At 46.4% G+C, this 143,627-nt stretch overlaps 2 protein-coding genes and 1 pseudogene across 3 annotated transcripts in view; all 3 read right to left on the bottom strand.

Annotated features, from left to right (window-relative positions):
* The window catches only part of Grhl1 (grainyhead like transcription factor 1), a 55,878-nt gene extending 12,173 nt beyond the window's left edge, over positions 1-43,705 (bottom strand). The window contains exons 1-9 of one of the 2 annotated variants that reach the window (XM_042680759.1): positions 43,529-43,705; positions 39,592-39,778; positions 35,440-35,510; positions 32,585-32,975; positions 30,896-30,972; positions 28,577-28,733; positions 28,328-28,439; positions 26,553-26,647; positions 6,899-7,057 (exon numbers count right to left, since the gene is read on the bottom strand). In XM_042680759.1, coding sequence (XP_042536693.1) covers positions 6,899-7,057; positions 26,553-26,647; positions 28,328-28,439; positions 28,577-28,733; positions 30,896-30,972; positions 32,585-32,975; positions 35,440-35,510; positions 39,592-39,778; positions 43,529-43,548 — 1,269 coding nt within the window. In that variant the 5' untranslated portion in view covers positions 43,549-43,705. The remainder of the gene's footprint in view (positions 1-6,898; positions 7,058-26,552; positions 26,648-28,327; positions 28,440-28,576; positions 28,734-30,895; positions 30,973-32,584; positions 32,976-35,439; positions 35,511-39,591; positions 39,779-43,528) is intronic. The other variant, XM_042680758.1, reaches the window with a different exon arrangement.
* A 19,772-nt stretch (positions 43,706-63,477) lies between these two features.
* Taf1b (TATA-box binding protein associated factor, RNA polymerase I subunit B) lies at positions 63,478-125,411 on the bottom strand. Its single transcript, XM_042680757.1, has 15 exons — positions 125,328-125,411; positions 123,580-123,678; positions 118,826-118,913; positions 116,408-116,505; positions 115,879-115,974; positions 109,417-109,564; positions 102,397-102,553; positions 94,720-94,819; positions 83,647-83,794; positions 78,004-78,181; positions 77,297-77,343; positions 74,509-74,599; positions 68,877-68,947; positions 66,944-67,157; positions 63,478-64,022 (listed from the first exon to the last, which is right to left on the bottom strand). Exons 1-15 carry the CDS (start codon positions 125,343-125,345, stop codon positions 63,821-63,823), a joined length of 1,755 nt encoding a protein of 584 aa, XP_042536691.1. The 5' UTR covers positions 125,346-125,411; the 3' UTR covers positions 63,478-63,820.
* Positions 111,378-111,914, bottom strand: LOC122108777 (annotated as a pseudogene).
* Positions 125,412-143,627: the final 18,216 nt, after the last annotated feature.

The following is a 143,627-nucleotide window of genomic DNA, read 5'->3' as shown; positions in this document are numbered from 1 at the left end:
TGACAAACTGTACCCCTCAAGTAGGCAGTGTGACAAAATAAGACATTCCTTCCTTATTGAAAAAGCATGCCTGCAGTCCAAGTTACTCAGGACCGAGATCTGAGGATTGTGGTTCAAAGCCAGCCCAGACAGGAAAGTCTGAGAGACTCTCATGTCCACTAAATTACCAAAAAAGCTGAAAGTTAGAGCTGTGGCTTAAGTGGAAGAAGCCTTGGGCAAAGGAAGCTCAGGAACAGAGACTGGGCCCTGAGTTTAAGCCCCAGGACCAGCAAACACAGACACAGACAGACAGACAGACAGACAGACACACACACACACACACACATACACACACACACAAAATAAAAGGAACTTGTTTCTACTCAAGATGGAGCTTTTGACTGTATCCTGAAAACAACCCAAACTGGAAAAAATGCTTAAATGAAGTACTTTTTTTTTTTTTTTTTGGTCAGTCGCGGGGCTTGAACTCTGGGCCTGGGCGCTGTCCCTCAGCTCTTCAGCTCAAGGCAAGCACTCGACTACTTGAGCCACAGCGCCATTTCCAGTTTTGTGGTGGTTTATTGGAGATAAGAGTTTCATGGACTTTCCTGCCAGGGCTGGCTTTGAACCACGATCCTCAGATCTCAGCCTTCTGAGTAGCTAGGATTACAGGCGTGAGCCACCAGCGCCTGGCTTTAAATATGGTATTCTGAAGGACTGAAGGGCCCAGCTCTGGGTGAGCTGGTTCGGCTGCGCTGCCCACTGCTCCCAGAGCCGTCCAGGCTGTGGTTGGGAGGGGAGCAGGTGCTCACTGCAGCGAGGAGGGAAAGCAGATCCGCCACGGGGCCCGTCTCTAGACATCTTCAAAGGATTCTCGACTGCTCCCCAAGTGGACAATTCACGGGAAATTACCCATGGCTGGGGAAAAACCATTTGCAACGATGAGAGACCCAGCGGCTGAGTCTCAGATGGGGAGAACATGGTGTGGTCACACGGGAAGCTCCCAGGGCTCACCGAGGACAGACGTGAGCACCCAGGAAAGCCTCGCTCACAATGCTCGCATGCTCGCAAGTCATGAAACCAGGTGCCCAAGGACGCTGCTTGTCCCCAGGCGCTTACTTTGGTCTCAGGACAAGGCTGAAGACAAGAAACATCCAGTCCCAAAGAGGTAAACTGACAAGGCCACATGTCCAGTGGGATGACCAGGTAGGCTAAAGGCAGGACAACCCGCCTGAGGGAGAGGGGACAATCAAGCCACTGCTGCCGACCCAGAACTGACACAGAGATGTCAGGCAAGGACATTAAGCCGGTCAGTGGGGCTGTACCACACATGTTCAAAAACCGCCGGAAACCCCCACCAGCCTGGGCTGCGAGGGTGGCTCAGTGGTAGAGAGATGGTCTAGTGTGTACCAGGCCCCGAGTTCACTCCCCTGCACTACAAAAAAGTAAACAGAGACACAGACAATATAAAACAGACCCTGCTTGAACTTCCACAGATGAAAACTACAATGTCTGAGATTAAAAGTTACACTGCACAGGAATAGCAGTTTAGATCGGGCAAAGGATCAGTGAAGTATCTAAATGTTGGTGGCTCATGCCTGTAATCCTAACTATACAGGAGGCTCAGATCTGAGAATCACAGTACAAAGCTAGCCCTGGTAGACAAACTCCATAGACTCTTTTATTTTGGTTGGTCGTGGGGCTTGAACTCTGGGCTTGGGCACTGTCCCTGTGCTCTTCAGTTCAAGGCTAGCACTCTACTGCTTGAGCCACAGCACCACTTCCGGTTTTCCAGCGGTTTATTGGAGATAAGTCTCACAGACTTTCCTGTCCGGGCTGGCTTTGAAGTGATCCTCAGATCTCAGCCTCCTGAGTAGCTAGGATTACAGGCGTGAGCCACCAGCGCCCAGCTTCCATAGACTCTTATATCCCATTAACCACTAAAAAGCTGAAAGAGGAGCTGTGGTAGAGTGCTAGCCTTGGGCAAAAAAGCCAAGTAAGAACATTAGGCACTGAGTTCAAGACCTACTACTTTTCTCTCTTACATACACACACTCACACTCACTCAATGAACTCTAGGATATAGCAGTAGAAACTACCCCTAATTAAAGTAACATTAAAAAAAGAGAGAGAGAGAAAAAAAAAAACCAGTGGGCTCTGGATAACTTCAAGTACCTTAGAGATGTATAACTGGAAAACCAAAAGAAGAAGAAGAAAAGATACTGGAAATAATGAGTGGGTAAAAACATTTCCAAGTACAGCAAAACCCAAAAACCCATAGATTCTCAAGCAACTCAACAAGCTCAGCAAACCCCAGGAACAAGAAAAACGAGTAGACGTATCAAAGTGCTCAAAACCAGTGTGAAGAGAAAATCTTAAACACAGTTATGGAAAAGAGGAACTAACCATGTACAGAATAGAGCCACACGACTTTGTTAGGTAATCACACTCTCAGCAGAAGCGGGGCTCTGAAGTTTGCTGCCAACTATTGTAAAATAATCCCCGTGGAATTTTATACCCAGCAGTAGGATCTTTTAAAACAGAAAGTGAAATAAGCACCCTTCAGACACACACAAAAGTGGAACAAATTCAGTCCCAGTAGGCACAAGAATTGTTAAAGGAGCCGGGCACCGGTGGCTCATGCCTGTAATCCTAGCTACTCAGGAGGCTGAGATCTGAGGATCATGGTTCAAAGCCAGCCTGGGCAAGAATGTCCATGAGATTCTTATCTCCAATAAACCACCAGAAAACCAGAAGTGGCACTGTGGCTCAAGTGGTAGAGCGCTAGCCTTGAGCTGAAGAGCTGAAGGACAGCGCCCAGGCCCAGAGTTCAAGCCCCATGACAAAAAAAAAATTGTTAAAGGAAGTCCCAAGACATTACAAAGAACCATTTAGCAGTTTGGCCTCTTGAGTCACCAACTAACAGGACTGACCTTGGGCCCTGCAGCAGGTGTTGAACTCAAGAGTTAAGACTGCTAGAGACATGATCACTTGTTACTCTGTGTCTGTACCAACACTTGAACTCAGAGTCTGAGTGCTTGCTCAAGGCTGGTGCTCTACTTCTTGAGCCACACCTCTATCACTGTGATGAGGAACAAAAGGACTGCTGCAGGAAGCAAATGTCAGCGTAATTTTCCTCTATTCAACGGGCTGGGGATACATATGAACTTGGAGAAAGAGTTGTTGCTAGGTGGGCGCTGGTGGCTCATCCTGTATTTCTAGCTACTCAGGAGGCCCCTCAACGACAAAAAAATAAAAAGAGTTCCTGTCTCTTGGATAGACCGACTTTTCCTGAAAAGTGTAATAGCACTACTGCTTCGGAAATTAGGAAGGAAAAATAATGCCAAATAATGTCTGAAGTGATGTCAAAAAGATGTCTTGCTTCTTGTTTCTTCTTCAGCTGTGGGGCAGACTCATAAAAGGAGAATTTTAAGAGCTGGCAGCTGACATGAATTGACAGGTGCCAAATAAGAAGAGGTCAGACATCAGAAAAGACAGGCCCAGGCAGAGCTGTCCAGAGCTGAGGCAGCCGGGCAATCCAGAAACCTCCATCACCAGCATAGTGGGGGCAGAGAGCTTCCAGCCACACCACCGGGTCACGTGGGGCTTCACGTGGCGGGATGTTCACCTTTGAAAACCAGCACATACATGATGTTTTCTGCTCATGTGGAATGTGTTGGTCCAGAGCAGCTGAGATCAAAAACGGGAGAAAAGCACAGGGCATAAGTTCACTGTCTAGAAGTATGTCAACGGCAGCCCACCAGAAGCTCCTGTGCCCCAGGATGCACACACCTGATCCTGGGGGGTTGAGGGCAGGGCAGGTCATATGGCAAAAGGGTGGTGAGCAGAAGACGATGCTAGGTCTTTTGAGGAAGCCCAAGCTAGCCGCAGGGTCCACAAACAAGCAGAAGGTAGAAGAGTGAAAGGCAGTATGTGGATGGACAGGGGCATGAACTAAGAAGCATCAACTGCAACTAGCCACTGCAGAGGGAAGGGCCCATGAGCCAAGGCATACGGGCAGCCTCCAGCAGGTGGAGAAGGCACAGAACCAGCGTCTCTCGTAGACACTTCAAAAGCGATAAGCCCTGCCCACACCTGCATCTCAGCCGCGAAATCGGCGTCAGATGTCAGAGCTATTGACTAGGATAAACACATTTTTATGAAGTTACTAAGTTTGTGTTTATTTTCGTGTGTGCAGGCCCTGAAATTAAGCTCAGGGCCTGGGCATGCTCCCTGAGCTTTTTTACTTAAGGCTACCACTTGAGCCACAGTTCCATTTCTGCTTTTTTTAGGGTATGTGTGGTTATTTGGAAATAAAGAATCTCACAGACTTTCCTGTCCAGGCTGGCTTTGAACCACAATCCTCAGACCTCAGCCTCCCGAGTAGCTAAGATTACAGGTGTGAACCACTAGTGCCTGGCCGTTGTAGTTATTCTTTTAACAACAATAAAAACAAAGAACAGTAGGGAGGCTGAGATCTGAAGAGTGTGGTTTGAAGCCAGTCTGGGCAGGAAAATATGTGAGATGTTTATCTTGAGTAAATGACTCAGAAAAAGCTGGAAGTGGTGCTGTGGCTCAAGTGGTAGAGCATTAGCCTTAAGGATAAAGTGGTGCAGAGACTATACCCAGGACTGGCAAAAAAAAAAAAAAAAAAGCAAGAAGCAAAGAGCACATCCTGGCACATTAGCAGGTGCATACATAGGACCTTGATTGAGGCAGGATCTGTGAGACAGAGGAAGTGCTCTGAATGTGAAGGTTCCAGGCGCCCTCCTGTGGCCAGAGGCTGTGTTTTCTGCAGCCAGTCAAACATCAGCTAGTGTAATTCCAGTGAACTAGCATCACCTAAAGTTCTAAATACGGGGAGTGGCAGAGAGAGTGAGATGGATTGGATATACTGCAAACGTGGAAATGTAACAATGAAATCACCTTCTGTATCACTAATGTGACCAATAAAATATTAATACAAGAAAAGGTTAACAGGATGAATAAAAGAGGAAATAGAATAAAGCAAAATTCCTATATGTGTGTGTGTGTGTGTGTGTGTGTGGTGTGTGTGTGTATATATATATATATATATATATATATATAGTCGGTCATGGGGCTTGGCTTGAACTCTGGGTCTGGGCGCTGTCCCTCAGCTCTTCAGCTCAAGGCTAGCGCTCTACCACTTGAGCCACAGCACCACTTCCAGTTTTCTGGTGACTTATTGGAGATGAGTCTCACGGGCTTTCCTGCCTGGGCTGGCTTTGAACCGTGATCCTGTCAAATCTCAGCCTCCTGAGTAGCTAGGATGACAGGTGTGAGCCACTGGCGCCCAGCTTTCACATCTTAATTTTTTTTTTTTTTGGGTCCGGTCGTAGGGCCTGAACTCTGGGCCTGGGAGCTGTCCCTCAGCTCTTCAGCTCAAGGCTAGCACTCTACCACTTGAGCCACAGTGCCACTTCTGGCTTTTATTCTTTTTATGTGGTGCTGAGGAATCGAACCCAGGGCCTCATGCATGCAAGGCAAGTGCTCTACGACTGAGCCACCTTCCCAGCCCCACATATCTTAATATTTTTAAGCAGGAAAAGTCAAAGCCTTGCTCCATCTGAGTTCAAGGGACCATTGTACATTCCTCCGCCTCCTCCTGCACTGCTATCCCCTCCACACTGGCCTGGCCAGTCTGACTTGGAGCAGCTCAGGGCTGAGCTCTGGCCAGAGAGGCCGGAACAAGGACAAGTGGATGGTTCTGTTTTTCAGGAAAAAGCAGCTGCTCTGGAGAGATGAGAGGGCACTGCACTCTCTTTGGGCCCCGTCCTTTCTCCCACTCTGCCCCATCGCCCCCTGCCACTGTCATAGTGGCTGACGTGTCAAAGGGTCTGGAGGGTGGAGAGCCAGGTCAAGGGCGGCTCATCTGTAGTCACCTGGCTGAGCTGTCACCACCCGAGCTAAGCATGCACACCAAAGTCCGCGGTGGATTTTCCTAAATGTGTGGTTCAAATGAGATCTTTTCCCTTCTCTCTCCCCCCCCCCCCCCCCCCCGGTCAGTTGTGGGGCCTGAACTCTGGGCCTGGGCGCTGTCCCTCAGCTCCTCAGCTCAAGGCTAGCACTCTACCACTTGAGCCACAGCACCACTTCTGGCTTTTTCTGCTTATGTGGTGCTGAGGAATTGAACCCAGGGCCTCATGCATGCAAGGCAAGCACTCTACCACTGAGTCACCTTCCCAGCCCTTTTCCTTTCTCTTTTTAAAGTTTATTTGAATGCAAGGCCAAAACAATAAATACCCATTTAAGACAATCTGTGTGTATGTGTGTGCACGTGTGTGCAATGCATGTCGGTGTGCGTATGCATGTGTGCACATGCATGTGCGCGCGCACCTGTGCGCACGTGTGTATGTATGCACACGTGTGTATACATGCACATGTGTGTACGTGCACATGCGCATGTGCACATGTATGTGTGCGTGTGCTCCAATACTGGGATTTGACCTCAGGACCTTCAGTTCTTGCTTAGCTTTTGCACTCAAGGCTGGTGTTCTACCACTTGAGCTACACCACTTCTGGCTTTTTTGCTGGTTAAGTGGAGATAAGCATCTGTGATTTGTCGGGCTGGCTTTGAATTGAGATCCTTAGATCTCAGCCTCCTGAGGAGCTGGCAGGTGTGAACCACCTAGATCAGCTATGATAAGCTCTTCTCTATGAGCATCGGACTCACCATGCGGTTGAGTATAAAAATCCCCTGGATTCCTCAGTACCACATAAACAGAAGAAGCCTGAACTGAAGCGGCGCGAGGGCTCTAGTGGTACTGCTAGACTTGAGCAGAAAAAAAAAAAAAAAAAGGAAGCTCAGGGACAGTCCCAGGCCCTGAGTTCAAGCCCCAGTTCTGGGGTGGGGGGAAGGAGAGCATCTCAGCTGCCCGCCCCGAGCCCCGGCTCTTACCTTGTCACAGAAGACTTTGATCTGGCAGTACGCCCGGTGCACTGGCTTATTGCTGCGGTTGTTGTAACTGTAAGTGTCAATCTGGATGTTGAGAGGCAAGCCCTTCACACCCTTCTGAGAGGAGAAATCTGTGCTCAAGCAGTTCACAGAGATGAACACCTGCAAAGGGAGAAGAAGGCTTCAGAAGCAGCGGTTGCGCAGTGAGCTGAGCACGCACCATCTGAAAATACCCGCAGTGAATGACAGCGCAGCTGCTCCCGCGCCCTTCGGGGAGGCAGTTGCCCGCTTTTTTTTGGTTTTGTTTTTGGTGCTGATACTGCACCTTGAACTCAGGGCCTGGGCACTCTACCACTTGAGCCACAGTGCCATTTCCAGTTTTTTTCTCCCTTTTTTTAGGGGTTGGGTAGGCTAGTTAATTGGAGATAAGAGTTTCATGACCATTCCTGCCCACGCTGGCTTCCAATAGTGATCCTCAGATCTCAGCTTCCTGACTGACTGGGATTATAGGTGTGAGCCACAGATGCCTGGCTATAATTTGGATTCTTATCTTTACACATCCAAGGGGAAAGTAGCAAAGTTTATTCACAGGCTGAGGATGGAAAGATCACATCTTAATGATCATGAAACACTAAACAAAGAATTCCTTTGAGGAGGCTGCACAGAGGTGTGGTGGAGGCTGTGTGAAGAATCACCTAGGAAGGCGTCCCACTGTGGGGCTGTATTTGGGAGACAGGAAAGACTCAATTATCCAAGCAATGGAGATGGCTCCTGAGTCACGCTTTCTCTGGAGAAACTGCAAAGGGCCTGCGATGATGGCAGATGGTGGTGATAACCCAAGTCCCCAAGTCCAGACTCTCCCACCAGTCCCCGCCACCACAGACCCATGTTTCTAAAGACTGCGAGTCCAAGTTCAATGGCTTCACAGAGCGGCTGGCCTGCTCCTAGCCTGAACTACTAACTAGGGAGAACTCTCCGGCAGACTTTTTTCAAGACTGAAGTTAGAGAGTGGGCAGGAAAGTTCATGAAACTCTAATCTCCAATTAACTAGCTTACCTCTCCCCCCACAAAAAATAAAAACAAAAAACACCAGAAATGGCACTGTGGCTCAATCGAGACACATTATTGTGGTTCAGCTGCTACTCGCTGAAGCCTGGTAGCGTTCTGCAGAACTGGTGAAATCCTCAACTTTCCCATTTTGTGGTTCCTCCCTCCCTCCCTTCCTCCCTTCCTTCCTTCCTTCCTTCCTTCCGCCAGTCTTGGGGCCTGAACTCAGGGCCTGGACACTGTCTCTGAGCTTTTTTTGCTCAAGACTACTGCTCTACCACTTGAGCCTCAGTACCACTTCTGGCTTTTGCCGTTTAGGTAGTGCTGAGGAATCAAACCCAGGGCTTCATGCATGCTAGGCAAGCACTCTACCATTGAGCCACCTTCCCAGCCCTGTGGTTCTGCTTTTAACTGTCATCGGGTTGCAATGCTTTTGAGGGCCCACCTGGCTTTAGAACTTATTTCTGACACAAGAGCACCACATAGTGGATAGTATTGGAATCACAGTTTTCGGTACAGACTTCATTTCAAAGATGCAAGACATTAAGCAGGACAATTAGGATAGAGGGTGCCACAGCTGAACTAAGACAGACAGGGATGCGTTTAAGCCGTGGGAGGGGAGAAGCTATAAGACTAGGAAGTGAAAGAGAAAGGAAACAGAACAATGGGGACAAAGCCCACTTGCTAGACAGTATGTGAAGTAAGAAAGGAGGAGTTTTTACCCTTACTCTATTTACTGCTTCTAAGGAAAAGTCTGAAACATCCTAAAAAGGTCGAGAACATGTCAGAGTCAGCAGGTCAGCGACCGTCCATCACGCCCACCTTCCCCAGACCATTCTCCCTGCGGGCGCCAGGCTTCTGACCTTGACAGCTTTCCCACTGGTGTGCTGGGGGCCAGGTGCCTGGTACCAGCAGGAGGAGGAGGGGGAGGAGGAGGAGGGGGAGGAGGGCGGCTGTCTCAGCATGGGCAGAGCACGCCCTCATCCTTTGACAGATGCAGTCCAGGGAGACGTTAAGGCCGCCTCAAATGGAGAGTAAAGGAACTGGGGTACATTTTGTGGATACCCCGACCCACATGCCCTGCTACCTCTCTCTAATTGACCTTTCCCCCAGCCAATCCCTGGCTTTGGTTAGAGATCAGGGATGGAAGGCAAACTGCTCTGACATACGCGGTTCACTTCCCGGCTCATCTTAAATGCTAGCAAGCAGATCCACAGCCCGGGTGCCATCTCCTCCTCGTATTGAGCAGGTGCGGGCCAGCTCTGCGGTGCCTTGCCTGCTACAGTTCCCCCATTTACTGCCAGGAAAGATGAAAAACTGCTCAGTTTTTTAAAAGACTAGGTCTAGCCAGATGCTAGTGGGTGTGATCCTAGCTACTTAGGAGGCTGATCGCTAAGGATTGTGGTTCAAAGCCAGGAAAGACTTTCGTGCCTAGGCTGGCTTTGAACCGAGATTCTCAGCTTCCTGAGTAGCTAGGATTACAGGCCGTGAGCCACTGGTGCCCAGCGCATGAAACACTTATCTTCGATAAACTACTCAGAAAAAGCCGAAAGTGGCACCGTGGCTCAAATGGTAGAACACAAGCCTGGAGTACAAAGAAGCTCAGGGACAGGGCCTCAGACCCTGAGTTCAAGCCCCAGGGCCAGAAAAAAAAAAAAGATTAGGTCTAGATATATAGCAAAAGAGAGCACAAGGATTACATGACAGAAGACACATGTGCCTTGACTTGTATGTTCTCACATATTTAAAAAAATGCCTCATATACAATCCATGAGCTCAGAAGTCAGAGGTGGAGACAATCTATAGAATATACTAGTTGAAAGGAGAGAGGGAGGAAGAGATGGAGGGAAAAAGATGGAGGACAGACAGAAAGAAAGGAATCTATTGCCTGGGTATATGAAGTAACCAAATGACCGTCGACTTCACTTTGCAGTCCATCGATGAGTCTGGACTTCTCTGTGGAGGTCAGGGCGGACCTGACTCGGAGCCAGCTGCCTGTGAGTGACACTCAGCCCACAATTCCAGAAAGCCTCGGCCTCACGTGCCATTCCTTGACAAGAGGATTGCATGGGAATCCAACCCAGACCAGCCCTCCCCTTGCTGCCCAGTTTCAGGTTGCAAATCCCAGACCCAGGACAAGCACCAGGGCCTTCAAGAAGGCTTTTCCCTCGTGGGTAGCCATGGATACTTCTAGTCTTATTCAAATACAGTCTATTTATTAAAAACAAAACAACTTTCTAAACCAACAGATCTCTAAATGTCTCCTAACTCAGCACAGGAAGGAAGGAAGGAAGGAAGGAAGGAAGGAAGGAAGGAAGGAAGGAAGGAAGGAAGGAAGGAAGGAAGGAAGGAAGGAAGGAAGGAAGGAAGTTGCCATGTGTACGTAAATATACAAACACACCAGAACAGCCGTCATGCTGGGCAAAAGGGACATGCGTGCCATGCTTAGGCCTCAGTCAAAGGCTAGCAAAGAAGCAAGAAGCCACTATGTTTTTTTTTTTTGTTGTTGTTGTTTTTCAGTGTCTGTTCTAGGGCTTGAACTCGGGTCCTGGGCACTGTCTCTGAGCTTCTTTTGCTCATCGTTAGCGCTCTACCACCTGAGCCTACAGCTGTACTGCTGCACTTGTGGCATTTTTAGTGGTTAATTGGAAATAAGAATCTCATGCACTTTCCTGCTTTGAACCAAGACACCAGAGCTTGGCCATTATGGTGGTGTTTTTGCTTGTTTTTTGGGGGGGAGAATTTACTCAAGAGAAACAACTTAGGTCCGAAAATCAAAGCAACCAGGTTTGGCCTTAGTCCGTAGCTAGGTGCTGCTGCACTGACCAGAGTCCTTTCCTGTCAAGTGTCCACCCTGTCTGATGAGGACAGATTCAGACCCCAACTTAGTATCTACAGGAGACGAAGCTGCGGGTAATACACTTAGCAATAACTTTCTATAAACCCTATGCACAGTAAAGCCAGTGACACTGCCAGTGACTCACGCCTGCAGTCATCACTACTCAGGAGGCTGAGAGCTAGGATCACAGTTCAAAGCCAGCTGGGAAAGGAAAGTCTGGAGACTCTTATATCTAATTTGGTAGCAAAAAGCTGAAAGTGGAGTTGTGGCTCAAGTGGTAGAGCACCAACCTTGAGCAGACAGTGGTACCCAGGCCTTGAAGCCCCAATATGGGCACACATACACAAAGTAATCACAATAAATGCATGAAAGAATCCCATACAACACAGACTTGAAACTTGTCAGAAGTGTTCATTTTCTGCCCACCCAGACTCCATGAACCAGAGCCCTTTGGGAAAAGGGCTCTCAACAGCTGCAGCAGACCCAGGGGGGATCCGGGGCTCATGAAAAGCCCAGCAGCTCATCCCTCAAAACTGTGGTTCAGAGGGAAAAACTGGGAGAAAGTGAGGGAAGGGAAGACACCGTCCAGAAAGAAACCTGCTCTTTACCTGACTTACGTAACCGTAACCCATCTGTACCTCACCTCTATAAGAACAGTAAAACAACAACAACAAAACTGGTTCACATTCTGGATGGTGCTGGTCCCTGGTGTCACTGAGATGGAGCATCACAGGTAAGGCGGGTTCTCCCGTGAGAACCGGAGCGAGACCACCGGCCACGGACCCACGTCTGCATAACACAAATGTTTCCACCATACTTACCACACACACGAATAACTCTTATTGATATGATCACAGGAAAACAACAACAAAAACATGCTGCAATAGCCAAAGAGAACGGGAAAGGGCAAAAAGACTGGGCCCAAACAGCACCCAGCTCCTCCCTTTACCAAACACACGTGAGCACGCATGTGTGCAAATGAACACACATGCACATCTGCCTCTGAAGTCCGAGAATAGGCTGAATAATTCACAATGTTCTTTCGGTAAAATGCTAGGAAGATCTCTAAAATGGAACTTTCAAAGTGCCCTTTCTCTGTTACACACTTCCTTCCCTGCTATTCATTTTGATGTTAGTCACATAACATTCATCTCAAAAGATGGACAAGTGACGTTCCCACCCCAAGTCAAATTATGAGAAGAGAAAATAAAAACTAGCCACAAAAAACAAACAAGTGAACAGGCCAAAGATGCTCTGCGAGATTCTTTTTAAGCACCCAGCCCACTTTCTAAGGAAAGTTCCTCATTCTTGGTCAAGAATTCATGTTCTCAGAATATTTCAGAAGCCAGGCACCAGTGGCTCATGCCTGTAATCCTACTCAGAAGGCTGAGGTTTGAGGATTGCGGTTCAAAACCAGCCTGGGCAGGAAAGTCCATGAGACTCTGATCTTCAATTAACCACCAGAAAACTGGAAGTGGCGCTGTGGCTCAAGTGGTAGAGCACTCACCTTGAGCTGAAGAGCTGAGGGACAGTGCCCAGGCTGAGTTTAAGCCCCATGACTGACCAAAACAAAACAGAAGTATTTCAGTAGATTTGACTTTTCGTAAATCTGTTTGAAAATGAGAGGAAAGCAAGAGAACACAGGGATGAACACTATCAAAGTCCTGACTTACACAACCTTTTTTTTTTTTTTTTTTATTCCCAAGCTCAGAAATCAGATCCTGTACTAACAGCTTATGATTTTTGCCCACATGCCTCATCTAGGCTGCTTCTCCTATATGAGTATTTAAGGAAAAATGGAGGAGGAGGAGGAGGAACGAGGGAACAATGTGTTCAAGTGAGAGACCACTGAAGGTGAACAGAGCAATGGAGAATCACGTTTACAGACCTACAACTCTCCTAGTCTTGGGGCTATATTATCACTGCAAACCAAAGCCCAGTGCTAGGGAAACTTGCTGACTGTCTGAAGAGAGCAGTCGGACACATTACCACGTGAATTTCATCTATGGTGGTGAGGTACTGTAGAAATGTAATTTTTACCCATATAATTGGAAGAAAAGAAAGCATTAGCCGGGCTGGGAAGGTGGCTCAGTGGTAGAGCACTTGCCTTGCATGCATGAGGCCCTGGGTTCGATTCCTCAGCACCACATAAGCAAAAAGAAAAAAAAGCCGGAAGTGGCGCTGTGGCTCAAGTGGTAGAGCGCTAGCCTTGAGCTGAAGAGCTGAGGGACAGCGCCCAGGCCCAGAGTTCAGGCCCTACGACCGGACCCCCCCCCCCCCAAAAAAAAAAAAGAAAGAAAGAAAGCATTAGCAAAACACCTGGACATCTCCAGGTGTTACAAAAATGTGTAAGTAGCTGAGGTAGGAGCTCAATGAGGACCTGAAAATTCAGTCTCAGGATAGTTGCCGTGAATTAGTAAAAAGGCTGATCTTTAAAAAAAAAAGTACCACAATGGCAGTAATACTCATTCTATATTATTATTCATGTACAAGAAAGAACTTGACACCCAAATAATACAGCCCCTCTTCTGGTCCAGGGGCTTGAACTGTGGGCCCAGGTGCTACCTCTGAGCTTCTTTACCACTTGAGTACTTTACCACTTGTGCTGCAGCGCCGCTTCCTGCCTTTTTGAATGTCTTATTGGTAATAAGTCTCATGGACTTTCCTGCTAGGCTGGCTTTGAACTGCGATCCTCAGACCTCAGCCTCTTGAGTAGCTAGGCTGACAGGTGTGGCTGCGACTTTATTTTTAACAGAGAGATTCCAGGAAAATATTGCAAGCCTCTGTAAATTACTGCTGTGATGGGAATTTCCATACGGCTTTTCTTCTTTTTGCTAGTCCTGGAGTCTATTTCTCCTCCCCTGTGAATTGCAGTGTCTGGGCCCTGGGACATGAAGTCCTCCCTCAGAACAGCTCATTTCCATGGCCTTTTTTTTTTTTCCCCTTTTGGTCAGTCATGGGGCTCGAACTCTGAGCCTGGGTGCTGTCCCTCAGCTCTTCAGTTCCAGGCTAGAGTTCTACCACTTGAGCCACAGCGCCACTTCTGGCTTTTCTGCTTATGTAGTGCTCAGGAATCGAACCCAGGGCCTCATGCATGCGAGGCAGCACTCTACCGCCGAGCCACCTTCCCAGCCCTTCCATGGCTTCTTCCCCAGCTGAATTTCCAACAGCCAAGTTGGAAGAGGTCCAGGCAAACACCCTCTGCAACAGTGTTCAGTCCCAACGTAGCCATCTTGGACTCCTTCAGTGAAAGCACTTCCTCCTTGGAAATGCTCCCAGTGTTTTTAGCCTCACTGATGAAGAGGAGCATATCCCGCTGGCGGAGCGCTTGAACCTGAGGGCAGGTTTCACACCAGCCCCTCTTCCTCCTTCCCAGGCTTGCACAGAGGATGGACCCGCATGCATAGTTAGGGAGGGTGGCTCTCAGCGACAGCCCCAGCCAGTTATTTCCCGCTGAGTATCTGCACACAGTTATGTGGAAAGGGGCTGAGCACAGAGCCCCATGGTACAGCACCAGCCTCGCATGTTTGGGGCCCTGGGCTAAATCCTCAGCACTTAAAAAAAAAAATAGTTCCTTGGAAGGATGTTAGATATGAGTCCATCTAGCCAGTGAAACTTTAAGGGAAGGTGGTATTGTGTTCTTGCATTTCAGACTGAATACAGTCTCAGAGCCGAGAGCATGCCTACTGACCTGCCTTGATACCATTTGTGTGTTGTGATGTACACTTACAAAGTTCAACAGAGCTCTGTCTGGTTAAAAATAATAAACTATGGTGGAGAGAGAGAAAAAGGAAAAAGCAAAGTAGGTTGGCTTAGCTTTGGAAAGTACAAAGAAAAAGAGCTTGACATTTGGAAAATGTACAAATCCTGTGCCTCCGCCCTTTCCTGAGTGGCACAGCCGTGCCTGGCCCTCGCCAGCTGAAGGGAGGCTCAGACCCCCAACAGAGATGGAAAAAGACACGCAGTGAACAGTTAGCCAACCCCAACCATGATGACTTTCTGGGAAACTGCACAGGCAGGTGGAAAGCAGAGAGCTGGCGAAGCATCTATGGAAAAAATGTTTCTCAAAGAAGGAAAACTAGAGGGAAAGTGACCCCAGATGTCTGCGTAGCAGGTCGCTTTGATCACGAGGTTTCTGTCTTTCAAACCAAATGGCCAGTCCATGCCAAACTTCCTACTTAGTTTGAAGTCATACAACTTAGCTCATTATCGCGAGGCTCTGGGAGACACAGCTGCAGCCATCTTGGAACCTATCCCACTGGCCTCTGAGAGTCTTTATCATTTTAACTCATTCTTGTATTAAAATACAGATAGACCATTCATAAGGTCTTTCTAGAATGTAATCCATCCACTAAGTCCAAAGGAAGAAACCCTAGAATGTTTTCATTTAGTTCTCCAAATCAGTCAAAAAGATTTCTACAACAGTTCTAAATAGCCGTTACCTAAAATCTGACAATTCAATTGTGAGGTTGATGAGTAGCTTAAAAAAAAATTCACCCCCAAGTGTCCCAGCGCCAGTTTAAACAGAATAAAATCACCACTTTTCCCAGTAGATGTATATGCAGTTAAGAATGTGAGCTGAAACTCGGGGAGTGGGAAACAGTTTGAATTTAAAAAATCAAGATCTGATTCTTGACTAAAGTCTAATTAACCAAGAGCATTTCTGGGCATCAGCCAGTGGACACCTAATCATAATTCACAGCCCTCCTCCCACCGCCCAGCCAAAACAAATAAACAAACCCCAGCTCAGCTCCAAGCAGCCTGCCCACCCCACGAGCGCCTGCTTAATTAATGCCTGGAGCCCAGGCAGGCCTCCGAGAGACTGAGTCACGCACTGCTCCCGATTGGTCAGATAATCCTCCCACGTCACCCTGCCTCTCGCTGCCCTGATACCAGGAGGTGGCCAAGAGATCCTGCTACTGACTGCGATCACCAGAAGGCTTTGAGTGTGCAAGCTAGCATTTCTGTGATTTCTCAGCGGATCAAATGACCTGACCGTAAGGAACCGACAGGAAGGGGTGGGGACGACAGGGACGTGGGAGGGGAAACGCACTCTTCCCACGGCCCAGTTCGGCTTGGTGGGGCGTCTCCCCAGAAGGAAAAAAAAACAAGCAGTCAGCAAGCAGCCTGGCTGTGGCCCCAGCGCCGCTTCCCACACCGCCCACACGGCGTCTCGGTTTCTGCAGAGCACAGAGCCAGGGAAAAAGTCACCAAGATAAAGACAGTCTTGGGGAAGACAACCTTCAGAGGAAACTGCGTGTTCCTCTGCCCGCCTCATCTGCTACACACCAGCCCACTGAACTTAAGGACACTTGGCAGGTGCAGTGATTTGGCACCTGTTGTCCCGAATAAATAGAATGTGTGCTCTGAAATATGCAGCCCTGGATGCAGGTGTGACACCAGGCAAACACAGACCACATTCCAGCATCGCTGGGTACATAACAGGACAGAGAAGTAAGTGGGTCACCAAGGAGCAGCACTGGGCGGGCAAGCTGCCAATCAAAAGCTGTAGTTACGACTCAGGGTTTCTCCACTAAAATCTAAAGCCGGCATCTGTGAATACATGCGCAGAGCTCACTGCACGCAGGGCATGCTGGGAAGTCCTGCATGGGGGGAGAGCTACCTGTGCTCCAAGGCTCCACACTGCCTTGATATTTCTAATCTGGGTAGCTTCGGTCACCACAGTAATGTCAGGCCAGGTGGCTTCTGCTCATTTATACCTCCACTTCTGGCTTTTTTTTTTTTTTTGCTGGTTTACTGAAAATAAGTCTGTTGGACTTTTCTGCTGGGCTGGCTTCAAATGGTGATCCTCAGATCTCAGCCTCTGGAGTAGTTAGGGAGTTACAGGAGTAAACCCACAGCACCTGACTAGCTTCTAAGTAGTTAAACTGATTGGAAATGGCAGTTAGCAAGTCACTACAGATGGAATTTCCAGGAAGGACCTAGGAGAAAGAGGGTTAAGATGACAAGCTGTCACACAAGAACATTTCACAGAGCAGCTCATTGTTTCTTGAGGATGGCAGAGTGGAGGAAGGGAGTAAAAAACCATCCCTACCCCCTAAAAAGAATGCAAACATAATTGAAGTGTCAGGATAAATGGCAGCTAAGCAGACACAAGTGCTGGAAACCTGTTTCACATGGTGCAAGTTTCACTACCAAACCAAGGCTCTCTTGAGCTGCCAAGAATCCTCCCTACCAAATCAGAAGCACCTTCTGCCAGGCCCGTGGGCTCTGCTATAATAAATGCATGCTACAGGTACCGGTGGATTCTCAAGCTCTGTGTGAGTCAATGTGCTTTATTTTACCTCTGAACGGACCTACTGCCCACTCTCCACAGGCGCACACTGTGAAATGCTATTTAGAAAAGACATTTCACAGAGAAATTATCCCCATGATTGTATCCACCACAGCAGCTGCAAAACAACATTTCCAACCACCAGCTATTGATTTTCTATCAGCTAATTAAAGGTATTACCCACAAATTTCCAACCAAGACAGTTTTCTTGTTATTTCCAATACTGATCACGATACAACTTCTCAAAGCCTCCTCATTCTCTATAAAGGAATATAATTAGTTATCTCTTTGGAATATGTATGTTGTGTGTGTGTGTATATATATGTAACTTTAATAACCATAATTTTTCATCAAACTGCATAGAAGAACACCCCTGAAGTTGAATGACTCACAGGCAGATGTGCAGTTGTCTTGAGTTTTGCTATGGGATCTAAGGTTAGGAATATCTAGTTCACTCTGGCCAGCCTGGGATCTGCCAGGCCTGAGTCTCTTACCCTGATTTAAGGTAAGAGTGCTTCCTGACTTCATTCTCTATTTAGGCCAGGCAGTATTGCCTTGGGCTTTAATCTCCAGCGTTCATTTCATTGCAATTCCAAGCACCTGGGTACCACATTTTAACTCTCTTCTCTCCTGCCTCCACCCTTCCATTCACACTGGAAACCTGATAGTTGTGAAACAAACCAAACCTGTCTCTGCTTAATGCAACCGGCCGACCCAACGTGGCAACACCTTATTTTAATGGCACCCTGGGCCGATGCTTCACGAGAATGGAATTCCTATAAATGCAAGCGATATGTTCAGCCCAAACAAATTAAAAAATTACTCTCCCAATGAATTCCAAATATTATGCTTAGACAAAACAACAAACTGTTATTAAACTCATAAACCTGCATCCCACAAGCACACACAAGATGTCTCAGGTTCAAGTTACCAGCGTGGTTACACCCCTCTTTCAGCAAGCATCAGTAATCCCTGAGAACCAAATTCACATACTCTTTTCTACTGAGACAAGACAGAGGGAAAGATGGGGTGTTTCATGTCTTCGCAAACCTTGTACACACTCAAGCAGGGTTCCAAACTCTGCATTGACCCTCTTTCCTGTGTAACACGAACACTTTCCAGACATAAAACCTTTGGCTCTCAGGACAACCGTTCAGAATGCCTCAGAGTGCCTTCACAGGGCAGAAGATTCTAGCTAACAGTGTATGCTTCAAGAGTATTTGATGGGGAACAGAATGCCATGATGTCTGTCCTGCCTCTGACTAACCCTTTCCTGGCCAAAGCCCCGCAGGGAGAGGTGAGCGACGGGAAGGGATGGGCCAGGAAGATCTCAGTGTACTGCAGCTGCTTCTCTCACACCTGAGACAGCATCATGCCACCAAAGACGCAGTTCCATTGCACCTAACAATCTGACCCATGCTGAGATCCAGAGCCGCCTTCTGAAGCTCTGCCGGAGACTCACGCCCAGGTCCATGACCACACTGTGGGAGAAAGGCCCAGATCTTGGAGTGTCACGAGCGAGGCTATGTACAATGCAGCAGAACAAAACCCAGCACTCAGCTAATCCTTCTCTGACATCCTTATTCCAGGAGCCCAGCACACATCTGACTGTAACTGTTGGTACTATGGGTACTGTGTGGTACGTGTGTGCATGCAGTACTGGGACTTGAACCCAGGGCCTAGGTGCTGTCCTTTGGCTCTTTTGTTCAAGGCTGGTACTGTACCACTTGATCCACAGCTCCACTTCTGGCTTCTTGCTGGTTAATAGGAGATAAGAGTCTCACAGACTTTTCTGCCAGGGCTGGTTTCAAACCACAATCCTTAGATCTCAGTCTCCTTGAGTAGTTAGGATTATAAGTGCAGGCCATTGTGAACTGGCTACTGTTGGTACTTTTCAAATGAAACCTGTAAATGGTAGCCACAATATAATCTTCCTTCTAAGGTAAAGACTTCGATGTCTCTACTAGAAAAAAAATACATTGGTTAGGTATTTTGTATCCCTGGGGTTCGTAATATTCTTTAAAAGGTGGTTGAATATTCATGACGATCATATCTATGCAGAGACAACGAAGAAATCGTGAGCTGTGCTTTGAACCACTTCTATCTTGCTCTGCCACAGCACCTCTCTGCCTGTGACCAGATCTGCTCCCGCCGGAGGCCGGCACTGGCACTGCCCAGCACCACAGACGGAGCTGGCTGGATATGGTGCCCAGGTGCAGTGGGCTCCAATGAGGCTGCGTTTTATTTTGTAGCTCCTGCTCCTCTGTAGCTAGCATCGCTCATCCAGTGCAAACTGATTTCCCGGCAGCCAGAGCACTCTTCTGCTGTGGGGGATTCTCCTAGCAAGTCCACAAAGATTCTCTGTTCGTCAGAACTCCTATGCTTTCATCAAGAACAGTTTCTCTCCATATCCTAGAGTCTGGCCTCCTCAAAGGCCTCGTCTCACCAGCAAGCTGCAAATGTGTCATCATGAGAGGGCCAGGTGCTGTTGTACAGGCTCTGAGCAGATTGAGAACCCAGGCGAGGCACCGAGTCCAGCCCAGCCTCTGGGAACTCGGCTCTGTCCCGTACTGCTCTTTCTATTTACTTTAGATCTTCAGGCTCCAAGACTTCCTACCACCAACAAATCTCATGCTGTTGTAAACTCAAGGTTTACAAAACCCAAGCAAGAAACCAGCTTCTAGGCCAAGCCCTGCAGCCCATCGACAATGACTCTCTGGGGCTAGGAAATACTGAAGCAACTGCACAGCAGAGCCCTGACCTATCAATTATTTATGTCTCCAAAGTTCATCTGTAAAGTGGTATACACATTTTTTTGTGGGGGGGGGGGGCTTAGGAATGTTCCACTTAGGTAGGGTCTCAGGTTACCCCACAAAAGCCTACATAACCCACAGTCTACCCGATCAACTACAACAGCAGTGTTAGTGAGAACCACAGGACTGGGGTGAGGAGTCTGCCACTAGCACAGGCTGCTCCCTGCTGTAGTAACAGCAGCAGCAAGCCTGGCTGGCTGCGGGCCTGCTTCCTACAGTGAGGAAGGCAGCCATTGGCTCCTTCCTTACCTCCTGTCCTCTCCTCAAGTCTTGCCCTACAAGCTCTATGCCCAGCACCATGCCAGAGCTCCATTCCCCTCCTCCCCCCCCACCCCCCCGCCACGGGTACTGGGGCTTTAACTCGGGGCTGGGCACTGTCCCTTAACTTTTCCACTGAAGACGGGCACTCTAGCACTTGAACCACAGTTTCACTTCTGGCTTTTTTGCTGGTTAGTTGGAGATATGAGTCTCTCAAGACTTTCCTGCCAGGCTAGCTTCTAACCACGATCCTTGGATCTCAGCCTCCTGCATAGCTAAGACTATAACTTGAGCCACCAGCACCCAGCCAGAGCTCCATCTTTTACTGTTTCCAAGACAGCGGCGGCCTTCGCCCTGTGCCTCTTACCTTCAGCAGCCGATCTCAGCTGAGCATCAGGAGGAAAGAAACCTGAGTTATTTCCCAGAGATATGGCAATGTCTGAACCGTAACCTGTCCAGGACTTGCTAGTCTTTAGAAGGTGATGAGGAGAGAGGATAATTAAAATGAAGACAGGGCTGAGAAGGTGGCTCAGCGGTAGAGCGCTCGCCTTGCATGCAGGAGGCCCTGGGTTCAATTCCTCAGCACCACATAAGCAAAAAGAAAAAAGCCAGACGTGGCGCTGTGGCTCAAGTGGTAGAGCGCTAGCCTTGAGCTGAAGAACTGAGGGACAGTGCCCAGGCCCAGAGTTCAGGCCCCAGGACCGGACCCAAAAAATAAATAAATAAAAAATAAAATGAAGACAATCAGATCAAAATGCCCGCCCTCCCCCACAACTGTTCTAAGACATGCTGCTTTTCAAGGCAGCTCTTCCCTCCCCCACTACTTTGACAGCGAGTCCGTCTGTGTTTCCATGGCGGCGGCAGGCACATGCTTGCACAGATGAGCGGAGCGTGCACAGGCACGGTATGAGGTGAGCCCTGGCTGGGACAGTGGTTCCCCAAGTGAACACGAGCCAAACACTCATGATTCACCCTCATTCATCCTCCAAGCACAGCACCTCAAAGACAGAGGCAGAAACCATAAGTAAGACTCAGAGGTTGACCCTGGGTCAGAATTCTGGTTTTACTCATTCTGGCAGGGTTAATAGTGTATATGAGATATCATTAAAAAAGGGGAGGAAGCTGGGTGCTGGCGGCCCATGCCTGACATCCTAGCTACGAAGGAGGCTGTGGCTGGGAGGATCCTCTGTTGAAGGACAGCCTGTGCAGAAGAGTCTTCAGGATTCCAGCTCAACAGGAGAAGTCAGGCATAATGCTGCGCACCTGCTATCCCCGCCATGGCAGAGTTAAAAAAATAGGAGGCCTGCAGTCCAGGTGGGACCTTATTTCAAGATAACCAGTATTAAAAAAAAAAGCTGGAGGCTAGTTTCATGATAAAGTATATGCCTAGTAAGACCTTGAGTTCAAAATACCAATACTTTTTCAAAAAATGGGGATGGGAGAAAGGGATATCACATAACTTCCCCAAAACCTTATGTCTGTGGAAAGAGCTGAATCAAGAATCAATACTCCCTGGCTAGAGTATAACTTAGAGGTAGAGCACCTGCCTAGCATGGAGACCTGTTTGCTTGTTTTACCCAGAACCACCCCTCCACACACACCCAACCACAAATCCTAAATGAGAACAAGAGCGAGTATCTCATGCCCAGCATCCCGGCAACTCAGAAGCTGAGACCCAGAGGATCAGGTTCAAAGCCAGTCTGGCAGAAAAGTCCCTAAGACTGGGCTAACAGTAGACCAGTAGGTCCAAAAATGTGGTACATATACACAATGGAATTTTGCTCATCCATTAGAAAGAATAAGATCATGTCAATTACAGGGAACTGGATGGACCTAGAACAAATCATGTTAGGTGAGGTAAGCCAAGCTCAGAGACACACGACACATGTATTCTCTTATATGCAGAAGCTAGATCTAAAATATAATTGGACAGGAGGCCTCTAGGCATTTACACACAAAAAGACCAAAGGAACATTCCAGCAGCGGAGGAGCCCAAAGCCGTAACTCTCCTGAACGTGTAAAATATTATTTATTGAAACAAATTCCAGGAAATGGAAACATGGGTTATTTATGTTGTTGGTGGTAATGGTGTTTTTTCTTTTTCTGCTTTTTTTGGGGGGTTGGAGGGGAAGGGAGTGAAGAAAGGGAGGAGGATAAACAAATCCGGGCGTGGTCCTCAGTAGACACTATGAGGAAAATGAACTATGCAACTTGTGGGCAGGAATGGGAGGGGAAACAGAGAAAATGCAGGAAGGGTGACACTTCCCAAGAAGAAAGGCACTCAGGGCTGGGAATGCGGCTTAGCGATGGAGTGCTTGCCCAGCATGAATGAGGCCTGGGTTCGAGTTCCTTGATATCACAGAAACTAAATATTTTTTTTAAAAAAAGATATACACTCATTATTTGAATTGCGAAATGGTAACCCCTTTGTATGACACCTTAATTATAACAATAATTCATTTTTTTTTGGTTGGTCGTGGGGCTGGAACTCTGGGCCTGGGTGCTGTCCCTCAGCTCTTCAGCTCAAGGTGAGCGCTCTACCGCTTGACCCACAGCGCCACTTCCGGTTTTCTAGTGGATTTATTGGAGATAAGAGTCTCACAGACTTTCCTGCCTAGGCTGGCTTTGAACCTCAATCCTCAGATCTCAGCCCCCTGAGTAGCTAGGATTACAGGCATGAGCCACCGGCGCCCAGCTTAACAATAAAATCATATTTAAAAAAACTGGGCTAGAGGCATGGCCCAAGTAGTAGAGCATTAGATGAGCCAACAAATGAAACCCAGGTACCAGCAAAAAAAAAAAAAAAGAAAGAAAAGAAAAGAAAAAGAACAAGAACAAGATGGGCATTTAATGACGCAGACATTCATTCCCTTTTCAGGAAAAAGTCGTTCCCCCAACTATATAAAGATTCTGCACACACATCCACTTATCATGGCTACACCTTGAGGCATTAATTAAGTATAAAAAGAAAAACATCAACTAAGCCAGGGAAAGCAAAAATGGTAGATAGTAAACTCCAATACTCAGTGACGCTGATGCCTGATTATCAGCTTCAAAAGGGAGCTCCCTCATCAAGGACCAGCACACCACCCTTCCGAGCGGACGAGAGCTAAAAACTGGCAAGAGTGAAGGGACTGGAGCAAAGGAGCCCACGCTCCCATTGGTTAGCAGGACTCACAGGCCGGGAGACCCGCCTCCTGGGGCGGCACTTCTTGGTAGGAGTAAGCCGAGTAAACAAGCCACTGTCCCTACCTGTCACCTCAGCTTTCATTCCTCCCACCCCACAGAGTGACACATCAAGCAAACAAAGCACCCTGCCCGGTGACAGCCCTCCCCGGTGACAGCCCTCCCAGCACGGAGCTCCAGCGCGCTCACAAGTGCTTATTAATCCTGGCCACACCCAACAGAGAAAAGCTGGCCGCCTCAGCCTGTTCATTTTCTTTCTTTCTTTCTCCTTCCTTCCTTCGTTCCTTCCTTCCTTCCTTCCTTTTTTTTGTGCTGGCCCTGGGGCTTGAACTCAGGACCTGGCTGCTATCCCTGAGCTTTACTACTCAAGGCTAGCAGCACTCTACCACTTTGAGCCACAGCTCCACTTGTGGCTTTTCGGTGGTTTAAGAGGGTAAAGAATTTCACGGACTTACCTGCCCTAGCTGGCTTCAAACCTCCATCCTCAGATCTCAGCCTTGTGAATAGACAGGATTACAGGCATGAGCTACCAATGTCCGGCAGCCTTTTGATTTTCTAGGGCTGCAAGGGGTCAAAAACGGAGCCAGGGAATCAAGGGGCTGACCCAAGTCACAAATAGGGACAGAAAAGTGAACTCAGAACCTAATACGTTCTTCCAGCTACACAATTTCCTATGAGTCGTCGGTGGTTAATAAGTACCCAGAGTGCGCAGCCCCTCTTCATAGCATGCTCTGAGTCTTGTCACAACATAATTTCAAAATAACTGACAGCAACTTTAAGAATTGGCAAGCTGCCGGGCACCGGTGGCTCACACCTGTAATCCTAGCTACTCAGGAGGCTGAGATCTGAGGATCATGGTTCAAAGCCAGCCGGGGCAGGAAAGTCCATGAGACTCTTATCCCCAATAAACCACTTGAAAACTGGAAGTGGCGCTGTAGCTCAAGTGATAGAGTGCTTGCCATGAGCTGAAGAGCTGAGGGACAGCGCCGGGGCCCAGAGTTCAAGGCCCATGACTGACAAAAAAAAAAGGGGGGGGGGGGAGAAATGGCAAGCTTACTTGTCTCCCTCATAGCCCCGCCTGCAGTGAACTGAGTATTGAATCAAGCTCAATCTCTGGGAGCAGCAGCAGTCTGCCAGTTGTTCACAAGTGGGTGAGTAGGAAAAACTCCATGTATTGAATGCCCTAAGCTCCTTGCAACTAGTTTCTCCTACAGCTAGACACCCTCTTCCTCAGAGACAACTACCACAGCAAGACAGGAAAGCAATTAGGATACAAAATTAATTAATATGTCTCTCAAGACCCCTGGCTTTTGACATTTAAAAGCAATCTTGGGGCAGAGGCACTGGTGGCTCAAGTCTCTAATCCTAGCTTCAGGAGGCTGAGAACTGAGGATCTAGGTTTGAAGCCAGCCTGGGCCAGAAAGTCTATGAGACTCTTACCTCCAATTACCCACCAAAAAGTCAGAAATGGACCTGTGGCTCAAGTGAATAGCACAGCAGTCTTGAACACAAAAGCTCAGGGACAGCACCCAAGCCCTGAGTTAAAGCCCCAGGACTGGCACACAAAGAGCAATCTTAGGCCAACATACATTAAAACCTTTATGGAACAGCATATCCCATAAATTACTGAAATTCTTGAATAAATAAATAGAAGAAAGAATTGAAAGGCTGAAAAAGAGCAGAAAGATGATCAGAATTTCTAGCAGGTCCTTGAGAGAAAGGTATTTAACCAAAACCAGGGATTAATCTTATTTTAACAAGTGTCTAAAAATAACATGTTTAGGCTAGGTGCAGTTACCCAGGAGGCAGAGATAAGAGGATTGCAGTTTGAGGCTAGCCTGGGCAGAAAGATAGCAAGATCTCATCTTAACAAACAAGTCAGACATGGTAGTGCAAACCTGTGTTCCCAGTTATACAGGAGATGAAGATAAGAGTGCTGCAGTCTGAGACTGGTCCTAGAAAAAAGCTTAAAGACACTATCTGAAAAATAGCTGAAGCAAAACAGGCCAGGGGGGAAGGGCATAGCTCAAGTGGTAAAACACCTGTATAGCAAATACAAGGCCATGAGTTCAAACTCCAGTACCATCAAATAAACTAACATGCTTCTACCGTATTTCTTGAGCTCCCAATTTTAAAGCAATGTACACAGAGAAATACTAGAACTCTAATAATTTAGCAGAGGATTGTTCTAAAAGAGGAAGAACGCAGTGGAAAGGGTAGAAATTACTTAAGAAGTCCTCATTTCTCTTCAAGGATACCAAAAATTCCCATTAGGGTGACCCAAACAAGGGCTGGAAACATGGAGGAAAGCATCTGTCTAGCAAGCATGAAAACCTGAGTTCAAATCCCAGCCCAGTACTCTAAAAGGAAAAGAATTATCTTAATAAGCTATACCTATAATCCCAGCACATATGTTAACCCTAGCAACTGGGAGGCTGAGGCGAGAGGATTGTGAGCTCAAGGCCAGCCCAGGCAAGCCCTTTTCTCACAAGCGGGGCAGCAGTGGCTCACATCTGTAATCCTTAAAAGAATCATACCCATCCTTTCAGGAAGCTGGGATCTGAGAATGGAAGTCTGAAGCCAGCTCAGGAAGACAAACCCAAGAGACTCTAAACCAGCAAAAAGATAAGGGAGAGGTATGACTCAAGTGATAGTGCATTACTGGCTGTGAGCAAAACAAACAAAAATGACAAACAAAAAATAAATAAGAACTTAAAACCCAGAGGTCAAGCCCCAGTACCAGCACAACAACCAAAAAGGAAGGTAAGAGGAAGGAAGGAATGGATTATCCCACTGATATGTGAATCAGAGGCAATTTTCAATTATAAAAGCTCAAGACAGAAGAATCTTAACAGTGGGTCATATTTACATGGCGATCCTATGAGAGAGAATTGTATCACGCATCGCTTGTATTTCCAAGCCTTTCTCCATGGAACTCTGTCAGCTTGAGGAGCACTGGCCCTCATGTCCCCCAGAGCAGGGTCCGGGCACAGGAAGTGAGGGAACAGAGTGAGGGCTGGACTTGGGCCAGAAAAGAGCAGCGGCTGCACATGTGCAGACTGCTTGGAGGAGGTCAAATAAACGCCTTTTTTTTTTTTTGAGGAAAGATCAAAAGGAAGATCGTTTCATAATCTCTACGAATAAAGCTGCAACAGATCAGCTGAAAGACCACTGAACCCCCCTCATTTCTCAAACGAACCCCCAGACCTTATGACATACCTTTGCTTCATCGTTAATGTCCCAGGTGAAGGAAATGGCATTGTAAGCAATCTCCTCGATATTACTGATGGTATTGAAGCTTTCTTTATAGTCAGCTGTGTGAAGTAATGAGCAAGAGAAACAGTCATCATTCTTCAACATGAGATCACAGCAGCTCCAGCATCAAGCTTTCTACATTATCCCCTCTAGATAATCTAAATTAGTATTTCATGGGGTTGAGAGAGGAAAAAAACGAAGAGCGTTGGGTGTGACGGAGCATGTCTGGAAGGCTAAGGCTGGAGAACAGCGAGCTGGAGGCCAGTCTGTAGGCCACCTTGGGCTACAGAGTGAGCCCTTGTCAAAAAGAAAAGAAAAAAGATGAACGAAAGACCCAGAGACAATAGAGACAATCTTAGATATATGCGATCCAGTTTTATTATGTAAAAATTAGGAAATGTAGATCTATAACGTTTGAGTAATGATCTCAAGGTCACAAAATTAGGCAAGGATTAGAATCCAGTTCTTCAAGTCTTCTGAAAAGACATGAAGGAAAAGGGAAAGCAATGCTAGGATCAGTGGCCACTAGTGATGGAGGCAACGGCTTTGTGTGGACACGGTACCCATGCAAGACCAGCTTTAGGAAGCGTGGATGTGCTTTGTGCTGCTGCCCACTGGTTATTTACACGAGATGAGCAGGCAGCACGGCTGGACGTGGAATGAGGAAAGACAGGCACTGCAGGGCAGTAGAATTTCCTTTTACTTATTTGGGCTTTTCTCCTCCTTATCACTATCTCCAAATGATGATCAGCCATCTCCTAATGAAGACATTGCCCCCCAAAAATGCACACGCCAGGCTGAGAGTAGAGCTCAGAGGCAGAGTGTTCGCCTGCAGGTGCGAAGTGCTGGGTTCCACCATGAACACCCCAAAGAGGGAAAAACAAAACAAGCAAAAAACAAATGCACAGAAACGGAGGGACAAGGGTGAGCACATGCAGCAGCGGCACTCACTAGACAGTATGTGGAAAATGAACTAGACAACTCGTGGGGAGACGGGAGGGAAAAACTGGGAGAGAGTGAGGGAAGGGAAAACATTGTCCAAAAAGAAATGTACTCTTTACCTGATTTATAAACTGTAACCCCTGTGTATATCACCTTAATGATAACAATGATTTAAAAAAAAAAAAAAACCAAAACAATGCAGATTGAAAGCAGGTGCTTCTTTGCTGAGTTCTGGGGGACTCACGCCTGTAATCCTGGCTTCCCAGGAGGCTGAAATCTGAGGATCTCAGTTCAAAGCCAGCCTGGGCAGGAAAGTTAGTGAGACTCTTTACCTCAAGTAACCACTAAAAGGCCGAAGTGGCTCAAAAGGTAGAGCACCAACCCTGAGCAAAAAACAGTGCCCAGGCCCTGATTTCAAGCCATCACGCAGGGGCGCACACACACACACACACCAAAAAACCAACCAAACGAGGTGCTCCTATGCTGGCTGGCTAAGGCTCGCACGCACACACACACCAAAAAACCAACCAAACGAGGTGCTCCTATGCTGGCTGGCTGAGGCTCCAGCCCTGGTGCCACATGGAAAGCTAGTGCTGGGGCAAGGCCTCGGGGAGGAAGCAAGGGCACAGCACGGATTCCAGGAGGCCCAGGGCAGTTTCTGGAAGAGATCAGTGGCTGGCATAAAAATTCAACTGCTTTCGGCAGGAAGCTGACCGCTGCCAAAAATAACTGGACTGCAAAGGCTGGGGCGCGGGCTCCTCTGAGAACGAGAGTGGGTGCGGGCATGGGCACCTTACCTATGTCAATGCACCTTTGTTTAGCAGTGTGCTGGCGAGAGTGCCAGTACTTCCAGTGCCGTAGCTGATCCTCTCTGCTCTTGTCTTCTGCAAAAACCACCATGATCACGCTCTGCGAACGAGAAGCACCACTGCGTTCAGATCTTACACTTGGAGGTTTTCAATTGGAGCTGCTTCAGGCCTGGAGAGATTAGGACCTGGAGACAGCAGAAGCGGGACCTGGAGAACAGGAGATGGGGCAGAACTTACTCGAACTTTGCTGATGGGGTGGTGGATCCCTTCGTTGCTGCTCACCTCCTTCAAGGTGACGGGGTAGAACTGGCCTTTGTTGAGGTACGTCATCGTGCTGTCTCCCGGCTTCTGCCGCAGCGACTTGGATGCTTCTAAGGTATACTCAAAATTGTTCCTGCAGGACAAAATGCCACACAGCTCTAATCCAGTCTTTTGGAAGCTTCTGGTATTTTAGTACAGTGGTGAAATGCTTCAGTGTGGGATGTACTGAGAAAACAGACCAGCAGCAAGCACAGAACTGACTATACCATAGAATGAGAACCCGCTACCTTCTTACAGGTTAAATAGAATCTTAGAACACCAGCACCAGCAATTCTCCAATCCCTCAGACAGGGTATAATGGAACGCTGACAAGAAATCTTAGGATGTGACGTTACAATGAGATGTTGGGAGACTCGGGCTGTCTGGAAATGAAGAGGGCAGGATCTCCTAAGACACACTGCCAACCTGCTCCTTATTGACAAAGGTTGCAGGAGGAGGCAGGAAGCCACGCACTAAATCCAATTTGGCATGCCCATTACTCTTTTGCCCTTTCTGCTTGAGATTTCAACACCTCTGACGCTCCCATTACCTGACATCCTCACTCATACATGTCCCTGAAGAACCTCCCAGGCAAGAAGTCAGCAAATGACACTGATCTTTTTTTTTTTTTTTCCTCCAGTCCTGAGGCTTAAATTCAGGGCTCGGGCACTGTCCCTGGGCTTCTTCTACCACTTGAGCCATAGGGCCACTTCCAGACTTTTCTGTTTATATGGTACTGAGGAATCAAACCCTAGGCTTCATGCATGCTAGGCAAGCACTCTACCACTAAGTTACATTCCAAACCCAACATTGATCTTTATAAATAAAGTTTTATTAGAATACAGCCACACCATCTACTTATGCATTACTCGTGGCTTCTACTACATTATGACGGCAGAGACGGGTAATCACAGAGTTGATAAAAGGCCATAAAGACCACAAAACCTAAACTGTGTACTAGAGAACCTGTCATGTGAAAAGGTTGCCAACCCCACCCCAGACTCTACAAGTATCTGAGGTTGTGACCTATGCAGCCTGGGGCAGATATGTAGAGGAAATCCTAAACCTCACAATCCTTTATTTTTGGTTGGTTTTGGAGTTTGAACTCTGAGCTTGGGCACTGTCCCTCAGCTCTCTAGCTCAAGGTGAGCACTCTACCACTTGAGCCACAGCACCTCTTCCAGTCTTCAGTGGTTAACTGGAGATAAGAGTCTCACAGTCTCTCCTGCCTGGGCTGGCTTTGAACCTTGATCCTCAGATCTCAGCCTCTTGAGTAGCTAGGATTACAGGTGCAAGGCTCACAACACTTTTAAAAATTATGATATAGAACATGTTTAAAAAAACACATCTAAAATGAGATTCTCGATTAAAAACAGACATACAAAAAAAAAAAAAACTCCGAAGGTCTTTGTAAGTATTCCTAAAGAATTTGGAAAATACACTCCCTCCCAGAATGGGCTACAGTTTTATGAAGCTAATGAGCTGTCAGGGCTATTTATTTTAACACTAACAGGGCCAATTTTTAAAAGCCACTTAAGGCCGGCTCTAGTGACTCACGCCTGTAATCTTAGTTGCTCAGGAGTCTGAGATCTGAGGATCATAGTCAAAGCCAGCCCAGGCAGACAAAGCTGAGACTCACATCTCCACATAACCAGCAGAAAACTAGAAGTGAAGATGAGTTCAAGTAGTAGAGATGTCAGCTGTGAGTAACAAAACTGAATGAGCATATAAGGCCCCGAGTTCAAGCCAAAGTTCAGCACCAAATATAAAAATGCCACTTTCACCCTAGCAGTGAGCCACTGTCGGGACTGGCAGTGTATTCTTTCCCTAATGAACCTTCCCGCTGCTCTCACTACATCTGGATCTCGCTTCAGCTCTTCTTCTGCAGGACCCAAGTGGGCAGGGTTGGCTCACTTGATGTTTCTCCTGCATTCTCACCTAATGCTATGCTTTGAAGCAGAGGGGGCCCCTTTGATCTAGTGGAGTCTGCAGCTCTCCTTACGTGTTCCGTCCCACTGTATCCCAGAAAGAAGCCAAGGAAGGGAAAGCACCAACACCAGGAGCTGAGGAAGCTGGGAACCATCAGGGTCCAAAATCAAGTGCGCTGCAGCAAGTGTCCTCTCCCCAAGACCAGGCCAAAGTCAGAGAGAGAGGAAGGAGAAGCCCGCCAAAGCCACCTCGGATTCGATAGTGTCGGGTGCAAAAGGGAAGAGCTCATAAGTGCTGAAAACTGAAAAGTCAAAAGACAACGATTACCCAGAAACACTGTCAAACACATAGTCCTCTGAGTTCATGCCCGGCATCCGCAGACTGAGGTCCGAGGGGAAGAAAACCTGAAATATTAATGTAATAAGCCACAACCATTTAACCATCATCAGTTACCAGCAGCTGAGGTCCTCAAAGCACATGATATGTGGCTTCCGGCACACGTTATCATTCTGATGTTTGTTTCAAAATAAAAATTCTAATGGAGCCGGGCACCGGTGGCTCACGCCTGAAATCCTAGCTTCAGGAGGCTGAGATCTTAGGATCACCATTCAAAGCCAGCCCGGGCAGGAAAATCTGTGAGACTCTTATCTCCAATAAACCACTAGAAAACCAGAAGTGGCGCTGTGGCTCAAGGGGTAGAGCGCTCACCTTGAGCTGAAGAGCTGAGGGACAGCACCCAAGCCCAGAGTTAAGCCCCACGACCGACCAAAAAAAAAAAAAAAAAAAACTTCTAATGGCTGGGCACTGGTGGCTCACAGCAGTAATCCTAGCTATGTAGGAGACAGATCTGAGGATCATGGTTCAAAGTTAGCCCAGGCAGGAAAGTCCAACTCTTTTCGCCCATTAACCACCAGAAAACCGGAAATGGAGCTGTGGCTCAAAGTGGTAGTGCTAGCTTTGAACAAAAAAGCTCAGAGACAGCGCCCAGGTCTAGAGTTCAAGCCCCATGATCAACCAAAAAAAATTTTTTTAATTAAAAAATGAAAATTCTAAATCAGAAGTTTACATTTTAAAAATTATCAAAAAGGAAAATATCCACTTCTATATATCACTTTGGTAAATTAAACTCTCCCTGTAGCCAGGCATGGTGGCACATGCCTGAATCCCCAGCTCTCAGGAGACTGAAGCAGGAATAGATCAAGTTTAAGGCCAGCCTGGGCTATATAGATAGATTCTGTTTCTAAACAAACAAACAAGATGATCCATGTATCCACCCACAAAATGCCTGTGATCCACTGTCTCCTTTCCTACTCCCACACAGCCCAAGTGTTCAGACTCTAGAATCCACAACCCCAACAGCATGAGGTCTGGTAGCTGAGTTCGCGCCCAGTCTCAATGGGTCTGCCACAGGAGTAGCTGCTCCACCTCAGAGGCCATTTCGCCCACCAGGGCTCTAAGATTGGTTCCAATGCCCTAAATCCCGAACGTTCCCTGAGTGTGCTGTGCCTACTCATGAGCCCTCAGAACTCCTTGGAACTAATTTGTAAATTTCACGCCATGCGCTATGAAGTACGTCCCTCCCTCCCCAACTGCTCCACCAAGCAAGAAGCACCCAGCCAACACATGAGCCATGCTTCGTGTGAACACGAGCTGCCGGGAGCTTGCCTGGGTCCTAGAATACCAGCTGCAAGCAGACTGTGCGAATCTGTCTGTGGTCAATGCAAGATGAGGCCTGGGGTTCCCTCTGGCTCTCTCGCCAGCAAATCACTTCAATGAAATCATAATTGTTAACTCAGCTGCCGGGAAGATTAGCCCTGTGGCCTGGATGATAATTTCTGGATTTATAGGTTTAGCTTACAAATTATACCCATGGGCCTTTTCTCTTCAAAACAAATCTTCTATTCCTAATCCACTTGCTGCAGGCTGAGTTTCAAGCTTACATAACAAGGAAAAGGTGGAACCCAATACTTAGACAAACACAGCACAGTCTTAGGAAGATTTTTTTGTTTCCTGTACCTCCTGAACGCCCTCCTTGAAGGTCTCAGAGAAGGTGGAGTCTGGAGTCCGCCGCTGAGCATTGGGAGGCTGAGCGCCCGAGCTGAACTGGTCTGCGGTCAGATTCCGGTCAAACACCACCACGCGCTCCGTGGGCTCGGGGTGATACCCTGCGGGGGGGATTCCCACAGCAAAGCCATGTGGCTGGATTTCCGTCTTGATGGAGTGTGTAGGCATGGTTGCTATGGAGACCGTGACTGTAGTATCCGGCGCAGTCAGATGGCCCCTCTTCTCGACGCCCAGCTGGTTGCCGTGGGGAAGGACGATGTTAAAGGGCACGTTTTTCAAGACCTGCACTCTGTTTTCTCCGGCAGCAATGAGGGGCTGTTCAGTCACATTTGGGATGCTGTTTCTTTAAGAAAGAAAGAAAGAAAAAGAAGGAAACTGCCTTTTCAAATCCCATGCTGATGACAGTTTTCTGAGATATCTTTTGGGGGTGCTGGGGATCAGACCCAGGGCTCCGGAATGCCACAGAAGCTTCCACCAGAGCCACCCCTTCCCTGCCCCTGACAATTTGAGTTCCTTACTGAAGCAATGCAGTTGGAGGAGATCAACTTAACAGTCAAAAGCCCAAAAGCACGAAGTGACATCTCCTTGAAATACTGAGGACTCAAACCACACCTTTCCTTTCCATAAACCTAATACAAATGCCCATAATTTACTGTAAGCCTGAAGGCACACACATAAACTGCTGAGTTGGGGCTACAGTACCGTCTGGAGTCAGATTGCCTGGGTTCAGGTTCTGTGTCAGCCTGAAGCTGCTCCGTCTCTCGGGGCTCACCCTCACCTGTGAAATGGGGTAACTTGTCTGTCTTCTCAGGGAGCTGAGGGAGGAAGGCAGGGCCCATGCTAGGCGCAGGGAGCGACGCCAGCACACAGTGGCTCAACGAGAGGCTGACTTTACCCTTTTCTTTTCCTACCACTCATGCTCTTTGGTTTTCTACAGAAAGCCTAGTATTGCTGGGCGCTAGTGGCTCACGCCTGTAGTCCTAGCTACTCAGGAGGCTGAGATCTGAGGATCAAGGTTCAAAGCCAGCCTGGGCAGGAGAGTCTGAGACTTATCTCCAATTAACCACCAGAACACTGGAAGTGGTGCTGTGGCTTAAGCAGTAGAGCGCTTGCCTTGAGCTGAAGAGCTGAGGGATAGCCCTTAAGCCCAGAATTCAAGCCCCACAACAGACAAAAGAAAGAAAAAGCAAGCAAGCAAGCAAGCAAGCCAGCAAGCCAGCCTACTATCACCAGGTGCTGGTGGTTCCAGCCACTCAGGAGGCTGCTATCTGAGAGTTGAGGTTCAAAGCCAGCCTGGGCAGAAAAACCTCTGGAGACTCTTATCTCTAATTAACCAGCAAAAAGGCTGGAAGTGGAGCTATGGTTCAGGAGGTAAAGCACCAGCCTTGAGTGAAAAAGCAAAGGGACAGCATCCAGGCCCTGAGTTTAAGTCCCAGGACTGGCACCAAAAAAAAAAAAAAAAAAAAGGCTAATTATCATCTTGTACCAGTATAATTTTCCATGAAATTTTAGCTTAACCGTTGTGCAATATTCTATGACTTCTAATGGGTAATATTAATGTGTTTTTAAAGCCCCCTAAATCTTACAGGCTGAAAAAGCAAGGAAAGAAGCAGCTGTGAAGTTTGTATATTTCAAGAACAATAACCTGTTCATAACATATGGTATAACCTGACAAGTGTCTTCAAAGAAGCTTTCTGCCAGGTGTGGGGGCACACACCTGTAATCCCAGCACTCAGGAGGCTGAGGTAGGAGGCACACATCTATAATCCCAGCATTCGGGAGGCTGAAATAGGAAGGCCAGACTAGGGTACATTGTGAGACTGTCTCAAAAACATTTTTTAAAAGTTTTCATGAGGCTGGGAATGTGGCGTAGTGGTAGAGTGCTTGCCTAGCATGCATGAAGCCGTGGGTTCGATTCCTTAGTACCACATCAACAGAAAAAGCCGGAAGTGGTGCTGTGGCTCAAGTGGTAGAGTGCTAGCCTTGAGCAAAAGCAGCTCAGGGTCAGTGCTCATGTACTGAGTACAAGCCCCCAGGACTGGCAAAAACAGAACAAAACAAAACAAAAAAAAAAAAAGTTTTCATGACTTGTAGCCATAAAGTTAAGACAATATCCTGAAAGTTGTTGGGTTTTTTTTTTTTTCGGTTCCAAAACTGGAATTCAGACTGGATACACTTTCACTCACTGGCTAGCGCCTGACCAAGTGAACACTGCCTCCAAACCCTATTTCCTGACCTATTTTAAAAGTACCTTCGAGAGGAGTTTGAACAGCATTTAATTTATCTGCTGAGTTTTACTCAGGCAGCTATTCAAGCATCATGGCGTTTACCGTGTGTGCACTTTCCTCGGGCTTTGCCCATGCTCGGCAAGCAGGGCAGCAGCCCCTGATCTTTCTGAGCCAGAATGACCATGGAACCCAGGCTGACCGCAACCTCCACTGTCTCCTGCTTCTACTTCCTGAGCGCAGGGATGTTAGGCATGTGATGCCATACCTTTTTATTTTTTCTGTCTGCCACATCCTCCTTATTAAGTGGGTCTTGAAGCAAACAGGTTATCACTAGAATCATCCTTTGGAGGAGCAGAAATTTAATTCGATCACTTTCTAGAAAAGGCAACTCTGCTTAACAAACTGAGCTCTACTCAGAACCAGAGACCAATCAGAAGTGAAACCTGAACTTCCGACATTAGGAGTCCATTTACCCATCTCTCCCACTAGTGTTTGTTCACTTAGACAAAGTTCCCGCTTTATTTCCAGAAAGGCCGCGTTCTTCAGAGGCGCTGTTTCCAGCGGTGTGGTCCACATTACCTTTTGCTGTGCTCTGGCTCTGGGTGTTCAACCTCTGGCTTTGCCGTGGATGACCGTCTCTCCCTCGGGACCTAGAACATTGACACATGATAAGAACTCAGCTCTTAGCCGGGCGCTGGTGGCTCACGCCTGTAATCCTAGCTACTCAGGAGGCTGAGATCTGAGGATCGCGGTTCAAAGCCAGCCGGGGCAGGAAAGTCCGTGAAACTCTTATCTCCAATAAACCACCAGAAAACTGGAAGTGGTGCTGTAGCTCAAGTGGTAGAGCGCTCGCCTTGAGCTGAAGAGCTGAGGGACAGCGCCCAGGCCCAGAGTTCAAATCCCACGACTGACAAAAAAAAGAAAAAAAAAGAATTCAGCTCTTCCCAGGTGAAGAGAATTCACCCAAAGATTCCTGTGTCTCTCAGAGAATTTAACTGTTCAATTACCAGGCTCTGGTGATGCTCACTGAGGCACCGACTGCTCGCAAGGAGCTCGCGGACTGTCACAGTGGTTGGTAAAAAGCAGCTGTTATTTAGTTGCCACATCAACTTAAGACATCACAAATTAACTTTATCTTTGGAGAATAGGTTTCTTCTTTTTGGGGGGGTGCCAATACTGGAGTTTGAACTCAGGGCCTGGATAAAAAAGTGAGCCGCAGCAGCTCACTTTGGGCTTTTTGGTAGCTAATTGGAAGTAAACATCTCACAGACTCCTGCCAGGAGCTGGTTCTGAACCACATCCTCACTCAGCCTCCTGAGAAGCTAGGATTTCAGGTGTGAGCACCTTGGATCTCATCTGTTAAAAGAAAACTCTCGGGAGAGAAGCAGCTATGAAGCCACACCAAGCAATCCAACTTCCTTTCTGCCCCTCCCCTCAGACCTATGCGAAATGACAAGGAAGAGGCACAGGGCACCCCCTCCTCCCCGAAACTCCCCAGACACTTGGCGTGAGAAGAGTCCTTACATGCTTTGCAGTCATATGTCCATTACCCACAGGGCAAATCTACAACCTGATGACTCCCCACCCCTTGTCAGGGAGGTAAAGAACAGGCAGATGTTAGTGGGTTCACTGTGACCCCAATCCAGCCAGATCCAGACAAAACGCATCAGACAGTCCTGAGATGTGTGACAGTGGTCACCATTACAGACAAAACAAACTTCTGTCTTGTGTACTAACAAGGTGCTTTTAAAGCTTTATTGGTTATCAAGTAGTAGTAACTGATTCTGACAACTAAAGAATGAAAGCAAGTAATTCATCCAAAAAGAACACTTTATCACAAGAATCCTGGCAAGTCCCACTACAAAACTCTTACTGTTAATGGACAGACATGAGGAGAAGCTCTATCTCCTGAGATATAAAGTACTTTCATACTTTCAAGACACTTCATTTAGAACACACACATACATGCACATGCATACACACACACACACCTACACACACACACACACACACACACACACACACACACACACACACACACACACACACGAGTAGCTAATGTTTCTGGCAACAAACTTGTTGATCTTCTCTCATTCTCAAAAGTGTCTGTCAAAATCTGTCATAGGGGCTGGGAAGGTGGCTCAGTGGTGGTAGAGCGCTTGCCTTGCATGCATGAGGCCTTCGGTTCGATTCCTCAGCACCACATAAGCAGAAAAAGCCGGAAGTGGGGTTGAGTCTCAAGTGGTAGAGCGCTAGTCTACAACTGAAGAGCTGAGGGACAGTGCCCAGGCTCAGAGTTCAGGCCCCACAACCGACAAAAAAAAAAATCTATCACCTCTTAATCCTGAGTTTTTACACTGATTTGAGATCAATGAAACAAGCCAGAAGAACAGATAGACAATCATTTCCATTTCAAAGGAACTCTTCATGGCTACACTTTCCAGGCAAGGGTTTTCTAGCCCATCATTAGGTTTACATAAATTTTCTGTTCATATTAGAAGAAAAAAAAGGCTACTGAAACCCCTCAAACACCACAAAGTGGACACATGGCCTCATGCCAGGAAATAGCTCAAATTGAATTTTGTTCAGGGTTGTTTTTGTTTTTTGTTTTTTTGTTTTGCCCATTTAGTTATTTTTTCTTCCTCCTCTCTCATTTCCTTTTTTTTTTTTTTTTTTTTAATGTGGTCAAGGGGCTTGAACTCAGGACCTGGGACTTATCCCTGAGTTCTTTTTTGCTCAAGATTAGCACTTTACTACTTTGAGCCATAGGATCAATTCTGGCTTTCTGGTGGTTATTGGAGATAGGAATCTCATAGACTTTCCTTCCTGGGCTGGCTGTGAACCATGATCCTCAAATCTCAGCCTCCTGAGTAGCTAGGATTATAGGTGTGAGCCACCAGCACCTGGCCATTTTCCTTTCTTTCTTCTTTCTTCTCTCTTTCTTTCTCCCCCTCCTTCCTTCTTTCTCCCCCTACCTCTCTTCTACCTTCCCTTTCTCCCTTCCTCCCCTCCTTTCCTTCCTTCTTTCAAGACTGGGTCTCACTATATGGCCTAGACTGGTCTCAAACACTCACTATCTTCTTGACTTTGGCTTCCCCTAGCGCTGAGATTATAAGCATGTGGCACCAGGCTCAGTTTCTATTTTTCAGATATTCAGGAAATACAGGGTCAGAATGTAATAAAAGGCAAACAACTGGCAAATGTAGGTAAAAATAGTCATTATTCATTCCATTTTTAAAATTTTCTGTAATGGTAATACATGTACATAAACGGTAATAAATGTACACACACACACACAAACTGTCATTAAGAAGTTCCCGTCTCTCTGAAGGCAGAGGTGATGGCATGGTGATCAGATCTACGTCACGGGCAGCAACAGTGAGACAAAGGCCATGTGGCCCAGCTGGGCTTCTCTTCCACTCTGTTCAATTGTGTTCTAAACTGAATAGCCTTCCCCAAATATCTGCTGTTGGTCAGAAGAAAGGACAGGGAGGGAAAGCAGAAGCAGGCACGCCCCAGAGCAGAGAGCAGGATGGAGAAAGAGGCCAGCCTCCAGAGCTGGGTGTGGGTGGTTCACGCCTGAAATCCTAATTACTCATGAGGCTGAGATCTAAAGGTACAGGTTAGAAGCCAGCCTAGGCAAGAGAATCTGAGACTCTAATCTCCCATTAACACCCCCCCCCCCCCCCCCCGCCAAAAAAAGGCAAAGCAGGGCTGTGGCTCAAGTGGTTGAGCAGTGGCCTTGAGCATAACAACTCAGGGACAAGCCCAGGCCTACCAGCATGAGCCAGGCCAGAGCTGAACCCTGAGAGGTACTTTTGCAAGACCTGAGCGTCCAGCGTAGCACAGGTCATGAAGAGAAGATGACTGTGTTCTCAGGACTGCAAAGAGGATGCTGACCAAGACCAGTGCCCCTCCAGAGAATGAAAGCCACGCACAGATCCATGCAGATTATAGATTATATTTAATTAAGCCTAGTTTAAGTGCCTAGATCTTATACCAGAAAGCCCTAGACAAAAATGTGCTATTTTGGATATTTTCCCCCATGATTCCTACAATCAAATAAAATCTAAGACTCTGCAATAACATTCACAGAAAATGTAATCAGCTACCGGGCTCACACCCAGAATCCTGGCTACTCAGGAGGCTGAGATCTGAAGATCACAGTTCAAAGCCAGCCTGGACAGGAAAGCCCGTGAGACTCTTATCTCCAATTAACCACTCAAAAGCTGGAAGTAGAGCTTGGCTCAAGTGGTAGAATGTTGGCCTTGAGCAAAGCTCAGAGACAGATCCTAGGACCTGAGATCAAGCCCCAGGACTGGAACAAGGAAGAAAAAGACAAAGAACAAGACAAAGACAGAAAAAGAGATGCAACAAGCTGACTCACAGGAATAAAGGGGGCGCCATGCGTGCACCGGCTCTGCCGGCCCTCACGGAGTAGGAAGTACCTTTGGGCAGACACTGGCACTGGTAAGACACATCTACCATCTTCTTTTATGGTGCCTTGTCCTTTCCAATATAGCCAGACAGCTCCTACTTCATATGTTCCCAAACAACCCTTTGATTCCATGATGGAAGATTTTCAGCTTTGAAGCACAGTAAGTCAAAGTACTCATTAAACTATTTACAGTCACTACAGAAGCACCTAGCATTACAATCTAGAGCAAATGACTGTTTTATATGCGCTGAGCCAAGGGCATGAGAGCGGGCTGGGGGGGGGGGGGAGTATACCTTGTAGTAGTCGTAGAGCAGGCCGAGCGCAGCCGCGCTGTCCTCGTCCCCGTTGATGCTCATCATCGCTTTGGTGGCCGCAGTGAGAGGGTTCTCCAGGAAAGACTTCCAAGCTTCATCCTCGCTAGTATAGGAGCGCCTCTGAGGATAAAGTGCTTCATTCTGAAGAACTAACACTGGCCGTTTGCTTCAGAGAGAGAGAGAAAGAAGAAGTCACACTTGCAACTGCAAAGGCATCGTGAGCTGATTTCCAAAGAACCAAACAAGCAATTCTTTGGTATTCCAATAAAAATAATCTATTGTTCCATCAGTGATCCATTATGTCCAATGAAGAGTAGGTCTGAATAAAAATACAGTCCAAGCCAGGGTGCTGATGGCTCATCCTTGTAAACCTAGCTACTCAGGAGGCTGAGATCTGAGGATCACAGTTCAAAGCCAGCCCTGGCAGAAAGTCCATGAGACTCTTGTCTTCAATTAATCATCAAAAAACTGCAATAGAGCTGTGGCTCAAGTGGTAAAGTGTTAGCTCTGAGCAAAAAAGCTAAGGGACGGCTGGGCGCCAGTGGCTCACGCCTGTAATCCTAGCTACTCTGGAGGCTGAGATCTGAGCATCGCGGTTCAAAGCCAGCCCAGGCAGGAAAGACTATGAGACTCCTATCTCCAATAAACCACTAGAAAACCAGAAGTGGTGCTGTGGCTCAAGCGGTAGAGTGCTCACCTTGAGCTGAAGAGCTGAGGGACAGCGCCCAGGCCCAGAGTTCAAGCCCCACGACCAACAAAAAAAAAAAAGCTAAGGGACAGCACCCAAGCCCTGAATTCAAGCTCCAGGCAGGCAGGTAGGTGCCATGCATGTGTGCATACACATGCACGCACGCGCATGCGCATACACACACATGTGCATACACACACACACACACACACACACACACACACACAGATCAATGGGTCACCCCAAGATGCAGTTGGGTAACCTACAGCTAAGTTACATATGGGACCTACATCCAGGGTATGCTACTTAGCAAAACTTCAAAAACACCCCAAGAAAATGCCAAACTGTTCAAATATTCTGCATAAAGACAGGGGCAGAGAGTAGGTTTCTTCTCTCCAAACTCATAATCAGGCTCTTTTCCCCAATATGCACAGGGCTCAGCACACTCGCTGCTCGTCATATTTCCCTCTTTCTCCCACTGATGCCTCACCTTCAAACAACTCCTTCCCCAAAACAGGGGGAGGAGCAGAAAGAGAAAGGTTTCCTTCAGTTACCCTGGGGGTAGACTAGAAAGTGAGGGTATTCTACCTTACCAGCACAGTGAGCCTGGAATGTAGCCAAAGGGGGCTGTAAATCAATAAAGAGGCTTAATTTTCTAGCATGGGAGTTAACTGTTTAGCTTACTGATAAAACTCTTAAGAATCTACCATAAATAAAACCACCAAATGAAAGCAGATTTAAAAAAAGAAAAAAATAGGTAAAGAGATCTCGTTTTATTTTATGTTTTTATTTTGCCAATCTTGGGGCTTGAACTCAGGGCCTGGACCCTGTCCCTGAACTTGTTTTGCTCAAGGCTATCACCAAAGAGATCTACTTTAAAAAATCTTTACTTTCAGGGACCAAACTCAGTAGTGTTGGGCCACCTTGCTTGGGGCTCTGGGTTCAAACCCCAGGACACAGCCATCCCCTCCTGAGCCCTCCCCCAATAAAATCTTTACTAGTTTTTCACACTGGGCAAGAACTACCTCACTCTGGCTCTGCGGTTTGCTGGGGAAAATCCAGAAAAATCAATGGTGAACTTAATGAAACTTTCTAGAAGATTTAAAGGATTAAAGCAAACATTACCAGTTCCAAAATTCTGAAATGTAAACCACCTCAACAACTGTACAGTCATTACTATTTAATAAGTCAATAAAGAGAAAAATAAAACATTGACTCTAGCAAAATGAAGCAGGTTATTGGGGGTTTGGTGGGGGGAGAAGGAAAAACACAGTTCACGTTTTGAACTGCTCTAAATGATCACTATTGTAGCAAGCAAAATTAGGGATCTATTCTCATTGCAACACCCAAATGAAATATGTAAATGGCGCAAAGGTGACCTACCTTTTCCAAAAGTGAATGTAGAAAGACGGATTATCTTTTTAAGTAATCAGCAAAGGTTAGTGTTTGGCAGTCACCCAGGCGCTTGAAAACCAGATATAGATTTAGAAAAAAGGAGAACATCTTTGAAAAGGAGAGGAAAAAAAAAAGAAGCCCAGCAACTTCGATTACCCTGGGCAGGAAGGTGGAGCGCTCTACTTCAGAGCCTAGGTCTTGACTCAGATGCCTGCGAACAGATCCCAGAGCTGGCCCTTGACAAAGGCCATGTGGGGATGGTTTGCGATTTTAACACAAAACGCTGAAGGATTGTTCCAAGTAGATGGCTTGTTTAGAAATGACGTTATATGTGTAAGATTCAACTTCTAACGAAATAAATATACCAAGCGGCCTTCTCCAAGCCATCCCTTTCAGAGCTCAGAGCTACAGAGGCGGTGCGGTACCTGGAACCAGGCCTGCAGAGATTTCCTGGTGCACTGCCCAGCTATTATTAATGCCTAATAACTACTTCAGAGCACTACCACAGCTTTGGTGCCCACACTGCCAGTTTCTTCCCGCTTTCCCGTCTTCCATCCCCCACCTCCAATGTGCAGAAGCATCAGAAAATAAACGTTTTCAGATGGCTTTACGTCTGTGATCACCCCGGGGGTGTTTCACTTTTCCAAAGTGTGCCTAAGGCCAACACGTTATAGCTTTGGAACTTCTGCCTTATCTTAACTTCAAGTCCCGAAGCCAACAGCACGGCAGCTGTCTCTCAGGGCTGACGGCTCTCATCCCTTCTGCTTAGAACCCTAACTGGTCCCCCGCTCCCCGCTCCCGTCTGCGGAGCTGCTGGAACCCGGGGCCTTCCAAACGTGCTAGGCCAGCGGTGGCCCAGACCTCCAAACACGGAGCCTGCAAGCAATCGTGTAACTAACTTTGCATGGCTACCTTCCTTCAACCCCAACGCGGGCACCCTTCCACCGATCCTCGACGAAGAGCCGCCCAACGCTCTGCCTCGGATCCAAACATGACCGGCTGGGTGCCATTTCCTTTTACTATTATTATGACTTTAATGACTTTCTTTGGGAAGAGGTTTAGATTTACAGAAGAGTCGCAAGCAAAATACGGAACTCGTCCTCCACTCTGGCTCCCCAGTGTCTCCCACGACCACCCGACCCCTTCCTAGGCACGTTAAAAAAAAAAACAATTAAGAAAACCCCCACAAACCCCCCAGGCCCGGCCTCCCCGTCCTGGGGGCCTCGCAGTCCCGGCCTCCCCGTCCCGGGGCCTCGCAGTCCCGGCCTCCCCGTCCCGGGGCCTCGCAGTCCCGGCCTCCCCGTCCCGGGGCCTCGCAGTCCCGGCCTCCCCGTCCGGCCTCCCCGTCCCGGCGCCCTGCAGTTCCGTCCCCCCACCCCCACCCGTCCCGAGTCGAACGCGGCGATCAGTAATTACCATCGACGGACCCGGGCCAGGGAACACCCACGGCCGCGCGCGCTCTCCCCGGCCGGGGCGCGTCGCCCTTCGCCCGGATTCCTCCGGGAGTCCCGGCAAGTCGGCGGGCGTCGGCGGGTGACAGCGCCGAGGCTACGGACGTCCGCCTGGGAGCGCGTCTCCGCGCGGCCCGCGGGCCCCCGGCCTCCCGGAGGGGGACCCCTCGGCCGCCGAGCCCCCCACCCGTCCCCGTCCCACAAGGGGCGCGGGCGGCCCCGCCGCCCCCAGCGCCGGCCGGCGCCCGCCCCCCGCGCCCCGCAGCCCCGCGGCCCGGACGCCCCGCTCGCTGGCGGGCGGGCGGCAGGCAGGTGCCGGCGGCGGGAGGCCGAGGGCCGGCGGGGCCGCGGCGGCCGGACCCGGCGCCCGCGCCGCACTCACTTGTCGTACTCCTGTGTCATCGCGCTCGCTCGCTCGCTCGCTCGCCGCTGCCGGGCCGCAGAACTGGACTTTCGGGTTGGGACAGTACACCCGATCCGGGGGGAGGAGGCGGCGGCGGGCGGCGGGCGGCGCGCGGCGGCGGCTGGCGGGTCCGGAGCAGCGGCCCCGACGGGTTGGGTTCGCTTTTCTCGCTCTGAGCCGGCTCCGCGCGGGCTGCACGCACTGGGCGCCGGGCTCGGCCTCCCATTGGCTGGCGGGGCGCCGACCCGGGGCGGGGCCTCGGGGGCCGGGAGGCCGGACGCGCCTCCTGATTGGTCGGCTCCCGGAACGCCAGGGCGGGGTCCCGAGGGCCAGAGCGCGAGGGCGGGAGAAGGGGGAGTCGGCCGGCGGCGCGCTCCGCGTGGCGGCGCTCGGGGTGGTGGGCCCGGCCCAGCCGCCCCGGCCCGGCCCGGCCCGGCCCGTCCGCTCGGTCCCGGCCCGGCCCGCTCGCCCAGTCCCGACAGCTGGCGCTGAGGCCCGACAGCCCCGGCGCGCACCTGCCTGCCTCTTCTCCACCTCGGCCCGACGGCCCCGCCATCCCCGGGGTCCCGCGTTCTTGCGTCCGGTCACGTCTTGAGCTCCCCGGCTTTGGCCGGTTTCCCTTCGCCTCCAGCAGCGGCCCGGCTCACGTCGACCGCGCACAGCCCCGGGGGCCCGAGCCTCGGATCCCAGCGGCAGCCGGGAAGGGATCCGAGGGGAGGCGAGGCCGCGCCGGCTGCCCCGGCGCCGCCCCTCCCCGGGGTCCCCGCCGGGGTCCTCCCCCGGGGCCCCCCACCATGTCCCCAGCTCCTCTGCGCTCCCCCCTGTCCTCTGAGGCCGCCGTCGAGGCTTCGACACCCCCCTCCCCGCCGCCCCGCCGGCGGCCCTGCGCTTAGCACCAGCTCCGTTTCCACCCCTCCCAGGGTCGGCCAGCCGCGGCCGGGCCGGGTCCGGATGCGAGCGCAGGACAGGACCGCGGGTCCTGGGCCGCCCTGCGCGGGGCACGCGCGTCCCGAGGCCTGTCAAGCCGCAGGCCGCCCAGCGCTGCGGCTCAGCCTGTAATCGCAGCTGCTCAGGGGGTTGCGATCTGAGCACAGCCGTCGGAAGCCAGCCTGGACAGACCAAACGTGACACTCTTGCCTCAAACTAGCCAGCAAAAAGCCAGAGGTGGAGGCGTGGCTCAGGCCCGAACCTTGAGCGAGAAAGCTAAGCAGAACTACAGGGCCCCGAGTTTAAGCCTTGGGGCTGGGGGGACCCAGAGAGGAGAGAGAGAGGCTCTTGCAGGACTCTGCTCATGGTGGAGTCCAGATTTCAAAGACTGGAAGTAGGGGAGGGCCTGCGCCCCTGGGGTACTTGGAGGCACAGCCATGAGGGGGTGCATGGCACACGAGAGTGTGTCCAGTGGACAGCTGTATAGAGCTAGAGTAATGGAGGGGACACTTGGTAACTTTTGAGGGGCCTTCTTTTGTTTGGGAGGCGGTTGCAATCATACAAGTGAAAGACACTGGTAGCCAGCAGTGCTGCCAAGAATGGCAGAGAGAGCGGGGAACAGAGTTTGAATTGTGGTCAGATGCTGAAGGCAGAATGAATAGGTTAAGAGTCAAGAATAGCTTGGTGCAGGGCTGCCTGTGACCTCCCCTCCCCCTGCCCTAGAGGGAGGGCTGAGAGCTGCTGAGCCCTGGTTGGGGGGAAGGCAGTAGGCTGGGGAGGGCAGGATGCTCCTGTGTGGGACGTGCTAAGCTCAAGGCTGTTCAAGGTGTGAGGCAGATGGACAGGGCCACTGGACCAGGTGAGACATCCAGGCTGGAGCTTGACCTGTGGTGTGGTCAGTGGGAAGATGAAATTTACAACTTGAGATGAGATAGACTGAATCTCTGAGAAGGGAGGGCTGAATCTCTGAGGAGGGAGGGGGAGAGAGAGAGAGGGCGGTCAGATGGGGCTTGACTGGGTCCTGGAGCCTCCAACACGGGCAGGAGGAAGGCTGCGGAGACAGGAAGGGTACATGCGGAGACAGGAAGGGTACATGCGGAGCTAGGAGGGAAACGGAATGTGGGACCCAGGGGAAAAAGAACAGGGAGCTGAGAGCCGCCACTATCTGAGGACTGAGCATGGAGCCATCCATGTCCTTTCCCAGGGCCAGCTGCCCCTCATCTGCTCCTAGCCCTGTCCTCCTCCAGGCCCAAGACCCGGGGCAGCAACCACAGACCCTTTCTCTAGGCCCCTTCCAGTCTCCATACCCTAGTCCTGGACACAGCATGGAGCCATGCAGTTGCTTTGTCCCTGCCCTCTCCTCCCCTCCCCTCTTCTCTCCCTTCCCCTCGCTTCCCTTCCCCTCTTTCTTTCAGTACCAGTACTAGAACTGGCCTAGGCACTGCCCCTTAGCTTTTTTGCATATATATAAACGTCTGTGTGTGTGCCAGACCTTGGGCATGAACTCAGGGCCTGTCCCTGCTGTCCCTGACCTTTTTGGCTCAAGGCTAAGTGCTCTACCACTTGAGCCACAGCTCCACTTCCACCTTTTTGGGGGCAAGTTCATTGAAGAGTCTCACGGACTACTTTCCTGCCTGGGCTGGTTTTGAACTGTGATCCTCAGATCTCAGTCTCCTGAGTAGCTAGGATTACATACATGAACCACCAGCACCTTGCTGACTTACTAAAAATGTAAAGCCCAGAACAAGGATTCTGGCGTGCAAGTAGACCATACCCAGGAGCCCGAAAGGGTCTAGCCCACTTTAAGCATCTACTCTACCCAAGTCTGGTCTCTCTGGGTAGGGCCGAGGGTGACTGAAATCACCTTCCTGTACTGACCATGAGAAATCCTGGTCCTTCAGCTCTACTGCCTCGAACGTAGTAGACACCGAATTACTCCAAAGAATGAAAAAATGTTAAACCATAAAGCCCTAAGCAAGAACGGAAGGGCCTGCTGTCATTAGGGAATAGATATTATTTTTTTTTTGGGGGGTCCGGTTGTGGGGCCTGAACTCTGGGCCTGGGCACTGTCCCTCAGCTCTTCAGCTCAAGGCTAGTGCTCTACCACTTGAGCCACAGCGCCACTTCGGCTTTTTTCTTATGTGGTGCTGAGGAATCCAACCCAGGGCCTTGAGCATGCAAGGCAAGCGCTCTACCACTGAGCCACCTTCCCAGCCCCTAGATATTATTTTTTTTAAAGGATCATATTGTCAATTTGAAGAGAGGATTGATTATTTTAAATAGCTCTCTAAAGTGAAAATCTATATGAGCTTTGGAAATATCTTGATACTTTTTACTTTAGAAAATATGCTCGCCGGGCGCTGGTGGCTCACGCCTGTAATCCTAGCTACTCAGGAGGCTGAGATCTGAGGATCGCGGTTCAAAGCCAGCCCAGGCAGGAGAGACCGTGAGACTCCTATCTCCAATAAACCACCAGAAAACCGGAAGTGGCGCTGTAGCTCAAGTGGTAGAGCGCTGGCCTTGAGCTGAAGAGATGAAGGACAGCGTCCAGGCCCAGAGTTCAAGCCCCACGGCCGACCAAAAAAAAAAAAAAAAAGAAAATATGCTCATAGTTTAAAAGAGGCAAAAAAATGGATGAAGAAAGGAAGAAGACATTTTAAAACAATACGGAAGGATAAATAGCATACAAACTAGCTCTTCCATCCACGATTCCGTCCCAACCCCTGAGATAACTACTAAGAACTCTTTTTGTGTACGTTTCCAGACTTCACTATGCATAAGCATCGAAATGGGGTTCCTGCTATGCACAAATCCTCCACAGCTTGCTTGTTTTCCCTTCCTCTGCTTTCCATGATTTCCATAGCAGCACCTAGAAACCCAAGCTTCATTATGTAACTGTAACCCCTTTGTACATCACTTTATAATAACAATAAAAATAATAAAAATCTGTACTTAAGGCAAATGGCTACATGTGATTGCTTTGTGTTGATTCTATTGGTAAGCACTTATCCCTTCCTCCAGTTTTTATAATTATTCACAATAAACAGCCTCGGAAGTTGTTTACATCCTTGATCAAGCACAGCCACAGAATCATTTCCTAGACTTGTAGTTGCTGGGGAAGAAAAGCTATGCACTGCTGCAACTTTTCTAGAGTCTTTTCTTTTTTTCTCTTTTTCAGGTCCGTGATCTGGATTCAAACTCAGTACCTGATGCTTTCACTTTTTGGCTAGCACTCTACCACCGAGCCACGCCTCCAGCCCCACTTTCTAGACTGTTTTCTAAAGGACTGCTCTATGTTGACCAGCAGCTTTTACTTGACTCCTGTATTCGATGAAAAACAGCATCTTATTTTGGTTTGCATTTTTTGAAGGGTGAGGTTTGGCATCTTTTGTGTGGCAACAACCTTTTAAAGCTTATGGGTTTCCGATGCTACTGTCTGTAATCCCTTCTCTCTGGGGCTCAGGAAAAGGAACGAGCTGGAGGGTCCTGGGACCCGCCATTCCCACACCCCATGCTTCTAGTGAGAACCATTAGAGTTTACAGGCTGAACTCTGAGCTCCTTCGTGAGCACCCCAATCCCTCTCCCTCTGGTCACCCACGTGACTTTCCATGTGGCTGTCTCAGTGAAAGTCCGAGGTACCCTGGGCCGCTGTCCGTGTCCCTGAACACGTCCTGGGCCGCTGTCCGTGTCCCTGAACACGTCCTGGGCCGCTGTCCGTGTCCCTGAACACGTCCTGGGCCGCTGTCCGTGTCCCTGAACACGTCCTGGGCCGCTGTCCGTGTCCCTGAACACGTCCTGGATTCCAGGCCCTCCTTCCTTGGCTGTTTCACTCTTCCTTAAAGTGTAAGGTACCTCCATCTTCCCTTTGCCAAACCACACCTCTCTGCTTTCTTCTTAATTTACTTCTTCGTGGTTTTTGAGAGAGGAACTTTAAGTCAAACAGTTCTGGATTCAAATTCCAGGCCAGCTTATTTTAACCTTGAACGTTTATTCCACCGCCAGCCCTCGCGGTCCCATTTGGACAACGGCAGGTGTTGTGGACTAACTAGAATGATGTACTTCAAGGATGCCCCCTGGGGCCTGGCGCACACAGACTCGCAGCTCACTTCCATTGTCTCTGAAGATTAGGAGCGGGCATCAGGCGGAGCTCAGTACAAGCCGATGAGCCGCACTTGGGAGAGCGGGGTTGGGAGAGATGAGGGAAAGGACAGAAGGGGCGACATTGTCCAGGATGCATAAATGACACGTTGGACGGAAATGAAAAGGCCACTTCTTCCATGTGCTTCTGCACTGAGTGGATCACCTCACGGCCCGACGCCCATTTGGAGGGCTCATCATGCCAGCTGGGATGGCTGACAGGCTGCAGGATGGAGAGACGCGGCTGAGCCTCCCTGCCCTGGTGGCCTGGAGAGCCGCCCCGCCCGCTTCATCAGCGCCGTGGAGCGTGTCGCCTGCTTTGGCTCAGCGAGATGAAGTCTTTCCGCTTTGGAGAATAGGGCGTGAGAAGCAAGGTAGGAACTCCACCCTACTCCAGCCTGGCACTTAACACGTTGTTTAACCCTGTGACTCAGTTTCCTCAACGGTGAACTCTTGGATAATCATTTTTTCCTCCCTCCTTTTCTCTCTTTCTTCTTCCTTTCTTTCTAGGGATTGGGTTTGAACTCAGAGCTTCATGTTTGCTATGCAGGTGGTCTACCTCTAAGCCATGTCCCCAGCCCTTTTTGTGCCAATCCTGGGGCTTGAACTCAGGGCCTGGGCACTGTCCCTGAGCTTCTTTTGCTCAAGGCTAGGACTTGAGCTGCAACTCCATTTTTGTGTATGTAGTACTGAGGAATTGAACCCAGGGCTTCATGTGTGCTAGGCAAGTACTCTACCACTAAGCCACATTCCCAGTCTCTCTTTTTTTTTTTTTGTCAGTCTTGGGGCTTGAACTCTGAGCCTGAGCGCTGTCCCTCAGCTCTTCAGCTCAAGGCTAATGCTCTACCACTTGAGCTACAGCACTACTTCCGGATTTGTGGTGGTTTATTGGAGATAAGAGTTTCATGGACTTTCCTGCCTGGTCTGGCTTTGAACTGTGATCGTCGGATCTCAGCCTCCTGAGTAGCTAGGATGACAGGCGTGAGCCACCGGCACCCGGCTTGGGTCTCACTTCTTAAGTAGGTGTGCGCTTGGATCATGATGTGCGTGTTTTAGGCTTTCCCCGGATGCTGGAAGGACAGGCCCTCTGCTGCACCCCGCGACTGTTTGAGAGAGAGTTTCAAGGACATGCTTGGGCTGGCCTCAAACAACAATCCTCTTCACCTCAGCTTCTCAGACACCTAACAGTACAGGTGTTTTTGAGTCATGGGAGGCATCTGGCCTACCACTGCTAGTTTTTTAAGAAAAATGTCTCAAGCTGGAGAGGGTGACACACACCTGTAATTCTAGCACTTAGGAATTGAGGCAAGAAGATTTTGAGTGTGAGGCTGGCCTGGGCTATGTAGCAAGACCCTGGAATAGAAGAAAATGAAGGAGGGAAGAAAAGAAGAGAGAGAGAGAGGGAGGGAGGGAAGGAAAGGAGGGAGGGAGGGAAGGGAGGGAGGGAGGGAAAAAAGGAGGAAGGAAGGAAGGAAGAAGAAAAAGTTAAAAATGCTATAAACAAGACCAGGCACATAGCAGGAACTCAGTAAACAACTTTTCACTTTTCCACTTTTCCTTATGTTATCATTAGTGAATTAAAGGACAAAAACATCATTTCACATTAAAAAAGCATTTCGTCATTTTGTAGCACAGACATAGCTTATTGCAGAGTTCAATAGTTGTCGTTATTCCGCATGGTAATGACTTGAAACTTCTTTTGTCTGCATTCAGTGTTCAATATGATTGTGTATATACTCTGGCTCATTTAATTTCTTTCTTTCTTTTTTTTTTTTTTTGGGTCTGGTCGTGGGGCCTGAACTCTGGGCCTGGGCGCTGTCCCTCAGCTCTTCAGCTCAAGGCTAGCGCTCTACCACTTGAGCCACAGCGCCACTTCCGGCTTTTTTCTTTTTGCTTATGTGGTGCTGAGGAATTGAACCCACGGCCTCAGGCATGCAAAGCAAGCGCTCTACCACTGAGCCACCTTCCCAGCCCCAGCTCATTTAATTTCTATTTGTGTGTGTGTGTGTGTGTGTGTGTGGCTGTCCTGGGGCTTGAACTCAGGGCCCAGGGCACTGTCCCTGAGCTTTTTTTTTTTTTTTTTTTCTCAAGACTACCACTTGAGCTCCACATTTGCTTGTTCATGGTTAATTGGAGATAAGAATCTCAGGAACTTTCTGCCCAGGCTGGAATCAAACTGAGATACTGAGACCTCAGCCTCCTGACTAGCTAGGATTATAGGCATCAGACCCATTTGATTCTTAAAACACCGTTGGGGGTAGGTGGGTGGGTGGATAGCATTCCGCCTTTTAGAGAAATAAGTTCCAGAAAGCAAATGACATAATTCAGAGCCGCATAGCCAAAAACTGTGGGATTTGAAACTCAGCATCGTGTTTCCAGATCCCTTCTAGTGTGAAGCTGCCAGTGGGGTGTGTCTGACAGGAAATTCTGGGGTTTGCCTGTGGCCCCTAAAATAGAGCACTTGGATGTGTTCAGTGTGGCGGTTTGGAGGTGCCCTGGACTGTCTGGGAGCGATTCTCCACATAGACAACACAGCACTAGGATTATGGCCGTCGCTTGGAACCAGAATGCTCTGTTTTCAAATGTCTTCGCTGCCATTGCTACAAGTAGGCCTGCTGAAGAAAGTTCCTCCCCTCTTCCGTACCCCCCCCCCCCATCTGCCCCACTGCCAGGTGAGTGTTGTTAGATTCCTGGGACTTGATCCAGACTGTCACCAAGAAGCCAGCAGCCCACCTGTGTGAGTGGTCGCCCACACAGCCCAGTAGAGCTGAGTGTCCCCTTTGCTGGTGCCTGGGAGATCATGGATATTTCACATTCTTTTCCCCTGGCTTCACTGTCAATCGATCATTCCAGCGAAGACTCCACAGTTGCAACACAGCTACCTGAAATCTCTAGGCTCAACCTCCACTCAATCCCTGTAGCCAGTGACTCACGGTGACTGGGGCGTGGCTGCCGGGCTCAGTCCTACAGCGATTGATCGGGGCGTGGCCACCAGGCTCCCAGTCATTAGAAGAAAACACCCACCCAGTCCTGGGCGTCTGGAGGCCAGGGGAGGATGGCTGGCTGGCTCACACTGGCTCATCTCACAACTCTGAAGAAAAAGGTGCTGCTGGTCAGACATCTTTGTTCCAAAATAATGGATTGTTGGAGCATTTCCACACATTTTGGTACAAGGAGATGTCTTGTTTTCTAGGTAGGGAACAGAAAGCAGGATTAAATCATTTGCCCAAAGCTCACATTTCATAAACATGTTTTTTGTTTTTTTTTCCTTCTCTTTTCTATGCGGGTACTAGGGTTGAAACTCAGGGCCTGTACATTTTCTGGTGGTTTATTGGAGACTAGAATCTCACAGACTTTGCTGCCGGGCTGGCTTTGAAACTCGATCCTCCGATCTCAGCCCCCCAAGTAGCTAGGATTATAGGTGTGAGCCACTGGTGCCGGCAAGATCTAGAAATTTTTGATAATAAGCATCAAGAGAGGGCTGGGAAGGTGGCTCAGTGGTAGAGTGCTTACCTTGCATGCCTGAGGCCCTGGGTTCGATTCCTCTGCACCACATAAGCAAAAAGAAAAAAGCCAGAAGTGGTGCTGTGGCTCAAGTGGTAGAGCGCTAGCCTTGAGCTGAAGAGCTGAGGGACAGCGCCCAGGCCTAGAGTTCAGGCCCAGAGTTTGGACCCCCCCAAAAAAAGCATCAAGGGAGGAGAAGAGGAAAGCGGGTCTTGGGGCTCAGGGAGGGCCGCGCGGCCGGCCGGGCCTCTGCAGCTGCCAGTCCAGCGGAGGCTGCCACTTGGGAGCTGGGGAGGCATCGCTTAGGCGTCCTTGAATCCCTTCAAAGCATCAGCCAGCTTACTGTGCCCTGGGCTGGGGCGAGGTCAGTAGAGGGAGGAGGCACTAAGTCCAAGGCGTGAAATCAGTGGAGGATCAGGTAAAAAGCATTTGCTTCTGCATAAAGCTAAGCCGGTTTATAGGTGGCTCAGTGGAAATGTATAGCAGCTGGGTTCCGAGGCACAAGCCTGTAATCCTGGCAACGTGGGTGGCTCAGAGAGCAGGGGACTGAGGTCTGAGACCAGCTCTGAGCCTCCAGATCTCCACCAAAGCCTGTCCCAGTGGCACTTGCCTGTTATCCCAGTGACAGAGAAAGCACAATGGCTGGGTGTCGTGACTGTCACCATCTCCAGGGGCTGGAGACTCGGGGAAACATAAGGAGGAATGACAGACGAGGCTGGCTGGGCACAAGGCAAACCCTACCCTAACAATAGCAAAGATGACGCTGGGCGCTGGTGGCTCATGCTTGTAATCCTAGCTTCTCAGGAGACGGAGATCTGAGGATCCTGGTTCAAAGCCAGCCTGGGCAGCAAAGTCCTGGTGATAAGACTTTTATCTCCAATGAACCACCAGAAAACTGGAAGTGATGCTGTGGCTCAAAGTGGTAGAGCTCTAGCCTTGAGGAGACAGAGCTCAGGGACAGCTCCCAGACCTGGTGTTCAAGCCCCATGACTGACAAAAAAAACCAAACCAAAACAAAAAGAAAATAGCAAAGATGAAACGGGTTGGAGCCAGGTGCTGGTGGCTCACACCTGTAATCTTGGCTACTCAGGAGGATGAGATCTGAGGATCACAGTTCAAAGCCAGCCCAGGCAGGAAAGTCCATGAGACTCTGATCTCCAATTAACCACTAGGAAACCTGAAATGGTGCTGTGGCTCAAAGTGGTAGAGTGCTATCTTGAGTGAAAAAGTTCAAGGACAGTGTCCAGGCCCTGAGTTCAAGCCACATGACCGAATGAAATAAAACAGGGGAGGGGAGGGGGCTGGAGGTGTGGCTTAAGTGGTAGAGTGCCTGCTAACTAGCTGGATGCCTGAGTTCAATCCCCAGCAGTGCAAAAATAAACAAATAGTAATGCCTAGAAGAGCGACCTGCCAGCTTGTTTGTGGTGAATGGAAATGAACCACATCAAACTTGTTTGATCTCAAACTGTGAACTGGCCGGGCTGCACTGACTCGCCTCTGTGACCGTAGCTATGTTTTCTTTACTAGATCTTAAGTTTCTTGACCTCAGACCTCCACGTCCTTCGGAGCCGTGTGCACCGCTGCCCCTGGCCAGTGCTGAAGTCGCACAGGGCACACATGTTCCACACGCCATGACTGACACAGATGTGTGCTCGGAGCTCGGAGCTCGGAGCTCTGCGCGTGAGGAATTCTGCCTGAGGGAGCTGAGGTGGGGGCAGGGCAGCCCCCTCCCCCACCGAGAGCTGACATCTGAGCAGGGTCCTAAGGGAAGAGTGTTCTTCTAAGAAGAGGGAAGGTCATTCCTGCTAGCGACTCCAGCCCCAGGGTGTGAGGTGCCATGGCTTGCCTGAGCCCCCCCCCCCCCCAGTCCTGTGGGGCCCGGGCAGGAAGAGTGGTGCAAGGACCCACGATCTGATGACCTTCCAGTACAGCCATTAGGCGTGGAGACAAGCAGGAGCCATCTAGACTTTCCAACCCCAGAGTGTTATTAAATCTATTTTTGGAAAATTACTGGCTGGGAATGATAAATGCCTGGACAGAAGAGAGAGGTTTTGCAATCCCCTCAGAAGAGAGGTGAGAAGGTCTGAGCTGGGCAGCCACTTTGTGGGCGTGAGGCTCCGGCCTAAGTGTCAGGGCCCAGACTGGTGGAGGCTGGGGTGATGGCCAGGGAGGGGTTGGTTTATAGCTGGGGCTATTGGGAGGATGGTGCTGCTATGGACAGACAGGTAGGGAACACAGAGGAAGAACAGGTTTGGGGTGGAGTGGGGTGGTGAGGATTTCGAGTCACAAACCCTACTCAGGACAGCCCTGGGATCCCCACCATCCCTGGCAGGAGAAGGCAGGCCCCAGTGTGAGTGGCCCAGGCCCCGGGCTCTGGAGCCTGGGCCTGTCCTTGAACTGCTCAGTGTCTCATACTCTTGTGCCCCATCTCAGAACTGTGGGGAGGATGAGAACCCAGGGATGGGCAGTCTGGTCCTGCGAGCACAAGGCAGCCGCGGGGTGGGTTACACCCCGGGCAGACTTGGGCCCAGTTTTTCTCCTCTGCCTTGGAAATGCCTCAGCTTAATTGGAAGCCCGACGTTGGGAAGGCAGCAGCTGAGCTGTTCCATGAGTAGTGAAGCTTGCCTTGTGAAGTAGTGAAGATTGGAAGCCAGCACGAAGCTGTGCCGGCCTTCCTTTTTGATGGTCCTGAAATCGAAGACACTCTCCACTGGGTGCCAGGGGCCCTGAGACGAGGCTTCACCCAAAAGCTCACTGTCCAGCTCAGCAACAGGGCAGACACAAAACCAGTCAATGGTGCTCCTCAAACCTAGGACACGCTACAAGGGCCTGGGATCCAGCCGCCCCCGGAACGTGAACTCTGGGCCTGGGCACTGCCTCTGAGCTGCTTTTGCTCAGGAAGTCAGCTTGGAGGTTCTAGGCGGGGAGGAAGCAGCAACCTCAGGCCCTGCCCTCCCTGCCCTCAGGCGGCCAGGGACCCGCTGGGGGGGGGGGGAGGGCGGTGTGATAAGAGCAGGTGTGGGACCAGGAATCCATCGCACTAGGCTGTTGAAGGAATTGGGGGAGAGGTACTGGAGCGGTTCCCCCCCCCCCCCCCAGGGCCATTTGTGACCAGGGCGCCTCTATCGCCTCTGTGAGAAACACTGCTGAGGAATAAGAAACAAGTGAAACACCATCACTTACGCCAACAAAGCCACTCTGGAGTGGGAAGGAGGCTGAGGAGGAAGGAGAAAGCCCCGGGTCCTCTCTGGGTCCCAAAGCAGGCGGCGCTGGAGACTCCTTGAGCTTGGCTTTTTCACTCAGGACAGGTGCTCTACCACCTGAGGCACACCTCCACTTGCAGCTTTTTGCTGGTTAATTGGAGATAAGAGTCTCAAAGACTTTTTCGTCTGGCATGGCTTCCAACTTCCATCCTCAGAGATCAACTTCCTGAGTAGTTAGGATTGCAGGCCTGAGCCATCTTTGTCCTGCACGAGTGTCGTGTGTGTGTGTGTGTGTGTGTGTGTGTGTGTGTGTGTGTGTGTGTGTGTGTGTGTGTGTGTGTGTGTTGGTGCCTGTGCTTGTCCAGAGGCTTGAACTCAGGGCTTGGAAGCTGGCCCTGAGCTTTGTATGCTCAAGCTTCTGCTCTACCATTTGAACCACCGCTTCACTTCTGGCTCGTTTTCTTTTGGTGGGTCATTGGAGGTAAGAGTTGCACAGACTTTCCTGCCCAGGCTGGCTTCTAACCTCAATCCCACACTCAGCTTTCTGAGTGGCTAGGATTATGGGCATGAGCCACTTGGCTACAACTGTCTTTTGAAGTAGAGAAAAAAAGATAATGAAGCGTGTACCATTCTGGGCGTTTTGAAATTCAGAGCCACCTTTTTAATTTTAGGTGACATTTTTTTAGGATAATCACTTAATGCAATGTAATGTGAACAACAGTGAAGACTCACGCTAATTACATGGAAGAGGTATTAGACTCAGAAATTCTTCTGGGAGTATCTGTGAGTCACCTGCTTCAATGCAAATATCCATAAAACGTGTGCTCATTGTTCCAGAAGGAATGAATTGTTCCAGAAGGGCAAAAGGCCAAGTGAGCTGAAATACTGGGTTCTTCATTTATAAAGTCAATAAAAGCACTCTTTTGTAAGCTCTTCTCAGGTCCTAGCATATTATCAGCTGAATCTGGCACCAAAAGCACTTTATGCTTTAAATACTTCACAAGGGCACCAAACAAGAGAACATAACTCTAAGAGGTACTCGAGTGCCTTTTGGGAGAGGCAAAATATTGTGTGAATTTACTCAGCTTTTAAGAACACAGAGGCATTTAAAGGTTTTACAAAGCCATCAGCTACATACTTGTGATGAAAAAATACTCACCATTAAAAAACACACACATCTGCAGCATTCACAATCATTCACAAAATTTGTATAGCAGCCACACTTGAGCCGATTGAAGGTGCATTTGAAGATCGGGGATATTGTTCCTTCTCTCCTTGCAGGCAATAATTGTCTCTGGGTAAATATAAGGTTGAATGAATATCGCTTTTTTCCCCCCTAGGTGGCTTTGTACCAGTGGGGGGAAAAAGCCCACAAAGAATTATAGGCAACTATGATGGATGAACTAACTCTCCATCTGCTGCTGCTGGGAGCCTAGCATTGGTGGTGGGGTCTTCCTCCACAAGTTGGGATTTTATTTTTAATTTTTGCCATTCCTGGGTCTTGAACTCAGGGCCTGGGCGCTGTCCCTGATATGCTTTTGCTCAAGACTAGCACTCTACCACTCAAGCCATAGCGCCTCTTCTGGCTTTTTCTGTGTATGTGGTACTGAGGAATGGAACCCAGGGCTTCATGCAGGTGAGGGAAGCACCCTACCACCAAGCCATGCTCCCAGCCCACGATTTGGGCGTGGCCGTGACTGGCAAGCCTGCTGTGAGCTGCAGAATGCTCTCCTTCAGGGACTTGGGCCTCGTTTGATCCCTCCCTCTGTAACCATCACTTCATCTCCATGGTAACACACACTCCTGCTCAGGGACAGCCTCCTTCTTTTAGGTCCAGCCCTGTAAATTTTACACACGTTTTAAATACCGCCTTCCTCCTCCCCCAAAGAAAATAAAACTCACCTATTTAAAGCATAGGAAATACTCCTGAATATGATAATCATAGTTGAGGCTTCCTATTAGTTGCAGCCTGCAAGCATTCGTTAATTCATACACCATCTTGTTGATCTCTGGGTCAGTGCTTCTCACACTAGGGTGTATTAGAAGGCTCTGAAACACATTACTGGGTCCCACACTGAATTTCTGCATCAGAGGTCAGGCATAAGGTCTGAGAATTTGCTAGCTTGCTTGCTTCCTTCTTTCTTCTCTCTTTCCTTCTATCTTTTTTCCTGTCTGCATCTGTCTATCTATCTATCTATCTATCTATCTATCTATCTATCTATCTATCTATCTATCTATCTATCTATCTATCACCAGAACTGAACTTAGGGCCTGGTGCTATTCCTTAGCTTTTTTGCTCAAAGTTGGCACTCTACCACATGAGCCACAACTCCACTTCTGACTTTTGTAAGGGGGTTAATTGGAGGTAAGAGTCTTACAGACTTTCCTGTCCAGGCTAACTTCAAACTTCGATCCTCAGATCTCAGTCTCCTCAGCGCTCAGCTGGATTTGCATTTCTGACAAGTTCCCAGATGTTATAAAGCTGTTTGGAAGCATACTTGGAGGACCACTGGAATCAAGACATTTTTCTTTTTCTTTTCAAATTTCTCATTATGGAAGACTTTATTTAGTTTTTTTTTTTTTGTTTTTTTTTTTTACAGGTGTGAGCCACCAGCACCCAGCTTTTTTTTTTGTTGGGGGGGATGTCAATCACGGGGTTTGAACTCCAGGTCCTGAGCTCTTTTTACTTAAGGCTTGTGCTTAATCAGTTTGAGCCACAGCTCCACTCAGGTTTTCTGGTGGTTAATTGGAGTTAAGAGTCTCACAGATTTCCTGCGAGGCTGTCTTTGAGCTGCTCACTGAGATCCTCAGAGCTCAGCCTCTTGAGTTCCTAGGATTACAGGCGTGAGCCATCAGTGCCTGGCAGAAGATATATATATATATATATATATATATATATATATATATATATATTTTTTTTTTTTTTTATTGTATCAGACTTAAAGCAATAACCACAAACCTTCCTCTATCCCACAGTTGTGAATGAAAAGTTGATAATCAGACTGCTACAGCAATGGGAAATGGAAGTTGATGACTGTATACTTGGGAATCTGGAGTCTGAGACCTGGGTTCAAATCACAGCTCAGCTTTGTGTCAGCTGTCCATCTTAGCCTTTAGTTTCTCATTTGCATATAAAGTTGAATACATGGCCTACAAGCAGCTGCTGAGAAGACTGAATTTAGTGTAGTCACAGGCATGTGCACAAGCACAAAAAGTACTTTATAGGTTTTTGTTTTGTTTTGCCCGGTCCTGGGGCTTGAACTCTGAGCCTGGGTATTGTCTCTTAGCCTCTCTTTGCTCAAGGCTAGAGCTATACCACTTGGCTTTTTCTGAGTAGTTTTTAGAAGGTAAAAGTTTCACAGACTTCCTTGCCTGGGCTGGCTTCAAACACCATCCTGGGATTTCAGTCTCCTGAGTAGCTAGGATTACAGGTGTGAGCCACCATCACCCAGCTAGGTGGGTTTTAGAGACAGCCTCTATAACTCAGGTTGGCCTCATTATTCCTATTTTTTCACTACACAATGTTCTGTTTCTCCAATGGTGACATACTGTGTTAAGATGCAAAAACACTGACACCCAGAGAGAAACATTTCTTCATTAATCTTACCTGTTACTTCATAGGACTTGAGATGCATACATACAAAGCCTCTTCTTCCACTTCCCTTTTTCCCTTGTTGATCTTTCTCATAGTTATGAGCTGTTCAAATATTATTAAAGCAAACACACCTTGGTAATGACATCAATTTGTCACTCAACTGAAGTGTCACAGCATCTCAATATTAAAATCTTCCAAAAAGCTGGGTGCTGGTGGCTCACAACTGTAATCCTAGCTACTCAGGAGGCTGAGATCTGAGGATTGTGGCTCAAAGCCAGCCTAGGCAGGAAAATCTGTGAGATTCTTATCTCCAATTAACCACCAAAAAGCCAGAAGTGGCACTGAGGCTCAAGTGGTAGCACGCTCACTTTGAGCTGAATAGCTCAGGGACAGTGCCCAGGCTTGAAGTTCAAGTGCCACAACCAACAACAACAAAAAGGAAAAAAAGAAAAACAAAAGAAAATCTTCCAAAAAAAGATTTTTTCAGTTCAAATCTTTAAAAGCCATTTTTCATTTGTAAAAGACATAAATCGAATGTAGTTGTGGAGGTGAGAGGGAAGGGATGGAAGGGGAAAAACAAAGGAGGAGGCAACAATACTTGATAAGAATGTACTCATTACCTTGCTCATGTGAACCCCTCTGTACAGTATTTTCACAATAAAAACTTATTAAATCTTATATTCTTCCCCAGATGCTATTCTTGATCAGGGATATTTTGTCCCTGAGATGCAATTTCATAATCTCATAGATCTAAAAAAAAAGCAGATGGAAAACAACAACAAACCTGATAATATTGATTTCTGATATATAAAAGTCCCCACTCAGCAAAGTAGAGGAGAATTTCCTCAGTCTTTCTTTTTGTAGGAAAGTGGCATTTCATTATAAGATATACTGCTACAATTTATTACTTTACCTGCGAATGGTCACTTGAGTTATTTTTGATATTCCAAGTAAAGTTAGGAATATGCCTTTTTTTGAGGGGGGGGTGTCATTCATGGGCCTGGGCACTGTCCCTAAGCTCCTCAGCTCAAGGTTAGAGCTCTACCACTTGAGACACAGCACCACTTCCGGCTTTCTCTGCTTGTGGGGTGCTGAGGAATCGAACTCAGGGCCTCATGTATGCAAGGCAAGCACTCTACCACTGAGCCACCTTCCCAGCTCCCAGGAATATGTCTTGATGTGGAAAAATGCTTAGTTTACCTGAGCAAATACCTCATAGTAGGAGTGGCAACATTTGATGGTGAGTATAATTTTCACTAAGCAAGTGCCAGGCTGCTTTCTGACATGGCTGACTGCATCATGCCAGCACCAGCTGGGAGCCCCATTTGTTCCAAATCTTTAGCTTACTATGGTCAGTCTTTGAAAACACTTGTGTGCAGTGGCATCTGTCTGGTTGTGATCCTAACTGGTACGTGCTTATTGTATGTCTTCTTTGGTGAAGTATCTGGGTTGTTTGCTTTCTTGTTGTGGGACTTTTTATATAGATATAAGACCATTGTCAGGTATGTCTTGCAATTTTATTTTTGCAGCCTGTGGCCCAGCTTCCTGTTTCTAACAGAATCTTTTTTTTTTTTTTTTAATGTGTGCGGGTTTTGAGGCTTGAACTCAGGGCCTGGGCACAGTTCCTTAGCTTTTTCTGCTTAGGGCTAGCCCTCTACCACTTGAGTCTCAGCTCCTCTTCCAGCTTTGTAGTAGTTATTGGACATAAAGAGTCTCATAGACTTTCCTGCTTGTGTTGGCTTTTAACCAGTCCTCAGGCTTCCTGAGTAGCTAGGATTATAGGTGTGATTCACCAGTGCCTACCTCTAACAGAATCTTCTGAAGAGAAATGTTTTCTCAAGAAGTAATAGAAAACAGTCTTAAAGACATTTCAGCTGGTGCCGGTGGCTCACGCCTGTAATCCTAGCTATTCAAGAGGCTGAGATCTGAGGATTGCAGTTCAAAGCCAGCGGGGACAGGAAAGTCCATTTTTTTTTTTTTTTTTTGGGTCCAGTTGTGGGGCCTGCACTCTAGGCTTGGGTGCTGTCCCTCAGCTCTTCAGCTCAAGGCTAGCACTCTACCACTTGAGCCACAGTGACACTTCCGGCTTTTTTTTTCCCTGCTTATGTGGTGCTGAGGAATAGAACCCAGGGCCTCATGCATGCAAGGCAAGCGCTCTACCACTGAGCCACCTTCCCAGCCCTAGTCCATGAGATTCTTATCTCTAACCACCCACCAGAACACCCTTAGTGGAGCTGTGGCTCAAAGTAGTAGAGTGCTAGCCTTGAGCAGAGGAAAGCTCAGGGACAGGGCCCAGGCTCTGAGTTCAAGCTCCATGACTGACCAAAAAAAAAAAAAATACATTTCCATCTGTAGTTAAAGAAAACTTGTGGTAAGGAGAGCTTTCCTAATCCAGCATAGACTTCACTACTCAAGCCCGTACAAATGCCTCTGGGAAATACAAATGGAAGGGAATGTTTCACAACTCATTCTGTGATGGCAGTGCTTCCTTGATACCAAAACACAGAAACCACACAGAAAGCCACGAACATGCTCTATGAACACAGACACAACAATTGTTCATAAAATTCACCGAATCATCTGGGCAAGGTGGCTCACGCATGTAATCCTAGTACTTATGAGGCTGAGGCAGGATTAAGGGTTCCTGAGCTATACAGGAAGACCCTGCCTCAAAAATACATACACACAGCTGGGCGCCAGTGGCTCACGCCTGTAATCCTAGCTACTCAGGAGGCTGATATCTGAGGATCATGGTTCAAAGCCAGCCTGGCCAGGAAAGACCGTGAGACTCTTACCTCCAATAAACCACAAGAAAACCAGAAGTGGTGCTGTGGCTCCAGTGGTAGAGTGCTCACCTTGAGCTGAAGAGCTGAGGGACAGCACCCAGGCCCAGAGTTCAAACCCATGACTGTCAAAATAAATAAATATACACACCCCAGATAATTCAATCAAAATGAAGAATATATAAAATGGATAACAGATGAGGACAAAGTGATATTTATCCTAGGAATGCAAGGTTGGTTTAACATCTGAGACTCAATGTAATTTACCTTACTGACAAAAAAGAAAACCATATGACTATCTCACAGATAGCAGAAGAGAACTTCCTCAAACTTTTGCTTAAAATTTCCCAACAGCTTCCCATGACACACTTGGGATAAAAGCCCAATTCCTTGCGGTAGCCTTGACTCACAGAGCAACTTCTTTTAGCCATCTGTACCATTCACCCTTCAATACCACACCTGACACTTAAAACAACTCGATACCTCTTTCAATCTACCAAGCATGTTTGACCACAGGGCCTTTGCATTTAATCCTTTTGCATGGAGTGGCCACATGACTTTATCTTTGTACTGGACTTCATGCAAGTTGATCCCCTACAAATCCACGTCCCCCTTTTCTTTTTCATTGGTTATAGGTCTTGAACTCTGGGCCTTGGTGATGTCCCTGAGCTCTTCAGCTCAAGGCGAGCCCTCTACTACTTGAGCCACAGTGCCACTTGCAGTTTTTTGGTGGTTAACTGGAGATAAGAGTTTCACGGACTTTCCTGCCTGGGCTGGTTTTGAACCATGATCCTAAGATCTCAGCCTCCTGAGAGGCTAGATTACAGGTGTGAGCCACTGGCCCCTGGCTCCAGATTCCCTTTATAGGACACCTTCCTGTCCCTTTTTTCTTTGTATTTTTTCCCAATACTGGAGCTTAAACTTGGGGTCTTGTGCTAGCCTGGCAGGTACTCTACCACTTGAACCATACCTCCAGCCTGGATTTTTTTCTGGTTACTTTGGATGGAATTTTGTTCTGCCTGGGCTGGCTTCAAACCATGATCCTCCAGATCTCAGCCTCCTGAGCAGATAGGATTACAGATATAATATATATGATCCTTAGAGAAGGGACCTTGTTTAATTCTGTCTCTGGTACCCAGGGCATGACCAGAACACAGCAGCTACCCAGAAAAGTATTTGTTGCATAAACAAGTGAAATCTGAACAGAAAGGACTAATTTTCCAATATCCTTACCAGGTATTACACAAATCTGCAAAAATCTTTTCCAATCTAAGATGTAGAAAATAGTATCTCTTTGTATTTCTTGGATGAGATTTTTTTTTTTCAAACCTGGCCTCTCCCCCTGAAAATAACTTCTCATATTCTTTGTTTTGCAAGAACTGATAGACTAAAGAAACTCTTTTATTGCCAGGTGCTGGTGTCTCACCCCTATAATCCTAGCTACTCAGGAGGCTGAGATATGAAGATCACGTTTCAAAGCCAGCCTGGGCAGGCACGTGTGTGAGACTCTTACCTCCAATAAACCACCAGAAAAGCAGAAGAGGTACTGTGGCTCAAGTGGTACAGTGCCAGCTTTGAGCTGAAGAGCTGAGGGACAGCGCCCAGGCCCCACAACTGACATACATAACTTAAAACTGCACATAGTGGTCCACACCTATAATCCCAGTACTCAGGAACTAGAATCAGGAGGATCTCAAGATCAGGGACAGCCTGGGTTACAGTGAAAGAGCCTGCCTAAAAAAAACACACACACACATGTATACACACAGATATGCATAACTATTTATAGACATACTTTATTCACACGTATATATACATGTAAGCAAAACACATTTAACTTTAGAATGAATACAAATTTCTAGATACCATTTGTACAATTTAATTTTTTCAAAAAATACCCACTTAAACTCAAAGATCACTTGTTTTACAATGTATATTTTCTTTTTTTAACAACGTATATTTTCATAAGTACATCTGACACACTCATATAAATGTGTGTGTGCATGTATATGTATAAATATATGTGCAATAATTTTTCCACACTTTCCTGGAGTGTTATGTAACAACTGGTCATCATCATCACCATTATTTTTCCAAGAAGGTTCTACTTCATTTTTTCCATTATTTTTTCTCTCTTTTGGATCTTGAAGAGCTCTGTTTTGCTTCACTGTATTTTTTTTTAAAAAGTTTTTTTTCTACTAAGCTTACTTCTTCATGGAGTAAGGAAGTCTTTATTCTCAGCAAGAAGGAGAATGCACTTATTATAAACTGGTAACTCAGAGAAAAATTTGACTCTTCATAGGTTGTCACATGTTTGCAGTAACTGGAAGAGGAAGAGAAAGGAACAAGTTATCTGTAGAGAGATGCATGCATCTTTGCCTTTGAGCAGCCTCCAAGCAACATCAAGTACAGAGGGCTAGTCTTAAATAGTACTGTGAGTTAGCGGGGACTTAGAACAATTAAATCCTTGATTATCCAAAGGGAAAAGTCTCCGCGGCGCCCACACCCGCGCAGGAGACACAGCTGCAGGGCAGCCGGTCCTGCCAGTCCTCACGAGGAGGGACTCCCACATGGCCAATGCCCTTTTTCTCACCAGGGCCAACGCAAATAAGGGTGCACAGGGAGAGAATCTACACTTTTTCCCCTTGGTTCTTTTGGTGCTAGGGATGGAACCTGGGTTCTTGTTTCTGTGCAAGAACCATACCACGGAGCCAGTCTGGACTTATTTTTAAAATAAACCAAGAAATCAAATAATCTGCAACCTTCCACCCAAAATAAGACACTAGACTTATAATGCCATGTACACATTTGTATCAATGCAGAAATAAGAGTTTGCTAAACAATTTTATTTATTGTAAAACAGTAAACTGAATCTGATCAATTCTCTCAGTTCTCAACTGCTAATTCTCTTAGCTAACAATGGTAACCCCAAAGTATGGCAGTCCAGTACTAGGGCTTGAACTCAGAGTCTGGGTGCCATCCCGAGGCTGGTGCTCTACCACATGAACCACAGCTCTACTTCTGGCTTGTTAGTGGCTAACTAGAGATAAGAGTCTCATAGAATTTCCCGCCTGGGCTGGTCTTGAACCTTGATCCTTGGGATCCCAGTCTCCTGGGTAGCTAGGATTATAGACATGAGCCACTGGCACCCAGTAGTAAATCTTTTTTTTTTAAATTTTTATTGTAAAGGTACTATACAGAGGGGTTACAGTTACATGAGCAAGGTAATGAGTACACTTCCTATTGAACATTGTTAGCCCCTCCATTGTTTTCCCCCTACCATCCTTTCCCTCCCTACCCTCCCCGAGGTTCTTTTTTTTTTTTTTTTTTAACTGTGATTAAGTGATTACATAATTTCCCAAATTTCACAGTATTGTGGAATAATGATGCCCATTTAAAGTCACAAGCTCATTCTAACTTTCCTGGAGCAAATTGTCTATCACGGTCTATAACATATAACGGTGTACAGATATACACCATACATGTGATCAGCAGCATGGGGATATTTAGTAGTGGTTCGACCAGATGAGTGAAAGTTCTTTGTTTCTTAAGTCCTGTTAATTTTGTTGTATCACCTAACATTAGGATTTAGCATCCACTTATCAGGGAGACCATGCACCGTTTGTCTCTTTGCTCTTGGCTTACCTCGCTCAACATGATTCCTTCTAGCTCCATCCATTTCCCTGCAAATGCCATTATTTTGACATTTCTAATGGCTGCATATATTCCATTGTGTATAGATACCACAATTTTTGGATCCATTCATCTGTGGTGGGGCATCTGGGTTGTTTCCATATCCTAACTATTGTGAACAGTGTGCAATAAACATGGAGGTGCACGTGTCCTTGTATATTGGTTCCTGTTGTTCAGGGTAGATGCCTAGAAGTGGTATGACTGAGTCGTAAGGGAGGTCAATCTTTAGCTTTCTAAGGACCCTCCAGACTGCTTTCCAAAGTGGTTGTATAAGTGTACATTCCCACCAGCAGCCAGTAGTAAATCTTAATGCAAACAACCTCATTGTACCATATTCTACTGTACTTTCTATATTTCATTTAGAAACTCTTTACACTTGGTGAGTATCAGCTCTGTGCTAGGTTCTCACAAGTAAGGAAAAACTTGAATTAGAACTAGGAGCAGATGAAGGCTGGGAAGGTGGCTCAGTGGTAGAGTGCTTGCCTTGTATGCATGAGGCCCTGGGTTCGATTCCTCAGTACCACATAAGCAGAAAAAGCTGGAAGTGGTGCTACGGCTCAATTAGTAGAGCACTAACCTTGAGCTGAAAAGCTGAGGGACAGCGCCCAGGCCCAGAGTTCAGGCCCCAGGACCGGCAAAAAAAAAAAAGAACTAGGAGCAGATGAGAGTGACAGCTGCAATTCGCTCAGAAAAGGAATAGCCGTCTGTGGTAACAGCAGGCTCTCTGGCTGTACCGCTGCAGCTAGGGGAGCAGTTTGTGCTGTGTGAGGTCATCTTCCTTGATTCCCCGTGCCCCCCACCCCCACGAGTTTTCTTACACAAGACTCAGTATATAATTCTGACTCTCTGACTATGAGCTTCGCATCTTCCAGGCATTAGTCGAGGATCACTTAGCACGTGGCCCTGCTCAATACCCAGCACCAAAACAAAACAGACACCATCTTCTCATTCCAACTGATACGTGAGTTGGCTCTTTTAAATATGTGGGTTTTCATTACTTACAAAATACATCTTTAGCCAGGCGCTGGTGGCTGTAATCCTAGCTACTCAGGAGGCTGAGATCTGAGGATCGCGGTTCAAAGCCAGCCCGGGCAGGAGAGACCGTGAGACTCCTATCTCCAATAAACCACCAGAAAACCGGAAGTGGTGCTTAGCTCAAGTGGTAGAGTACTTGCCTTGAGCTGAAGAGCTGAGGGACAGCGCCCAGGCCCAGAGTTCAAGCCCCACGACCGACCAAAAAAAAAAAAAAACATCTTTAGGCCATACTAGAGACTTTTTTTGGGGGGGGAGGGGGGGGGGGGTCCGGTCCTGGAGCCTAAACTCTGGGCCTGGGTTCTGTCCCCCAGCTTTCAGCTCAAGGCTAGCGCTCTACCACTTGAGCCACAGTGCCACTTCCAGCTTTTTTCTTTTTGCTTATGTGGCGCTAAGGAATTGAATCCAGGGCCTCAGGCATGCAAGGCAAGCGCTCTACCACTGAGCCACCTTCCCAGCCCCCATACTAGAGATTTTATCATGTTTTTTTTCTCCTCAAGTTCTGAAAGAACCACGTACCTTTTACAGAATTTCTGGGTACTGAGCCAATACAATGAGTTCTTGGTCACCAGGGCCTGGCCTTTCTTTAGCAGGACTCCCTGGAGGCGATGGCCGTGGAAACAGGTGTCCTCCGCAGTCCAGCTGAATTGGAAGCTGGAAGGGGACTTTTTTTCAGTAGTTGGTGTTGACTCAGCCAGTGTACTAAACTGTCTTTGTAGATTCTCCACCATTTCTGGAAATGGAGGAAAAGAGGCAAAGAAATAAAACAAAAGGGGGGGGGGGTAGTTGCGGAGATGGGAGGGAAGGGATGGTAGGGGAAAAACAAAGGAGGAGGCAACAATGCTTGATAGGAAATGTACTCATTACCTTGCTCATGTAATCGTAACCCCTCTGTACACTATTTTTACAATAAAAAACGTACCAAAAAAAAAATAAAACAAAAAAGTTAAACCACAAACAAAACCTTGGGTTTACTTGATTGGAATGCACCAACCCAAGTTGTCCTCTTGGCTTTTTGTCAGTTGTGTGGCTTGAACTCTGGGCCTGGGCACTGTTCCTCAGCTCTTTAGCTCAATGAAAGCACTCTACCACTTGAACCACAGTGCCACTTCTGGTTTTCTGGAGATAAAGAGTCTCACGGATTTTCCTGCCCAGGCTGGCTTTGAACTTCAATCCTCAGATCTCAGCCTCCTGAGTAGCTGGGATTTTAGGTGTGAGCCACTGGCACCCAGTGGCCTCTTAGCCTTTTGGTTGTTGTTGGTTGTGGTGCCTGAACTCTGGGCCTGTGCACTGTCCCTCAGCTCTTCAGCTCAAGGCTAGCGCTCTACCACTTGAACCACAGCACCACTTCTGGCTTTTTCTGCTTATGTGGTGCTGACGAATGGAACCCAGGGCCTCATGCATGCAAGGCAAGCACTCTACCACTGAGCCACCTTCTCAGCCCCCTTTTTAGTTTCTTGAGATAGGGTCTTGCTGGCTTGGAACTTAAGATGCTCTCACTTCAGCCTTTTGAGTGCTGGGATTATAAGCATGCACAACCACACTCAGTTGGTTTTTCTGAGTTTTGATAAGACTGTGTGAGGGAAACTTAAGGCAAAACTGTCACTGGATGAGGGGCAGACAGAAGCTGCTTAAAATGGCTACAATGGATGGCTGTAGCTGAAGTGGTAGAATACCTAGCAAGCACAAGGCCCAGAGTTCAAAACCCCACGAATGCCAAAGGTGGGGGGAAGACTACAAAACTAAATTTTGTATGTACTTATCACAATTTTAGGAAAAAAAAATGAAGAAGGTAATCTAAGGGCAATTCTCCAGCCCGTTCTAAAAGAGACACACAGGATTTTAGATTCTGATGGGAATTTTGTATTTTAAGTAAAGACAATTTCCTGAAATAAATCCACAGATTTCTGGCAGAAGATAATGTTCCTTTGGATACATACTGGTACATTTCAAGTTAAAAATTCTATACAACTGTGGGTGAGGATGGGAGGGAAAAACTGGGACACTGTCCAAAAAAGAAACATATTCTTTACCTGACTTAATGTAACTGTAACCCCTCCGTACATCACCTTTGTAATAAAAATAAACAATTTTTTCAAAAAAGTTAAAAACTGAGGTGGGTACTAGTGGTTCATGCCTGTTAATCCTAGCTACTCAGGAGGCTAAGATCTGAGGATTGCAGTTCAAAGCCAGCCTGGGCATGAAAGTCCATGAGACTCTTATCTCCAGTAAACGACTCAAAAAAGCCAGAGGTGGTGCTATGGCTCAAGTGGTAGAGTGCTACCTTGAGCAAAAGAAGCGCAGAGACAGTGCCCAGGCCCAAAGTTCAAGCCTCAGGATGAGAGAAAAAAAAAGCTAAGAACTTACTGATGTACCACTTTTCAGGTCAAGATCCTCAGTTATTTGCAACTGTTTTGCTACCTGGTATTGGCAAGAAAAGAATCCAACTCACCTCTTCTTTTATAAGCTACTGATCTGTCAATGTGTGAGTAGTACAGCGGCTTTTCGCTTTTCCACATGTACCTGTGCAAGACAGAAAAAGAGCTGGTGTGGGGGAGGACACAATGCACCTGAACACAGGTTGGAGGCATTTCTCCAAAGTGACATCTGAAATTCCTAACGTCTGGTTCAGTAGCTTGGTGTGGAATGGTCTACTGGTCCACAGAGCTGCCATCTGAAGTGGCTCTGGTGAGAGCCGGCCAATGGTGTGGTGTGCTCTTCCCACATCTCCTAGCAGAAGCTACTAATTACACAAAGCAGGAATGGTTTCCCTCACCATTCATTTCCCTTGCTGTTTACTTACTCCTGTAAAGGTAAAATCACTCAACACATAACTCCTGCTTCTGCCTTAATGCACTTGGCCCCCTGCTTCTGCCTTAATGCACTTGGCCCGGCACTAAGTGCCAGGCACTTCTAACTGACACCTCACACAAAGCAGATCGTGACTGACAGTTTCTTGGCACTCAATGACTGGAACTCTCTTAATCCCGGTGGGAATAAGAGAGCACACCTTACAATATCTCTGCACAGACTTAACCCTTTGTAGGGGGAAAGAGCAGTCAGGATGTTCCTTGTACTGGCTGGTGGGTGCATATGGCCCTCAGGGTCTCTGCTTGAGGGCAAAGACTAAGTTCCATCTGGCATCCCCCAGTGTTAGCAGTGACCAATCCTAGAATCAGGCTAAAGGAAGCAATCTGTATTGTTTGTGCTGCCAGTGGCCACCACTGGGCATCACCAGGCAGATGCTGCTGTTCATCCCCTCCGCCCTTTCTTTAGAGCTGAATGCAGGGCCTCGGACATACTAGGCCAGTGCTCTTCCACTGAACCACACCCCTAGCCCAAAAATCGTTTTTGATCTTGTTTCCATTCTCAGGTCCCCAGTTAGAGGTCTTCTAGAACCTATCGTCAAGAATAAGTTAGATCCCAGGCTACTTTTTAGTTTAGAGAAAACACTGGCATCAGAAGAACTGCTTTGCCATTTCTAGTGACCTCAGATGACAACTTCTAAAAATCCTTAAGGGCACAGACGCGCTCAGTGTTTTTATGTTTTCAGCGCTGGCAGGCAATAATACAGAGTGGGTGCTCAATTAAATATTTGTTGATAAATGAACAGATGAGTAAATGAAAAAATGAATTTGGCATCTCTAACCTGTCTTCTGCTTTCATAGGACTGTTGTGAGGAATGATTAAAATAATGTATCTATTTCTGTCTGTCTATATGTTCTTTAAACCTAATTCAACTACTAGAAATAATTATGACTTAGCATTTGGCTAGTAGACACTTAAGAAATACCTCTAGAAAAGGGCTTTCTAGAAAAGATAAAAAGGAATAGGTCAGAAATACAGTATTTCAATTTTATTGTAGAAGGCTACAATTGTTGATTTTTCATTATTATTATTATTATTATTTTTGTCAGTCATGGGGCTTGAACTCTGGGCCTGGGTGCTGTCCCTGAGCTCTTCAGCTGAAAGCAAGTGCTCTACCACTGGAGCCATAGTGCTACTTCTGGTTTTCTGGTGGTTAATTGGAGATAACAGTCTCACAGGTTTTCCTGCCTGTGCTGGCTTTGAACGGCGATCCTCAGATCTCAGCCTCCTGAGTAGCTAGGATGACAGGTGTGAGCCACTGGTGCCCAGTGTCACTATTCTTTCTTAATGCTAGAAGAAAACTACACACACACACACACAAATACACGTATGTGTACACAAATACACACATATCTTTTTTCACATACAAATGTTAGTAATCATATGATAGTAAACCTTCACTTTAACTGATTTAATAATTGAGATTTGCAGGGTGCCAGTGGCTCTTGCTTGTAATCCAAGCTACCCAGGAGGTGGAGAACTGGAGGACTGAGGTTCAAATCCAGCCAAGCAGAAAAAGACTCCAGGACTCCATCTCCAAAATAACTAGAAAAGGCTGGGCTAAAGGACTAGCTCAAGTGGTGGAGTACTAGCGCCTCAAGTTTGAGGCCCAGAGTTCAAATCTTGGAACCACCACCACCACTGACAAAAACCAAACACACACTTGAAATTTTTTTCAAAGACTTAAAAAAATACAAAATCCAATCAGTGTAATCAGGGTCATACATAAAAGGGAGATGCTGACATTTTACTTGGAATTGGTTTAAAATGTTAAAGCCAGGTGCTGGCAGCTCACACCGTAACTCTAGCTATTCAGGAGGCTGCCAGCCCATGAGACTCTTATCTCCAATAAACTACCAAAAACTTGAAAGTGGAGCTGTGGTTCAAGTGGTAGAGCACTAGCCTTGAGCAAAAAGCTAAGCAACAGCACCCAGGCCCTGAGTTCAAGCCCCAATACCGGCACAAAAACAAAATGTTAAGACCAGAAATGAGATTTCTCCAGGTGTCAGGAAGCAGTAGAGATAGCATCAGTATTATATAGAATTCAGTCTTCTTGAAAAATACGTGTAGATTTTGGGAAGTTATACCACATTTAAAATGTATAAGACAGCTTACCATTTAACCTTATGTTTAATGAATCTGTGGGTTTTTTTAAATACCTTTTTTTGTTATTTATTTTCTTAAATATGAGTTTAACAAACTCTCAAACGAAGAAGACTCCAGGGCAGGCTCATCCAAGCGCTCAGGCCTGCTGCTGTTAGGCATCCCTTAAGACAGCCTCACCTAGACGGACGCCTGCGCGTCGATAATAAGGGCAGACCCAGCAGCAACGGCAGAACAGGGGAGGCTCGGGACTGCCTCAGGCCCTGTGCAGAGAGGATGGGAAGGGCTTTAAGATAACGCACAAGTATTTCACACCTCTTCTGAAACTAAAGCTTCAGAACCTCGCTTTACTTTGCCTACCTCTTTCCACTACAGAAAGCTAAAGAAACAGAGGTGTCACGAAGGTCTTAGATTTTCTAGTAGGGGATACCTGACTGATTCCCTAGTCTTTACCATTTATTTCCCTATTGCTTATTTGTTGATTCATTTGGATGACATTCCTGAGGCTTGAACACTGGGCCTGGCTGCTATCCCTGACCTTTTGCTCAAGGGTAGCACTCTACTTCTGGCTTTTTTGGGGTGGTTTTTAGTGGAGATAATGGTCTCACAGACTTTCCTGCTGTGGCTGGCTTCCAACTGCTATCATCAGATCTCAGACTCCTGAGTAGGTAGGATTACAGGCGTGAGCCCCAGTGTTGGCCTCCCTCTTCATCTTCATCTTGGACAACTATGCTCTATTTTTCTGTCCCGGGAAGTTTAGCCATTTCAAAAAAGATGGAACCATGCAATGTCTTTCTCTTAGCAAAATGCATTTAAGGTAAGTGGCATTCATACTTTAGGAGCCTGTTCCTTGCATTGCTCAAGGTAACTGCACTGCCTGGCTGTAACACAGCTCATCAAGTCTCCAGCTGAGGAGCATGGGGTTGCTGCCAGGTTTTGGTTACGATTTTTGTGTGAACCCAAGTTTAATTTTACTCGGGTTAATATCTAGAAGTAGAAGTACTAGGTATTTTTCTAGGTTATGTTTAGAGAATGAGAACTGTCAAACTTCCCAAGATGGTTATACCATTTTCTATTCCCATTATCTGGTACATTGTTTTGTTATGAGCCATTCTGATTGGTATCTGATAATATTTAACTGTATTTTTAATTTGCATTTTTCTACTAAAGAGGTTAAATATCTTTTTATGTGCCATTTATCTTATTTGTTCATTTGAGAAACTGAGTCGTATTCTTACATTTGAAAATATTTTACATATCACAGATAAACATCTTTAACCAGAAATGCAATTTACGGTGCTGGGAAGGTGGCTCAGTGGTACAGCACTTGCCTTGCATGCATGAGGCCCTGGGTTCGATTCCTCAGCACCACATAAACAAAAAGAAAAAAGCCGGAAGTGGCGTTGTGGCTCAAGTGGTAGAGCGCTAGCCTTGAGCTGAAGAGCTGAGGGACAGTGCCTAGGCCCAGAGTTCAGGCCCCACGACCGGACCAAAAAAAAAAAAAAAAAAAGAAATGCAATTTGCATAAAATTTCTGACTCTTTTGTTTTTTGTTTTTGCTGGTCCTGGGGTTTGAACTCTAGGCCTGAGTGCTGTCCCTGGGCTTTTATGCTCAACGCTAGTTCTCTACAATTTGAGCCACAGCTCCACATTTTTTGTAGTTTACAGGAAACTTTCCTGCCCTTGCTGGCTTTGAACTTCAATCCTCAGATCTCAGCATCCCAAGTAGCTAGGATTACAGGCATGAGCCACTTGTGCCTGGCTCTTTTTCTTTTTTCTTTTATTTTGGGTCCGGTCGTGGGGCCTGAACTCTGGGCCTGGCCGCTGTCCCTCAGCTCTTCAGCTCAAGGCCAGTGCTCTACCACTTGAGCCACAGCGCCATTTCCGGCTTTTTCTTTTTGCTTATGTGGTGCTGAGGAATCTAACCCAGGGCCTCATGCATGCAAGGCAAGCGCTCTACCACTGAGCCACCTTCCCAGCCCAGTAATACTTTTTTTTGGGGGGGGGGGGGGGTCCGGTTGTGGGGCCTGAACTCTGGGCCTGGGCGCTGTCCCTCAGCTCTTCAGCTCAAGGCTAGCACTCTACCACTTGAGCCACAGCGCCACTTCCGGCTTTTTTCTTTTTGCTTATGTGGTGCTGAGGAATTGAACCCAGGGCCTTGCATGCAAGGCAAACGCTCTACCACTGAGCCACCTTCCCAGCCCTGAGACCTCAAAAAATTTTGCCTCATCCAAACAGAAATTTTCTCCATGTGTTACAGTTTTCTTCAAGTTCTTCTCCAGATCTTTAATTAACTGTCAGGCATTCTGTTTACTAATGTTGATCATCATGCTTAGCTATAGAAAATGTCTTAATAAATTTTACCTGACAACATGGAAAATGATGTTTACAAGAACAGGGAGAAAATGGGAAGCTGGGGATGATGTAGCTCAACTGTAGAGCAAGTGCTTAGCATGCATGGAACCCTAGGTTGAATACTTATTTGTGTCAAAACAGGGTGGAGTCACACAGCTATCCTTAATGAACCCCAGCAATGGAGCTATCTCAGGACGATGGTTCAAAGAAGGTCAAACAGTGGGACTGACTGAATTAAACACACTTGCTGTCTGCTTAGTCTGGTCTTGGTTTTCACGGAGATTAGTATTCTAGGTGAGCATTCCATCTATACATGGCAGCGGGTAATAGTTGATATCTTGGTAATGCTGGGCAGCATAGATGGGAGAGGTTAGAATACTAGAAATGCAAGCCAGACTCATACAAACTGTAAAAAGCTAAGTGCAATGTGGTACCCTGGGTTGGATCCTAGAATAAAAAGGGTATTATGTGGAGTTAACAGCAATGTAAAGAAAGAAGAAAAAAAGAGGAGCATGTGTACTCTACCATGTGCAAGCTCCTGGGGCTGATCCCCAGCACCTTAAAAAAAAAAAAAAGATGCAAGAAAAGAAGTGTGCCTGAATGTACTGTGCTAGAATTATAGAAGTGCGCCTGAATGTATAGTGCTAGAATTATAGAAAGCCCCTGTGTTGCTAAATGCATACGGATGAAGCTTCAGTTTCAAGCGTGAAGTGGCTGACAGAGAAACAGTGCAGGTGGACCTGAGCAGAGGATACATACTTGGCCCTTGCTTCTTCCCAGTCTTGTTTCTTCTTGTCAAAACTTTTCTTCATAACTTGGTACCACTTTCTGAAGTTAAACCATGGCTTATCTGAAAAATACACAATCTGTACATAATTTGTGCATATGTCTGTGCATGCAGGTCCTGGGGCTTGAACTGTCCCTGAGATTTTGTGCTCAAGGCTAGTGCTCTACCACTTGAGGCTACTACACTTCCAGCATGTTGGTGGTTAAATGGAGGGAAATGTTTCACAGACTTTCCTGCCTGGGCTGGCTTCAAACTGTGATCCTCAGATCTCAGCCTCCTAAGTATCTAGGACTATATGTATGAGCCACTGGTACTTGGTTGTACTTATTATTTTTTTCACCAGTCCTGAGGCTTGAATGCAGGGATTAAGCAATGTCCCTGAGCTTATTTTTGCTCAAAGCTAGCACTCTACCACTTGAGCCACCATACCACTTTGGCTTTTTCTGTTTATGTGGTATTGAGGTATCAAATCCAGGGCTCCATACATGCTAGGCAAACACTCTACCACTAAGCCACTTTCCTAGCCCTGTACTTAACTTTTAAAAAGATTTTTGTTAGTATGTATTAAGTGTACAAGAGGGGAAGTTACTCTGAAGTTATTGCCACCCATGCATACTATTCATGATCAAACTCATTCCATCTCTCTCCCTCATCCCTTCTTCAAACAATTTCAGCAGGTTTCATTGTTCTATTTCATTTGAAATCCATACATATTATAACAATTTTGTTCATGTGGGTCTTCATTCATTGACATATGTAACAGCTCTCGGAAATTGCAGATGTGTCAGTGTCCCCACATTCTAATCTGAACAATTTGTTGCTCTTCCTTCTAAGTTCCTAACCTGTACTGTGGCCCTGCCCAGCTTCTCCTGAAACTCATCTCTACACTCACTTCTAGACTTCATCAGTCATTATACAATCAGACCTCCCCTCCCCCAAATCTCACACTCAGCCTGGCAGCCAGTAGTGCTGGAAAATACATGAATTGAGAACCAAATGACTGGTAAATGTGTAGCAGCTCCCACTCTTCCTAGAGCTAGTGCAGATATTATACAGACAAGGAAGGAGGCACTGTGCTGGGTCAGGATGGGAGGCTAGACAGGCGCAGCGGCACAGGCCGATACCCTCGCTCTCTGGAGGTGGAGGAGAAGCTCTCTAGTGTGGGGTCAGCCTCACCTATGTAGTGAGACTGTCTCACAACAAAACACTGACAGGGGTTAGAGGCACAATGGCATCGAATGCGCCAGCATAAAAGGGACTGTTCTCCACTATTCTCTAAAAAAAGTCAGTCTTCTGGGTGTTTAACTAAAATTCCTTTCAACTGGCTATGCCAATCATCACCTACAACATAGTGTTGTGGGGTGCACAGCCAGAAGACAGGAAGTCACCCAAAGAACAGAACTTTGTGTTGACAATTAGTGTGATGAGTGAGGTGCAGCTTGAGGGAAGGAAGCAGATGGAGATGAGCAGGATGGCAGAGCACAGAGCAACAGTGCTCGCCCTGTGAGAGCACATCTACCTTCAGGTCTCTACGGGAGTGGGGGCACACATTCACAAAGTCTAAGCCACTTTCCCTTAGGGACGTTGGACAACCTTTCACTCTATGACCAGTGAATGTAACAATGCTGGAACAGAATTCAAACATTTACCAATTTCACTAAGTTGCTCTTAGGCTAATTACTCTATTAGACACCAAAGATTAAAGAAAATTAATAAAAGGTGAGACAGGGCTGCCCCTCCAGCAGCTTATAATGCGCCATTCTGCATGAGCTCAGGCTAGAGGGATTAGGATAGGGTGGTCACAGAGCTGTCACTAAGTTCAAAGTGTAGTTTCGTCACCCACTACGTTTATGGCATAGTCTGGTCAGTGAGTGGTTGCTGGGAAAACAGCAAGTTTGTCTTTAAATACAGTAGGCCAGCAGTCACTGAAGTTGCTTAATGGCCCAAGGATATAAGAAGTCTATGCAAAACCAGCCCTGGTACAAGATATTACCCCCACCCCCACCCCACGGCTGCCAAACACATACTATTTAAGTTTTTCCACGACCGACCGACCTACCTTCCTTCCCTCCTTCCTTCCTTCCTCTCTCTCTTTCGTTCTTTCCCTCTATCTCTCTTCCTCCCTCTCTCCCCCCACCTTTCTTTTTTGCCAGTCCTGGGGCCTGACTAAGTGCTGTCCCTGAATTTTTTTTTTTGGTTGGTCATGGGGCTTGAACTCTGCCTGGGCGCTGTTCCTCAGCTCTTTATCTCAAGGCTAGCGCTCTACCGCCTGAGCCGCAGCGCTACTTTCAGCTTTTTTGGTGCATAGCTGGCAATAAGAATCTCATGGAGCCGGGCACCAGTGGCTCACACTTGTAATCCTAGCTACTCAGGAGGCTGAGATCTGAGGATTGCAGTTCAAAGCCAGCCCAGGCAGAAATGGCTGTGAAACTCTTATCTCCGATAAACCACCAGGAAATCAGAGTGGTGCTGTGGCTCAAGTGGTAGAGCACTCACCCTGAGCTGAAGAGCTGAGGGACAGCGCCCAGGCCCAGAGTTCAAGCCCCATGACTGACCCCCCCCCCCCCAAAAAAAAAAAAAAAAAAAGAATCTCATGGATTTTCCTGTACTGGGCTGGCTCTAAACCGCCATTCTTAGATCTCAGATCTCAGTGTCCTAGGATTGATTACAGGTGTGAACTACTGGCGCCAGGCTGACTTAGTGTATCTTTTGATTCATTATTTATAGCCACTTTGAACTTGGCTAATAAAAATTAAGTACCTTCATCATTCATTCCATTATACTCTTCAGCATGATCAGACAAAGACCTGGAGATAACAATAAATAAATCAATTTATTTAAAAATCATATATTTGGAGAGTTAAGTTTTGAATTCTTCTGAGAGAAAGTATAGAACAGTGCTTGAAACTAATACAAAGTCTTAATGGGGAAGCAATTCCTGAAAGCTGGGAGACTATGAATTCAGTCATTCCTTGCTGAATTTGGGAGGGGCAACACTGTAAGACTCCACTGGACTCTAAAATAAATTGAAGGGGGGCTGAGAAGGTGGCTCAGTGGTAGAGCGCTTGCCTTGCATTCCTGAGGCCCTGGGTTCGATTCCTCAGCACCACATAAGCAAAAAAAAAAATCTAAAATAAATTGAAGGACAGTGCTAGGAGTCTAAGGCACACAAAGTCGTAAATAATTGTATTTTAAATGAGAAACGTGGAATAAGGAGAAACAGAGCTATCTAAAGAGCACTAGTAATGAAACATGAGCAGACCACCTACACAAGCTGAGTCAGTGTTAAGTGAGAATCACTGTTCCACTCAGTGCTGTCCATGTTCCATTTTCTACTGAACTAACACATGCATTCCTTTACTCTGAACCACCATGCAAAAGCACTATATTTTCCCTATTGTCTTAAAAAAAACTATCAGTGCAATGCAGTATTATTTGCCACAAAGTTTTGTGTCAGTTATACTTACCACTCTAAATTGTCATCCAATAGAAAGAGTAGCTTTAATACTACAACAATGACAGCTACAGCTTGCACATCATATTTAACAGCCCTTTTCATTTTAGCTATTGGATCAAATGTCAGAAAATCCACTTCTCCTATTCCAGTCATTTTTACAACTTGGCAGGTTAAACCATGCATTTCATCTGTTGAAGAAAAAAAACAGCTAAATGTAATTAAACTTTTTGGCAAACTAGATCTGTAAGGCAACACACACACACACACACACACACACACACACACACACACACACACACACACACACACACACACACTTTTTGAGACAGGGTCTCACTAGGTAGCCCAAGCTGGCTTTGAACTCATGATTTTTCTGCCTATGACTGGAGTGCTAGGATTACAGGCATGCTCAATAACCTTTACGTATGTTTTGTAAATAAAATACACCAAAAATGTACAGAAAAAGTAATGGAAGATTCTTGGCAGGTCGTCTTACCTATTTTTAGTTCCTCAATGTGTGGGCCCCATTTTGGCATTCTGCAGACAGCCACACATCTGCGCTATGCTGTTCCATGTGTGTCTCCTGATTCTCATCTGCACCTCCACAGAAAGGCACACTTACCCGAAACACACATTAGACCAAAAGCTTCGTGGCTGTCCGGGACCATGGTAAGCCCCAGAGGCTCCAATATGCATTTAAGTAGATGCTCTGTTTTCAAATACACCGTATGCTTCATATAGACTGTATGAGTCAAGGCTGAATAATGTAGGAATTGGGACCAGAAAACCTAGGGCCTATATTTATGCTTCTCAACCAGCATCCATGGGACTTTGGATTAGTCATTCAACCTCAATTTCCTTACTTGTTAAATGGGTTACCAAGAATTAAAAAGATTAAATAGGACAGGTAAATGCACTTTGAAAATTCTGTAACACAACAACTTTTTTTTTGGGTCCAGTCATGGGGCCTGAACTCTGGGCCTGGGCGCTGTCCCTCAGCTCTTCAGCTCAAGGCTAGCGCTCTACCACTTGAGCCACAGCGCCACTTCTTTTTTTTCTTTTTGCTTATGTGGTGCAGAGGAATCGAACCCAGGGCCTCATGCATGCAAGGCAAGCGCTCTACCACTGAGCCACCTTCCCAGCCCCAACACAACAACTTTTTAACTAACCTAAGTATGCGAGACACACTGCATCCCACTCAAATTGAAGTATAACAAAAGCTTACAAAAAACCTAAGGCACTGCATGGAACTGACCCAGGCCTGCGGGTGCATTCAGTCAGCAGTGCTACTGGCTACTATTGCCTCCATGGACTGGAGTATGCCACGCCAGCAGAACCATGCTGTGTGGTCTGGAGGCCTGCTCATCCTTTACTAGCTCTGTGGTCTTGGGCATGATACATCATCTTCCCCCTCCACTGGCATAAAGCAAGAATGACAACAGTATGGATGATATCTATTAGGAAGACTACATGAGTTAACGCCCCTAAGGTAGTCCAAGTTCTGCCAACCCTATCTCCTTTTCTCCTCTACTGCTGCTCCTCAGCTCACCCTATAACTGGCCTCCTCTTTTCAGGTCTGACTCTGCTGTGGTCCAATCATCTCATTCTCCTTTTCTCATCAACCCACAAAAACTTGTAGCTCCAGCCCCGTTACACCAAAGCCACTCACACACTTTCTGTTCTGCACAGTCACTTTTGCCTCTTTGTCTAGAAAGTTTCTTTTCCCCATTCCTCATGTCAAGCTCTGCTGGTCTGATTGTTACGTACAGCACAGATCTTGGCTATACCAATTCCTTCTTCTAAGCACATCAGTGTGACAGCAGCAGGCTCCTTGGATGAGCCACTTCTGAGCGTGAACACACTCTCCCAGGCTCTCAGCACTTCAAGAGCATATTACTTGTCTCTGTCTTAAACCTGAGAATGAGCCAGTCTTGCTGTGTCTTCCCAAATGCATCAACATACACAAAACTGGTGTTCACTGCACATTTATGGTAAAGGATGAGTCAACTACGAAGCAAGTTTCCTCCTTAACATATTTGAGTAAAACTTCACTGATCAGATCTGGGAATGGAGCTCAGTGACAAAAGCACTGACCTAGCATGCTGAGACCTTGGTTTAATTCCCAGGAATGCAAAAACAAGTAAATAAAAATAAAAATCTAGCCGGGTACCAGGGGCTTATGACTGTAATCCTAGCTACTCAGGAGACTGAGATCTGAGGATCATGGTTCAAAGCCAGCCTGGGCAGGAAACTCTGTGAGATACTATCTCCAATAAACCACCAAAAAACCAGAAGTAGTGCTGTGGCTCAAGTGGTAGAGCGCTAGCCTTGAGCTGAAGAGCTGAGGGACAGCACCCAGGCCCAGAGTTCAAGCCCCATGACCGACAAAAATAAATAAAAATGAATAAATAAAAAATTAAAATCTCCAAAGCATTCACTAATAATTAAAATGTGCTTTGCTCACACAGAAATGAAACACATATAATAGTACATTTGAAAACATGGCATCAAATTATCTTATATGTCTACTACAGTCTAATAACTTAGCTAAATAGTTCTTACCTAAGAGTTCTTCATTCTTCAACAACTACTATGCTCTGGGTACTCGACCTAGAGACAGCACTTTTCCTCGGGAGCTCAGGGTTTAGTTACACGTAAGTTTCTAGTTTCTTCTAGATCTTATATTTTATACTGCTCCTCTTGTACCAAAAGCACAAGTAGAATAAAGCAGAAGCGGCAGAAGCAGGAGGAACAGAGCTGGGTGTGGGGAGAGCCCAGTGTGGGGCAGAAGATGTGGTGTCAGAACCTTCTCTGCTTCTGACCACCTGAGTTTCTGAGTCTCTCAAGTTCTCAAGTATTAATGAAGGCCCCTACCTGCCTTCCCTCCCTCCCTTTGCAGAGGAGAGATGTTGGGGGCACTCTGGAAATCCCAAAGGCCTCTAGAAATGACATATATTTGTGAAAGTGCCCAGAAACTCTACTGTGCAGACCTGCTAGCGTCCACATGAAGCACCACACCGGCTCGTTCCCAGTTGTCAAAGGGCCTGCAAAATGTGTGTGGCAGGCTTGCTGAGGCTTTCTGGTCACATTTAAAAATCACTGAAGAAGCTGGGTGCTGGTGGCTCACACCTGTAATCTTAGCTACTCAGAAGGTGGAGATCTGAGGATCGCAGTTTAAAACTAGCCCAGGCAGGAAAGTCCATTGGACTCTTTCCTCCAGAAAACTGGAAGTGGCCTGGTGGGTCACTGTGACTGAGCACTAGCCTTCCATGAAAAAGCTCAGAGACAGGGCCCAGGTCCTGAGTTCAAGCCCCAAGAGCAACCAAACAAAAAGCAAACAAAAAAAGCACTGAGGAGCCAGGTATGGTGGCAAATGTCCAAAATTCCAGTGCTTGGTAGACAGGAAGATGATGAGTTCATGGTCTGGGCTACTTAGTGAGAGCCTGTCGCAAATAAAAAAATCAAAACAATGAAAGGCACTAAGGAAGGGTATCTGCTGCTCTCACATGCTTAAAACCACTTTTAGCTCTCTTGAAAAAATTCCAAATACACAACTCTCCCTCATTTTCTTTGTGTCAGTCATAGGCACTGTTATTGAGCTTTTTGCTCAAGGTTGGCACTCTATCACTAGAGCCATCTATGGCTCTAGTGATAGCTTTTTGGTGGTTAATTGGAGGTAAGAGTCTCAGATCTCAGCCTTCTGAGCAGCTAGGATTACAAGTGTGAGACACAGGCAGACGACTCTTCCCCTTTTAAAAATTCATCTGTCTGCTGCTGGACAGCACCTGACTTCATGCATTTTAGATAGGCGGAAGCACACACGAGGTACAAAGCTACTTTGGAGATAGAGGCAGGAGGCTCACATGAGCCCACAAGTTCAAGACCAATCTGGGCAACAGAGACTCTCGTCTCAAAAACAAATACATGTGCACATGTGTGTGCACACCCATACATAATAAAAATACACTCAAGCATATTTTTGGTATTGCTTAGGCAACGATGCAGTCATAGCATGTTTACATTTTAGGAATGAAAGTCCTAGGTTGGGTGTGGTGGTGCACAACTGTGATCTTAGTTCTCAAACTAAGGCTGGATCAGATCCTAGTTCCAGCAGCCTGGACCACACAGTGAGGGGCTCTGTCTCAAAACAGAAACAAACACACAAAGCTCCTCCCATTTCTGGTCTAGCAGGGCTGGGGTTCAGGGGGGCTTCCCGCAGTGGGCCCTGCCTGCAGCCCTCGTCTTGTTGCTCTGGAAGGAGGCAGGTAAGGCTGTCCTTGCTGCTTTCCCGTGGTACGTAGGATCTGACCAGACTTTGCCCTCTGTTTCTTTTAAGAGTTGGAAACAGGGCTGGGAAGGTGGCTCAGTGGTAGAGCGCTTGCCTTGCATGCCTGAGGCCCTGGGTTCGATTCCTCAGAACCACATAAGCAAAAAGAAAAAAGCTGGAAGTGGTGCTGTGGCTCAAGTGGTAGAGCGCTAGCCTTGAGCTGAAGAGCTGAGGGACAGCGCCCAGGCCCAGAGTTCAGGCCCCAGGACCGGACTCCCCCCACCCAAAAAAAAAAGAGTTGGAAACAGTAAATGTTACTAAACAACAAAACTACCATACATCACCTTCTGGAATTTTGTTGTTGCTGTGGGGTTTTTTTTTTTTTTGTTTTTTTTTGCCAGCCTTACTAAGACCTAAACTCTGGGCCTGGGCACTGTTCTTGAGCTTTTTGCTTGAGGTGAGCTCTCTACCACTTGAGCCACTGAGCCACTTCTGGTTTTTTCTGTGATAAACTGGAACTGGAGAAAGCAACTCACAGACATTCCTGCCTGGGCTGGTTTTGAACTGTGATGCTCAGATCTCAGCCTCCTGAATAGATAGGATTACAGGCGTGGGCCACTGTCGCCTGGTGTTGCTGTTGCTTTTGAGACAGGGTCTCACTCTGTAGCCCAAGCTGGCCCTGAACTGCCCATCTTCTGGTCTCAGTCTCTTAACCTGCTGGGATTACAAACATGGGCCACCATGCTTGACTGGGGTTTTTCTTTTTTTTTTTTTTAACCTTCATTATATAGTAATAATATTTCACGCAAATAAAGTGTTTTATTGAAAAAGAGAATAACTCATATTGAAATATTTGTGACTTTGCTTGCACTCAGCAGACTTTTTATATCTATTTTTTGTGCTAGTACTGAGGCTTGAATTCAAGGCCTGGGCACTGTCCCTTAGCTTTTTCCAATCAAAGCTGGTGCTCTACTACTAGAGCCACAGCTTTACTTCTGGCTTTTTGTAAAATGGTGGTTAACTGGAGAAAAGAGTCTCAGAACTTTCTTGGACTGGCTTGGAACCATGACCCTTGTATCTCAGCCTCCTGAGGAGCTAAGATTCCAGGAGTGAGCCCCAGGCACCTGGCTCAGAGTTGCTTTAAAGGCTACATATATTCTCTACACCAAAATAGAACTGTATTTCGGAACACTGCCCCTTTATGTATTTTAAGTAATTTGAATTAATTTTCAGACAGTATTATGAATTGAAGCTGGTTACTTCTAGACCCTTTCAGGCCATGGTAGATTGTGACTGGAAAGGAAGGTTTCTTATCTGCTTACCATAATCCCAAAGGTAAGGAATCCCCCACTGCCACCCCCTACCCCAAGGTCCACCACTCCTTACCAGGGAGATTGACTTCCATTAAGTATTTCATACACAAGACGTTGGGATGGAGGTAGCAGTCTTCAGTTATGTCTGGAAAACGTGGCAAGTCTAAAAATATGGCAATTTCAATCATGTTTTTATAGATCTCCTCATAGTCAGGCCAAGACTGAAATGAAAAATAGGTAATCAAGAGTGAGTGTGTGTGTGTGTGTGTGTGTGTGTGTGTGTGTGTGTGTGTTGGTCTCAGAGCATGAACTCAGGGCCTTAAGCTCTTACGAGGCTCCCTGATCTCCCTGGCTCTATCATTTCCCTTTTTGCTGGTTAAATGGAGTCTCAGATTTGTCTTCTAGGGCTGGCTTGGAACCAACCACAGTCCTCAGATCTCGGCCTTCCGAAAAGACAGGATTACAGGTGTGAGCCACCAGTACCTGCCAAGGTAATAATTCTTTTTTGTATGTGTCTGGTTGTGGGGCCTGAACTCTGGGCCTGGGCACTTTCCCTCAGCTCTTGAGCTCAAGGCTAGCACTCTACCACTTGAGCCACAGCGCCACTTCCGGCTTTTTTCTTTTTGCTTATGTGGTGCTGAGGAATCGAACCCAGGGCCTCAGGCATGCAAGGCAAGTGCTCTACCACTGAGCCACCTTCCCAGCCCCTAATTCTTGTTTTTGTTTTTTTGGGTCCGGTCGTGGGGCCTGAACTCTGGGCCTGGGCGCTGTCCCTCAGCTCTTCAGCTCAAGGCTAGCGCTCTACCACTTGAGCCACAGCGCCACTTCCGGCTATCAGCCCCTAATTCTTAAAGAGCTGAAAGTATAGCTTGAATGGTTGAGCACCTGCCTAGCAAGCACGAGCCTCAAGTTCTAACTCTAATACTATAAAAAACAATGAGAGCAATGCCTATAACGTAAGTTATTTAAAGAATATTTTCTGATTAAAAATAACATGTATCTATTGAATACATATTTGGAATGCAGAGAAAAATAGGAAGGAGAAAATACCCACAGATTCTTACTATCCTACCAGTAATTCTAAGCAGTAATAGTACTAAATTGAAAAGCCGCTAAAATTCTATTTGGCTCATGAAACTCTTCCTGGCCTCATGAAGGCCACACTTCTTGCCATAGGAGCATCTGGAGAAGAGATAAGGCTGAGATGACGCTCAACTACAGTCACTGCTGCCGTAACTACAACAATGTACAATCCCCCGCGGGGGGCCCCCCCCCATGCCCATTAACTTCACCATAAGCGCATAGTCCCCTCCCCCCAGCACAGCGTCACATGGCTCATGTGGGAGATGACATTAGGTTATTAGGTTCTAAGCAGGTAAAATCTATAACTCCACGTTGCACGCTCCTCCCACCCTTCCTCTGTCATTGGTCTAAACCCCTTCCTTGATTCCTTCCTCGATACCACAAGCTCCAGCTTCTTGGTATTCATTTTGTTAAACTCTACCTTAGTTTTCACACCATTTCTGTCCCAGGGGACCTCACTGAAAGCATCCAAATGTGCAGGAAGTGGTGGTGCTCACCTGTAATCCCCTCACTTTGGAGGCTGAGCCAGGAGGACTGTGCATTCAAGGACAGCCTGAACTGCACAGCAAGACCTTGTCACTCACACACACACACACACACACACACACACACACACACGCACACACACGCACCAGAATGCCAGTCAGTTATGCCAATAGAGCTTGGCAGGGGCCCTTGGTCTCTCCTCACATTTGCTCCTAGTATAAATGAGCCAGGCCAGTCTAGCGCAGCAATATATCTAACCTTTGGCAGTGGCTTTGAGCGTTGCTACTTAGTGTGTTTTTAGAGAGTAACAGGACCGTGCAACATTTCTGTCTCTGTCCCACTGTCCTTAGCCAAAGAGGATAAGATTATAAAACAGGAGCAACTACCACATAACAGCCATGGTACACAGTCAGTGACTCGTTAGACTGATCTGCAGAAGATACACTCACCTCTAGGACACACCTAAGGGAAGGACCTCTTAGAAACTGTAGGCATTTGTACATATTTTCACTAGGTATTTAGAATTTCTGATGTATCAAATAGAATAAACAGAATTCTGTTTAAAACTGCAAGTTTTAAGCTGAGTGTGGTGACGCATGCTCCTAAACCTAGCTACTCAGGAGGTAGAAGCAGGAGGATCATGAATTTGAGGCTAGACCAGGAAAAATCAGCAAGATACTATCTCAAAAACAAGCAAACAAAATATCCCCAAAAGACTGAGGGCAGAGCTCAAGTGTTCAACCTCAGCACCATAGAAAGAAACCAACCAATACCAACACCCTAGCCTGACTAGTTAAGGCTTGTTGTTTATACTGACCCTTGGGTTATTTGCTAGTTCATCAAATACTATCTCAATTTTTGTGGAACGAAGTAGAACAAAGACAAGACAGGAAGAATGATAAGAATTATGTGCACTGCATAGAACAAATCTCTATGGGAATCACATGCAAGATGCTTATTTTGAGTGAAGGGTCTTCTTAGGTCCTATATTAGAACACTGGTCTGAGAAGATGCTGCTTAAATGACTTCTCTAGGAGCTTTCATTTTTTTTTTTTTTTTTGTCTTTGTTTTTTTTTTTTTCATTTTTAAAGACATGGGCTCAGTTATGTGTAGAACTCACAACTCTTCTGCCCCAGCACTGATAGAATTATAGGTGTGTGCCATCACACCTGGTTTTTTGTTGTTGTTGTCTTTTGAGAAAGTCTCCCTATGTAACTCAGACTGGCTTTGAACACAGGGTCCTTCTGCCTCAGTCTCCCAATCTCTAGAGTATTTCTGTGTATGTGTGCTGGACCTGGGGCTTGAACTCAGGACCTGGGTGCTGTCCCTGACCTTTTGTGCAGTAGGCTAGTGCACGTTGAGCCACAGTTCCACTTTTGGCTTTTTGGTAGTTAACTGGAGATGAGTCTCATGGACTGGCTTTCAACTATGACCCTCAGACTGAAGATTCCTGAATAGCTAGGTTTATGGCCACTGGTGCCTGGCTTCTTTTATTTTTATTCTTTTTGACCTGCCTTGCTTCCTTTCTCTCTCATTCCTCCCTCTTTCTCTTTTGTGCTGTTCCTGAGGCTTGAATTCAGGACTTTGGCACTGTCCCTGAGTTCTTGGGCTCAAGGCTAGTACTCTAACCACTTGAATCATCTCCAATTCTAGCCTTTTTTGGGGGGTGGGGAGTAGAGGGTGGGGTGGCAGTTAACTGGAGATAAGTCTCATGGACTTTCTTGCCCAGGCTGCTTCAAACTGTGATCCTCAGATCTCAGCCTCCTGAGTAGCTAGGATTGCCACTGGTCCCCAGCTTCCAGAATATTCTTACATGCACAAAACTTCAGAACCTCTAAGAAGTAATAGAATTGCTGTGAATCCAGAGTTGAGGGGAACAGCAAACAACAAGTAAAATGCAGTGCCTTCATTCTCTTTTTTCTTGTATATGGGCAGACACTCAGACCATTTTCTCTGCCAGCTTGACAAGAGACATGTGCACACACAGTCCAGTGATGGCTAAAGTGTGGGAGGCCAGAACAAAAGATGCCATCCTCTGCCTCTCGCTGAGCTGTGGGGGGGAGTGAGGGGATGTGAGAACACCTGTTGTCATTGCACTTACCTTCATTTCCCTGGGGGAGATGTGAAACTGTCAGATGTTATTCTAACAAAGATTGCACAAACACTCTCGAGGCCTGCCAGAGTAAGATGGTGAGCACATCGGGAGTAAAGTTTGAAGACTGAGTGGACTAATATCTGACCCAAGGAGACCTTACTAGAGGTGCACCCGGAGGAGCTGACGGACAGTGCTGAAGAGTGTTTCTTCCTTCAGCCAAGAGACCCAGTTTCACAAGGGTGGAAGACCGCTCCAGGACGCGTGAGTCACCACGGCGAAGTGCCACCCGTGGGTCTGGCTGGACCTGTGCCATGTCTCCTCCTCTCGCTCATTCAAAAAGGAGAATGCTGTTGATCAACATTCAGAACACTGGAGGTGTGCTTCAGAATGAATTTCCAGTTTCATCTTTACCCCTTTCTCCCTGCTGCCTGCAGCAAGGCCTGACAAAATGACTGATTCTTGAGGATTTAGAAACACTGCCAAGGACAGTGGCAGGAGAATATGTACATCGTATGTTATCTTTCTAGAACTGGTTTGCAGGTTCCCAATATAAAAGGAAAATCAAGGGCCGGAGGTATATTATGGCTAGCAAACCCCATGTCCCGAGTTCAAATCTCAGAAGAGAAGTGAGTGAGAGAAAGCGCGAGGGGAGACAGAAAGAGAGAGGGGATGTCCAAAAATAAGAAACTGACTTCCTGTCTAGCCCCTGAAAGAAATGGCGAGAATGAAGTGCAGGTGTATCTAGGTCTGACCGCTGGAGCCGCTGCCCTGAAGGAGACTCACTTTCAGCTTATTCCCCCAGGTGAATGGAAAGATTTCTGGTGGAAGTAAATGATGTTTCAAGTCACCATTGTCCAGAAACTGGAGTCCAAACTGAAGAGGAAAAAGCAGGTGGGAGATTATCTTCCAATTAAATAAGGAAATAAACTCCAGGCTGCTCATGCTGGGCTGGAAGTGACAACTCAGCAAAGACGACTGGAAATACAAAGGCCTTGCATTGCTCAAGTCAGGGTAATGGCGGGCGGGCACAAGGAAACTGGCCAGGCCTGCGTCGAAAGACATGAATCAATGAATCACAATTCTCTGTATAGTGCTCCATTCCCTCCATTCTCAGTGGGTTTTCTCTCATCTGTTGTTGATGGGACAGAAGAACTTAATGGAAAGAAATAGCTCACCTAGGATAAAGGTTTTGTTTTTTTAAGCCTTTGGAAGGTCAGGAAGGGTATTTTTAAGGCGTGTTCCACTTTCTGCGTAACAAAAATAAAAATCCAGACACAGAAGAAAAACCGTCCCAGCAGCCCACACACAAGTCCACTGGCAGGCATTATCTTCACCGCCATCTCTGAGCACAATTGCACCTTTTGTCATTTCTGGTGGAGGCTCAGCTGCTCAAGAAGCCAAGACTTAGTGGAGAGAGCTAAAACATGGAAGGGGAAGAAAATGCTTCCTTTGTTAGCGAAAAGCCGTTTCCATTTAAAAGTTTCAACATACTACAGAAGAGTGAATGAACTTTTGTGAGCAAAAGCAAAGCATACAAAGAAGAAAAGCTGCCTGTCAATTAAGTACACAGTCAGGCGAAGGCATCCCAGGCCCTCCCAGTTCTTAAGAAAGGAGGCCGGGTGGAGCGTGGCCTGTTTCTCCACTGGGCTGCCACCTGCCTGGAAAGTGTCATAAACAGAGAGGGCTTCTGGAGTGGGCACAGACCCACTGAATCACAATAGCAAGAAATCACTATCGTCGTTTAAAGATGATAGAACTATAGTAAAGTACGTCTAGATGAAATAAAAAATGGAACTCTGGGAAAGCATTTTAATTGAATTTCACAAATATTCCAGTGAGTTTATTTTCCTTCATGAAGCAATGATTTAAGACAGGCAAGGACAAGCTAGAGTTTCTGTTACACAACAGCAGGCTCCGGTGATAAATAAAGCAGATTACAATACTCTGTCAGAGATGAACTTCCTGCTCAGCTGTTTAAGACAAAAAGACCAGTGCCCCACCCTACGTACTGTTATTGTTGTTCTGAAGCTAAGACTCAGCTGAGAAACTAATGCTACATGCACCTGTTAATCCAAACCTGTCACCAGACTCTCGGTTACAAAGTAAAATTAATTAGGGAAAAAAAGCCAATCAGAAGTAATAGCAAAGCACTGTAATGGACTACTTATGGGAAGATAAAATGAATCCCACATATACAATTCATAAAGTAGTTCACCTTCTATTGTCAGTCTGCCAGAATTCTCTAATTTTTGGGTTAGCAGACATTTTTAGGATGAGAGGTTTTGCTGTATGTACACAGAGTGCTTGGACCAAATCTCCTCCTCTACCATCTTCCCCATCCCTCTCGCCTCCTGCAAACCTCTACCAACAGGATTTGGGGTTTCATGTTGTCTTCTTCTATTTGTATGTATGTCCTTTCAGGTGTCTTACTGGGTGTGAATCTCCCAGGTAGCAACAAACAATGCCCTCTTATATTCCAAGTCTAGTTTTCTGGGAGTCTGTAGCACAGACACACTCACACTCAGAGACACACAGACACATGACTCTGTATGTCCCAAGAGAACATTGCAGAAACATACTATCAATTTGCATGAACCATCTGAAACTTGGAAACAAATACAAGATGATAAACTGATGGCCAATAGGACATGTCAAGTAAAAAAGGGACAACAATTTGTTCTGTCCAGAGGATCAGAGGTAGGAAACCTTCTGAAGACCACTTAAAGACTTTTCCAAACACTCTGCTGGTAGTTTTTAAGTTCTATTTTCTCAGCTCTGTCCTATTATCATTAGCCCAGGATCCAACTAAATAACAAGAGAATCCACATGAAATTGCTGGCTTCCCTTAGCAAACACAAAGTATCATTCTCTTAAAAGAAATATAAATGCAGTCTCATACAGCCACTTTCTAACTTGAGTGATGCATTGTGAGTTTCAATATATCGATGAAGAGTACAAATTAACTGATAGAAGATTACTGACCTCATACACTGATTTTCATAAGAGTGATACTGACACTCCTGCTTTTAAATATCCTTGCTCATAAGCAGAAGTTATAATAACCCTTAGGGAATTCCCATTAAAATGTAATGAGATTCTTTTTGTGTGTATACCTGGTCCTGGGGCTTGAACTCAGGGGCCTGGCTGCACAGCACAATAACAAAACAACAGAAATACATGTTAGCAATAATAGAATCTAGGTAGAGGCTCCATGAATCTCTCTGCAGTGTGTATTATTATGGTTATTATCTGCGGTACTGGGACTTGAGCTCAGGGTACTACTTTCAGTATTATGACTTCTCTATATATCTCTAATTATTCCAAAATAAAAAGGTAAAGAAAATTCTTGGGGCTGGCAAGTTGGCTCAGTGGTGGCGTGCTTGCCTTGCATGCATGAGGCCCTGGGTTCGATTCCCCAGCACCACACAAACAGAAAAAAGTAGGAAGTAGCGCTGTGGCTCAAGTGGTAGAGCACTAGCCTTGAGCTGAAGAGCTGAGGGGCAGTGCCCAGGTCCAGAGTTCAGCCCCCATGACTGAAAAAAAAAAAATCTTGGGTTATAGGGGTGGATCAAGAGATAGAGCACTTACCTGGCAAGTTATCAGGCCCTGAGCTGAGAACCTCAGTATGTGAGAAAAACAAACTATCCAAGAAGCGAAAAAGCAAACTGCAACGGCTGTTACCAAGTCAAAAAATCTCATTATTTTTATTTCCACCAAAATCTTCAAGATATCTATTTTACCCCATCCCTTAGCTCAAGGTTAATTTTAAAAGATTAAAGATACTAGGTACTGGTAAAGATACAGAACAAAAGGAACTAATACATTATTGGTGGGAATATAAGAATATAAATTAGAATAGTCATTATCATTTTCAGTATGGAGGGTCCTGAGAACCAACAATGAGGCAAAGATATTTAGGCCCCCCAAAAGGTAGTTAGGCAAGACCCTATCTCAAACACAAGCAGAGCATGGTGGCTTATTTATGTAATCTCAGCTATTCAGAAGGCAGGAACCTGGGCAAAAGGACAAGACCTGATCTGAGCAAGGGGGCATGGCTCAGGTAATAGATTGCTTGCAACTTGTGAGTTCAAACTGTAGTACAATGAAAGAAAAGGAGAAGAAACAAAGCTACACTATAATCAGAACAATCATGCCCCTCCTTACTGGGCATCTCTGAGCCACAGGAAAGGAACCAAGGTGTGTAGCCAACAACCTGTGTGGACTAAGGCATAACTCAAGTAGTAGAGCACCTGCAGAGCCAGCATGAGGCCCAATTCAAACCCCAGAAAGCCCCATCCCCTCAAAACAATCCCACAAGGAATGGGTAAAGAAAATGTGCCATATATGTACACACACACACACACACACACACACACACACACACACATGTATACTTATACATATACATATATACAAATATATACATATACATATATACGTACCATGCAAATGCAATGTTAAATAATTGTTACATTACATTGCTTAGGAAATAATGACAATTTCTGTCTATGGATTTAGGACCTGAAGATACAGAGATCCATAAGAAATCTAATTGAGCTTTAACAAACACTCTAATTCATAGCTTATGAATTATGAATAGTAACACTGAATGTTTAATTATAAAATGCTTTGAACATGTGATGTCAAAGAGTTGTCTATGTGCTTGAGGCCCAGGGTCCAGCTACCAGTACCACAATCAATCACTCACTCCAATGGTGACACATGCTTCAATTCCCTACAGAAAAAGACCTGTTATGGAAAATTAGCTCCCATATATCCTACATATTTGGACATTCTATTCCTTCACGCACAAAAATATTACGTATAAACAAATGTTTTATTTACAGCAAACTTCATGAACCATCCAGATCAAATTAATTTAGAATTCGTGAAAAGTAAGAATGACTACTGCTGGGCATGGAGGTACATTCTTATAATCCTAGCCCTTGGCAGGTGAGAGCCTGGGGACCACATGTTGAAGGCCAGCCCAAGCTGTAGAGTAAGACCACTTAAAAAAAAAAAGAAAAAGAAAAACAAATAAACAATTTGTAGGAAACCAGTGACTAACACCTGTAATATCTAAGAATCAGGATTTGCACACAGCCCAGGCATGAGACTTTTGTATCCACTTAACCAGCAAAAAGCCAGAAGTAAAGCTGTGGCTCAAGTGGCAGAGTGCCAGTCTTGAGCATAAAAGAGAAGGGACAGTGCCCAGACCCTGAGTTCAAGCACAGGACCATTATAAAAAAAAATAAAATAGCCAGGCACTGGTGGCTTATGCCTGTAAAACTAGCTACTCAGGAGGCTGAGATCTTAGGATAGACGTTCAAAGCCAGCCCAAGCAGGAAAGTCTGCAAGACTCTTATCTCTAATTAACCACCAGAAAACCAGAAGTGGCACTGTGGCTCAAGTGGCAGAGAGCTACCCTTGAGTTGAAGAGTGGAGGGACAGCACCCAAGCCACAGAGTTCAAGCCCCATGACTGACAAAAATAAGTTTAAAAAAAAAGTTAAAAAAAAAAGCAAACAAAACAGTGGTTACAATGGAAGAAATGGAAATAATTTAGTAGATGATTTTTATTTAAATGTAGCACCTTTTTTTTTTCTTTTGGATCTGGTTGTGGGGCCTGAACTCTGGGCCTGGGCACTGTCCCTCAGTTCTTCAGCTCAAGGCTAGCACTCCACCACTTGAGCCACAGCACCACTTCCGGCTTTTTTTTCCTGCTTATGTGGTGCTAAGGAATCGAACCCAGGGCCTCAGGCATGCAAGGCAAGCGCTCTACCACTGAGCCACCTTCCCAGCCCCATTAATGTAGCATTCTATATTTCTTCCTCCCCTCCCCTTCCCCCTTCCTCTTTTCCTCCTCCTCCTTATTTTGACTGTACTGGTGTAATCAGGCTCTCTGCTTGCTAGGCAGAAACTCTACCACTTGAGAGATGTCCCAGTCCTTGTCTGCCATTACTTTTCACACAGGATCTCACATTTTTTGCTCTAGACTAACCTTGGACGATGATCTTCCAATGTATGCCTCCTATGCAGCTGGATGACAGATAAATGCCACCATGCCCAGATTATTTTTTATTTTTGTGCCAGTCCTGGGGCTTGAACACAGAGCCTGAGTGCTATACCTGAATTTTTTTAGTCTAAGTTAGCACTCTACCACTTGAGCCACAGCTCCACTTACAGCTTTTTGCTGGTTAATTGGAGCAAGAGTCAGTGGGATGGCAGGATGTCACACCACTCTCAAATGGTGTGTTATTTAAAACTTCAGGTTAATTGGAGACAAGAGTCTCACAGGCTTTCCTCCTGGGCCTGGCTTTGAACTGTGATCCTCAGCCTCGTAAGTATCTAGGATTTCAGGCATGAGCCACGGGTACTTGGCTCCAGATTACTTCTTGAAATGGGTATCAGTGATTTTTTAAAGTTTTTGTCTAGGCTGGCTTCCAACTACAATCTTTCTGATTTCTATGTAGGAACCCAGACTGTCCTGAACCCCAGTATACATTAAGACACTAACAACTAATAACAAACAAGTAACTGTTTTCAATAAAGGTAATGGTCTGGCAGATGATTTTTTTTGGCAGTAGTGGGGACTGATCTACGATACAGATTCTTGTATATATGTATGCGTTTATATTTTTCAAGGTACTCTGCAGGATGTGTGTGTGTTGTGGTAGACACGGACCACTTGATCCATATCTCCCTTCTTTTTGTTTTCTTTCTTCTTTTTTTTTCCAGGGCTGAGGACCGAACCCAGGCGGGCGCTCTTCCGCTGGGCTAAACCTCCAGCCCCTTGTTTTTGTTTTCAACTGGCCTTAAACTCATGATCATCTTGATTTTACTTCCTGAGTAGCTGGGATTACATGTGTACCATCATACCAGGTTAAACTCTTTTCGTTTCTTGAAGTACTAGGAACTGAACTCAGTGTGCTTGACACTTGAGCCACATTCTTAGACCACTCAGGATGCATTATACTGGGGCTGGGCAGGTGGCTCAGTGGTAGAGTGCTTGCCTTGCATGCATGAGGCCCTGGGTTCGATTCCTCAGCACCACATAAACAGATAAAGCTGGAAGTGGCACTGTGGCTCACGTAGTAGAGTGCTTGTCTGGAGCTGAAGAGCTAAGGGACAGTGCCCAGGCCCAGAGTTCGAGCCCCATGACTGACCAAAAACAACAACAACAACAACAAGATAAGCTAACACAAGAGGAGAACTCAAAACAATGTCTCCGAAAACCAGGTGTTAACTTCCTCTAAGGCAACACAGTGTGGAAGTAACAATAAAAACACAACTCTTCTGAAGAATTTAAAAGATTAAATTCCATTCTTCATTAAATTATCACTACGGTTCCTTACTTGAATAAAACAAAATTAAAATTTTTTTTTAGAAAACAACAACAACAAATACTAAGGGAGAAAGTGAAGATAAACCAGTCTTATTAACGACTACGAAGTAATTTTTTTAAAAAAGAAAAAAAACTTACCTCTATAGTAAAGATTCCTTTGTCTCGCCCATATAATTTCATCTCTTCTGGAAAATGCTGGTAAGCATTTATGTAGGGAATATGGTCCTCTTCAACAAATCTGTATTTCAAAAAGAGTCTCAATTAGAGTTATGCACTAACTAAGCAGAGTAAACTCTTCTAATCTCTTTTCAAAGGGAAATTAAGAAATCAGTTAAGCAGCCAGGTGCTTGCTGGTGGCTCCTGCTTGTAATCCCAGCTACTCAGGAGGCTGAGATGTGAGGATTGTGGTTCAAAGCCAGCCTGGGTAGGACAGTCCAGGAGACTCTTATCTCCAATTGACCACTCCCCTCCAAAACAAACAAGAAACCAGAAGTGGAACTATGACTCAAACTCAGGCACTGAGTTAAAGCCCCAGACTGATGCAAAAAAGAAAAAGAAAAAAAGAAATCAGTTGAGCACATTCTATTTCCCATACTTGTCCTCCCCCGTCCTCTCTTCATTCGTCTGCCCTCCCCCTTCACATCCCCTCCCCACACCTTTCAAGTGTCAGTTTCCTGGTATTCATTTTATTAGACTGTTAGTTTTCTTTGTTTTATTTTGGCAGTTGTGGAGCTTGACCTCTGGGCCTGGGCGCTGTCCCTCAGCTCTTCAACTCAAGGTGAGCACTCTACCACTAGAGCTACAGCGCCACTTCCAGTTTGTTTTTTTTTTTTTAAAGCAATTATTCCATTTGAATTCTCCCCTGTAAATACCACATTTCAGTTAATACAATTTCTAACATCTGCATACAACCCTGTATATGTTTACTTACACATTTATAAATTAACCCTACCTTCTATATTAAAGAAAACATATGTCCTTTGTCCCTCTGGGCCTGACTTATTCCACTTAACACAATGTTTTCCAGATCCAGCAGTTCACCTTTTTCTTCTTTTTTTTTTTGTGTCAGTGGGGGTGGGGGTGGGGGTGTGGGCTTGAACTCTAGGCCTGAGCACTATCCCTTAGCTCTTCAGCTCAAGGCTAGTGCTCTACCACTTGAGCCACAGCACTACTTCTGGTTTTCTGGTGATTAACTGGAGATAAGAGTCTCACGGACTTTCCTGCCTGGGCTGGCTTTAAACACTGCCCTGAGATCTCAGCCTCCTGAGTACCTAGGATTACAGGCATGAGCCACCGATGCCTGGTTTAGCTCCCTCCATTTTTAATGGATGAATAGGACTAATCATTATCATGTCTACACTTCTGTATGTGAGACCACTTAGCCAGTAAGTTAAAGCAGATCTAGGAAGTGTGTCTGCTGCTATTTTACCACTAGCCTTCCTAATCCAGCATTCACCCTGTCCCTAGCTCCTTCAGCTGACTGGCTCCCAGTCATCCTGTTCATCCTCTTCCCTTTGCTCTCTGGTTTTCCTTGACAGTATGCCTCCTTATGCCCTTAGGACCCTGGCAGAGGCTGGAGGAACCATTAGGGAAGGAACTTGGGCTGTGTGCTTACTTTTCCATTCCCATCTCTTATACACAGTAGCTCAAACAGGTTGAGTCAGGTATTCAATCTGAAAAAAAAAATCACACATACTTCCAGGTGGGTAAGTGGGTAAGTAGAGTTATTTACAACTCACACATTCATCCACAGAAATTCTTTAACGACTGTACGTGCAGCACCACTGAAGGTAGCAAGGATATAGCGGTGAGTAAAGCAGGTAAACAGTCCTGTTGCCATGAGTTAGCAGTCCAGGGAGAAAGAGCTGACCAACACAGCAAACCAGTGCGTCTGTGTCATGTTAGGTAGGGAAAATAGGAGAAAAATTAAGCAGGGAAGGTGAGAAGAGAGGTCTTGTATGCTTATATACAATAAAATAAGAAGCAAAAGGGAAATAAGACAGAACTAGCAGTAAGCACACAACACAGAAAGCCTGTCTCTGCTGTCACCAGTCTCTGACATCCCAGATGCCAGTTTTCTAGAACTTAAAGAACAAGATCAACCCAAATTTAATTTTTTTTTAACAAAGGAAATTGGAATTTTTATTCTGCAAAAATCTTGTTCCAAGACAAACAAAATAGTTTAAAAGCCAGAATTAGGAGAAAGGACTAGTTTTTAACGAGAATCTCATTGAACAGAACCCTGACTTAGAAGTGAGTCATAACTGAATGTGTAGTCTGTGAAGAAACAGAAAGCAGTAGATTTTCAAAGTGACATCATCATCAACATGAAAATGCTGTGTTCTATACCTCTCACGGGTAAGACCTGTGACCCTGAACCTCCTCATCCTCGCCGCCGCTGAAGCCTGGTCCATCAGCGCCTGGTGCTGCTTCTGACCTGTCCTTTCTAAAGCCACGCCAGTTGCATCTGAGGACTTGAAACGCCCACCTTTGTTCATGCGAAGCTGTTTGGGCCACTGAGTTCCGTCCTTACATTTTTTAACTTTTTAAATTCTTTGTCATTGCCTTTCCTCCACTTCTCCCACATTTACTGTCATAACTTTGACTGTTTTGTGCTTCACACATTTTGCCAAATTAACTGTCTCTTTCTCTCCACTCCTCTCCTCTTGCAATCCACAGAGCCCTCTGGAATTCCTCTCTTCACCAGGTCATTACCTCTAGAGCAGGGCCTTTCTCCTCCCATCTGTCAATCACTCCAGAGCCTGGCCAGGGAGTTGCCACTGTTCTCTACCTACTTGGGAGTCTCTTGCCCGCTGAGTAACCACTTCAGTTCAGTGGGGATTTACTAACTTGATTCGTGCTTTTCATCATATTGCTAGACAGAGACCTGGAGGCAGATGACCCATGGCGATATACTTTCGGGACCTTCTCAGTGTAGCTTTCTTCAATCTCTTTGCTTCTATCACCACACATTTCCAGGACATACCCTTGTTACCACAAGAAGTTTCATGTTTAGTTTGTCCCATCCACATACTATCATCCACCATTTCCCCTCCTGTTAGGCCTAATTTAATTTCTAGTTAACGATATGACTTCTTTGACTCTTAGTATACTGAAAGTTGAGAATTAAATATGTTAAATTAAAAAGTGTGAAATATTCCCCCAGCTGGGTTTTCATTAGCTTATATGAATGCAATTATGCACAGAAGTCACTATTTATATTATTTTAGAACTACAATTTTGGTTTAACATTACTATGTATACTCATGTTGTAATATATGGATTCCTATGCTAATATACTATTATTTTGTCCTCCATGTGAAAGCATGTGCTAGCATGGGCAGTGTGCTGGGAGTTCTGAGATGAATAGGAGATGGAAGAGTATACCCACCCCACCCCACCCACGACAGATCAGCCAGACAGCCTGCAGATGAGCCAGAAGAGGCGCTAGCTACCACGAGTACACCCAGTGCTGCAGCAGCAGGGAAAGCACAGGAAACCTGCCTGGGGAAGGAGACCGCCCCAGGGCCCCCGGGCAGGTGAAGGCTGGACAGTTATTCACCACTCTTAACTGCTTTTTAAAGCTTTTTTATTTGAAATTCACTTTTAGAAGGTAAAATTCTTTTCTGACATGATGGCTACTGAATCAAAGTTCTGAACAATCTATTTCCATTGGTAGGTATTCATTACCAGCTGGTTTTCTGGATCAATCCAGGAAGCTGACTGAGAAATGGGCACTGACCGAAAGCATACCAAATGTTGCTTTTTCCCAGCAGAGTACTACTTCAGTGATGTCCCCAGAAATAGTCTCTACTTAAATTTTATTACACTGTTTTCAAAGCTGCAGATCATTTAAGCAGCAGCATTACAGGAGTTACGTAGGTGAGTCACATATATGCAAAACAGGTCCTGACCTATTTTCTTCCCAGTTCCCTCACTACCACTCCATCCAAGCCACCATCTCTTGTCTAGAGGACAGCAAGATTCCATTCTTCCCTTTGAAGAACCCATCTGCTGCCTGGGTGATCTTTTAAAAACACAGATCAGATCACGCCTTCCCTGTTACAGCCTTCCAATGGCTTACAATCACACTTTGGTACCCTGAATTCTAATGGGCATAAGGTTTCCTGTTGGCACAAATGTACTGAAAATCTTTAACTTGCAAAAAAGAGCGAATTTAAGCTCATATAAATTATATTTCCACTTGCTAGCCTTGAGGAAAAAAGAGCTCAGGGACAGCACATAGGCCCCAAGCTCAAGCCCTAGAACCAAAGGGGTTGGGGGAGAAATCCCTATCACTTACAGACATTCACCTGCCCTATTTTCATCTCTCTGCCATCTCTCTTCTCCTTCCTCATCTGAATTCTCTTCCTTGGGTCACATTACTCAATTTTCTGTTCCTTGATCATATGAGCCTGTTCTTGCTTTGGGGTCCTCTATTCTGAATGCAGAATGTGACCTAGGGCCCCGCAGGCTGGCTGTTCCCTCACTCTTAGTGCACCTCAATTTCCACCCTCCCTAACAGCCTGTCTAGAACAGCTATCTAGTCATGCTCTATGCCTCATCCCGGTGCAGTCTTACAGACTGCACTTCCCTGTCAGATCCACTTCTCATTTATTTATGTGTTTGCTCACCTGTATCTTCCTCTAGTCTTGAAATTCAGAACAGGGACTTGACCTACACACTTAGTTCAAGGTCTGAACTTTAGACCAATATCTGAATATAGTAGAGTCAATTAAATAATTGTAAAGTGAAGGGTCCTTTACAGGTACGTGATGAGATATAAATTGATCCAAAGGACTATGGACACTGACTGATAAAAGCCTTAAAGGAGAATGATCTACAAACAATGGGAGATGCATAGGCACTCCGGTGAGGCTAAGACTTCACTGTCTTCAGATCCATTTTCTTAAGTTGTTTATCAAAGCTTGGCAGTAGTTCTCAACATTTAGCATCCGTGATCCTTGGGAAGATTTATTACAACAGAGACTACAGGCCCTACTCCCAGAGTTTCTGTTTGGAAAGGTCAAGGATTTGCATTTCTATCACGTTTCCAGGTAATTCTGAAGTGGCTGGTCAGGAAGCCCTATTTTGAGAACCAGACTTAGAATTCTTTCCGAGAGAAAAGCAGATCAAGAGCCCCTTCTCCTATTGCCCCAAGCAATGTTCAGTTCCCAACTTGTACACACCGAGCAAAATAAAAGCAAAGCCCTCTGGCTAACGAGATCCAATCGCCTTAAAGGTATTTTAGAATATCTTCTAAAAGGTATTCTAGGGGGGAGGAGGTTAAGAGGAAAGGAGTGGAGAAGCAAGGGAGAGAGTGGATCTTAACACACTCCCCCCCTCCCCTGTCCCCACCTTTGTTTGTACTGGTCCTGGGCATTGAACTCAGGAACAGCTCCACACATACTTTCCTGTCCAGGATGGCTATAAACTACTGTCCTCAGATCTCAGCCTCTATTATAGCTAGGATTACAGGTGTCCAGCTCTTAATCCCATTCTTCCTCTCACATAAAATATTCTCCCTTAGAAGAATTTCAGTAACTACTTTCTCCCACTTAAGATTTATAGACTTTGCTGTCCACTTACAGATCATCCCGAGCAGGATAGCTAGCTCCTTGAACTGGCTTGGAAGACATGATTAGATTTATGTTTTTAAAAGATCCTTCTGGCTATCAGGAGAAAATGGACAGGAATGACACAAGACTGTAGACACAAGAGCTCTCTTGGGAAATCATGAAGTAATTCAGGTGAGGACAGAGATGCAGGGCATGGAGAAGAGAATGGCTCTGAGTGTTACTTTGGAAGTATGATTGCTCAGACATAATGGCTGACAGCATGCTGTTCAGAGACTAGGATGATCACTAGGTTTCCGGACAAAAAACAGGCCAGGCTCTATGGCATGTGCTAAGAACAAGAACACTGAAGAAGGAGCTGAACTGCTGACTTCAATACACCACAAAGACATCCACGTAGCTGTGTGCAGCTGGCAGCTGTAACGTGAACACATGGCTATGACCCTCAGCAGACAAGTCTGGGCTAGAGATAAAAATATGGGAGTCATCAGCATATAGATGATAATTAAAGCCTTGAGAGAGGATGATATCATCACCCTGTGAGGACATACAAAGCATGATGAGGTTTTCAACTTACGAGTAAAATTCACTGAATCATGAGCTATCTGCATGCAGTTAATCACACTTGAGAAAAGCCTTGTTACTTGCTTGATGTGGGCAAATTCAAAGGCTCTACCATCATTACTAGAAGCACTTTATTTAATAAAAGGGCCTAGTGCCAATAATGATGCTGATGACAACGATGACAGCGATGATGAAAACAAAAACAATCATGACTAGTACTGAGTTCTTCATATGTTCCAGACACAGTGCTAAGTGCCTCTGTGTAGCACTAATTACTGAAAGTAGTTACAACCCTATGAGGTAGTTTTCTTAATATCAGCCCCATTTACCAGTGAGGAAACAGGCAGGGAGAAACTGAAATACTTCCTCAAGGTCATATAGTGAATATGCAGCAGAGCCTGGAATTTGTTTCCAAATCTGTGTTCTTATAAGCACTCTATACACTGATTAAACCTAACATCATTCAAAATATGTACAAAGGAGACCTTGACAGAGATTACATTTCAGAATTCTGAACCCAGGATAACCAACTTTTCTAGTACCTCCCTCATTCCAGGACTTCTTGCCAGGCACCAAGGGCTCATGCCTATAATCCTAGCTACTTAGGAGACTGAAATCTGAGGATCACAGCCAGTCCAGGCAGGAAAGTCCATGAGACTCTTACCGACAATGAATCACAAAAAAGCCAGAAGTGTACGATTTATTGAAACAAATTTCAGGAAATGGAAACATTTTTGTTTTGTTTTTGTTTTTGAAGTTACTGTTGGTGGTGGTAGTGGCAGTATTTGTTTTTGCTTTCAGATTTCTTTTCTTGGGGGGGGGGCAAAAGAACAATTATGCTATTCAGTATATACTATGTACACAATAAACTTTGTAATTTGTGGGTAGGGACAGGAGGGGGAAACTGGGGGAAAAGCAAAGAAGGGGTGACATTGTCCAAAAAGAAATATACTTATTACCTGACTTATGAAATGGTAACCCTCACTGTATAGCTCCTCAATAATAACAATAAAATTGTATTTTTAAAAAGTCAGCAGTGGGGCTGGGAAGGTGGCTCAGTGGTAGAGTGCTTGCTTTGCATGCATGAGGCCCTGGGTTCGATTCCTCTGCACCACATAAGCAAAAAGAAGAAAAGCCGGAAGTGGCGCTGTGGCTCAAGTGGTAGAGCGCTAGCCTTGAGCTGAAGAGCTGAGGGACAGCGCCCAGGCCCAGAGTTCAGGCCCCACGACTGGACCCAAAAAAAAAAAAAAAAGTCAGCAGCCTGCTGGAAGCTCACGCCTGTACTCTTAGCTACTCAGGAGGCTGAGAATACTCAGAAGTATTGCCATTCAAAGCCAGCCTGGGCAGGAAAGTCCATGAGGCTCTTATCTCCAATTAACCACCAGAAAACTGGAAGTGGCAGGCACTGTGGCTCAAGTGGTAGAGCATTAGCCTTGAGCTAGAAGAGCTGAAGGACAGTGCCCAGGCCCAGAGAGTTCAAGCCCCATGACTGACCAAAAAAAATAAAAGTCAGAAGAGGAGCTGTGGCTCAAGTGGTAGCATGCTAGACTTGAGCACAGCACTGAGGCCCTGAGTTCAAACCCTAGTACCAACATTAAAAAAAAAAGATCCAAAGGCCATTCCCTTAGTTCACATAGGTATCCAGCAGAAGCATCATGCAGTAAGTTCAGCTTACCTCAGAAGATCTGAAAGAGCAATCGCCTCTCTCTGCCACAGCAGAGCCAGACCACAGAGAGCCAGCGTCCGCGGCACAGTCATCTTCACGATGCCCTTCTCCTTCCGGTCTGAGTACTCGACTCCATCAAGAGAGCCCGAACAGATGAACACAGACTCTTAGGGGGAAAAGCAAGATTTTTAAAAAATCAAGTAACTGTTCTAGACAACAAAAGAACAGGAACTGAAGACATCTCAAAGTAGGTTATAATTGAGCACCTTTGCACACACATTTTGGCACTGATGCACAATGAAGGTTTAGAAGGAAATGAAGCAAATAGGCAGTGGAGTCATCTGTGAGAGCAGGAGAGGATGGGACTCCAAAGAGAGATTTGAATGGTTTGAGTTTTTAAATGGAAACGTGAACAATTTTTCATCAATAAAAGGATGAACAATTACAAAGCAAAGTGAAAAATGAGCAAGTCCTTTAACTCAGGTGTCATTTTATAATAATGACCTCTTCTCAGGGGGACCCTGAAGCTGTCAAGGTAAAGCAGCACCTTCTCCCTTCCCATCTGCCAGACCCCTTATATGACATTACTGTAGTCACAACTGCTCTGTCAACAAGTACATATTTATCTCGTTCTCTGAGTTTTTTTTGTTGGTCGTGGGGCTTGAACTCTGGGCCTGGGCACTGTCCCTGAGCTCTTCAGCTCAAGGCAAGCGCTCTACCACTTGAGCCACAGCACTACTTCTGGTTTTCTTGTGGTTCATTGGAGATAAGAGTCTCACTGACTTTTCTGCCTGGGCTGGTTTTGAATGGCAATCCTCAGATCTCAGCCTCCTGAGTAGCTAGGATTACCGGCACCTGGTTTCTGAGTTACTTTTTGAGGTCTGGGGAAATGATAGTGAGCAATATCTTGTCTCACTCAGAACTTTCTAGTAAACATAATGGACAGATGGTGCTGCATAGAAAAACAGCAATGGAAGGGATTCACCGATGGGGAGGGAGGCAAGGAGGAGAGAGGTGTTCTTTACATGGGTGGTCAGACAGAGACCTCACTGGGAACATGACATCTAGGCAGAGGTCTAAAAGAACTCAGAATCAGTCCTGAGGGATCCAGGAAGGACACTAAGCACACCAGCAGAGATAAGGCAGAAGTGGGGTGTGGGGGGAGCTCCAAGAGTGAGGAAAAGTGTCAGAGCACTATAGAAACTACAGTAAGAAACTACAGCAGATCCATGGCGCCCCCAGCATATGGCTCCCAGCAGACCCCCACTAAGGAAAACTTGTGAATGCTCACAATGAATGATTCCAAAGTTCACTACTCTAAATGATATCCCTGTACTGTACAGGCAGAAGGTGACAACCCTCACTCGACAGTGTGTGGAGTAGGCTTCGTCACTGTCACAGAAATTACTGTTGGTACACATTCACACTGCTCTTCATCTTTTGTGCAGATTCTTGGCTCATTTTTTCCTATAGGAAGACACGCGTAGCGGATCACAAAAGTGACGAAGCCACAGCAGGCGGCAATGAAGCAGAGCCTCGGCTGAACTCTGTCACGTGAGCATAGGAACCGAACATTTTTGTTTGTGAAGTTTGCTTTTTTATTTCAAAAAACATTTTTACAATATGTTTGGTCAAAACCACACATCATAAACCCACACCTAAGGAAGCCTCCCGTGTATTATAGTTTGGATTTTATTCTAAGCATGGAAAGAAATGTCTGGAGAATTTTAATATGAGAACAGTACAATCTCTGTAGGGAGAGACAGGAGGAGACAGGGGGCAGGTCGCTCTTCCACAGTGTTTGACAAGGAATGGCCCCAAGCACCTGCACTGTAGGTGGTGAGAAGTGGCTGAATTCTCACACACCTGAAAGCAGACCCTAAAGGATTTGGTGACTGTTTGAATGGAAAGTTTCAGAGGAAAAAAAGAGACAAATTTAAGTAGAAGGCTTTCAAACTGAGAAATAAGAATGAAGAGACAAGGGAGATGACAAAAGAGCAGGTATGACAAGAGAAGCCACTGGCCAGGCATGTGACATATGCTTATAATACTAACACTTGGGACTCAGAATTGAGAGTTCAAGGCCAAACTGGATCACACAGTAAGACCCTGATTTAAAAAAAAAGAATCAGACTGCATGTTTTATCGGAGACAAGGTCTTGCTATATAGCCTAGCTAGGCTCAAACTTGTGATCTTTCTGTCTCTATCTCCAGAGAGCTAGAATTACAGTCATGTACTACCAATCTCAGCCAGAACAACAATGTTAAGTGTGAGCTCTTTTTAAATCTGACAATGGAAATGGTGAACAGGTAACTGAATCTCAAAATCCTATTATTAGTAAGCCAAAACAAAAAGGATCTACACAATGAGACTCTATCTGAAAGAAAGAAAAAAAAGAAAAGGAAGAGGAAAGAAGGAAAAAAGAAATGGGGGGCAGGGAATGAGAAAAAACAAACAAAAACCGAGCAGCAGGAAAGTATGTGAACAGGTGATTACTGCATTGACTGACAGAACTAGATCCAAGCCAGCAGTGGGAAGGCAAAACAAAAGCAACTTTTCACTAGGGAAACCCTTACAGAAGGTTCAGGCACTGGTCAAACCATAGAGCCAGGAAACTAGAAGGAAGGAGGACTAACACCAGGAAGAGAGCTTGAAAGTCTGATAGATTCTTACCCCAAGTTTATGGTGACTGTGACTAACCTTTCCAACCACAGCAGAACACTGGAAGTGTTCTCTCAGGTTTAGAAAGTAAGACAGAGTCCCTAGAAGAGGGTGTGTCAGTCCATACACAGGGCAGAACTGAAAACTGGAGGATTAAGTTTACATACTGAGTACTTCAACAACTCCCCACTCCCCTTCTTCCCACCCAGTCCCAGTTCCCAGAACACTGATGGCCAAGATTATGCGCTTGCAAAAGAGACTACTCAGAGAGATTTCTCTGGAGAATCTGATCAGCTCAGGGGGAAAAGATTTTAATATGATAATGATTGAGGATCACCAAAAAAATAACCCAGCTAGCTCATCCCTGGGTATGGAAAAGAGCTGACAAGACTCCCCGTGGGTTCAGTTTTCTTCTCTTTTTTTCCCAGGGCCAAAGTCATGTGTATACAAAACCCACATTCTACCAGAAAGTCCATTTCTAAACAAAAGCCATCTTAGGCTCACTACTTAAAGAAAGGTTCTAATATTAAAAGACCCATAAAAAACAAAGGGACAAATAATATCCTTTGTGAAATTAAAAACTAAAAGGTGTTCCATGCAAATGGGTGAATAAACCAGGAAAGAAGATGAAAATAGGGCCCAGGAAAAATGTAATACATAGGGAGGTGACAGGATCTCAGGAGGGCAATAAGAAGAGATCATGAGGCCAGCTGGGTCACTGTGTCTAAAGACACTGCTCTAGAGCAGCGAGAACATTGGGATTCCTAAGAGGCTCCTTTCAAATACTGACAAGGTAGAGAAAGGAGATTCTAAGAACTGGTAGGAAAACTGAAGATATACTAGAAACAAAATACGATTAAGCAATAAATAGAAAGTGAAATAAATAACAAAACAAAAACGATCAGATCCCAGGCTGGATGCTGGTGGCTCACACCTGTAACTCTAGCTACTCAGGAGGTGGAGGTTGGGAGGATTATGTGCAGAGGCCAGCCCAGGTAAAAAGTTTACAAGACTTCATTTCAACTGATAGCTGGGAACAGTGGTACATACTGTCATCCCAGCTGTGTGAGAGACAGAGGTCAGGACAATCACGACTTCAAGTCAGCCTGGGCAAAAAAGTTCACAAGACCCTATCTCAACAATACAAGCTGATGTGGTGGTGTGTACAGCAGGAAGCATAAGTAGCAGGATCGTGGTCCAGGCCAGCCTGGGAAAAAATAAGACTCAATCTCAAAAATAACCAGAACAAAAGAGGACTGAAGTGTGATGCAAGAGGTAGAACATCTGCCTACGAGTGTGAAGCTCTGAGTTCAAACCCCACCAGCACCACAATTTGCTCCAGGAAAACCAAAGGATACACACAAAATAAGGTAACCTTAGTTAACTACATGTTTTAGTTAAGAATAACATTTATACATTTACAATCATTTGACACCAAATAATGTCGTAGTAAAATATTGCACCAAGAAGAATGAAACATACAGTCATGCTTTGGTGCCTATGTGGGGAGAAGAGGCAGTGAGGATGCGCCAAGGAGCTAACGCTTCATCATCCACCGTGGGAAGTCTTCCCCATCTAGTGCATGTGATACAATGGTGGGCAAGTTACACAACTGTGGAAAGTAAATGCTTCTAGGAAACAGAACATTTTGGGGGTCAAAAGACTATACTTCTGTTATTAATATTGCTGTAATTTTTCATAACAAGATGGAAGACTATCTGAATTACATATGTAGAAAGTGTTAGTGAAATTACCTAAAGAAGAACGATGCCAAACATGGTACCTCATGCCTGTAATCCTAGCATTGAGGAGACTGAGACAGAATGATTTCAAGGCCAGCATGGACTACCCCCTGAGTTCAAGGCTAGACTGAGGGACATAGTGAGACAATCACTCAAAACAATACTATCAAGAGTAAAGAATGAAGGGATAGTTCACATTATGAACAAGATAAAACAATAAAAACTTTTACTTTGCTCCATAAGAAGAAACTTTCTGGCTGATCTATTATAGCAGTAGTGGTTATTTTGGGGTGGTACGGTAATGATTTTATTGTCTTTGAAACGGTCTTCATTTCATAGGATTATATTGAGTTGTTATACCCATAATTTAGTTATTTCATTCTAAGAATTAAAACAAATCTCTACAGATTAAGAAAAAAAAAGCAACAAGCAAGCAGCACTAGGGGCATGGGTCAAGTGGTTATAGCACCTGCCTAACAAGTACAAGTTTAAAAGCAAAACAAAGTAGGTTAGGAAAGCAATCAGGATACATCAGAAAGAACTATTTTTTTCCCCTGAAAGGACTGGATGATTTTAGAGTGGTAGTCTTCTAGTCTCCTGGGACCATGTTCAGGCTTGTCAGAAAACATGAAGGAGAAAACTCCAGAGATTCATTTCTGCTCAATAATTCTTTTCTTTTACTTTCTTTTCTTTTTCTTTTCAGCCATAGGGCTTGAACTCAGGTCCTGGGCGCTGTCCCTGAGCTCTTTTGCGCAAGGATAGCACTCTATCACTTTAAGCCACAGCACCACTTCCTGTTTTCTGGTGTTTACTTGGAGATAAGTGTGTCATGGTAACTTTTCAGCCCAGGCTGCCTTTGAAATGCAATCCTCAAACTGAGTGCCAGTGGCTCCAGCAGGTAATCCTAGTTACTCAGGAGACTGAGATCTGAGGATTGCCATTCAAAGCCAGCCCAGGCAGAAAAGTCAGTGAGAGCCTTATCTCCAATAAACCACAGAAAACTGGAAGTGATTCTGTAGCTCAAGCAGTAGTGCACTTGCCTTGAGCTGAAGAGTGCAGGGACAGCGCGCAGGCCCAGAATTCAAGCCTCACGACCTATGACAACAACAACAAAAAAGTGCAATGCAATCCTCAGCCTCCTGAGTAGCCAGGATTGCAGGCAGGAGCCACAGGCAGGCACTTGGCTACTCCTCAATTATTCTAAGACTCTAATACCACATTTCTTCAAGACAAAAAGTTACTCATCTGACACATGTGTCCCTGTACAGTCCAGAAAGAATTGAGGAGTAGGCTTGCAAAACCAAAATAAAACAATGTCTAGATAAGGACTTTATCCTTATGTTTAAAACTCACATAACCATATTTAACTCAATTTCAATAAAAATTCCCAACATCAAAGGAAGAACACTATCATCACACGTCAAGATTCTTGTAACTGGGGTTGCAAGCATGGCTCAGTTGGAAGAGCACCAGCCAATGAGCAAAAGTGGCAGGCACCAAGCTCAAGTCTTGGTCTTGGACCTACACAACAGCAACAACGAAAGAAAAAGAAAGAAAGAAAGAAAGAAAGAAAGAAAGAAAGAAAGAAAGAAAGAAAGAAAGAAAGAAAGAAAGAAAGAAAGAAAGAAAGAAAGAAAGAAAGAAAGAAAGAAAGAAAGAAAGAAAGAAAGAAAGGAAGGAAGGAAGGAAGGAAAAGAAAAGAAAGAAAGAAAGAAAGAAAGAAAGAAGAAAAAAAAAGATTCCTGTAACTTAAAAACCTGGTAAGTCCACTGAGGTGCTTTCCACCACGATTATGTTCTTAAAATGTTGCAAGGGAATAACTAATGTGAAAAGGTCTGTATTTATAAACTTAAATGCACATCTTGTCTATTTTAAGAGGATTAAACCAGAAAGTAGACATATAAAATTGTTCATGTGTAAGCTGTACTTAGCTTGTTTTAGTCTATGCTTAGTAATTGGGCATATCATCTTTGGTTCTTGTCTATTTCATCATGTGATAAAGGTGTAACATTTTTCTGGGTCAACTTGATTTGAAAACTCTAAGCTTAGATGTATGTGTTGGTACTGGGACGTGTTGGTACTGGGACTTGAACTCAGGGCCTGGGCTCTGTCTTCCTATGTGTGCTCTTATTTGAGCTGGTCTTTCTGAAACCACTTCATATCCCTGAAAACCACACAAAAACACTTTCCTGGAAGTATGCCTTTTTAAAAATTGTGTTGAGAGTTTACTTAATTCACTTTCTTTTAGCCATAGGATCTGACAAGTCATTTTTCCTTGCTAAACCAAGTTCTCTTCCTTAAATTATCAGAAACTAGGACTCAATTATTCTTTTGGTTTTTTTGTTTTTTTTTTTTTTTGGGGGGGGTCTGGTCGTGGGGCTTGAACTCTGGGCCTGGGCGCTGTCCCTCAGCTCTTCAGCTCAAGGCTAGCGCTCTACCACTTGAGCCACAGCGCCACTTCCGGCTTTTTTCTTTTTGCTTATGTGGTGCTGAGGAATCAAACCCAGGGCCTCATGCATGCAAGGCAAGCGCTTACCACTGAGCCACCTTCCCAGCCCAGAACTCAATTATTCTTAAGGTGCAAAATAGCTTTAAAATTCTCAACAGTCTGGTGGTCACGTTTACCTGGTTGTGTTGCTCTGGTGCTGGGGAAATGCTTTGAGGTCTGGAAGTCAGACAGAGACTCGGCTCCGCTTTCAGGAGCCCACATAGAGTCGCTGAGCAGCTCAGGCTCGCTAGCCCAGTCTGAATGTGGCAGATTATCTTCTAATACCTGTTCACAAGATAATGTAAATAAGTTCACTGCAAAAGTGTGTAGAACGGTTATTTCTGTGAACTTAAGCAATCCCTGGCCACTACAAATACTATACAAGAAGCCACTTCAGAGAACTGCACTGTCAGCTGAGTCCTTGCCTCTGAAAGGCCTTGCTGGTGGAACACAGTCCCTGACAGCAGCCACCACATGCCTCAGGTCCCCAGGTCCCCACGGTCTTCTGGAAGACCCCTCTGCAGCACTAGTGAGAACAGGGTGAGAACGGTGAAGCACTGAGCATCCAGCATAACTGCATACTGGCTTCTGTCTATTGAACCTAGCTGGGAATTTTTACTTTGTATCTTGCTAATTCCATTTCTCCTGTCTGAACTGTGTCTTCTTCCTCTTTTCAACTCATTACTGCTGTCTTTCTATCTGATTCTTCTTCAATGATTTTCCCATAGCACTGTTAATAGCCTGTAACTGACAAGAACATACTCTCCTACCTTTGATTATCAGACATGTACTACTGAAATGGTAGTGTCTCTACAAAAGCTGGTATTACCTTGAGGAACTGGTCAAAATAAAAAAGCTAGTGGCTCACGCCTGTAATCCTAGCTACTGAGGCTGCAATCTGAGGATTGTAGCTCAAAGCCAGCTTAGACAGAAAAGTCCAAAAGACTCTTATCTCCAATTAACCAGCAAAAAACAAAACAACAACAACAAACCTGGAACTGTGGCTCAAGTGGCATAACACTAGCCTTGACAAAAAAAGAAAACTAAGGGACAGCACCCAGGACCTGAGTTCAAGCCACCCACCCCCACAAACTGATTTGTTTAGAGGCTTCCAAGAGGCTTCCCATCAAAGGATGGGATAATGCAAGCATCCTCTGCCAAGCACGTCCTCTCCCGGTAGGCAGACCTCACGAGGGGAGAAGTATGTCATAAATTGGGCTGAGAATCACGGGCTCACTAAGAAAAGTGAAGCAACCAAAAGAAAATCTCATGGGTTCCTGTAGGAGACCAGCAGCAGCAGCGTCAGCATGTCCTCTGCTCTCTTCCCAATTCGGGATTATCTAATCTCCCATCCAAAGCCAGATTCTCTGTGTGCTCCTCTTCTATTCACTTCTCTTCTCCACCTTCATGACTGCTTCTCTCCTAAATCACACTAACAGTACATAAATATTACTTACCTTACTTAAAAAAAAAAACAAAAACCCACAGCCGGGCACTGGTGGCTCATGCCTGTAATCCTAGTTACTCAGGAGGCTGAGATCTGAGGTTCACAGTTCAAAGTCAGCCTGGTCAGGAAAGTCCTAAGACTCTTATCTCCAATAAACCACTAGAAAACCAGTAGTGGCGCTGTGGCTCAAGCAGTGGAGTCCTTGACTTGAGCTGAAGAGCGCAGGGACAGCGCCCAAGCCCAGAGTAAAAGGGCCACGACCAATAAATAAATAAATAAATATCACAACTTGCCTTTCATCCCAGTACCACACAATTTGCAGAAAATGCCTCGAGAAAGTTCAGATTTGTGCTTACAATCTCTTCCTGACCATCTCACTCTCCATTCCAGCAATCCATCCAACACTGCTCCCCCAGTTTATGATCAGATTGTAGGGCTCTCCTCACCATGTGACACACTTAATCACAACGGACCACTGACTGTGCTTGAACACCATGTCCCCCTTAGCTGACCTCCGACTGCACAAACTGCTCCTGGCTTCTTTGCTGGCTCCTCTTTTATCCTAAGCCCCAGTGACCTGGAGCTCAGTGCTCAGTCTTCTCTCTTCATGCCTTGGTAAGTTCCAGCAGTCTTAGGGTTTTTCTTTTTTTCTTTTTTCAAGTTTCAGAGATTTATTAATCAGTGTAATAAATCCAACAAATCAACATAATTATGACATGCATTTACAGGAGATATTTCCTGGCAAGTGGAAAATTGTGCGGACGGTTTCTGAAAGACCTTCATTTTAAGCAGCATTATTGTGACTTTTTTTTAATTTAGAAGTCTGGACCTTCTTTCTTCAGTTTGCTGTAGTCCACATTCACAGAGTAGAACTTGTACTGATCATTGGGACCCAGTTTGTTCCAGGGTTCTGGGTTATTCTTCCTGTCCCACAGACATCTGGATTGAACAGGGCCAGGTGTGCCACATACAGGGCTGCTCCGGTGCCTCCCGCTCCAATAAATACAAAGAGGGGGATCGGATCAAGCTCGGAGACTTCTTGGCCTGACTGATGATCTGACGGAGCATGTTTGCAGCAGAGGCTTGACGCTCAAAAAGGATAAACAAACGTTCCAGGCATGAGACTTAAGCCGTCTGCGAAGCCTAGCCGGGGCGGACGTCCAATAGTCTTAGGGTTTTTCAATCCCAGTCACTGTAGTTTAACTCTCAATGTACTCCCTTCCCCTTATTTCCACACCCTTGCATCAAGGTGCATGTTACACAGTTTGTCTATACTTAGCTATGCTACCTTGTGGCATGTCATAATTTAGTTTATGGCATTCTTTTCTTTCTTTCGGTACTTACATTTTTTTGTCTGCGTTATGAACTACAGCACTTTAGATGTGATGATTATGGTGTAAACTGACAGCTTTGAAACTGCTATCTCAGACTTTTTCCTGAACGGCAGACTTGTATGTCTATCTGCATACTCGACATTTCCTCTTGGATGTTAACAGCTGTCTCAAACTTAACGCGTCCAACACCGAATGCCTGATCTTCCTGTTCCACCTGCTGTTTCAGGTGATGACAAGTCCCTCCTTCCAGCTGCCCAGGCCAAACCCCTGTCATCCCCGACTCCTCTCCCACACCTCACATCTAGTCCATCAGGAAATTCCGCTGGCTCTATCTCCAGTTTATCTCAATCAGTCCTAACACTTGTCACTTCCATTGCTCTCATCCTATCCCAGGGCCCTCAGCACTCTCACCTGTAGCGGTGCTTTGGTGTAGGTAGGAGGCATCTAGGGACCTGTAAACATGCAGATTTGGGTTCATCTGGCCCAAGTGAGGCCTGAAAGGCAGCACTCCCCCTCTGCAGCTCCGTGGTGACTTCCCAACTCCTCAGGCTCTCTTTCTACACCAATCCTCATTACACAGCACCTTTCCTTTGCCCCTCTCTCTACCCTGCTTATCATTACTTCTTTTTATTTTTTTGGTGTTTTTCTTTTTTTAATTCCTGAAGATTCTAGAAACTCATCTCATTCAAGATCCCATAGCTCAGAACTAGGACCAGGATTCAAATGCAGGCCTCTAGAAGAGCTACATCCAAAGTTCTAAGGAAATAACTAGTAGCCAGGTATGGTGGCACAAAGGTATAATGCCAGCACTCAGGAGGCAAGTGCAGGAGGATTGAGTTTGAGGCCAGCCTGGGCTACAGTAGAGAGGCCTTATCTCTATAAACAAAACAAACAAACAAACAAACCCACCAAAATACACTGAGAAGATTAAGCTTCGATTTTTCTTTCCCTTGTAGTGTTGGGATCAAATCTAGGGCCTCAAACTAATATGCAAGTATTCTACCTTTCAACTATATTCCCAACGCTTAAACTTCTAATTTAAAAGTAACTGTTTCCCTTTCTTTCAAGAGTGCTGATCCTGGAGCTTGAACTCGGCCTGGGCACTACTGTCCCTTAGCTTTTTTACTCAAGGCTAGCACTCTATCACTTGAGTCATGGCTCCACTTCTAGCTTCTTGCTAGTTAATTGGAGATAGGAGTCTCACAGGACTTTTCTGCCTGGGCCAGCTCTGAACCACAATTCTCAGATCTCACCTCTTGAGCCACTGGCTCAGTCTATACTTGTACTCTTGCAACAAAATTTATATAAGTTTATATAAAACTTCTACTTTTTTACTTCTTATCAAGATTTTTAGTGTGATACTGTTTTCTGTTGAGGAAAATATATGCAAATGATTATGAAATTTTTTTCTTATTTTGGTTTTACCTATATGTTCATTCATATACCAACAAAACTGTCACACAGAATCCCAGGTTCTGATTTTTCTGTTCTATATGTTTCTTTTTCAGTTACAGTGCATAAAAAATGTAAATACAAGCTGGGCGCTAGTGGCTCATGCCTGAATCCTAGCTACTCAGAAGGCTGAGATCTGAGGATCACGGTTCAAAGCCAGCCTGTGCAGGAAAGTCCGTGAAACTCTTATGTCCAATTAACAACCAGAAAACTAGAAGTGGCACTGTGGCTTAAGTAGTAGAGTGCTTAGCTTGAGCTGAAGAGCTCAGGGATCATGCCCAGGCCCAGAGTTCAAGCCCCAGACCAAAAAAAAAAAAACAAAAAACCTTAAATACATAAGCTACAAGATTTTAAGATCAAGTTATTATTAGCCTGGAAAATATTTTCCTTTTATAAAGTGTCACCTAAAAATCACATACAAGTATTTCTTGACAAATACATGTCAAGAAAATACCAAGAGGATAGTGTCATACTATTATCATTACATATTGTAATTTTCCAGTAAATTGAAGTAACTTTCCTTAAGCTTCTTTAAACTAATGGCTTCATATCTTAAAAAGGACATTTCCTGGGCTGGGAAGGTGGCTCAGTGGTAGAGCACTTGCCTTGCATGCATGAGGCCCTGGGTTCGATTCCTCAGCACCACATAAGCGAAAAGAAAAAAGCCAGAAGTGGCGCTGTGGCTCAAGTGGTAGAGCGCTAGCCTTGAGCTAAAGAGCTGAGGGACAGTGACCAGGCCCAGAGTTCAGGCCCCACGACTGGACCCCCCCCCCCCCCAAAAAAAAGGACATTTCCCAGCTTAGGTTAGCCAGCCCTGCAATCTCTCTATCTTTCATGGCTTGATTGCCCTGAACTTCTCATTCTTAGGACCAGCAGCACTGAGGCTACCTGAGTGGCTCTGAGGGGCCTCTTTTGCTCACCTCTGTAACCTGGGTCCAAAACTGAACTTACCATGTACAGCCTATGGGGACGCAACCCAAGAGGAAAACTAAACCACTTTCCTTCCCAAGATCCTAACAAACAGAGTCAGAATCTCTTCTTAACCACATACCAGACATGTTAGCATGAGCTAGCCTGCCCGTCTCAGCAGTGGAACTGTCCCTTAATCCCAAATAAAAGTCTCTGGGAAATGGCGCTGTGGCTCAAGTGGTAGAGCACTAGCCTTGAGCTGAAGAGCTGAGGGACAGTGCTCAGGCCCAGAGTTCAAGCCCATGACTGACTGACTGCTCTGGTGGCAATGGGGTGGGGGGCACCCAGATTTGTTTTCCTTCACATCAAGGATTCTGAAAAGAAATAATTGAGCTCTATCTTAAAATGCCAGGTAAAGTAGATATCATGCAAAGGAGTAACACAGACAAAAACACTTCTACTAGCACCGTGACGTAAATTTTTTCCGTTTCTAGGCTGGGGGTGCAGGGTAGTGGTAGAGTGCTTGCTTAACACTCACAAGGCCCTGGGTTCAAGTCTCAGCAGCTGAGAAAGGGCAAGGTTGAGGAAGGGAGGGAGGAGAAATCCCTTTAGTTCCCATCTGTAAAGTTAATTTAAAATTTTGGGGGGAGGGGGGGAGATGGGAAGGGATAGGAAGAGGAAACAAAGGAGGAGGAGGCAACAATACTTGATAAGAAATGTACTTATGTGGGACTGGGAAGGTAGCTCAGTGGTAAAGCGCTTGCCTTGCATGCATGAGGCCCTGGGTTCGATTCCCCAGCACCACATAAGCAAAAAGAAAAAAGCCGAAAGTGGCGCTGTGGCTCAAGTGGTAGAGCACTAGCCTTGAGCTGAAGAGCTGAGGGACAGTGCCCAGGCCCAGAGTTCAGGCCCATGACTGGACCCAAAAAAAAAAAAAAAGAAATGTACTTATTACCTTGCCCATGTAATTGTAACTCCTCTGTACAGTATTTTCACAATTTAAAAAAAAAATTTCTTCATGTTAGCCAGGCGCCGATAGCTCACGCCTGTAATCCTAGTTACTCAGGAGGCTGAGAGCTAAGGATTGCGGTTCAAAGCCAGCCCGGGCAGGAAAGTCCAAGAAGCTCTTATCTCCAATAAACCACCAGAAAACTGGAAGTGGCACTGTAGCTCAAGTGGAAGAACACTAGCCTTGAGCTGAAGAACTGAGGGACAGCGCTCAGGCCCAGAGTTCAAGCCCCACGACCGACAAAAAAAAAATTCTTCATGTTTCACACAGTGTACACTGCATTCCAATGTCTCGATCAGGAAAGCTTCTTCTGGTCTATACCAGAAGTCTCTTCTGACAAGAAGTCTCTTGTCAGGTTAGTCCTGACAAGCATTACAATCACAGACACAAATGAAACACAAGCCCAACATCACTTCTCCGTCTCACTCCCGGTTGACTCATGACCTACCTTCGCTTGCCTTCCACTGGTATATATTGGGTTTTTACAATATGCCTGCTTGCTCTTCTCAAGGTAGCGCTTCCAGAAATTATGTAAAACTTCATTCTAAAGAAAGAAGTGGTGGTTGAGAGTGTAGTAACACATACAGGCACATCTGGACCAGAGAATCTCCTGTCCTTCACTACTGCCTTTGCCTGAATGCAGACACGTCTGCTTTTCCCTTAGAAGATCATCATCACTATCACGTATATGGGAAACACTGGGTCCTTTCTTTCCCCAGTGCAGGGGGTTAAACTCCAGGCTTCAAAAGATCCCTCTTAATCTTAGATTTTAAAGAAGGAACATATTAAGATCACCTGACAGAATCTCCTTTTATACATTTAGTAAATTAAGGGTCAGAAAAGGAAACAATTTACACATGACTCCTTTCTGGTCAGGGCAAGCCACTGGTATTAGGACTGGTCCCTCCTTAGTCTACTCTGAACCCTCCTCTTCAAGCAATGAAATGTAAAGCTAGCATCTGGACAGACAGACTTACCTTTAACTCCGGGCCTACTCCAAGGGTCTTCAGGGCTTCTGCTTGGTGATAAAGTATGTACTGAAAACCTTCACACACATACCAATCACAGCCTTTCTCTAAATGACAAACAACATATTTTACACTTGTACCCTGATTTACTGTTATGTTCATGTACACTTACAATCTATTACCCAGCTTGAAATTCTTTTGTACCCTTCTTTGAAAAGTGTTTCTATTCTATTCTTACCTTCTCTTTTCCAATCTGGTAAATTTGTACAGGCATATTAAAACTAAGCATTTTATAATTTATGAGATTTTGTTTCCAATTATCTAAAGTTTTAAAAAATATTAACTTCAAAAAGCAGAAAAAGTCTTGTGTTTAAAAACAAAACAAATAAAATCTAAGTTACAAAATATGAGCGAGAACTGGTGCTCACACCTGTGACTGTAGCTACTCAGGAGGCTACCATCTGAGGATCACGTTCAAAGCCATGCTTGTCAGGCAAGTCTGAGAGACTCTCATCTCCAACTTACCACCACACACACAAAAATGGTTAAGAGCTGTGGCTCAAGTGGTAGATTGCTAGCCTTGAGCAAAAAAGCTCAGGGTCAGCTCCTGGGCCCTGAGTGCGTGCGAGCGAGCCGGCGAGCGAGGGAGCGAGCAAGCAAGCAAGCGAAGGAAGGAAGGAAGGAAGGAAGGAAGGAAGGAAGGAAGGAAGGAAGGAAGGAAGGAAGGAAGGGAGGGAGGGAGGGAGGAAAGAAAGGAAGGAGGGAGGAAGGGAGGGAAGAGAGAGAGAAAGAAAGAGAGAAAGAAAGAGAGAGAGAAAGAGAGAGGAAGGAAGGAAGGAAGGAAGGGGGGAGAGAAAGTGGGAGAGGAGGTTATTGGGTTTTTCTTTTTTGGTGGTGGTGGTACTCGAGTTTGAATTCAGTGCCTTAGGTTTGCTAAGCAGGTACTCTACCACTTGAGGCATGCCTCCAATCCTTTTTGTTTTGGGTTATTTTTCAGACAGGCTTGGAACAATGATACTCCTATGTACGCCTCATGCACAGGTAGGACTATAAGCATGCTAAACTAGGCTTGTTTGTTGAGGACTCTCAACCTTTTACCTAGGCCACTCTCAAATTGAGATCCTTCTGATCTCTACCACTTGAGTAACTGGGATTACAGGTGTGAGTCTTCATGACTGGCTTAAAAATGTACTTTACTAAACAATACCTAGAAGAATTGTATATGAAAGTACTGTCATTGCGTCCAAAGGTTTTCTTCCACTTTGGAATATTTGTTGAGTGAATAAGCAAATATCAAGAGCCAAGATCTGATGGTACAGGACAGAGGAGTAAGAACAGAAAATAAAAACAAAAACAAAATAACGGGTTCAACGCCATTCTGTTTTTATGGAACTGGTCCTAAGTTACAGGGAAAAACTAAAATCCAGGAAAGGCCTGCCGAGTCTGCCTAGGTGCCAACTGTGTGCTGGGCATTTTAAGCAGGCTATTTTTGTGAACCCTCAGAACAACCCTAAGAGATTATAAAAAACCTGTCACCAAACAGAACACAAGTACTGTTTACTGTAAAGGCCAGTTAGACAAATGTTAAAATCTGTTTTATTCCTTATCGTCAAATACTGTAACTCTGAGAAGCGGATCAGCGAGGACTTTAATACACAGCTTGTGCAGTGGTGCTGACTCCCAGGTCCCTTCTTCCTGCACATGGCAGAGGACTACACTCTCTTCCTTCCCCGAATGTCACCAGACAAAAAGACAAAACAAAACCAAAAAAAGCAAAGCAAAAAACCTCCTAAAAAGTTTTGTTAATAGTAGAAGAATCTACTATTAACATTACCCTGGTTCCACACTTGAGAAGCTGGTCCTAGGCAGGCAGCCCAAGGATAGAAACCCTGGGCCTCAGACGCTATCCAGGAATGGCTCATCACAGAGACATAGGACTAATGCAACAAGTGATCTTTCTATGCATACTCACGCTAAGGCTGTTGTAAGGGAAAACAAGCTTCCCTATTTGTTCAAAATTCAGTATGAAAAATGCAAGTTTCTGAAAGTTGAATATCATGTTTAAGTCACCCAGCCTGATAATTCCATTGGCAAATCAATTTGGAAAATAAGCATTTTGCTTCAAAAACACAGAAAGTCATATTCAGAGGCAATAATAGAAGAATCTATGCCACCAGAGAAAAAGAAGAAATGCCCCTTTGCTATTATTGTCTTTTGCATAATAGTTGCTCTACTGGAAATGCAACTCACTGACAGAAGCAGGGTTTTTGTACACACACACTGCTTCCGACTTTACCATAATTCTATACTGTATTATATGCTTTCAGATCTGGAATTTGCTCTGGAATCTACTTAAAATTCCACTCTATGTCAAAGATTCAGCATTCATTTAAAGTAAAGAACAGTAAGCACATACTAGGGTCTTACCAAGCTTTTTTTTGTTTTTCTGCCCCCTGCTGATGGCTTTTATCCTGGCATTTGGAATAGCCCCTGTGTCTGTAACTTCCTTAGATCTCTATGGGAAACAAAAACAGGCGGTTTAGTAGAAGAAAGTTTTACATCCCCCTAAGCACAGGTTTTCCAGTATGTTTCTGGGAAGTACCAAGGAATCAAATTGTAAGTAATTAGACTACTTATCATAACATAAGGAAAATTATATAAATTGTAACATTCTGGTTAATCCTTAAGTTGCTTTTTCATTAAAAATTTATTCACTTCTAAAATAGGAATCCCAAACTGGAGCTAAAAGTAATTAAATTACTGGAACGATTATATGTGGAATATTTACATAGTCAATGAAAATATCTGCACATTTACAATAACAGGAAAAATTAATACAAATCTCCCTTTCCCCTCCTGTACACAGAAAGAGGGAGAGAAGGAGAGGGGAAGAGAGAGGGAGAAGGGAAAGGAGAGAGGGACAGAGACAGACAGCTTAGAATAGGAAGCTGTTACTAAACTGTGTATTGAGATCAATGGTGGTAGGGGTTTTCATCTTCACAAATTCCAAATTTTCTCCAATAAGCCTGTGCATTGCTCTTATAATCATTAAAAGAATCTATTGGGGGGCTGGGAAGGTGGCTCAGTGGTAGAGTGCTTGCCTTGAATGCATGAGGCCCTGGGTTCGATTCCTCAGCATCACATAAGCAAAAAGAAAAAAGCTGGAAGTGGCACTGTGGCTCAAGTGGTAGAGCGCTAGCCTTGAGCTGAAGAGCTGAGGGGCAGCGCCCACGCCCAGAGTTCAGGCCCCACAACCGGACCCCCACCCCCACCAAAAAAAAAAAAGAATCTATTAAGCTGGGCGCCAGTGGTTCATATCTGTAATCCTAACAACTTAGGATATCTGAAGGATTGAGTTCAAAGTCAACCCAAGTAGGAAAGTACATGAGACTCTGATCTTCAATGAACCACCAAAAGCCAAAAATGGAGTTGTGGCTCAAATGGTAGAACACTAGTCTAGAGGGGAAAAGCTCAGGAACAAGCCTAGGTGCCAGTGGCTCTCGCCTATAATCCTAGCTACTCAGGAGGTTGAAATCTGAGGATCAGGGTTCAAAGCAGCTTGGACAGGAAAGTCCATAAGACTCTCATCTCCAATTAACCACCAGAAAAATGGAAGTGGGGTAGTAGTACAAAGTGGTAGAGCACTAGCCTTGAGTGAAAAAGCTCAGGGACAGCGCCCCAGGCTCTGACTTCAAGACCCAGGACCAGCACAAAATTAATGAGTAAATAAAATAAACATTATGAAACTCATATATTCTAGCATACACTTTTATTAAATACCCACAAAATTCTTGAAAAAAGATCTACTGGTCTAAAACATAATTTAAGGCCTCATTCTTTTTTTCCTGTGTAAAACACACTGGGATAAGCTGGGTACTGGTGGCTCACAGCTGTAGTCCTAGTGACTCAGAAAGCTGAGAGCTGAGGATCACAGTTTGCCACCCCAGACAGGAAGGTCCATGAGACTTTATCTCCAATTAACCACCAAAAATCAAAGTGGAGTTGTGGCTCAAATAGTAGAGTGCTAACCTTGAGCACAAAAGCTTAGGGAAAGTGTCTAGTCCCTGAGCTCCAGCCCTAGGACTGGCACAAACAAAAAACCCAGAGATAAATTTGTTCTTTTACCAACTCAGAATGCCTTTGCTCAGACTAGACAGAAGGCCTGGACCTGCAAGACAAATAGAGTAAACTGGAGGACGATGACAGCAACAGAGCAATAGTTACGGCAAGCTGTACCACAACCTCCATGTTTCATAGTTGTAACCACTGTCTCACTGGCCCCTCCCCACCTGAGGATTTCAACACTTCCTCACTCCAAGGAGCACCATTCACATCACATTCTATGTTATGAGCATGCCTGCATGGCCATAAAGTAACCACTGAATTTGTGCAACAGATTTGCCCACTGTATGGAAGGGAGGCTCCGAGCTAGGATTATCTTCTCCATAAAAGATGGGTTGGGGCTGAGAATGTTCAGTGGTAGAGTGCTCCCCTAACTTGAAGCACTGGGTTCTCTCTATACTTATGTGCACACACACATATGTTCTACATATGCACATACATATACACACACATATGTTTCCTACCTTCAAGAGCTATACATTCTTGACAACTTACTCCTTGTAGGCTGACAGTCTTTGATATGCAGAGCTAGGTAATGGTATTAGGATCTTTCAAATAGCTCCTTAAGACACAATCTTCCTTCCCATGTGCATTTTTTTTTGTTTTTGCTTATGTGGTGCTGAGGAATCGAACCCAGGGCCTCATGCATGCAAGGCAAGCGCTCTACCACTGAGCCACCTTCCCAGACCCCCATGTGCATTTTTGCAGTACAAAGGTAACAGTAAGTAATACTACTCAATGTGCATTAACACTAATTAAAGGAGAGGACCACAGTGAGTACATATCAAGTGCACAATCTGAGCATTTGTGTATGTACACACACACACACACACACATATATATACCCACACGTATATATTTTGAGCTACATGTGTGTATATCCATAAAATCATTGCCATAATGAAGAAAATGCTTACCATCACCCGAACAATTTCTTTGGTAAGTATGTATCTTGTTAATATCCTATCTTAGTAAGGAGACCATGAACATTCTCTACACTCTGCAGAAAGATTACTATGCTGCGGAAAACCGTCATGGGACAGAGTTGTAAGCTAAATAACCTACTTTTCTCAAGGGAAATTTGTTTCACTTGTTTCATAGACTTTGACCAGGTTTTTTCTTTCTTTCTTTCTTCTTAGAGTAAACAAAGGGTTGGGAATGTAGCTCAGTGGTAAAGTGTTTGCCTAGCATGCATGAAGCCCTGAGTTTGATCCCTCAACACCACACAAACAGAAAAAAGCCTGAAGTGGCACTGTGGCTCAAGTGGTAGAGCACTAGCCTTGAGCCAAAGAAGCTCAGAGACAGTGCCCAGGCCCTGAGTTCAAGCCCTATGACAGGCTAAATAAATAAGCAGAATAAGTTTATTTTAAGGAAAGAAGCAAAACTCTGGATTTGTAAAAGGCCCCCAAAAAGGAGTCGCCAGGCTTTAATTTCTTTTTTTTTTTTAATTAAGTTTTTTATTGTGAAAATACAGTACAGAGGGGTTACAGTTACATGAGCAAGGTAATGAGTATATTTCTTATCCAGCATTGTTGCCTCCTCCTCTGTTTTTCCCCTGCCATCCCCTCTCTCCCAGGTTTTAATTTCTTAAAGTAGGAAGGGAAGTTAGCCCCTTTCACAACATGCTAAAGCTCAGTCACATTTACTTGTCCCAACCTGACTTCCTTAACTTTATGGTGAAGGTGAATTTGTTCTACCTGGCTCAGTAGATTTTCAGCAAATCCTTCTCTACGGAGAAGCATTCTGACATGATTAGCCTGTCTAGCAGCAAACTGTCCACACCCTTGATTATTTTGGTTATACTGGCCTGAAGCTATGGCCACCAGAACAGGATGTAAACTCCCAGGTGAAGGTAGCCCATCTACCAAGGTCACATCAGACAGTATCTATTTTAAGAAACAGGTGTGATGAGGTAAAATGAAGCCTGGAGTTGGAAAACTCAGGTTCAAGTCTTGCCTCAACACTGTGTGACTTTGGCAAACCCAATTTGTGAGCCCCACTTGCTCTATCTATGAATATATATTTATAATACCATATCTCATAAGGAGGAAATGAGATAAGAAATCATTTTGTTGCTGGGTTTGGTGGTACACAACTATAAATCTAGCTATTCAGGAGGCATAGATTTAGGAGGCTTCTAGTTTAAGACTAGCCTAGGCAAAAGTTCAAAAGATCTCATCTGAATCAATTTTTAAAAAGTTGGCTGGGTGCTAGTGGCTCAGACCTGTAATCCTGGCTACATGTGAAGCTGAGATCTGAAGATTGTAGTTTGAAGTTAGCCTGGGCCGAAGAGTCTGTGAGATTTTTATCTTCAACTCACCACCCAGAAGCCCGAAGTGTGTATGTGGCTCAAGAGGTAGAGCACCAGCTTTAAGTGAAAAACTAAGGGACAGCACCCAGACCCAGCACACAACCACACACAAAAAAATATGGGCTTGACAGCATGTACCTGTTATTCCAGCTACATGGGAAGTATAAATAAAAGACTATGCTCTAGACTGGCCAAAACATAAACATAAGACTCTACTGGAAAAACAACTAAAGCAAAAAGACCTGGAAGCATGGCTCAAGTGGTAGAGCACCTGCCTAGCATGTGCAAGGCCCCAGAGTTTAACTTCTAGTACCACCAAACTAACAAAAACACTTATAAGGTACTACACAAAGACAAAATAATAATGAAGGACATTTCCAATACTCCTAACATTTTTTTCACATTTCATCTTCTGAATCACTAAGCTAGTGCAACACATTTAAAACTCTTAAATACCAATATAATGAATGCATCACTTTCTAACTACAATGCTAATTATTTCTCCTTATATCATACAGTATCAAAAATTTATAAATGTGGCTCACACATACTCCCAAAATATCTTTCCTGATCTGTTTACAAATGCCTTAAATCAAGAGTGAACACTTGAAAATGACTTATATTCTCCGAATTTGGAAATGGTGCAAGTGATTAAAACACATCAATATGGGACAAACTAGGTATATGTCATGTTAAAACTGCAATTTCAAAAACAAAAGCGAATTCATAAATGGTATCTGTGACTTACCTCTGTAACATTGTGGCAAGAAGTGCAGTAATATTTGCCTTCATCAGTGAGACCCCAGGAGACAGCAGCACACTGGGAACAGCGTTCTTTAAACTCTTTCTATAAGAGAATACAGAGGTGTTACTATCAAACCACCTTCAACACATGTATCTACACCCTTTGGCTCTTACTTCTTAAAGGGTTCCTAGCAATTGTATCCTAATACATGAAAAAAAATCATAGAAAATTGAACAAATTGAACTTCCAAATAGAACCTGAAAGATGACAAAATTAGAAATACCATTTGGAACTTCCTCTAGGACACTAAAAAAAGAGTGCAAAGGAACTTAGACTTTTTTTGGAGTTGTTTCAAATTCTGATTCATTCACTAAGCAGTACAAAGGGTATTAACTACATGTGTACTAGACTGGGTGATGAGACTCAATAGGGAGCAAAAGTCATGGTGACCACTCAGAGCATACATGTATGGATTGTTGCAAATTTTTATCCATTTAGCATCTAGATATCAATCCCTCATCATCCAATTAACATTTTTTTGTACTTGTACTGGGGCTGAACAAAGTCTGGGTGCTGTCCTTTCTCTTTTTTGCTCAAGGCTGCTGCTCTAATAGTTGAGTCAAACCTTCACTTCTGGGTTTTTGATGGTTAATTGGAGATAAAGAGTCTCATCAACTTTTTTCTTGCCTGGGCTGGCTTCAACCTCAATCCTCAGATCTCAGCTTCCTGAGTACCTAGGATTACAAGTCTGAACAACCAGCGAGGAGCTGAACTAACATTTATTACCTATTATAAGGCCTTCTACCATCATGCTGTGTCTGTGCACAAATACTTTTTTTTTTAATATATCTTTTTTTTTTGGGGGGGGGGTCCAGTCGTGGGCCTGAACTCTGGGCCTGGACACTCTGTCCCTCAGCTCTTCAGCTCAAGGCTGGCGCTCTACCACTTGAGACACAGTGCCACTTCCGGCTTTTTTCTTTTTGCTTATGTGGTGCTGAGGAATCGAACCCAGGGCCTTAAGCATGCAAGGCAAGCGCCCTACCACTGAGCCACCTTCCCAGCCCTGCACAAATACTTTGATTCCAAACTTATTGATGTTTATTATGATTGCTCTAACTATTGAATATTCGTGTAACAGCACTAAAGTGAAGCACTTTATGTAGCAACTCAAAAATTCGTGACGACTCTGACAACTTGGGTCTATTGTTCAGTGATCCAGTATTGACTGACAACTACCGTAACACTTGTTATACAAAAACACATTTGGAGGAAGGAGCTGGTCCCCAAACCCGAACTGAACATCCCTGTACAGCAGACATGGCCAAGACAGGTGTCGCTCGCAGGCACTGGGGTTCCAGCCCCCCCCCCCTCCACCTTAGCATGGAAGGGAACTGCAGGTAGCTCTGGATACACACCGAGCTGTGTGGGTGGCCTCCCCACCAACCCAGAACTTCACCCTTCTCCTTAAACACGCCCCTAGCCACGTTCACTCCAGCCGTCTGGCCAGTGTCCCTGCCCAGAGCCTCCCTGATGGGGCCTCCCCGCCAGGGCCTCCCCTCCCAGAGCCACCTCCCTCCCAGGTCCCCGCGAACACGCGGCCCGCCAGGCCCACCCCGCGTCTCGCCCTCCTTTCGCAGAGATGCCCTCGAGCCGGCTGGCCTCTTCCTCCCGCTGTGCCTCGACCTCCCTCCCCTCACCCCGCGGTCGGGGACAAGGCCCCGCCGCTTTCTCCCCCTCCCCCGCCTCCTCACCGCGTCCTCTCGGTCCATCACGGCGCCGCGCCCACAGCCGCGGAGTCCCGTTACCCCGGCAGCGAGGACACTTCCGGGAGCAGCGGGTGGAAACTTCCGGTTGGAAACTTCGCCCCTGACTTTAGGTTCCGCCGCACGGACGCCCTTGCGTAACTGAAGCCAGCCAATGGCAGTCAAGGGGGCGGTGCCGGCGGGATTCGTCCTCGCGGGATTCTCCGAGACCCGCGTGCGGTGTGGCGGCGCGGTGGGCGCGCTGCGCGAGCGCGGGGTCTCTGAGGGGAGCACGCGGGGCTTGCGGGCGTCGCGGGGCTTGCACCGTCCTGTTTGGGGCTTTTATTTTTTCAGAGGCGCCTGTAACCAACCCCAGCTGCTCGGGTGAGCGCTGAGGAGTGCGGTTCGAAGCCAGCCTGGGCAGGAACGTTCGAGAGGTTATCTCCAGTAACCACCACGGAGCCCGACGTGGAGGAGGGCTCCAGGGGGAAGCCAGCTGGGGGGGGGCAAGCCGAGGAGCAGGCCCGGGCCCTCGGGCCAGCCCCAAGCCAGAGCAGAGAGGCAGGGACGAGAGGAAGGAAACGTCCAGCAGACGGCTCCGCAGCCTGATGCTGGCTCTTTGAAAGGTGAAGAATTCGGTACACCTGAACGATGGAGACGAAGAGCAGAAATAACAGTATTCGGACAGGTAAAGGTGGTCTCACTGCAAGCCCTCGAGGCGATAGGAAAGGTCAGAGAAAGGTGCCAACAGCACATGTGGAAAAAGTTAATGGTCTCCCCGAGCCTTGTGTGCTCCAGACTGGCACTCTGCCACTTGGGTGTGAACCACGGCTTCACTTCTGGCTTTCTGGAAGTTAATTGTAGATAAAAGTCTCAGGGGCTTTGGGGCCCAGGCTGGCATTGAACTGCAATTCTCAGACCTCAGCCTCTTTAAGTAACGACGATCACAGGTGTGAGCCACCTGCACCCGGCTCATCTTGTTTTGTTTGTGTGTGTGTGTGTGTGTGTGTGTTTGAGGCAGCCTCACAGGGTAACCCTTGCTGACCTGGAACTCAGTCTTCCTGCCTCTCTCCCCGGAGAGTAGAGATTACATGTAATTTCCCCTAAGTAGTTGTGTTTTAAGACATTTTATGTTGAAGTAGCTGGTTGCATAGTCATAGCAAAGCTAAAGAAGTTGGTCCTTGATGCAGAATAATGATAGAACAAATCTAAAGCAGTGATGCAATAAAAACCTCTATTTTGATGCCTCTTTTAGAACACATTAGGGAAAAAAGTGAAGGGGTGTCCCTATTCCATTAATATGTGGTTTTGTGTAAATTGTACACATGTAGGACTCTTCTGGTGATGCAGAAATATTCAGATGATGAGCCAAACATTTAAATGACTTACGTAACTTTCACTGAAAATATTAGTACAATTTATGCCATGAAAGATTTCACTGCGTGTGTGTGTGTGCGCGCACACAAGCTGGTATTAAGACTTGAACTAAAGAACTGGGCACCATCTCTACTACTTGAGCCACAGCTCCAATTCCAGCTTTTTGCTGCTTAATTGGAGATAAGAGTCATGCACTTTTTCTGCCTAGGCTGGCTTTGAACTAAGAACCTTAGGTCTTAGTCCCCTGAGTAAGCTGGGATTACAAGCATGAACCATGGGTGCCTGGCTACACAGTAACTTCTTCCCACATGAAACAAGGAGTGTTAGGTATGTTCCTGGCTCTGTGTTAGCTTTTATAGGGACTAGAGCAATGAACAACAACAAAAACCTCTAACTCGTAAAGCCAACACTCTAGGTAGAGGAGACATATAACAAATATATCAGTAACTATAAACGATGTTGTGTAAGAAAAAACCGGTTATGAACAAAAATAATACAAGACACAAAGAGCCCAGCAAGTTGAGGTGTGGGAGTTGCTATTTTAGACGGGTTCTGGAAGACTTCTGATACCAGTGACATTTTTTTTTTTTTTTTTGGTCAGTCGTGGGGCCTGAACTCTGGGCCTGGGCACTGTCCCTCAGCTCTTCAACTCAAGGCTAGCGCTCTACCACTTGAACCACAGCGCCACTTCTGGCTTTTTCTGCTTATGTTGTGCTGCATGCAAGGCAAGCACTCTACCACTGAGCCACCTTCCCAGCCCACCAGTGACATTTGAAAGGAGATTTGGGAGCAGTGCAGGGCTCAGTCGTAGCATGACTTGGGGAGAAGCACTCCAGTGTACAGAGTGCGATGAAGTACTTGGGATCATACAGGCTGCCAGGACCAGATCAGGAAGAAAGGCCTTGTGTGCTAGAGTAAGGGGCTGAGGTGTGGCTCAGTGGTGGAAAGCTCTCTTAGCATCTGCAAGGGCTGGATTCAATCCCCAGGACCACAAAACAAAAAAATAATGAGAGCTGACATCTTCTCTTGTGCTTCGTCTTAAAAGAGTCTCTCACCATGGTGTTGGTCATTTCCATTTTTCTCTCTGCATTTTTTTATTCCCAGTGAGATGGGAGGCAGAAGATCTGACTCACAGTGCACAAGAGCATGTGTGGGTATGTGGAGAACCGATTGTAAAGAAGCAGTGTTTTGAAATCATCCTGGAGAGGAAGTGCAGCATGGGAGTGCAACTACGGTTTCAGGCAGGAGGGTGGGTTGTGAGTTCTAGGCCAGCCTGGGATACATAATCTCAAAAACAAAAATCTAGGTGTGGGATGCCACTGGGTGACAGCAGTGATGCTGAAGAGAAAGGGTGAACTTCTAGATATATCTACGGTCCAAGCATGAAGTCTTTCCAGATTGATTGCGTGTGGGAAGTGGAAGAGCAGAATTAGAAATGACTGCAGACTTCTGGGTCTGACCAGTGGTAAGAGGGCAGTTAGCGTTAGCCAGGGCAGCAAGAGTTATGGGTGGGTATGTTGCAGAGTCTGGAGTTAAAAAGCAGAATTCAGGGCTGGGAAGGTGGCTCAGTGGTAGAGCGCTTGCCTTGCATGCCTAAGGCCCTGGGATCGATTCCTCAGCATCACATAAGCAAAAAGAAAAAAGCCGGAGGTGGCGCTGTGGCTCAAGTGGTAGAGCGCTATCCTTGAGATGAAGAGCTGAGGGACAGCGCCGCCCAGGCCCAGAGTTCAGGCCCCACGACCGGACCCAAAAAAAAGAATTACCTTAGGATGTGTTCAAGTGGATTAGATGGCGTGGATATCCAGAAGAAATGGCACCACCGGAAGTACACATTTGGGAGTTGAAAACCTGGACAGATCACTAAGACTGGGATCAACCACACAGTAAAAGGGCTGAGACAGACCAGCAGAGCCCCAGGAGGTACGCCCATGGTGGAAGGAGAACCTAGCACCTGATTCCTAGAAGCCAGATGTGTCCACTCTAAGAGCCGCAGTGACAGGAAGGTGGCGTCACCTTCCCATCTCCTAGACTGACCACTGGATATGGACATGGGGTCACCAGGGACCTGTACAAGAGCCATGTGATGCTTCATTTTGATTGTCAAGATGAACAGTCGAACACTGTGGGTGTGTCTGTGAGGTTGTTTCCTGAGACCTCGAGTTGACATGAGTGTCATCACCCAGGAGATTGGGGGCTCAGAGGGAGCAAAGGTAGAAGAAAGAGGAAGCCAGCCAGTGTGTGCAAGCTCTGCTCTTCCTGAGCGAGTATCTCTCTTTAGGAAAGGGAAAAGAAAGAGTGGAGGGAAGCAAGGCAAGAGGCAGAATAAAAGGAAGGAGAGAAAGGGAGGGGAGGGAAGGGAAAGAAAGGCCAGTAAGGAAGGGAAGGAAAGGGAATAGATCCCGAGGAGATGAAAAGGCCCTGAGGGAGAATGTTTGAGAAACCAAAGGCAGCCAGTGAGACCTTCGGGGTAATGGGTGAGAGGCAATTGCGGGACCAGAGGGTTGAGAAAGACCTGAATGTCTTCTGGGCCTGCAGGGCTGCTAGCCAGTGTACCTAGACAGCCTGACCAATTGCTTGGGGAAAAAAGCACCAGCCAGCTGCTGGTGGTTCACACCTGTAATCCTAGCTATTCAGGAGGCTGATACCTGAGGATTGCAGTTCAAAGCCAGCCTGGGCAAGACAGTCCATGAGACTCATCTCCAGTTCACCACAAAAAGCTGAAGTGGAGCTGTGGCTCAAGTGGCAGAGGACTAGCCTTGAGCAAAAAAGCTCAGGAACAGTGCCCAGTCCATGAACCACCCGTGTCCAGCTTAAAAGGACGAGTTTCTTAAAATGCATCACACACCTTTGAATGTGGGGTACTAATGACACTAATTTTTATTAATGAGGTAAGAATGTTACTAGAATAATGCTCATGTTGCTCACCTCAGAAAGGCCAATATTTAGGCTACAAGAATGATACTGAAAAACTGACATCTCAATCGGGTCCTTTTTCCTCTATGACTCTCAACGAGTCCACAGACACAGAGGGAGAAGTAATCTGGCAAAGGGTTTATTGGAGGAAAAGATAAGTAGAGCTTCTGTTGGGGGGGAATGGGGGAGGGGGATGTTCCAGGGGAGGACACCGCCTGGGAGACCTTGTATAGGGGTTAATAAGGCGTCTCTAGGAGGGAGCTACATGACTCAAGATCACTGGTCAGCCTGCGGGCCACATCAGTCCCCAAACCCAATCAGAGCTTTCCATGTGTCCTTAAGCCCCCTCTGATTGGATGCCCAATCCTGTGCACACCTCTGGGGTGCAGTTGATTTGCTGTTCACATGCAAGTCTTCCAGGGTCAAGGGACACATGTGACCTGACCCGGGGCCTGCCTGTGTGACTCTTAACGGCCATGGTGATGTGCCGTCTAGGAATCCGCGCCCAGGACAGCTCAAGGCTATGGTCAGGGATGAGAGCCTTCATGGAGGGGTCTTTGTCCTTTGCTCTCTCACTGGCAGGAAGGAGTCAGGTTGCCGAGGACTAGCTCTGAAGATGGGGCTCTTCAGGGCTCCATTTTGGGGGCTCAGGGAGAAGGGCTTTTATAGGGAGGGAAGAGGAGGAAGGCTGCGTGCTGAGTGGGTCTGTGTTATCTAGGGCGTGTGTCTTCATCACATGGACATTCCATAGGAGCAAGGCAGGAAGGCTGCGTGCTGAGTGGGCCTGTGTTATCTAGGGTGTGTGTCTTCATCACATGAACATTCCATAGTCCCTAGACATCTGACCTCCTGGGGCTGGCTCCTGTTGGTTTTTTGGGGTTTTTTTAGACAAACACATTAGCTTTCTGGAAGTGAAAGCTCACATCGGTTTGTGTGCTTTGTCCTAATTGACTGATTGGAACTGAGGACTAACAAGGGCCTTGCAATCATCCCTTGAAGCCAGCCTGCCTGCAAAGTCCTTTGGTCTTTGCAGATTCATTTTTTAAAAAATGACAAAATTAAAGTGTGTGCCCTTCTTCCTAGCTGCTGGGTAGACTCTCTCTAGCCCACTAATGTGGGCTATTTTGAGATCATACCTATCCGAGCACAGATCCGCCAGACGGCACATTCCCGCGGGAGGACTTGTGTCGGGTGGCAATGGCAGCTGTTGCAGATTCACACCCACAGCAGCAGGGAGTGAGCACCGTTTCTCAAGACGGACTGGCTTCTCCAGCTCCTTGACTTCCTTCTAGGCAATGTGATTATACTACCATCTTCCTTTGGCCCAAGAGGTGCTTGCCCTGACCCCTGACCTCTCAGCAAGCATGAGCATGGATAGTAGGGCTTCTCTTCAGAATTTAGAATACCGGGCAAAAGCAAGGGGATGTTATCATTGCAAAAGGGTCAAGGAGGGATAGTGACTTTGAAGAAGGCCAAAGGGAGGGAGAAGCAAAAGTAATTCTGCCAGAGGTCAGTTCCAAAGCAACCATCCTATTTCAAGAGGTGATGTGAATCTAGCTTGTTTTTTTTCCAGTAAGGTACCATGTCAAGTGGATTAACTCACTTCACAGAGGCTGAGCTAGTCAAAAACTAGCTAGTGCCTAGACAAGTATGATGGCTCATGCCTGTAATCCCAGCTACTGGAGCAGAGGTGGGAGGATTGTGGAGTGTTAGAGGCCAGCCCCAGGAAAGACTTGGTCTTAAAAACAAAAGGACTGGAGGCATGGTTCATGGTAGACTGCTTACCTAGTTGTCTTGAGGCCCTGGGCTTAACCACCAGTACTACAAAACAATAAAGCCAACAAACCAGGTAGCCTGGTGAAAGCACAATTCTGGCCCAGGTTTAAGATCCCTTCAGGCAGGACTAGGGCACCCCTAACTAAATATAGCAGTCTACAAACCCTTGGTGAGTTAGCCAAGATAGATTCAAAAAATGTAATACAATCGTTCATCAGCATCTGACTCGGAGATTTGATTCATTACCATAAACTGAAATTCTCTGTGTTGAGACCTCAAAGGACCTCGTGGCTCCTGATTCAACGGGGACGTCCCTGGAGGAGTCTGACGCATTCCCCGTCATAGTAAGGCTCTCGAGGGTCATCCTTGACTTCGCAAGGCCACAGCCCTCGGAAGTTCCCAGTAAGTTCTGAAAGCCAGTAGATGACTCAGATACTATTCAACTGACTCCGTACAGGCACTGTGCTGTTACTCATTTCATAAGCAGTTTTATGATATGGATAAATAGATATAGTTTGGCTTACTCAGAAGTTAGATTGAGCCAGGTGCCAGTGGCTCACACCTGTAATCCTAGCTACTCAGGAGGCTGAGATCTGAGCCAGCCTGGGCAGGAAAGTCTGTGAGACTCATCTCCAATAAACCACCAGAAAACTGGAAGTGGCACTGTGGCTCAAGTGGTAGAGCACTTGCCTTGAGCTGAAGAGCTGAGGGACAGCGCCCAGGCCCAGAGGTTCAAGCCCCATGACCGCAAAAAAAAAGGTTAGATAGGAATATATTTTTAAATTTTGGTTCCTATAGAAACATGTTCATGGGTTTATAGTCCTCTACAAGTCGTTAACTCTGGGCATTACTTTTTGGAGCTGTGATCAGGCATTTCAGTTTGATTCTATTGTGTTGAGAAGACAGAGGGATTTAAGTGGAGGAGTGATGTATTCTAGTTTTTGCTGTGTGAATACCGTACCAGAGGACACGGGTGCAGTGGGAGAGGAGGCCATTATCACAGCCTGGAGTTGACATTGCTTGGTGTTTGGGCTGGGCACTATGTGGGGCAGAGAGGATCGGCTCTATTTTGAAGATGGAACCAATGATACACTAGGTATGGCTGTGAGAAAAAGAAAGACTCAGGATCCTCTCTTGATACCAGGCAAGTAGCTCACATCTGTAATCCTGCTACTCAGAGGCCTGGATTGAGGTGAGCCTGGACAAAAAAAGTTTGTAAGACTTTATCTCAACCAAATGGCAGAGTAGACTGATCTAGCAAGAGAAGAAAGAGAATATTGACCATGGGAACCAGAAGCCATGCGAAGGAAGTTTCCAGAACTGGCAATTTTACCAGTTGCCAGTCTCAACATGAGACTTTGCAAGATCATTGGCCAGAAGGATTTCAGTCAAGTAAGAGGGAGGGAAATTTGATTGGAGAGCCCACAACTCCCTGAGAAGAAAAGCTGAGAACTGAGGCATGAGAGAAATGAGTGGAGGGATGGGTGGGTAGGTGGATAGATGGATGGGTAGATGGGTGGATGGATGGGTGGATGGATGGACAGGTGGGTGGGTGGATGGATGGGTAAACTGACAGAAGATGACCTGTTGGAGCTATAGGTGAAGAAAGGGACAAGGCCAGGCATGTCTGTGAGTGGGTGAGAGGGACAGATCTGGGCCCTGAAGGGTTGGGTTCTCTCATGTGACCAGGTTATGAGAATGCAAGGAATGTGTCCACAGCCAGGCTGGGTCCCCATCTGCCTGTGGTGGCCCCTTGAGAGCCCCTTGAGGACCCCCTGGGTCCTCCCCACCTCCTGCCTCTGCCAGCTCCCAGGGCTGGGAGCCCCAGCAGCTCAGCTAATAGCGTCGGCTCTGCAGAGCGTGGGGAGAGCCACGCACTGCCTCCGGACGGTCACGGAGCACAGACTGAATCAAGAACAGAGATCTGAATCCTGACCGCTCCCCTGCTAACTGTGTGACCTGGGCGGTCACCCTCGGGGCCTCAGTGTCTTCTCTGCAGTGTTGGGATGACGCGTCCCTCCCCCCTCACGGTGGGGAAAAGGTGAAAGATGTAATTTTTTAAAAAAAGTGCTACGTTAGCCAAGTGCAGTGGCTCACGCTTGTAACCCTGGCTACTCAGAAGGCTGAGATCTGAGAATCATGGTCCAAAACCAGTGAGGGCTTTCCAATTAACCACCAGAAAAAGCCAGAAGCAGAGCTGTGGCTCAGCTGGTAGAACACTAGCCATGAGTGAAAACGCTCAGGGATGATAGCACCTACGCCCTAAGTTCAAGCCCCAGTACTGTCACATGCATGCCTGTGGGCACACTAGTGCACACACACACACACACAGTGGTATACGTTGTCATTAGATTTAATTGACTACATATTTCCACTATCTCTTCCACAAAATACCTTGAGGGGGGAGACATATCTCAGGACAAATGCCTCTCTGTGGCTTAATTTTCATAACTAGACTAAGGGTTTGTTTGGGGTTTTTTGGAGATAAGGAGCAAGTCCTGGCTCCTTGTGGGAGACTTCCCATTCTGTCGCTGACATAAATGAATGACTGCAAGATGGTCAGTTGAAAGGAACGTGGAGACATATAATTATGTTCAAGGCTTTGGGGGATCCTATTAAACACTGATCACAAAGCACAGGGCTAATCCTGACCCTTCTCATACCCCAGCCCCTTCCTCCCTGGCTCCCCTCAACTGGAGAGAAAGGGTCTCCAGTCTCATCCCTAGGAAGGCTCCCTGTGTGCCCCGGCCTGCCGTCAGCCGCCCCGGTGTTTACTGCAGCGCAAAGCCTCTGTGGTTTATGCAGACTTCGAGAAAAAGGAAAGGGAAGGGAAGGGATATTTTGCTAGGTAACTACTTGGTGTCAGACACCGTCCCAGGCCCATTATTCAAGTTATCTAATGAAGTTGAGATAGAGTCACTGTCTGTATATTAAACAGTGAAGGAAACCAAGCTCAGAAGGTCAAGTGAAGTCACAGGAACAGCAAAACATCAGTTCTATCTGTTCCAAAGAGCCTGTTCTGCCAGCACCAGTGGCTCACGCCTGTCATCCTATCTACTCAGGAGGCTGAGATCTGAGGATCATAGTTTGAAGCCAGCCAAAGCAGGAACATCTGTGAGACTCTTATCTCCAGTGAACTAACCAAAAAGCTGGAAGTGGAGGTGTGGTTCAAGTGGCAGAGCACCAGCCTTGAGCGAAAAAGCTAAGGGACAGCACCTGGGCCCAGCACTGGGGGGTTGGGAGAAAGCCTGCTCTTTCTGCCCCCAGGATATATGCTTTAGGAAGATTTCTTTAGTGAAGGAATAAAGTCTGTTGGATGCAGAACCACTTTGTCTGAGGACACTGGCTGAGAGGAAAGCTACAGCCCCCGTGAAACAAGCAGAAGAACCTCCTTGATTCGTTCACCCGGAGTGCGGCTTCAGTCACGCTGGGCTCCCTCAGCTCTTGAGCGATAAGATCGCAGGCGAGTTGCACGACCTGTCCAGGGCTGGTTTGTACATTTATAGGTTTGGAGACAAACATGGTCTGTCTCCCTTGTCCTTTCTAGGAAGAAGAGTTAACAGATAGCGAGGCTCTGGCCACAGACATTAAAGACACTGAGAGCTGATTCTGGAAACTGAGCAAGCAGCCTATGGTTAGGCCTGCCCACTCGTTTGGGACACTTCCCCCCGAACCATAACACAGAGCCTCCGATTCAAAAATAGTCCCTCCTTCCCTCCCTCTGTCCCTCCCTTCCTTCCTTTCCTTTCTCTTCTTTTCTCTTTTGAAACAGGGCCAGACTATGTAGCTATGCAGACTAGGCTGGTTTGGAACTCACAATTCTCCTTTCACCTCCTAAGTACTGGGATTACAGACATGCATTCCTATGCCTGGGAAGAACTAGTAAGAATCCAAGATGGAGACAGCAGAGGGCTAAACCAAACAAGGCGTCCTTCTGAGTCCCAGGTCCCGGCACTGTGCAGGCTGTATTACAGCCCTTCCCATGCCACGCAGATCCAAAGAAATGAAAAAACAGAGACTGGTTACCACACTGTTGGGAGCACCAAAAATAACAAATAAATAAAATCATGACGTCTAGGTTCTGCTTTTTTGTTTGTTTGTTTGTTTTTTATTGCCAGTCCTGGGGCATGAACTCAGGGCCTGGGCACTGTCCCTGAGCTGCTTTTGTTCAAGGCTAGTGGTCTTAGCACTTGAGCCACAGCACCATTTCTGGCTTTTCTGTATATGTGGTACTGAGGAGTCAAACCCAGGGCTTCATGCATGCTAGGCAAGCACTCTACCACTAAGCCACATTCCTAGCCTAGGTTCTGCTTTTGAGTTGTACCATTTCCAAATCAAAAGAGTTTTAACATTCATCCAATCCTATTCTTTTTTTTTTCTTTTTTGCCTGTCCTGGGCCTGGGTGCTGTCGCTGGCCTCCTTTTATTGCTCAAGGCTAGTGCTCTACCACTTGAGCCACACACAGCTCTACCTCTGGCTTTTTTCTGTGATTAATTGGAGATTTGAGTCTCATGGACTTTTCCTGCCCAATCTGTCTTCAAACTGTGATCCTCAGATCTCAGCTTCCTGTGTAACTAGGATTACAGGCGAATTCTTCTGTTTTGTAGATGAGGGAATTGAGGCCCAGTCTGGAGCAGTGATTTGGGGGTGCTGGGGCGCCTCAGGTGGAGGCCAGCCCTCCTTGAAATGCTTTCGGGCTCCACAGAACAGGCAAGATGGAATAGGTGCATTACTCGCTTCCTTTGTCTTCCAGGCACACTAAAACCACAGTAAAATAAGAAGCAAGTCCACGAGGGAGAGCAAAAACCCAACCTGGAAATGGAGAATGGAGTACAACTCCAATGCGACTCTCCCCTTTCTAGAACGGTCTGAGCCATTCCCTCGCAGCTCTAGAACCTTTCTCAGACTGACATTTGGGAATCTTCGTAGCCACAGGTCAGCCTGAAACTCAGTTTCAGCAAGAGCTGATGGCCAAGCACCTCCGACCCTGGCAGAAAGCTTCTAACTTGAGAGACTGTAAACAAAAGAAATAAAAAAAAATCCAAGCCAGAGGCATGGCTCACGATAGAGCACCCGCCTAGCAAATGTGAGGCCCTGAGAGAAAACCCCAGTACTGCAAACAGACACCGAGCAGAAACAGCTCCACACAATTTCCCCCAAAAAGGTAGAGATGATTTTGTCACTAGGAAACAAAACCTAGAAACCCAAACTTCCAAGTAAATCCTAAATACAAGGGAAAGCTCTGTAAAGCGAAAAATATGAAGGTCACAATCAAAAACTAACACAAAAAAAATAAATCTAGAGAAATGGCCGGAGGGCAGAACAAGAAAACCAAAAGATAGAAAATAGTGGAGAGGAGATCATAAAGAGCAGGGTACGGTAGCACATTCCTGAAATCCCGGTAGTCTGGAGGCAGAGGTAGGAGGGATGTGAATTTGAGGCCAACTTGGGCTATAGAATAGGACTTTGTCCCAAAGAAGAGAGAGAAAAGAGGAGAAGGAAGGCAAGGAAGAAGGGAGTGGGGATGGGAGAGGAGAGGAAGGGGATGGGAGGGGAGGGACGGGGGGCGGGGGGAAGGCCAAGCTAGGAAGTTGAAAGGTAAGTACCAGAAATGCCAGAAAGAGAACAAAGATGGCCAAAATATCAAGGAAATAAAAGAAGAAAAAAATTCCAGAACTAAAACAAGAGTTAAGCTAAACAGGCTCACAACAGGGACTAAAGAAGACCCACAATGAACACACCATTGTGAAACTTTAGGGTATCCTGGGTTCTGTGATGACTCTATAAACTTAAAGAGAAAAAAGAGACAGAAGCGGAGACTGCAGCAATAATACTGGAATCAGGTGGACTAGGGACCAATAGATGTGTTGTGTGTGTGTGTGTGTGTGTGTGTCTGTCTGTCTGTCTGTCTGTCTGTGTCTGTGTGAAAGAGAGACTGGGGGTAGGGGAGGCGGGCAGAGAGACTTTCCTTTAAGTTCCCAGAGTTGAGCAAAAAGCAATTTGGTTAATTGGGGTTTGTAGTTAGCTGATTCCAGCTAAGTAAGATTTTACTGTATTTTGTACCCACACTAGTAGCTCTGATTGCTCACACCCTGTGTTCAAAACCCTCCATTGGGAAATAATGATGGAGACAGTCAAACAATGAAATGTCAATTTACAAAGGGAAAAATTGGAAATAACCGAGCAGGCTGGTTAAGTGGATGATGCCACATTCTTGCAGTGCAGCTTAGAATGGCGTTAAGCGCTGGGGTTTTGCAGAAGGGGGTCACCGTGATTTCCAGGGTCAGGCCTCGTCACGGCCTGTTCATGATCTGCTCACAGCAGCTCTAGTCCTTTTGGCTGTCAAGGTTACATACAAGCAACTGATTCAAAATGGAGTTCCAGGCAGGGGCTGGTGATGGGTCACTCCTGTAGTGCTAGCTACGGGGGAGGCTGAGAGCTGAAGATCATGGTTTGAAGCCTGCCAGGGCAGGAAAGACAATGAGATTCTTACCTCCAGTTAACCAATAAAAAGCCAGAAGTGAGGTGTGGCTCAAGTGATAGAGTACTAGCCTTGAGCAAAACAACAACAAGAAAAAGCTCAGGGACAGCACCCAGACCCTAGGTTCAAGCCTTAGGACTGGCATGTGTGCGTGCGCATGCTCGTGCGTGCACACACACACACACACACACACACACACACCTCCTGGACCCTGCAATCCTGGGAGGCTAGGAGAAACTTCTGGATTCCCCAGATATACAGGGTGGGGTAGAGTGGGCAACAGGGCTGTACCTCCCTCTCCCATAATGCTGGGAGCTGTTCACTAAACTATGCCGTTGTGTCTGGGGTCACGATGAACACATTCTGCTGAGCGGCTAACACCTACAGGACCTGGGGGAAGGGAGGTGGGGGCTTCCGGGACCACACTAGAGTTTGGAATTCAGGGCCTTCTAGGTCTAGAATCAGCATTCTTAACCCCTGGCCTCCCTACCACATCCCCAGGGAGGAGCTGGAGGTCCACAGAGCCTGACTCATGACTCCATCCAGGTTCCCGCTGCGGTTTGGCAATAGCCTTCCTGGGTTTGTTTTCCTGATCTTGCCCTTTGTCCTGGCTGTTGCCTTGGGAGGCCTTGGGCGAGTCCTCTATCCTCATTGGCCTTGGCCTCCTGGCCTGGGACCAGCCAGGCAGGACAGCACCCTGGGCTCCTACACACGCTCGTGGGTCCCTGAGGCCCAGGCTGGGCGAAGAGCAGGACCTAGATTGGCCCATGTCGAGCAGAGCCTTCAGAAATTATAAGTGTGTATTCTAGAAACTTTTACGATCCTTATATTTGCAAACACCAACATAGCAACTGATTTTTCCCAACTAGAAATGTCACATACTGAAACCAAATGCATGAGGAACCCCTCCCCATCTTTAGTGGGCACAGCATTGCCCACTAAAGACAGGGTGCCACAGGAGACCCCACCACCCCACTTCTTAAAGATGCAGTAGTGCCACTCATACCTTACTGGGCCAGGCAGCCATGGCATGGTGGGAAGCTGGTAAGCTGGCATGTGATGTATGGTAGCCCCAGGGCAGCTCGTGTGAAACAGGCTGTGAGTACGAGGTACTCTGAGAAGGCCGGGACTTCTGGAGGGTCCTGGGCCCTGGAGCACGCACCCCTCTCTTCCCACCAGAGGGCCTTTCCCACTGCTGGTAGCCCTGACAATTCTCAAGCCTTTGCACTCCTAGGAAAATACTGCTAGGAATGGAAATCACTCTTGGGGTCCCTCGCTGGTTTCCAGGTCAAATTGCCTGTCTGTGGGTGTGGGTGGTGTCCCCCCCTCCTGTGGGAGGATCCAGGCTCCTTCTGTTCTTTTCCTCCACCACACACGCACGCGTGTGTGCGCGCGCACACACACACACACACACACACACAGCTGAGGCAAGACACACTTGAACCTTCATCCTTTAAACTCAACTTAGAACACCCCACCTTCCCCGCTGCCACAACTCATAAGCACACAACTTAAATTTCCTCCAAGTAGATGTGTTTCTTTTCCTTCTTACTTTGTTGTTGTTGTTGTTAGTCATGGGGCTCAAACTCTGGGCCTGGGCTCTGTCCCAGAACTCTTCAGCTCAAGGCAAGTGCTCTACCACTTGAGCCACAGCGCCACATCTGGTTTTTCTGGTGGTTTATTGGAGATAAGAGTCTCACGGCCTTTCCTGCCTGGGTTAGCTTTGAACTTCGATCCTCAGACCTCAGCCTCCTGGGTAGCTAGGATTCCAGGCGTGAGCCACCGGCACTCGGCTGACTGTGTTTCTATAAATCACTATGCATGAAAAAAGTGGACCATGATATAAGATTATTGTTCCCAGGGGTTCTTGAGTCCCACAGCTCCTTCTTCTCCACTGATCGCCACACTCTGGACTTCTAGTGCCATGGACTGTTAGATTGTTCTGGGATTTATCTAAATGCAATCATATGCACACTCACACACGCACATGCATACACATGTGTCTGACGTCTGTGATTTCACCTTCTGTTTGTGAGAACTGGTTACTGGGTATGGTGGCAGCTTGTTTACATCCATTGTTGAATGCACTGCACCTTATAAACACACCTATCCCCCCATCCCTCCTCCTGTCGATGGATGCAGGGAAGACCCTGTGGCCTGCACACTGTACTTGTCTCTTGTGGCTGGGCACACACGAAGGAGCGGAATTGCTGGGTCAACCTGTACATATACATTCAACTTGATACTGCCAAACCTCCATAAGTGTATTTAAGTTATAGCTGGAGGAATTACAGAAAGTGTTTGAGAAAGGGGCTTTCAAAGAGATGTAAATAACAGGGGAAGAAAGGGCAAGAAGAAGCCAGGGCCAGGGAATGCAGGTCAGACCTGCAGGCCAGCAAGGGGTTGGTGTCAGGAGCCATCCAGACCCTGGAGGATGGGATGTGAGCAAGTGACACTGTGGTAGTTGAAGCCCTTGGGCTCTTCCTGCTGTAGATTTTCATCAGTGAGAATGGGAAGAAATTAACGTCTCTTGCGGGGTCTGAAGAATACATTAAGCACATTCACTCATCATTACAGTGTTTTCTTTACTTTGGCTTTTTGGCACTCATTTGTGCTTCCTTCCCTGTGGAGGGGACAGAGCGTTTCAAACTGTGACTGAGGATTGGGGACATAGCTCAGTGGTGGAGTGTTTGTGTAGCATGTGCAGACAGGGCCCTGGATTAGATCCCCAGCATTGCAATGAACAAACGAGGCACAGTCGCTTCTGAGTGTTCCCTCTGCAGACACTAGAGCCGTCCACAGAGGCCTCCGTACTGCGACACACACAGATGTGAGCAATGCGGAATGTCCCAACTGTGCCCAGTGCTGGCGGATGGCAGATCTCTAGCTTCCAGGTGGTTGACACGGAGAAACACAAGTCCCTGCGCCTCCAGACCCCAAGTGGTTTAGTCACGTGGGTCAGTCTTGGGGCCCACCATGCCCAGCTATCTTCTGAACAGGTGACCTTTCTATTTGAGTAGGGCCCATGGCCCATGGTAAAGGACAGTTTCCTGAGAAGGAAAAGGAGGAGACAGACTCTACCCAAGAGTGCAGCTCTGGTTCGTAGGAGCCCCAACATTTCTGCCTATGTTTCTCTTTCCTTCCTTTCTTCCTTCCTTCCTTCCTTCCTTCCTTCCTTCCTTCCTTCCTTCCTTCCTTCCTTCCTTCCTTCATTCCTTCCTTCCCTTCCACCTTCCTTCCTTTGACTCTTCTTTCCTTCCTTCTCTTCCTTCCTTCCTTCCTTCCTTCCTTCCTTCCTTCCTTCCTTCCTTCCTTCCTTCCTTCCTTCCTGCCTGCCTGCCTGCCTGCCTGCCTGCCTTTCTCCTCCCAACTCTCTCTTTTTATTTTCTTTTTCTGGTGCTTGTCCCAGACCTTAAACTCAGGGTCCAGGCACTGTCCCTGAGCTCAAGGCTAGCACTCTACCACATGAAATCCATTTCTGGCTTTTTGGTGGTTAACTGGAGACAACAGTCCCTTAGACATTCCTTCCTGGGCTGGCTTTGAATGGAGATCCTCAGATCTTAGCCTGCTGAGTAGCTAGGATTACAAACATGAGTCCCTGGTGCCCAACTCCTTCCCCAAACTGTAGTAAGCAAATGAAACTTCCTTTTATAACGGGATGCGTTTATGAAGGCATGCATGCATTTATGAAGTCATGCATGTATATGTGCATGAAATGAGTCTGTTGGGGATGTTAGAGACACAGGATTTGGGTCACTGAGCCTTGGTAAATGACATCATTCGCTGAGCTACACACACACACACACATACACACACACACACACACACACACACACGTTAAGGGCTCTGGGGCGGGGCAGAGCTGCACGCCGCTGACCCTGGGCCAGCTGGCCACCCTGGGATGGCACTGTTGTCCTTGGGGACGGAGGCAGAGCCCTCCGGTTCAGGAGATGGTCGTAAAGTAAGCCCGCTTCTCTGATTGCGGGGAATCCTGAAGACTTCCTCCTTCTGTAGCCAGCTGACCCTCACGTGAGCCTGCCAGCTCTGCCGGCAGTGTGGCCCTGCCACTCCTTGAGCAGGGGCGATGCACACGCTCCACCCGCTCACGCAGGGACTGGGAGCCTCCTTAGCTCTCTCTTGGAGCCTTGCACAATGGGAGGAGGGTCTGAAAGCCAATGCGGCCCCCATACCTGCGGCGGCAAGGTGGCCTTCGTGTCTGTGCAGGACAGCAACTTCGGAGCAGTACTCAATGTCCTGGAGCCACCAGTCAGAACGGGGACATTCTCCATTTCACAGATGGACAAGGGAAAAATGTGAACGCCATCCCCTGTCAGTTTCTTCAACCTCATTCTGGCCTTTATCTAAGGAGAAAGATTAGTATAAGAAAAAATTATCGGCCGGTGACAGTTGCCTGTCATCCTAGTGACTCAAGAGACTAATACCTGAGGATCTTGGTTTGAAGCCAGCCTGGGCAGGAAAGTCCAATTAACCACCCAAAAGCCACAAGTGGAGCTTTGGCTCAAATGGTAGCACACCATCCTTGAGCAAGAAAGCTAAAGGAGAGTGCCCAGGCCCTGAGTTCAAGCCCCAGTCGCAACATACACACATGTACACACAAAACTGTGGAAACAGATGACTCCGTGAAAAAGATGCTGGAGGGGAATTTGTGTTCTGCACTGAGACCCAGAGAGAATGCTTAGATAAAACGACAACATCTTCCTGGAAGAAGTGAAATGCGTGCTGCAGGGCTGCTGATCGTATCACACGCCTGAGAGCAAACAAGCCCGAGAGGCACCGATGAGAAGTGTGACAATTTCCCAATTATGGAAAGTGAACTTTTTATACATGACTTTGCAAAACATGAATCTGTAAAATTGGATGTTATGGAACCAATGGATATGTAAGCAGACAATATGAACATTAAACTGAGGAAGGTTTAAAAACTCAGCCACAAAAGATTGGGATGGTTGGGTGTTGGTGGCTCATGCGTGTAATCCTACTTATTCAGGAGGCTGAGATCTGAGGATCGTGGGTTGAAGCCAGCCAATGCTGGAAAGTCTGTGAGACTCTTATCTCCAATTAACCAGCAAAAAGCTGGAAGTGGAGCTGTGGCTCAAGTGCTAGAACCTTAACTTTGAGCAAAAGGCTAAGGTCCAATGCCTAGACCCTGAGTTCAAGCCCCAGTACTGCCCTCCCCTCAAAAAGAAAAGAAAGGGAAAAAGAATGGGCTATCCTTTGGGGCTGGAGCTTGAGAGGAAGACAGAGCCTGGGACCAAGGGGAGTCCACACATCTCAGACTCTCATGCGGCCATCAGGAGAAGGACATGGAGGACAGTGACGGCGGAAGTGACCCAGAACTGCTGTCGAAAACTAGGATCTTTCTGGAGGACCAGAGCTGACCGCTCGAGGGCCTTTCCCATCACTCATCGCTGAGCCCCTCACCCTAAAACCCCAGCTCCCCTTTTGACAGCGCAGTCTCTGTCTTCCTCACCAAGTTCCTGCTGCTGAATTCATCCAGTGGTCCTGCAGCTCTTAGGCCTCATGGAGGCACGCGGGCGCCACCTGGTGGCAACATGCCAGCATTGCACCAACGGCTCAAACCAAAGCTGTCAAGTGGGACAGATGTCCCCAGATGTCAGGTGGGAAGACCCTGTTCTCCCAAATCATCGTCCTGGCTTCTGAGCCCAGTTGTCCTGCCCCTCCCAGAGGAGAGGCCACTGGGGTGCCAGGGCTGCCCGCCAGGGGAAGGAGGTTTAGCCTTT

The sequence above is a fragment of the Dipodomys spectabilis genome, unplaced genomic scaffold, assembly GCF_019054845.1.
Source record: "Dipodomys spectabilis isolate Male_0828 unplaced genomic scaffold, ASM1905484v1 ptg000066l, whole genome shotgun sequence".
NCBI classification, from domain to species: domain Eukaryota; kingdom Metazoa; phylum Chordata; class Mammalia; order Rodentia; family Heteromyidae; genus Dipodomys; species Dipodomys spectabilis.
This window is presented reverse-complemented; position numbering and strand designations above follow the sequence as displayed.

Excerpts from the sequence above, each read along its gene's own strand:
- Taf1b (XM_042680757.1), bottom strand. Across the intron at positions 78,182-83,646 it reads AATGGAAGTCAATCTCCCTG|ATGAAATGCATGGTTTAACC; the intron begins GTAAGGAGTGGT and ends TTTCTTCAACAG. Across the intron at positions 68,948-74,508 it reads TGGGAAGAAGCAAGGGCCAA|GTACATGTGGAAAAGCGAAA; the intron begins GTATGTATCCTC and ends TGTCTTGCACAG.